Source organism: Amblyomma americanum, chromosome 3, assembly GCF_052857255.1.
Source record: "Amblyomma americanum isolate KBUSLIRL-KWMA chromosome 3, ASM5285725v1, whole genome shotgun sequence".
NCBI lineage: Eukaryota > Metazoa > Arthropoda > Arachnida > Ixodida > Ixodidae > Amblyomma > Amblyomma americanum.
The window spans coordinates 121,103,297-121,247,475 of record NC_135499.1 but is presented as its reverse complement, the minus strand read 5'-3'; the positions used below and the strand labels follow the sequence as shown (position 1 = coordinate 121,247,475).

The window sequence follows — 144,179 nt, the reverse complement described above, 5'->3', positions numbered from 1 at the left end:
TTCGCACGCACAGAGCAGTTAAATGTTTTGGTTGCAGAATGGAAGGTTGGACGAGTTGGGTGACTTAATTTTTTAAGAAAGAAAATAAAGCGCGAACAGGGCCGTAGTATGAAGAAACATACACGTACGCGTACACTGAAACTTTATTCAGAAGGAATCAACATATATCGCGTCAGATTACGGCGCATGTCCAGCAACCGTAAGGCAGTCAACTAAGGAATCACCCATGGCGCTCTTTGAAACGACCTGTGACACATCAGGGGCTATACAGGAAACATGCTTCTGTATCATACACTGTGAAAAGTGGCGTGCTGATACACGTGCGTGTTTTCTTTCTGATGAAGAAGGCTTCCACAGTCTCTCTAGTGCGTTGGTCACGGTGCCGGTATAGCGAAATGGTTTCGTCATGATGCCGGAATAGCAGGGGGCTGAGACCCCGTCAGGCTACACTGAGCTTTTAACCTCAGTGCCCTCTTCCGCAAATGTCTAAGCAACAGATAAAGTAAAGACAGAAAGAAGAGAAAATGGTAGCACTAGGCCAGATTTATGTAGGTTAATTAATCATTCTGTAAAAGTTGGCACACCCGCCGCTGTGGCTCAGTGGTTAGGGCACTCGGCTACTGATCCGGAGTTCCCGGATTTGAACCCGACCGCGGCGGCTCCGTTTTTATGGAGGCAAAATGCTAAGGCGCCCGTGTGCTGTGCGATGTCAGTGCACGTTAAAGATCCCCAGGTGGTCGAAATTATTCCGGATCCCTCCACTACGGCACCTCTCTCTTACTTTCTTCTTTCACTTTCTCCTTTATCCCTTCTCTTATGGCGCGGTACAGGTGTTCAACGATATATGAGACAGATACTGCACCATTTCCTTTCCCCAAAAAACCATTTAATATTATTATTACAAGTTGCAACTACCCTTCCCTTCTTAAAGTAGTTGAATTAGTTCCATTACAGAAGTATGGTGACCATTGTGGTCCATCGAGTTATTGTGTCATCTCTCTTCTCAGCAATATTATTACAATCTTCGATAAAGTTCTGGCGAGTCATGTTTTTAAGTTTCTCAGCAAGTTCAGTTTACTATGCCTGCCGCAGCATGAATTTTGGCCGAATTACTCAGCATCTTACGCAATTCTCTCCTTGACTCAAGTAATCAACAAATCATTAAACGATGAAAAACATGCACCAATCATATTTTCTATGTAAGAAAAGCTTTTGACACCGTAGACCACTATCCTTTTTGAGAAACTAAAACATTACGCTTTTCATTTGAAAGTCTGTTCTATTTTCAACCAATATCAACAACCGTCAACAGGCGGTTTTCATAAAAAACAACACATCATCCCTACACCATATTCGTACAGGCGTACCTCAGGTATTCGTGCTGGGAAGCGGAGAAGTTTAAATACGGCTTATTTCCCATTCCATGGCAAGCCACACTTTCCTGTGCTGTTTCTTGTGTTGCTGCTTTTTTGCACCTTCGAAGTTGTTTGTAATGGTACTGTTGCAAATATAGAAAAGCTGGCCTGAAGGAGGTGCATTCACGAAAAAAAAAACATTGCGAGTTTAGATTTGCAGCAAAAATTGATATCTGCGTTGCCTCACAACTTGGTCAACTGGTATTCTTCCACAGAATGGAGCACAAATGCCCCCTTGTTCTTCTTTTCTTTTCATTGCGCTCCTTTGCGGGACGACGCAGAAACAAGTCTTAGGTGATTCTAAGTGGATTCTTTTATTGCTTTAGCAGCGAAATCTTTGTCATGTCCGGGGTTGGCACATTAAATTCGTTATATCTAAGGTAAACCCACAAAATTCGTCACATCCGGGCGCAGACACAGAAGTTCGTCATATCCGCGGGGGCATACATAGGTTCGTTATATCGGAGGTAACATACGAAAGTTCGTTATATCAAAGCTTACCACACGACAGTTTGGTTTATTCGTGGTAACATACTTAGGTTCGGTATATACGAGCTTAGCGTACTAAATTTTGTTATATTCACGGTGGTACGTTAAGGTTTCCTATATCCGAGTTTAACTCAACAATGGTAGTTAAGGTGGCAAACTAAGGTTCGTTATATAAGAGGTAGTACACTAAGCTCGTATAGGTAGTATACAAAGTTCGTTCGCAGCCCGGTGGGTGGGTTGCTGCTTGCCGCTATCTACTGCCAAAGGGCTGTCACCAATTATGCTTGCACTCAACCCTCACACGCTAACGCATTAATAAATATTTACTGCATCAGCAATATTGCGGTTCTCTATCAAGATCAGATGACCTCTTCGTGCCTGAGCTGTGCGTCTATGCGATCAGCGCGCCAGGAGGAGGGGAGACCAGACAGTGTCCTTGGCGCCATTGAGATGTTACGGCGGAGTAGCTACGCATTCTTGTTCTCCGATCTACACGCCTGTTTTAGGCACGCCGAGAGGCCGAGAACAGCTCTCCTCTCCTGAAGGCACCACTGCCTCCTCATCGCATTCTCCCGCACAGTGGAATTTCATGGCCAGCTAAGGAGAAGTGCGCCGAAGGGAGAGGCGGAGTGGGAAAATAGCTCCTGCAGACATTAGCTTCTCCAAGAATTTTATTGTGTAGCAAACAGCGGTGCCGAGAACAAAGCCAATGCTTAAGCTAAAGCGATCAGGCAGCGTAAGAATGTGACACGCCGTCTGTTTTAGCAACTGCGGAGGACGTTGTTCTCTCTGTCACTTGCGCCGAGGATGCTTTTCTTCGCTCAAAGAATGCGCAACGCTGCCGCTACATTTTTCACATTCCCCCAGGCCGGAGGAGCAGATAAGCCCGCGAGTTTAAAACGCAGGAGGAAAACTGAGCGAATACGCGGCGCCGGAACCTTAAGCGTGAACCCATCGGCGGGAGTGGGTCTGCCCTATGTATAGGCGAACTGTATACGTCTGTACTTCTGACGCAGACTGTGCGTGTCACATTGCGTGATTACTTTAGCCGAAGAATTTGCGTTAAAACATTCACATTATATAACATCTGTACTATTTAAACATGTTATATTTATAAATATAAAACAACTTTCGCAGAAAAAATTGCTGACAGCCTAGCTCTGTTACGCCAGGATATACGTTTGAAACGGAGGCGACATCTGGATCTTGGAAGAATGAATATATGAAACCCGTGCATTCACTAGATGAGCCTCTATTCAGGATTAAATGTTGAGCCGTCGTGCCGGAGTGGTAGCATGTCAGCCTCAAACGCTAAAGGCCCTGCTTCAATTGCCATCTTCGACACACGCTATTTTTATTCAGTGAGTGTGCGGCCTTTCAGTGGCGCCCAGAGATGTCGCCACCGAATACGTTGCTTAGCGGTTAAGCGCGTAAGGGCAGGTAAGAGTAAGGGCCATGGAAGAAGGAAAAACTCAGGAGAGGCCCTTCCCATACAACAAAATTGGAGAAAAATGTGGAGGAAGTCACACGGTTTTTCTCGATCGGGAGGCCATCTTGTACCCGCCGTGGTGGCTCAGTGGTTAGGGCGCTCGACTACTGATCCAGAGTTCCGGGTTCGAACCCGACCGCGGCGGCTGCGTTTCGATGGAGGCAAAACGCTAAGGCGCCCGTGTGCTGTGCGATGTCAGTGCACGTTAAAGATCCCTAGGTGGTCGAAATTATTCCGGAGCCATCCACTACGGCACCTCTTTATTCCTTTCTTCTTTCACTTCCTCCTTTATCCCTTTCCTTACGGCGCGGTTCAGGTGTCCAACGATATATGAGACAGATACTGCGCCATTTCCTTTCCCTAAAATCAATTTAATTTAATTAGGCCATCTTGTCCAGGCAGCGTGTTTACAAACCGGGCGGCAGCAGCGGGCCGCGGCGTACCATTTGAGGTGCGGCGTAGGTGTAACTGCTCGAGTTTCTGCTTTTCGTGGGGCTCACAGGCTGACGTTGACGGCGTTGACCCATATCTCAAGGTGAAATTCAGCGCAAAAATCTTTTTGCGTGCCCGGATTTGAACGCGCTCGGTGACAACGATAGCACGGGCATTTCGTCTATGCGACACTGCTCAGAGCCGTCGGGAGACCGCCGCTGTTCACCGAGGAGCATTCGCGCTGTTCTTTCACCATTGGTTCAATACAGCGTGTGCTACACTGCGTTCGTCGGCGTGTAGTGCGAATGTTTCGTGTCTTGTGCGTGTAATGTGCGTGTGCCATTTGCGTTCCCGTTTCCATCGGCAGTGAAACCTCGTTCCTGCTTATACGTGTTCTTGCAACGCTCCAGCGTCTGCAAGTGGCGTTGATTTTTTTGGTTCTCAGAAATTGTGCTTGTGTTAGCTGCGGGGGCCATAACATGGGCGGAGAGCGCTATCGTAAAGGAAGCAGCTGCGCTCGCTTTGTTCTTAGTATACAGAAACTTCGTTGCATGCCGTTTGAAGCGTATAAGGTCTCAAGCGTCTATAAAGCTATTTTCCTCTGTGGCGTGCCGGGCTCAAGTGTATTTGTTCATGTCGAGGTCAAGTCTGTATTTTTGATCGCGTGCTATTTTGAGACCAGTTTCCTGTAGCAGGCATTGCAGTGCAGGTATCGGTAGTATTGCAAAAAGTGCGAAAACGGCGAAGCTCTAACTGAATTTGGCTACCTTTTCTCACACGTGTTTATTGTGCACACGTTCTGTGATAGTGTTATTTGTGGTAAAAAGCACACAGCGAAATGAGGATCCACGTGTGCACTGAATTTCAATGATGACTGTGGTTATATTGAATAAAAATATTTCCATGAGATTATTACGTACAATAAATTCACTTTCATTGCCTGTATTGTTGATCACAAGTGAAGTGTGCTACTATGCAATAACATTAGAAGCTAGTATTTCATCAAGGAGCGAAAATTTGTGCATACAGCTGCAGCTCTGCACGTGAAACATGAAATACAGCATTGAATGCACAGCACTGTGAAACATACAGCAGCCATTGGATAGTTCAAGTAGCAGTCTGAAAAGCTGTGGTCATATATATTATGCACCAAACTAGATCTGTGGATGTGAAACACGCTATGTTGCAGTACTACAAAGGGTGGATTTATGGATCATTTTTAAAGAGGGTCAGTCCTATTTTAAACATGTATCTCTTGGAGTGTTTTTGCTGAGAAGAAGGGGTTTCCTAAGTAAAATTTGTGGCTGTGGGAGGAGGCGGTACCGCCACCGCATATATCCTCCCCTGCCGTGCTACTATAGGCACTTCGGCCCTCTCTCTGTCACCTCTATGAGTGGCTCTTGGAGTTGTGAATCAAAAGTCATTGTTGGCACGGCCACGTTTATGAACTTGTTTTGATACTACATTTTGCATTCAGGGTCAAGAACTCAAACTTTTTAGTATATTTGCCCATCCTCATTGCTGTGTGAGAAAGAATTCCTGGCATGGGCAGCCACAGGAAAACATGTTGTGAAGATAAATACAGCATTCAAGATCAAAAACAAAATACTGCAGAATTTTTCTTGTCCTAACTGTTGTAGCAGAAGGCCCTGTTGACACAGCTGCTCAAATATACGCAATAGAGACAGGTTGCAACATCCAACAACAAGAACAGCATTAAAAGGCAGACTGAACAGTAAGCTGGGGTGTGACCATGCACGGCAGCATTGTTCACGACTCACTCAGAAGCAAACAGGTGCACACTCATTCAGCATAAACCTGAGAGGGTTGGTATCAACCACAGAGCGTGATTAAAGTGTGGCCAGTATGCGAGCTGCGAGAGAACATCAGGACCGCCCTGCCATGGGTGGTACCATCAGTGCCATCGTGTGATTGGACATCATTCTTCGAACTATATTCCCCAACTAGGGATCTGGGGAATACGAAGAGTATTTAAGGAGCTGCTGGTTTTGTACCAGAAGAGAGCCCCCCTCTTGAGAGATACCCTTTGCTGGGAGAGTCTCCCGACTGCTAAGAAGCTCTCTTTACTGAGAAACACTCTCAGTTGCCCTTACTTGTACATTATGTAAATAGTCTTTGTATAAAGTTTTCCAAGTTTTTTTCCTCCAATCGTCCTCGTCTCTTCTCCGGCCCAGTCACGCTACCTGAATCCCAACAACTGGTGGCAGCGGTGGGATGTTGCTACCTGAATCCCAACAACGTTGACCTCGAAGACCTGTCTCCGCTTCACCGTGCATTGTGATCGCGGCAGCTGGTGTTCACCCTTGTCATTTCCCTGGCCGACCATGACAATTTGAACTCGAGTTGCGTCGTTGACTCAGCGGGTTCAGCGTTTTCATGTGACGTGGGCGGTGGTAGATCTTCGTCGTTCCTCTGGTGAGCAACCTCACCTGGAAAGGTTGCTGTCTTGTTGCCCTACAGGACCTGGGGGACTCTCCTCGCATAGCTCCTACATTGTTCTGTTTCGGGGACGAAAATCGTGTTGTGAACAGTGATGGAGAGCTGAAGAATACGTTCGATGACAGGTAGTCGTCTCTGCGATGACAGGTAGTCCTGAATCTCCGAGAGGTTGTTGTACGGGATATCGTAGCGGTACCTTGGAGTAGATCCACGTAGCCCTATCCGCCAATATGCACAGTGCAGAAGGATGTGGCCAGCCTCAATGCTCTGAAAGCAGAGTGGACGGTTGTCGGAGAACCTCTAATCAGTCATGGAATTTCTTGTTTATGGTGCTGTACTGGCGGTACATAAGTCTCCGGAACAGAGCTCGCGGTTGGTCTGGTGCTCCGAATCGCTGCGACGTATGTCATGGCTTGAGGATCATGTTCGTAGCCTTAGAAACGGCCAGTGCTTGTTGACCTTCATCGGGGATGATGACATTGACGCCGCTACCTGAGGCTGCTGCGGTGACAGCAACAGTCGGCCTGGTTCTTCGCGACCAACATCTTGCATAATCTCCTGCTAATTGTTGCTCTCAGCAGGTGTCTGTGTCCGAACGGGCCATGAAGATTTGTGCCGGATGGTTGTATTAGTGGGTTAGGGAGTTCAGGGTTCTTTGATGGACGCCTTTCAATGAGCATTGTAACTTCCCTTCGTATTATCAGGGTCGGCGCTCCAGGAGAGGCGTTACAATTCTTCAGTATAAATTTTGACGACTGTCATACTGGTGAATATGCAAATTTAACGTCACTTACCTACCTCCGCGAAGTCAGTGCTCACAAAGTTTTTCATGCCATTTTTAAGATAGCTCCTACCTCCCGCCAAACCTTCACCAAAACTATCCACGTAAACGACAAAGGAAGCTACGATGCTTTTAATTATGAACTACATGCTTTTCTGCTGTCTTTCCAATCTACTTTTCATCCCCAAGCTATTGCCGACAGTTCGTCAACTTTCAAAAACAAGAAAACCGAAATAACATGCAACTTCTTTCCTTCTACAAGTTTTCGTGCCAATCGCCAGAAGCCTTGCTTCACGAAGACTCGAAAGATTGGAAAGAATGAAAAAACGTTTTATAGGCCAGCAGAAATGCAGTCAACTACAGAAGCATGGCAACGATATTATGCAGCCGAGGACGATACCACACACCACTCCGAAGCGCCAAACAAACTTTCTTTAAAACTGACCTCCCAAATCTTAAGACACAACCCTAGAAAGTTTTGGGAAATACTAACCCCACAAGCGACAAGTGTCATTATCTTTACTAATCCCGTGGATGAAGAGATCAGTGAAGCTGACTGTGCCGACAATTTCAATTGCGTTTTTGCTACAGTGTTCATGACAGAAACTCACTAATAAATGCCCAGCTTTTCTCCGACAACGTTTCCAGAAATATCCCCTGTTAACATCGATGCGCATGACATCTCAATCTTCATTGAGAAAATTAAGCTTTCATCGTCTGCTAGGGTTGATGACATAAATTCGAAAATCTTAATAAATGCTACGGACATATGCTCCATATATCTGTTCCTATTCTTCTCACAGTCTCTTTCAACAGGAACTCTACCGGACGACTGGAAGACGGCGAAAGTTATTCCGGTACACAGATCAGGTACCAAAGAATCCCCATTAAAATACCACCCCATCCTCCTAACCAGCGTACCATGCAAAGTCATGAAACATGTCACCTGCACCCATATCATAAACTTCATTGATTCAAACGACTTCTTTCGTCCTGCGCAACATGGCTTCTGAAAGGGCCTCTCGTGTGCGACACAATTAGCAATCTTTACCTTCGATCTGCACACTAGTCTTGATCTCAACCTGCAAACTGATTCAATATTCTTAGAATTTGGAAAGGCTTTCGACAAGGTACCTCACCAACGCTTGAAACTGAAACTCGCCGCTCTAAATTTGCATCTTAATATTCTGAACTGGATTAGGGAATTCCTTACTAAGCGCTCACCATTCGTTTATGTCAATAACAAAAGCTCAAACACAATTCTTGTTACATCTGGTGTCCCGCAGGGATCTGTACTCGCCCTTCTCCTGTTTCTATAATACATAAATGACCTACCCCTTCATGTACACTGTCAGATAAGAACTTTTTCCGACGACTGCATAATCTATCGAAAAATAACTAATATCTCTGATCAAATAGCTCTACAGCATGATCTCAACCAAGTCCAAGATTGGTGTGATCGTTGGCTTATGAGTTCAAACGCCAAAAAAATGTAAACACGTTTCTTTTACTGGGCAGCGTAACCCCCATGGTTTTTCATATCAAATTGATAACTCTTCCATAGAACGCGTCCAGTCAAATAAGTATCTTGGAATCACCCTCTGCAGCGATCTTTCTTGGCGCACACACGTAACTAACATCTTATCATCTGCCAACAGGTCTTTAGCTTTCATGAAGCGTCACCTACATCATGCACCACAACACGTGAAACTTCTGGCATACAATACACTTATCAGATCCAAACTCGAGCCCGCCAGTTCCATTTGGAACCCACCTCAGATATACTTAACAAATGCGATTGAATCAATTCAAAGACATGCCATCCGTTTCGTGCATCATGCCATACTCGTATTTCATCAGCATTTCATCTCTGAAGGAAAATTCCAGCCTTGAAAGCCTCTCACTTCGTCGCCGCATTGCCAGCCTTTGTTTGCTGCACAAAATTCTTCACACTTGACTCAATAAAGAACCTTACATTGTGCATCGCACCCACAGATCTCACCGCGCTACGTATCCGTTTCAGATGACCCGGCCTGTTGCTCGCGGAACAATGTTTTCAGCATCTTTTTTTCCACGAGCAGTTGTGGACTGGAATGCCCTTCCCCACGAAGTCGTCGCCATCACATGCCCACCTACATTTCTTGTAGCCGTGTCAACCCATTGCCAAAGCCAATGACCTGTACTTCTTTGTTTCTTTTCCAAATATCTGTAACCCCACCCCTTAGGTAATACCTCCAGAAGGAGGTCTTCAAGGAAAATAATATGAAGTGAAGAGCAGTAGCTCAGTTCTCTCCCTGTTTAAGACACTCGCCAATGTGTCCCGCTTGAATGGATCTAGGCGGGGCTCGTTGTTTTTATGCCAGACTTACTCAAGTCGACCCAGCGCAAAGAAGACGCATTGAATCTTTATAGTGTCCTCCTATTTGATGAAGGTGGCCGCACGGTCGAAACAGTCGAGCCATTCTTCTGTATTAGAGCGAGCGGGACCTTCGGAAGATACAATTACTTGGCTGCCCGGTGGTTATATGTGAAAGTTGGCTCATAGTCCAGCTCTTCATTGCAGTCAAGTGCAGTCCACTAGAAGTTAGTGCTTAGGGGACAGTTCCAAGAGGCGACTGCTGCTTCTAGTATGGCGTTTAATCTGGTCGGCTTCACTGGCCTTTCCACCACTTGTCCTAAACGTAACCACCACGGCCACGTGTCACGTCAGATGCCAAGTGGTGATGATGCAGTTTGCTCGGTAGGAAGGCAGGGGAAGTGTTTCGAGAGAAACAGTCGTTTACTCATGGCCCCCACAAAGAACTGAACAACGCGGCGGTGGCGATAGCAACAAAACTGTTCGGCGGTCGTCGCGAATCAGAATCACCACTGCTGCCAGCCGCGCCCCAATCAAAGGCAAAAAATAACCACCGATACAAGGTACCAAAAACAACTACTGAAACCTGGAGTAATGTAGAAGCACTTGTGGGCTGCTGACATCATTAGAGATAAACCTAATCCCATCTTTCGCTACAAAGTGCTAAAGCCTTGTGCCGGCGCAATTGAGCATGAACAAATAAACATTACTAAGCTTTGCGGAAATGTACTTAACTTAAAAGCTTCAAAATCATACAGTTGTCTAAAAACATAACCCAGTTGTCATTTATGCATTGATTTAGTGGTGAGGGTGTGCGAATTAAAAGCGAACACCTCGGTATATAGCAAGGTATCCCATCGAAGGATACTGGCATCTTAGTAAGGGTGGTTTAACATCCCGAAACGGCATTTGTGGCAAGAGCGACGTCGAAGTGGAAGGCTCGGGTTAATTAAAGAAGCCTGTGGTTCTTTAAAATATACTGACATCGCTCAAGACATGGACGTTTCTTACTTCGCCTTCAGGGAATTTGGGCTGCCGACGTCGGAAGGCAAAGATTAATGGTCTGGCACATGATTTGGTTCTAAACGCAAGAGCACCGCGCCGCCATATTCTTCCCGCGTTCATTGGGGTACGTACATCTTGCATGGTATGTTGTCTACGCGCGAAAAACAAGGTTAGATACATTGGGCTGTGCGCATGCGAATTCGTTACACTTGTCTCCCTGTGTTCACACTATAGAAGTGTGAATTTAGAAAGCATTGCTTACCCCGAAGCTCCGAGGCGTCCTACATACTTTATGCCTTATTCATTACTTAAAAAAAAACAACAACAGACTGTGTTGCTGACGCGGCAGGATGTTCGCAAAGTGCAACCGTGCTATGACGGATTACACGCATTCCTAGAAATATACGTACGAAGCTTAGAACATCGACACTTAGGCGTTTGAAAGCAGGAGGAAAAGCTGAGAGGGAATGCGTCAAAGTAACAGCAGGGTCACGATGCGAAGATCGCTTAATCATGCTCCTCACACGTGCACTTTTGATAAGACATGAAAGCAAACATCATCGAAGCTTGCTGCTCATATTTTTAGGATCAGTGTAAGAGAACCTGCCCATGACGAAGGTTGTTTATGCGTTCTGTTTGATGACTGACCATTTTCCTGGGACAAATGCGCCGCCCAGAATGACTATTGTTGCTGTCATTGTTGCTGTTGTCATTGTTAGTTACGTAGTCATGTGGTTAGTACTCGTCTGTGCGTATTTCTCTCCCGGTTTGCAGGGAATAAAAGAGAAAAAAAAATGAAATACCGCGCATCGTGACCTTGCTCCCGCAGTTTCAACTCTTGAACAAGATGGAGAAAGTCAGGTCCAGATGTTTCGCATGTTTATTTGTTTTTTTATTAACCTTAATCGGAACAGCACTTCGCAGGAAGAGATGTAGGTTGAAATTACACACGTAGAAAGGAAACTAAATACAAAAACACGTAGTGCAGACATAATGGCCAGCAAAAGACTTCATTGTCCGCGGATAATGTAATGTCAAACACAGTGTGTACTCCCACTGAAGCGATGGGTTCAAGATGAAAAGAAAAAAGTCAAAATAAAACACGGTACGAGTCTGTCTTCACTTATGTTGTAAAAAATTGGCGTTGGTTTACCTCTGGTTAAACCTGGAGTGACGCGATCGCTAGAGCTGGCTGAGTGAAACTTGGTCACGTGACGAACCACGTCATCAGTCACGGCGCCGCACCGCCGGCAGCGGCTCCGCATCAGCGTGAACAACCACGGGACAGCGTGGTGGCGCAGCCACAGGGTGGCAGCGCAGCCACAGGGCGGCGGTGAAGGCTCGAAATGCTACCGTTATGTAGCTATCGCTACAAAAACCTGTTCTATTGAAGGATGGAGTCCGTGCAACACATAATTTTTATATCGTAAAGAGCAGCATAAAAATATCTTTTAGGAGCAGGCACCACCCAGTAGGACACAAATCACTGCATTTGAAAGAATGGGCCGAATAGTGCAGCGAATAATACGTTTCTAGGCTTCGTCTTGCACTTTTCATGCATGCCGACTGGCTTTCTCGGGAACACCTTCGTGAGCAGGTCCGTTAAAGTTCACAGCATTGACGTTCGTTTCGAACAAGAAACGGTCACATAACGGCACCCCACTCAAAATGCATCGCTTAGGAAATAAGTTTTTCATGCATTTGTTGCCCAAACAACCGTAACGAAGCCCTTAGGCATTGCATCATTTTAGCTTTAGTTATTAAAGGACTCGTGGTTGAGTTCCTGACTATAAACTTTAAGCCTTAATCTTGCGCTCTCTCTCTCCTTGTCATAGTGGTCGATGGACACGTGAGAAACTCGTTTCGTTGCCGCTCTTTCTTTCCTTTTTTCTCTCTTTGTTCCCCTCCTCACGTGTAAGGTAGCCTACTGGACATCACCTGGATAACCTCCCTGCCTTTCCGTCCTTCTGTTTATTTCTGTGTCTAGCTCCCATCTTCGCAATTTTACTCGAATATCGCTCTGAAACCGCGGGAAAATCGACGTCGAGTCTGAAGATAAATCTAACGCAAATTTATCTTCGTATAGCCTTCATATACGAGAAAAGTTCTTCCGAACTGGATACGAAACTCCGCCAGCACGAATCTATTACCGTGCATGGCTGGTGGATTATATCGCTGGGCCACCTCTTCTTATGTAGTACTCTCAACTGCGAAATTAACCTCCCTTTCCTGCTCTGCCTGAGTTGATTTCTTGTAAACTTCTTTGGTTTCTTATAAGTTCCAGCTATATAGTCTCTCTGGAACGGTGCTCGTATGGAGATGGGAGCGAAGAGTGCTTTTCTATTTCAGTGGAACTTGAACTGATACCAGTGAGAGTTGAGTGGACCCACGGTCATTCCGATTTTTCTTTGAACGGTAGTTTATTTGGTACGAGGTTCAACTTATGATACTGATGATTCAGAGAAATATGGTCCGCTGCTGCCGACAGGTATAGAAGACACATGTACAAGGCGGCATTTTTTTTTCATGGGCCGTCGGTATGACTGCTTGGAGTCAATACTTCGAAGTTCCGGTAAATCTTAATGATATCCTCAGGGGGACCAGTACTGCAAGGTGCAGTTCCGCCAGATGCTTACAAAGAGCGGTGTAACAAGAAGGCAATGACTGCTATCGATAAAAGCGTGCCCAATGCGCATTTAGAAATGATCTGGTACTTCTGGTACTTGTTTTTCACTACTTATTTCTCTTAGAGCACAAGTTTCACGCCGGGGATTTGCAGTAAAATTCATGGCGAGTCGAATAGAAGGGCGACCAGGTAGAATGGCGTTCATTGGGGATCCCAATATGTGCTGAGTGTAACTTCACTGTACGACCATTTAGTTTTCGTGTAGTCTTTCCTATGCGGTTGGAGAACTGTGCAGGTGGTATTGAGTATTGAGTGATAAAAAGGTGGATATGCTGTGTCACTGCGTGGTTGTGATTGATTGTGGGCATTGTTCACGGGTCTAAAATTGTGTTTCCAGTGAACCTTCACCTTTCTACAACGAACGGATGGCTGAGATGAAAATGCATCATGTGCAGCACTTCGAAAGGCGACATTATCATCTTCTTTTTGTGCTCAAGCCTGCTGATAACTGCTGGAAAAACCGAGGAGGCTGCTAGTCTCCAGCGCTGCAAGGGAGCCCCTTACGGGCTGTTGGAGTGTGCTTCGCCCTAAAAAACATTGGTACTCCCTTGCAATTGACGCTTTTGCAAAGGAAATTTTTTCTTACTTTGATTTCGAGAACGCTCAGTTAATTCTTCACGATTTGTTGAGTTACGCTGTAAAGTGAATTAATTCAATCTGGGTCTGTCAATGGGCTTTTAAAACGAGAGGCATACTTTTCGTATTACGATATGCTTGTAGGTGCGGTTTCGATAGATATGTTGCCCGGCCACAGGCAACGCTCACAGGCACACAGAAATGGTCCAGAACTGCCATTATCAGAATTCAAGCTGCTATCAAAAGCTTTAATAAAAGAAAATTGGACCACCGCTATAATCCAAAGTTATTGAATTGCGTGGAATAAAACAACTGAAAGGGCTTTGCTTTTTGTACAAGTTAAGTTTTCAGACTTTCATTGTGAAGTATCTGTAGCATATATATTCCAAATATATTAGTAGCATCTTCAGAACGGTAGTGACTCGTGTGATTAGCAAGTCATTTTTACTGCCGTAGCTTTGAACCATTTTCCAGCAGACCTAGAGGATAATGAGCAGATCGCAACTGATGTTTTGGGTGAGGAATTCGACATATACAGACCTGACCAAAAATTTGTCAGCTCAGTGTATTCAAACGAGGAATGTGGCCCTAAATGGATGAGCTTTTCGCCCGGGATCTTCTCTCGCACTTAGCACATAAGTGTTTCCGTAAACCGCCGCTCAGAACTGGCCCTCCAGTATCGGTAATACCTGACGAGGCACCACGGTTTGTCCACTGGCTATATCGGTCAACAATGTACGATTGCGCACAACGACAACTAAGTTTCGTTAAAGTGGGCTGCGACAAATTTAGAAAAAAGAAAAAAATTGCTAAAATCGGTGCATGAAGTGAGCGGAAAGTATATTGCTGTTATCCTGTAAATTATTGTGCTTTCTTTTTTTCAGGTGAAACATTCAGAAAAAATAAAAGCGGGCTTGTCAATTTCCAGTGCACACAATTTTTGAGTGTGTAAAACTGCAACACGATCGTGATGGTAAGGTATTTATTTGATCAGAAGACTACTGAGATGACTTTATTCTTTCTTTGCAGCCGAATGCGTTTGCTTGCATTTTTTAAAAGCGGGGGCTGGTTTGGCGATGGCTTCTGCAAGGGGTGCACTCGTGGCTCCTAACGCATTCGGGGCGCTTCCGGAGGGTGCGCCTCACGCAATACGAATGCGAGGCGCACCCAAGAGATAGCATTGGTTGTGCTCGCTGCAACCTCTGAAGAATGAGTGGTGGAGTCGGCGCACCTTTTCTACTGCTCTACACAATGCTTCACGTAGGAAGTGTCGACGAAAGTCTGGGTTTCGATCAGCGGCCTCTTCTCCTTTATTCTTCACGCTGCCAGGGTTAGTAAACTTTCATATATTCAATTGTTGAAGCAATCGAAACAATCCAGACGTCATAGCCAACTGCTAACGTAGTATCGTTGTCATGGCAGCTCTATCCAAATGAAAAAGCCGCCGTGAAAAAACCTCCGGTTTTTCTTTTTTTTAAACATTAGGTATCGTTCAGTCACCAGCTGTGCTGAACCATTTGAAATCGAAACTATGCAGAGTTTTCTACCCCTAAAGCTGCCGCCGTTATCTCCTTCTCTGTTTTCTTCCTCGCGTTCTCTTCGCTATCGCAGTAGCGGTAGAGCGCTGGTGGCACTGATAGTGGCGTCATCTCTGGCCAGCGATGCATACTATATGTCACTTCAAGGCAAGCAGACGACCGCGCGCGCTACTGCTTTCTACTCTTCTAGCCGCCGCCGTTTCCTCCTCGCGCTCTCTTTGCTATCGCCATCTTTCGTCCCCCGGCGACGCCAAGGCCGGCAGCTGTACGCAGGGACGGGCGCTTAAGAGCTGTGCTCTAAAAATGTTACGGCTAGAGTGAGATGATCTCGAGTGCGACGTAGCCAATTGGAAAGGGAAACTGTGTTGTTATTAGCTACGTTGTCATGGTGAAGCTGTGCAATGCACAAACCGCATTACACTTTTCCAGGTGACGAAATACAGAACGGCGGCAGCAACGACGCAGAGGTCAGTTACTTGCTGGAGAAAATGCAGCTTGCCGAGAGTACTCCACCGGTCTGGTGCATTCAGCTCGTACTAAACGTTGCAAAGTAAACATTGCAATAACGTTTCAAAGTGCGCTCTGATTTGCGGCAGAACGAAATCAAAACGGCCAGGGTTTTGCCAATTTGTATTCGGGGGGAACAAGAATCAGCAAACAAGGACCCTGCTCCGTTATGCTGAGTTTCCCTAGCCTAGTACGGTAAACTATATCGACCCTCTTGAATTACGGCTGAAATGGCAGGGAAGATAGGGTCTTAGTAGGAATTTGCACAGCTTTCCGTGTAAAGGAGTCACCGGAAAAAAAGGGAATAGCCGTTTTTCAATGGTTTAGCCTGTTTAGCATCGGCAAAACACTTCTACAAAGCCAGTTTATGTAGTGAAGACGCAAATTAAATTGCACAGAAATATATCACTAGTATGTTAAAACTCTACGTTTGCCATGGTTAAAATTTCTTGTAATTTTATTAGAGCCGGAATGGCACAGTATCTTTAGAACGCCGGCCCAAAAGGTTCAGCCTTGTAAAACAAATACTTTAAAAATGCAGCGTGTTTTTTTCAGCCCTGATTAAAAACCAATCGAATGTAAGGCTCTTCACATATTTAGCGGGATTAGTATCAATGGCAGATGTGCATTATTGTGTTATTGCTGCTATGTTCCTGCCTCTCAAACGACTTTGGTACTCGATACGACTATTTATTTTGAGGTATTCTTAAGAAGTGCCACAATAACCGGACATGGACACCAAACATAAAGTCGTATGTTTTTTCCCCGGAAGTGCAGCATTGCGAGCTATGAGTTTTCACGAAAAAACAGTATTTTTGTGCGTAGATATTACCTGCGACTTACAAGAGTAAGAAACAAGCTTGCCGCCTGTTGTTGCTGGCTTTACAACGTCTAATTGTGTCCTTCTGATGCATTACACAACATCACGCAGACATGGTGCAGGAGCAAAGAATCACCAATAAAATAATCAGACATGCTCCGTGAGGATTTTAACTGGAGCGAGGCGGTAAGAAGCGGACGGAAACAATTTCAGCAGTACATGTGTTCACAAAAACCCCTGACGGCACCATTATTGCCACTGTTCTGGTCGAAAACATCAAACGTAAATGAAATATATTCCGCGTGCAATTCCAGCTATTCGCCTAAAATGTCCCTTGTAGCAAAACTACTGTGGCCCTTGGCCAGTTCATCTGGAGCGGAAGTGGAGCCACGTTTAGCATTCACATATAACCGCACCATTAATAGAATGGAAAACTGAATAAATGGCAGCCGACTATGCTTTAAACGGACACTGGGGACTACTTCATTTATTGTTTGTTATCGGCGAAAATTGTTCCCTTCTGAGAGAGCCTGCTGCTTGTACTCTTCTCCGCGAAATGGTTCACCTGATAAGAAACACAATTCCTGATTATACACGCAAATTTCATTCTTCCCTCTCATTTCTCTTTCACAAGCTCTGCACAGAGGAGGGCTCCATGCTCCTTTGTTGGGCATGGGTGCCTTTCGTCGTGGCCTGCATGCTGTGATTTGACTGTGTAACTTTGACCTTGACAGTGTTGTGACTTCCGTTATGTCTTGTTTTGTTTTCATTACGTTTTTACTTCCCTGGTTTTCGCCATGGACTCCACTCTTTGGTTTGACTGTCTGTGATTGTTTCTGAGACCTCGACTAGACTGCGACTTTGGTTTTCTGATGTATTTTTTTCGTCGTGGCCTGCACTCGTGGTCTGTCTGCCCGTGACTGTGACTTTGCCCATGATGTGCCTTTTGTTTGTTCTTTCTTTAGTTATATTTTTGTTTTTCACTGCGCTGCTTTCTCTTTTAAATTGTTTATTTTTCGTTTGAGCATTGAGGTCGTTTTCATTTATCTTGAATTGGCGTTATGCCTGGCAAAGCGTTGCTGGTCCAGGCGCCATGTCTCCTTTGATGCTGTTTTTACATTTACTAAGAGCAGCAATAAAAGGCCAAAAGGGCTATATCCGCCTGTGTTGATACTTTTCACGGCAGCGAAAGACTCATTGATTTATGAGCAATTTTGATGTACAAATTTGTCTGCCATGGGAACAAAATTTGTGATGTGAGCAAAGAAAGAACTGACGCTGTTTTGAAGTCAATGTAGCCCAGGCTCTGCGATCCGCGGAGAAAAACACTGGTAAGCTCGTAGCTTATAGAATAGACGTTTTCAGTGAATTTGACATCTTTGTCTTTATAAGTCTATATTCTTTGGATACATTGTAATTCAAATTTTTCTAAATGTTCCTTTAACCTCGCCGCTAGTGTAATTGCGTAAAAAAATGAATAGCGGCCCCTACCGCACTGACACAAGCGGAATTGAATAAGCCATTATGGTCGTCATGGGCTGCCATTAACCTTGTCCTACATATTGCATGACCCTTCTGTGCCTCCATATGTTCTGTACCAATAATTCTACAGGCAGTTTATGCAGCTGCATTATTCGACAGCCAGCAAGCGTTTCTTGCCACTTCGTGTTGACTCCATCTTAAAATTAATTTGTCTGCAAAAAGAACGTTTTTTTCGACTTTTATGTCAACCTAGCTAGATTGCTTGACCTTCTGGCTGCATATGTAATACAAAACCCCTATTCACGCATGGTGTTTCTGGCCCTTGGTGTGGCCTTCAATAAAAAAAAACACCACCTTCGTAAAAAGAAACTCGTGTGTTGTGAAGTATGAGCAAATTCTGAATGGCTTCCACTGTTATATATCTGGTGCTATAGAAGTTTTGACATAGGCCTATTGCTTGTATTTTCCCGCCTCGAATTATGTTTCGGAGACAAAAAGAGAGAGAGGGTTTAATTAGGAAGAAATAAAACATGGAAGTGTTTTGTTCGGAATATTCGAAAAACACAAAGGTGCACGTTGACTGAATCTTTGACTTTCAAAATGGAAATTGAGTTTTTCTTCTCCCTCAACGGTCGCCACGAAACGGCGCTGTCGGTGTAGCACTGGTTGCCAAGCAACGCTGTATTTCAACACATGGCAGCCACAATTATTGTGAGCTGCTGCAGGCGCTAAGAGAAAAGATAATTTTTTTCATGATTGCAGGATTATTTTTGCCAGGCTCCGCACATCGAGATGAAGAAACCGCCGTTTGCACATCCTACTTAGTCGGTTTACGATTTTATTGCAGACGGGTGCAGGGTAGGAGAAGAGACTAAGAAAAGCCTATAGCTGACTCCACTTCGAGGATATTTGCGGCTTTGTCAGAGAACACTTTCGGGCTCAGCTTCAGACGGCAGTGTTGTTAGTGCGTCGAAGAACAAGCTTAGCGGGATTTCTAGTTGAGCCAGTGTGCCGCATTTTCCTGCATTTACCAACGTCCGGTGAAGTACGTGGACTCGTCCTTTGTGAGCATCATGGCCACAGCAAAGCCATCTCCCACTAGGCCTGTGCTTGTTTATTTCCCCCTCAGACATGGAGCGCCTGAGCCCATTAGCCGAAGAAATGCCTCTTGCAGTCCAGTTAGTGAGCGCTCTGACACAACAGTCAGCGCCTTGAAAAAAAACTGTCTTTGTACCATTTTTATCAAATAGAAATGATATATATATATATATATATATATATATATATATATATAATATATATATATATATATATATATATATATATATATATATATATATATATATATATATATATATATACACAATCACCAAAAATTGAAGAAACACAACAGGATTTAATTCACGACGTTTCGGCTGGAGCAGCAGCCTTTTCGAGTGTCAATATATATATATATATATATATATATATATATATATATATATATATATATATATATATATATATATATATATATATGCGCCTTTTTGGTCCTCATGTATATGCAGGCGCACATCCGCTGGGTTACTTGGAGCGAATTGCACGAAGAACTTTTGGAAGAATTCTACAGCGGGCTCTGTCAGCTCGTCAGCGTCAACACTCTGACTATTAATATCCCGGCTGACCCACTTCCGTCGATGTCAGACCCGCAAGGTTGTTACGCTATCTGCACTATTCCTTCAGGAGGAAAATTCGTTGGCCCAGCTTCTTAAACAGAACAGCTTGTCCGCCGCTTGGGCCTTTTACGGCGGTTTCGGCGCAGGTGTGAGAGCACACTCCGAAGAAATGGCACTGGTTGATGGTTACAAGAGCCTCAACACCACCTTAGAATTTAAGGCTGTCAGTTCGTGGAAGGAGGTGAGATATAAAGACGTAGATATGGTCCTATCGCCCTCTGGAGGAAGCCTGCTTGCCATGGGATACGTGTTTGTATACGCCTATCACTCTCCCGCGCCTCCTTGTTACTTCAACTGTTCAAGAGTATCCTCCGAAATTTAGTGGATTGATTCCTCGTGCCCGTTCTTTTACCTGGTGTTGACAATCAGTGCTAGTGTGAGCTGGGTACTTGGATTCTCACTTATTAGGTATCATCTGTTGTTTGGCAAGCGGGATTCTTTTTCCGTAACAGCCCTTTTGTTGCTGCTCGCGTGTGCACTGTCTGCTGCAAGCTGCCTCGCTTACCGCAGTCTCGCAACAGCATTATGGGCTGTAGGCATGATGATTCTCGGAAATTACATCCAGAGCAGCATCACAGCCATTCGCAGCACCCAGAATCTGGCGGCGTGCATTAACGCATTGAGTGAACTCCAATGGCGTTTGGAGAGAGGCCAACTGTGTCCGTGCTTGAGCACAGATTGGATGCAATACGTGACGACCGCACGCTCTGCCGAACCCATACCTCCTGCGCGCCTTGTTATCGGTAAGGCTATGGATCATTGCCCTTACAATTTAGGCGACAACGGTGATATGTCTGTGTGCTACAGAAAAACCCGTGAGAGGACCCACGTTGCTTCCTCAACCTGCACAGATGAAGAGATTACCACCGCCTCTCGTTGGAATCTGGTGCTAGGCGAGCAATTCTGCAGCATGTCAAGTACCCGCAATGCATATTTCAAATCAAGTGACGTTGGTGCTTAGTTTCGTCTACAATTTGAGCACTTGGTGGCTCAAGCCGGTCCTCCACACATAAAAATATTCAGCCGCATACAGGAATGGTGCGGTGATTAATGGGCGCTTACTGTGGGCGCAGTGATTAACGAAATGATGCAGCCATGCATGCGTTTGCAATGATTGTGTGTGTTTTTAGCCTGTTACAGTGAGTGCTTTATATTGCAGAAAAATCTGGGCACAGAACGGTGCATCTGTTCGAGCAAGTCTGTCGTATCAGCGTCCGGATAGTATTCGCCCTCTCTTCGTCCTTCCGCACGTTTCAGGCTTTGGCTTCGCGCATACTTGCAGTTTTCCCAGCAGTGCGCTCTCGCTTGGTCTCTATCCTGGCGCTCCCGCAATGGGACGGTTGGCCACGTCACCAGTTGCGGCTTTTAAACGCGACAGCGTTAGAGCGGACGTAAGGAGGAAAAGCCGCGCGCGTTCTCACACTAATTCTGGGTTGGCCGAGAGGGTTGTGACGTGACACGTTGCGTCGTAGAATGACAGCGAATAAAACTCGATTTAAATTGTGACTATGAGGTTGTACTGCGTCTGCCAAGTCAACGTGTCATATAATAATTTCAAGTACATTGTTATGACCTAGAAAAAAAAGAGTAATCTGTTAGGAATCCAGTCCATAACCCTTGGGTTGCGAGTCACACACCTTACCTCTAGGCCATTCATTCACGTTCGTTTGACTTGGCAAAAAGGAGACTTTTGTGTCTAGTGGCGTATCACGGGGTATAGATATGCCTATTACTCTATGCTAATGAGCGCGCGTAATTACAAGGACATCCAAATTAAGCCAAAATGTGGAAAATGGCTAATAATGGTGTCCCGTCATAGCCTCAAGGCGTTGATTTTTGTCCCCTTACTTTTTTTTATTACCGTGCTTGCCGAGATTGCCCTACAGCAATTTCAGGATGATTTGCATTTGCTTAATTAAGGGCGTTTCAAGGTCTTTCTTGCTGTTCTGTTCGTATCGCGCTTCACAGCTTTGGACGACGATATTTTGCTCGCGGCTCTGTGCAAAATGGCATCACATGTTCGAGAGCGAGCGCGCTGCGCGCGACGAAGCTACATTACCGCGATCCATAAAATTGATGCTTGAACATTGAGAGGGAAGACTACGCGAAAACAGTAGGACAACGCTCAGACAGTGGGCGCACCAACAGCATGCTTCAAGCAACCTTAGATACCATATTGCCAGCAGCGTTTAGAAATCCATCTGACGAACCCCCATCACATGTTTACGCGAAGGTCAGTCCCCGTCTCCCACGCAGTATGTGCGCTTACAGGTCGCATGTAGCGCATGTAGCTATTACCATAGTTAATGATTCTTAGATCACTACAGACTAGATAAGCGTGATATATCCGAATCTATTGCAAATGTTGAACCAGATTGCAACGAAAATGTTTCGCACTAATTGCCGCTAAGTGTTCTTCAGTGAGCACTTTAGCGCATGAGTGAATAGATGTGTGGTCTGTATGTGCTGAAACGGCAAGTTGGCTTTTACGGATGTGGCTCAGTGGCTAGGGCGCTCGGCCACTGCTCGGCCACTGCTAAGAACCTAAGGCGCCCGTGTGCTGTACGATAACAGTGCACGTTAAAGATCCCCAGGTGGTCGAAATTATTCCGGAGCCCTCCACTACGGCACCTCTTTCTTCCTTTCTTCTATCACTCCCTCCTTTATCCCTTCCCTCACGGCGCAGTTCAGGTGTCCAACGATATATGACATACTGCGCCATTTTCTTTCACTCAAAACCAATTATTATTATTATTATTATTACGGATGTCAATGGCACGTAAAGCTCGATATCTAGCCGAAAGTTGCCATCTTATAAACGTGCATTAAAAAAGTACGGCGTCGTTATCTTCAACATGAGAATCCAGGCTGTATTCCCGAGGAGAATTGGCGATGTTATATCGATGAATATTGCCGTTTTTTTTCTAATACCTAAATATCGCACTGGTCATTTCGAGCTATACAACCTCACAAAGATGCCGTTTTTGCTTGAAAGAAATAATTCAAGCAATGGAACAGGCACAAAAGGCCCTCATAGGAAAGAAACCAAATAGGCCGTCACTTGTCTGCCAACCAGTCGGCAGGTAATCTTTTTTTTTATTAAGGCGAAAGCCTTTCTTGGCTCATGAGTGGCGTGGACGGAAGTTGCAGACAGAAGTTGTGGGCGGAAGCTGTGGCGCGAAGTTGTAGCCGGAAGTTGCAGACACAAGTAGCAGACGGATGCTGTAGACGGAAGTTGTCCGCACTAACTGCAAATAAAACAAAAAATGTAAATGTTGATTAAGCAACGTATGCGTACTGAAAAAAGAAACAAATAAAACAAACTGTAAGAATGAATAAAAATAAAAAAGAAAAACAAACCGAAAACAAGAAAAATTGAGAAATTAACAGAAAATGAAAAATGAAGGGAGAATGAGGACAGGGAGAGGGTTTCGAATTTGCGCTCTTTAGCAGAGAAGCTCAATCCTGTAATTTTGAGCTCACAGCCAACAATGACGTGAAACCAATGTGGGTAAATATGGTTCCTTCGAATCTGAAAAGACGTTTTCCATAGTTTAAATAATGAATACACGTTTTTTTTTAAATTAACGCCATTGTTCGAAAAACATTTTCAACGGCCTGTGAGGTGAAGATGAAACTATTCAGGCGATTCCAAATAGCGCATTTTTCTAGAGATATTTGAGGTATCACTACCGTTTAACAGCTACAACGGACTAATTAGAATGTGCCCATCAGTTAATAGTGGGTTGACGCCACCATATGAACTGTCGCAATTTACATGAAATGCATAGCTTGGTGATGGCTCTTCCTTGCGACGGAATAACAACCATCTTTCAGCTATGCTTTTTTGAATATGACTGTCACATATAATAAGGAGTTCAAAATAAAATTACGAAGGAAAGAGGTGTGAAGAGGACGACATGGATTAACCGAAGAATAAAGATGAAGAAGAAGCATTCGGTGAGGTGGAGAGAGATGGTTGGTGGAGAAGAGAAGACGACGATAAGACTTACGTGGATTAACACCGAGGGTATAAAAGGGCGAGGGAAAGCGAGGCACGGGGGGGGGGGGGGGGGAGAACAGAGAAGCGGAGGCTCCGGCGGGTCAGGGACGCTTCGGCTGGACGAGAGCGACGCCGGCTACTGATTCGGTGAGCTCGCGTTCTACGGCTTCGCATCGTGGACTTCTTGCCGTTCCTGAACCCGTTCCGGGGAGTTAACTAAGGACGCTACCATCTGCTACGGCCAGGGGTGCCTCCAGCGCTGTTGCCACCCATCCGGGTCGTACCCCCAATGCCAACAACACCGGCATCATCTCCACGGGCGCTTGGACCGGGAGCTTGTACGACGCATCCAGCGACGCCGCCAGTGAAGCCAGCCCAAGCACGTCGAACGCCGCCTCGACGCCGCCTACTGGACCCATACAACGCCGCAGCCGCACCGAACCAACCTTGAGCACGAACGCCGACCACTAATAGTTGAACGCTAGTAGTAGACGCTGGTAGCAGTGTTCCCGGGTCGTGCGTATTTATAGTCTTTGTGTTTTGTGTTTTGTTAGTTTTGTGTGCTAGTCTGTGTGTCACGTAGGGTGTATTAAATGTGCGTCTGTGTGGTTACACCTGTCGCCTAGTCCATTATTTCGGTCCGAGTGTTCGCCGGGGAGATCCGGGAGAATGACATTCCGCGCGAACAGGAAAAACCGTCTTTAACTGCTGACAAATATCCTGGCCTTTTTAATGTTGCCTTTAAAAATTGTGACAATTCCTGAACAATATATTCGTTACACAGCGTCCTTGTTTGCGTGGCGGCACGCTTTTAAATTAGCGAAAGCTATATGCCTACGTTGTAGATGTGTGCATAGGGGCCGCTGGTTCATGGGGGAATGCGAGATATGAAAGTGATGGTAAGAAAGCAAAAGAATTGGTTAAACGGGGATTTGCTATAATATTGGCCTTTGCAGTGGCTCACTTGCAACAGTAGCCAAGTGTTCATGCTCTGCAAATTTAGGCATTCACTAATAGAATGCTTCGTCATGCTGCCAGTTTCATGCTATTGCTCAATGACTGCAGTGGTGCCAAGGACCAATAGACACTGCAGTCACCAGGGCGATCACAGCGATTGATACGGGCGCACCGTTTTGTGTCTCTTTGCGGTCGGGTGATGACAAGTGTCCGGATGTTTACGTTCGCACGGCCGTATGTTCACGGTCTACGCTGGGAACCGTAAACCCGCCGGGGATCCTTTCGACATAACACCTTTCAATGTGGAAGTTGCAGATCTGTTTCGTAATTCTTATTAGACACCGTGATGTGTTAGTGAGAGAGCTAATGGAAATAGATAATATCCGCGTGAGCACGAAGCATTTTATCAGCGGACTGACAATAGCCTTAGTAGATATATAATTTGATTTTCTAGTTTCTCCGTTCCATAATGAAATATTAAGGTGCTTTTTTTTTCGTGCGGAATCGCATTCACTCAGGAGTGGTACGCCCTGCAGATATTATCAATGTGAGAACATTAGGAAGGCCATGACGGCGAGAACTGTCCCGCGTCAGCGTCTATGTAAAGCCTTCACCTGCCAGCCGTGTCAGGGGGTGGGTTGCGTTTAAGTGGAGTGGCCGCTTTTCACCTGCCAGCGCTACACCTGCCAGCTGCTATAGCACTAGCTAGTAGAAAACGTCGACTCTAATATAGCAACGGTGATAGCAACTTGTTAAGGACACTCGAGTGAGAGGTGATATTGATTTTGTTCTAGTGAAGAAAGGTGCTTACTGAAGCTGCAGGTAGTGGTAGGGGTCGTAGTGGTACAGTTTCTGTTGCAGGCGTCACAGAGAACTATTGCACGAAGGAGGAGAAAGTATAGAAGCATGCTCTCGCATTTCTTCCATATGAATTCAGTTGATTACCCCTCAATTTTTTTCTTTGCATGGAAGTGTTTGTTTTTCAACAACTGTGTAATATATTACATTTTTTGGAGTCATCTTCAGTTTTGGTCTACTGCCCGTCCTTGTTGTTGTGATCATTTGTCGTCTGCTGTGGGACCTATTTTTCACTACGCACAATTGCGACTATCAGCCTTGTGCGCTGACGCGGAATGCATGCCAAGCAAGGAGGCAGCTAAGGAAAAACGATATGAAAAGGAAAGCTTGAATTCAAGAAATTTTTTATCAGGACGTATTTATTTCAACCATAGGTTCTTTTTTATTCGCTGACATGTTTTCCAGTGCAGAGAGGAGAGAGAAAAAGAAGAAATTTAAGTAGATACACAGAAAAAAACCCTTGTGTAAGCGTCGCTTTTGTTCTGCAAGAAAGCATGCATCGCTTGAGTGAAGTGTCACCCATGAGACTCTCTTCATTTTCGTATGTTCACTGCCTTTTGCTTTAAGCTTACTGGATTGTGTGCTTTTTATCACTTCGTTCTCCACCCGCAGGTACCAGCACCGTCGCCTGCTCCTGGCCATTGCAGAAGGCCGTTCCTCATCGCAGGCGGCTCGCACATGTGGAACCAGGAGGCACCGGTGCAACCGATCCATTCCAGCTTTACTTCACTATCTATGCACTAGGCTGTGTGACATCGGTGGTTGCACTAGCGGGAGAGATCGCTTTTCGCTTCCGCCTCGTAGGGCAGGCTTGGCCACTTAATTGCATTAGTCGGCATGCATTTCACTAGCACCTTATGAATTGCGAACCTGCATCGATAACACCGGTAGGATCATAATAAACGAGCAGCTTTAGCAAACACGTCTTCTGTTTGTTTGTTCAGTGCACTAATGTATTACAAAAATGTTGAAAAATGTAGCGATTAGAAGAGGTGATGTGTTAGAATCTAGGTACTCCATGCCTCCCAGCATCGCTGGGCGTATTTAAAAGTTTATATTAAGACAGCGGGACTTCTTCAGAAGACACGAAAATAGCGCCATATGATAAAATACGCGCATGTCGCACATTGTTTGTAGCTATCCTGCCTCAATCGCCATTCTCACACATACCTCCTGTGGGATGGATGCAACAGAACAGTCACGCCAACGTCGTGTTCGCCTCTTAATCGAAAGGTTTGGCTCCCATATTCATCGGCTTGATCACATTTCTCGAAACAAAGAACGCTCAAGTCGTCGAACTGCAGGGCACAATTCTAGGATTTTACAAGATGCCCGTGAGTTCTACAGTTTTTGACAAAAAACTGCAGTGTTGCGGGTAGAAAGGGATGAGCAAGTTCCAGGCGGAAAACGAGTAGGCGGCTTAACCTCTCGCTTTCTTGAGTGCAACAGCTTTTGTCCCTCCCGCTTTTTTTCCTGTCTTTTTCGCTGTTACCCTCAAGACTATAACCAACTAGCCCGTATAGTAATCGTATTTATCTCTCAGTCTTGAGAAGTTCAGATACCTACGGGGTTGAGAGATATAATATGAAAATAACATGGGGTCTCAGCCTCATTTTCATGAATAGCACTAGTTCACAGCGTCCGCTACAGAGCGTCTACCAAAGACAGAACTGAAAAACGGGGAAAAATTAAGTATAATAATAAATAAAAAAGGTAGAAATTTCGGTTCTTGCTAATACTTCTCAGTGCATCTTATGGTAAGCTTAAGCTCAAGATCCAAAGCTTATAGGTATCGATTGAGTAGTGTGTTCGCACTCTTATACGGGGGAAGACAGAAACTGCCGTGAGCTTGAAGGTCCAGAAAACTTATTGATATATAGAAAACTGAAACTTAAGCTCTTTGCAAAAATTATTTCAATATAGTGCAAAGGCGTGCTCGTATCAGTAAAAGGTGGAAAAAGTTTCAGCTCAAGTTGTCGGTGAGCAGATTCTTGAGATCAGGCCGAAAGGCATCCCGGCATTAAAGCGGTGCTAAAAGCAGCATACTGTTGAGCTTAAACAAATCAGTCTTTATTTAAGTTACATACAAACTAGTAGTGGCGAGAACGCAGCGAATTACTCGGTGCTTGACAAGCCTCGCCAACCATACACGTGTGCGCCAGGCAAAACACACAAAAAAAGAATTGGCGGTGGTTTAGCTCTGGTTAATCCTGGAGTGACGCGATAGCTACAGCTGGCCGAGTGGAACTTGCTGAGGGGAAGTCTTTCGCCGCTCCGTATCGCTGGACGTTCCTTCTTCATCTTAGTCCCACTTGACACGGCGCATGCGCACAGCTGGGGCAGCTCGGTTTCGCCGACGCGCCGCGACGCTGGCAGCAGCAGCTACTCCGCACCACGTGACTTCTCACGTGACCAACCACGTGACCAGCCACGGCGCCGCGCCGTCGGCAACTGCTCCAACAAGAAGTTAATTATAATTTATAAAACAACAAGAAGTTAATTATAATTTATAAGAAACGAAAAATGAACGCAAAATTCAAAAACAAAACGAAGGAAAACAGCGACGCTCTCGACCACTTCTGGCGGAAGAAGAGGGTATTATAGCATCTTAATATACTGAAAAAAGGCAAATTGAGTGTATATATATATATATAGCAAAGAAGAAGAAAAAGAACGTGGTGGGGCTTAACAAAAGAAGGGATGTGTCCGCCAATTGTGGGTGTCGGTATGCCTCTGGCCGCGTATGTGTGGCCCCGTGCGACTTCACACATACGCGGCCAGAGAGATGCAGACACCCACAATTGGCGGACACATCCCTTCTTTTGTTAAGCCCCACCCAGTTTTTTTTCTTCTTCTTTGCTTTTCCCTTTTTCTCTGCTTTTGTTTCTCTCTTTTTCTTTTTTTCTTGTCGTAGTAGCCGCGAGCGCACACAGCCCGGCACCCCTCTTTCGCCTCGTGTGTGCGTGTGTGTGCAGTGAGTTCACGGGTACGCGACGGGCCACCTTTGCTTCCCTAATATGCCATCGGTGTCAGCTGTGTTCCGTTCTCCCGGCCACCCCCTCCCCCTTTTTCTTTTCTTTACTTTTTTTCATTTCTTTTCTTTTTAAGCCTTCTGTGTGTCAAGTCCCATGCTATGAGAACACGCGCCCATGCACTGTATGGTCACTCTTGAAAAAGATCGGTCCGCCGATCGAAACGTCGTGTCAAATAAAAATGTTTCTTTAAATGAAGCGTATACTTCGATGTATATTATTATTATTTTAAGCAGTCAAGTACCTCACGGTTCCGCAACTATATATATATATGGAAAAGAGTCGAAGTACACTTGAAGAAACTTTTATTCACCAACGGTTTCGAACGGTGGACCGTTCTTCATCACGGTAAGATAATTATCTTGTCAGTTATCTTACCCTGATGAAAAACGGTCCACCGTTCGAAACCGTTGGTGGATAAAAGTTTCTTCAAGTGTACTTCAACTCTGTTCTTATGATACCAGCAGTCGAGGAAGTTTTCATCGTAGTATATATATATATATATATATATATATATATATATATATATATATATATATATATATATATATATATATATATATATATATATATATATATATATATATATATATATATATATATATATATATATATATGATGTTCTATTATATATATGATGTTCTAATTTTTGCAAAACAATTTTCAATATGATATCTTCTTGTTCTCTACTGTAGGTGCAAATATGGCGGTCACCACCGGATTCGCACCCGCTGAGTCGAACATGCAGCCAAGTGCCGAAACCAGTGTTCAGCAGAGAGGAAACCTGAACTCGTGATTGTGCCTGAGGGAGTATTTCTTTGCGTGCGCTATTTGAATCAACTAGAGTGTGTCTTATTGATAGCGATTGTTTAAATCCCGCAGTCACTCTTTTTTACGGTCCCTAACTTCAAGAGTTCTGAGTCGAAGTGAGCCGGATACAGTCCGAACCGTTCTCAAGAAAAGGCGCATAAGCATTGCTGGACAAGCGTTTATTCGTTTTACGGGATTACGCGTACCTCGATGAAGCAAGCAAGACTGATCGCCTTGTCGAGGCTCCGGCACTGGGTTTCGTGCAAGCACGTCATCACGGGTTCTGCAGATACGCTATTGCATCAGTTCGTGAAAATGCCGCGGATAGACAGAGAATGCGCAATAAAAAGAGAAAAGCGCGCAGCGCATAAATAGTGAAAAGGAGCGAAAAACAAACGTAAAATAGTTTTTACCGCCCTCATTGCCGCCCTCATAAATAATGCATCTTTGGTTTCATATCTTGCGTTCAAAATTTTTTATAAATTGATAGCTTCTAAGAATGCCGGGGTCAGGGCAGGCCACGAATTCAAAATCCCTGAAGAGAGCAGCTGCAGTGATGCTCTTGTCAGCCGTGCAGTCAACCTCACTCCATGGCCGGCCGTTGTCATATCTTTCGCAGTACGGGCATCTGAATTCTCCTTTAAATGTCAGACAGCTACACTGCGGTGTAGCTAGAGGACAGCAATAATAACAGTAGGGGCTGCTGTCGACATTCTTCAACTCCCCGGGGAGTGTACCACTTAAGCAAACGTGTACGCGTACGCACGAAAAATATAGTTGCTCATGGCCGCTCTTTTTTTCAGCTAATTATTATTTTTTATGCTAGCCCCTAGCCGAAGGAATAAAAAGTCGAATGTGGAATCACGTTTGCAATGCTTTACCTTTGTTTGCAGGGCCTTAATCCTCACCACGTATTGTTTTCAAGTATAAAATAGACAACTTAAACCGTGAGCACAGAATCTCGCCGTTTGCAGGAATTTCACGTTAATCGCATAATGTGCAGGCTAACGTCAGCCGCCTGCTTCGGGCATCGTCGCATCATTAACTCTGTACGGCCGAATCATTGAAAAAGCTTCATAAAAAACATGAACAACTATAGTTTTATCTGAAATTTTCCCCATCTTTGCAGAAACGTGAAAAAATCATAGAGGTATATTAATTTAACTTCCGTTACACCATTTTTAAACTTAGCCAATTTTGGTGATTTCTGAATATCGAAGGGCAACTAAAGTGGATGCAAATACGCCGAAGCGTACCGTATAGCAAGAGCGAAATTGAAGCCGGTTCCATCATCTGGCAGAGCACGTTCACTCAAAATTTTTTTAGGGTTTTCTGCCATTACGTTCACCTTTCAGAAGAATTTATCTCCCAGCAGGCGCCTTGCCTTGCTGGCAGGTGTTACCTTGAACTTGCGCTGGTAGATATTGGCCCAACATTGGAACCGTATTGGAAAAGGCCGGCCCTAGAAAGGACCAGTATGGAGCAATCCTGTTGCAATACTTGGCCGATTACCTGTGCTGCTTGGGGCCCTTCCTACGTTTTAGTTTGCAACTGATGCATTTTTTAACGATAGCTACACTACGCAAGCCACTTCTCGAGGTTAGCGTGACTGAGCGCTGAGCCATGGCGCCACCGTTCCGCCAGCTGTGCGCATGCGCGGAGTGACGTCATAGCCCGCCGCTGGTATGCACGCCGCGCGCCTCGCCACTGCGCCGACGGCGGAGCAGACGCCGCTCGCCTCGTCAGTTGTGCGCATGCGCGGAGTAACGTCAGAGCACGCAGCTGGTGTGCGCGCCGGGCGCCTACATTACGCTAGCATTTCGAGCCTTCAGTGTGCCGGCGCCGTGGCGACCGCGGCAGCGGCCGGCGGAGCGGCGCGCCGGCGAAACCGAGTGAGGATGAGGATGAGTGGAGAGGGGGAGAGAGTGAATCCACGTCCAGGGCTGAAGATGAAGAAGGAACGCCCAGCGAAACGGAGCAGCTAAAAACTGACTTTGCAACTCGAATGAGCGAGTTCCACTCGGCCAGCTGTAGCTATCGCGTCACCCCAGGTTTAACCAGAACTATACCACAGCCATTTTTTTTAAAGAAGTTACACTTATTCACAGTTCCTTACTACTTATCACATGTGACACGTTATTAATTACAGGGTTAAAGCGCCATCTCAATCTTAATCCTGTCCCGGCTTCTCTTGTCGATTCGAAAGCTTTATAGTATATTCAGCTGTCTACGAATTCATGTCAGGTTACGTATGCAATCTCACACAGCACGGCTGCATTCATAAGCAAAGAAAATGCGCGTCGTGGCAGATTCAAGGTTAGGCTGTGATGTACTGAAAATCGGCTGCTTTCTCCATGGCAACTCTAAATGGAGGGAATCGTTGTTGATTTAAATGCCGCAAAAAAGCATTAACGGAGATTAACGGAGCGGCAGCGGCAGGCGCCAGACACAGCCAGCTTACGCTCTGTTTAATTCCCAGGATTCATCTACTATCAAGAAGCGACAACGCGACGTCATCCATGTGACCAGCCCCGTTTTAACGCACCCCTTGAGCGCAGCGGTTTGGCAGCGGCAGCTGCAAACTGCAGACGCAGCCAGCTTACGGTCCGTATCATTTCCAAGTTTGTGTAATACTTTAGCCTCAAACTACCATAATTTACAACTTCGTTGTATTGCTGCTGCTGTTGCTGCCAAAATTTCCTTGAAAGTGCACATGAGTGCTTAGAATGCCTAACATCGACTCCGAAATCTGCACTGTCTGTAACGAAACATAAAGGGTCCTGATAAGCTAGTAAAATGCGTAGAATGCAACCATTCTTATCTAAAAGAATGTTCGGGAGTCAACGAATCTGTGGGAAAGACGGCAAGAGCAAGCGCTCGTAAAGCGTTCAGCTGATCCGCATGCAAGACACGGGCATCCACCGTGCAGAGGCTCACGAAACACCGCTTCTGAGCAAGGAAATTTTTATTTGGCTGCTACCTACGCTGATGTTCAGTCGGAAAATAGATATACTATTGCCGTTGAAAGATAAGGTATATACACTATTGAGCGCTCAGTACGAACCATGTCAGACCATTTTGACGAAGTATTGAGCCGCCTTGACAGTCAAGCGATAGCTCAACGAAGGAAGCGGCTGGAAAAACTTGAAAATGCGCGACCAACAGAATAAATACGGCAGTTGAATGCAGACCTAAGCAAACTGGAAATGAGAAACAAAAAAAAAATTGAGATTCACGGTGTTTCTTTCACTCATGATGAGAGCATTATAGCAAAGGTGAATGAGGTCGTGAGGCTAACTAAGCAAGTAGAAATCAAAAGCAAAAATATTGAGGCATGCCATCGACTTCCAGCAAAGCCGGGTCACATTCCTTGGATCATTATCAGCTTTTAAAAAAATGTTTTTCGCTGCCAATGGGTAGAGAAAAAGCAAGAACTCAGAAAGAATGGCAAAAGGGTGTATTTTTATGAAAACATGAATCGCAGAAGCCGAGCCCTGATTAAGATTGTAAAGACTAGGCAAAACGAAACGACTATCGCTGTGTATGAGACGCTAATGGAAAAACCCTCATTCGCAAATGAGATGATGACTCTGAAAAGAAAACATTTGACACAAGTCTGTCTGGTTGGGAAAATTAGTAGAAATATAACTGACGCCAACCAGGTTAATTTTGAAAAACCCGACGTTTCGGGACCGGCTCGGTCCCTGCTGCACGGTTGGACTATGGGCGAGGCGCAGTTCGGCTTTTTAAGCCCTCGTGTTGAATACCTCCAGGTCAATGGCCGCAAACAATGGATATAAGACGAAGAAAGTGTCCCGCAGCGCGCAGAGCGGTGGCCGAACACTGCGAGGAATGTGACCACCGAATTGACTTTGACGACACTATTGTACTGGAAACTGAAGCTAACCAGTGCAGGAGGCTTCTGCTGGAGTCGTGGCATATACAACAGACACGAAGGAATGTTAATCGCTCCCTGGGGACACTTCCTTCGTCTTACATCCATGGTTTGCGGCCATTTACCCGGAGGTATTCAACACGAGGGCTTAAAAAGCCAAGCTGCGCCTCGCCCGCAGTCACTCCGTGAAGGGACCGAGCCGGTCCCGAAACGTCGTGTTTTTCAAAATTAACCTGGTTGACGTCCGTCATCTTTCTACTAAAGATAATGACTCTGCTTATGTCATATGGAATTAGGAGGACCTCGACGGCTTTGTGGGGTAGGTTTCGACATAGCCCACTGTATCATAGTGACTTATCTGCTACGCAATCGCTCCAAACAGATATGTACTACCAAATGCAATTCTTCACACTCTATTGAGAGAATGGTTGAACCAATCAACACTTAAATGTTTTCGTGTGTATGCCCGTTGACTGAACTACAAAAAAGATGAATTTCAAATTTTTGTAAATAGTTTTGGCGTTTCTTTTGATGTCCAAATGAAGTCAGGAACCTGGCTACGTAATAATTGCTTCCAGATTCCATTTTTATCTTCATTTTTTGTTAATTGCGTTGCATGTCGTGGGGGAGGAGCAAGCATTTTCTCAAGCAAGCGACCGAACTGCCAGGTAGTTGAAGAGTTGTGTTATATTTCTTCACATGTCGACGTTATCTATGTAATATGCAATAACGTTATGTTCGCGTTCGGCAGACCATCAAGAGGTAATCTCTCATCATTCTTTTGTGGAATCTTACCTCTTTGTTACCTCCCAGCATAAACACAGTGTCATAATTAGCGTTGATTTCAATATTGACATGTTATGTTCTTCATCAAACATAGTGAATTTTGATGTATGGCTAAGGACAATAGGAGCTAGCATTGTCACTAGCTCACCAACCTGTATCACTGCAGCAACTGAAACATAATTGGATCTTTTCATAACGAATATCAATTTTTCTGTATATTCAAAAGTTGTATATTGCCATCATACTGATCAGATGGTTATCTATCTGTTTTGTCGAAAGTTTTCTCACAACTTTAAAGACCGAGATACAACCCCTACTCGCTGGATGACACAAACCACTCTAGACAGTTTCCACTCTGATATATCACGTGAAATATGCAGCGATATATACACACAAACCGATGCAAACAAAGCCTACAAGTTATTTTTGGAGAAAATGGGCTGTATGCACCATAAACACTTTTAATCAAGACTAAGATGTAATTCTAACAAGGTTATAAAACCATGAATAACAAAAGAGATGCATGACCGTATGAAGGCTAAAAATTAAGAGTACAAATCCTTCACTGACACAAGAAATCCAGCTATTTTCAAACAGTTTAACAATTACAGAACCAAATAAATAGTGACTTAAGGTATGCAAAAAAACGACTGTTATTAAAACTGCTTCTAATCGATAGCCTTTGGCGAAAATTTCTGTCATGAGAAAATAATTGTAATAAAAAACGTACTGTAGACAAGGTTATTTTTAACGACTGTAAGTATAACGGCGCAAGTGTTTCCGAGCTGTTTGAAGAACGTTTTACTTTTCAATCACGCCCGCAGGTGGACCCCACTAGCGCTACTATTTTTCGGTGTCCGTCAATTTTGTTTCTTTGGCCCAATATACGCACACAAAAAAATCTCCGAGTTTTTCGAATTAGCATTATTTCTCTTTGGGATTTCGAAAACATGCAGATCCGCCCAATTAAACATGTTGCCGAGAAAATCTCTGTTCCACTCGAATAGATGTATAACCTTTGCATTCAGCACTCCGTTTTTCCTGCAGACATGCAAGTGGCAAGGGCCACTGTCTTTCACTAAAAAGGCACAAAGAACGACCTAAATATCAATAGGCCAATCAGTATTTTGCCGTTATTCACAAAAGGGTTTAAAACAATTTTAAAACGTGCTGGAGCATTCCTGAATAACTTCAATATAATTGCCAACTGCTAGTGCGGGTTTGGACGCGGTCGGTCTAAAGAGTTTGCCTTTCTACATAAGAAAGGGTGTATACTAGAACATTTTGAAAAGAAAATTATCGTCTTAGGTTTGGTGATAGAGTTGCTGAAAGCTTCGAGAAAATAAATAACGCTGTACTATTTAAAAAGCTGAAAATATGCGGTGTCTGTGGCGAGGCTCTGGACCTAATCAAGCCATATTATCATATCGTCAACAATATGTTGAAGTAGGAAATGAAAAATCTACTGCACAGCCCTTGTCCAGCGGAGTACCACAAGGCAGCATCCCAGGTCCACTGCTGTTTAATACATATATAATGATATATTCAGAATAGATCCCCATGCAAGTTCTGTTATTTATGCAGATGACAGAAGTATATTTCTTTCCGGAGAAACAGGCAACGAAGTTGCACACAGAGCAAGTAATGTTATGACAACTTGAGCAATATATTGTATGATGCAAACATTCTTCCGGTTAACGCAAGTAAATCAAAAGCAGTGATCGTTCATCCTAAGAACAAAGAATGCAGCCTATATTTAAATATCATATATAAATCGCAAATCATTGAAATATTAAAGTCGTTTAACTCATTCGGGGTCATATTTTCAGAACGCCTGCAGTGAGGCGAAAAAAATGAATATTATTGATCTAAAATATCCAGCGTAATTTGCTTGGTGTCCCGCCATAGAGCTGTTCTACCTCGGAAGGTTAAACAAATCTTATACGACATTTTTTCGTTCTCACATTAACTACTGCACTTTAATATGGGCCACAACCACACACTCAAACGTACAAAACTTGCTATCTTAGAAAAGGAAACAGTTCGACCGGTATGCAACCTCCCGCACCGGCGCACAACAAAACATTTGTTTCCACAGTTCGAAATCATCAGTGTGTAGAAACTACACCCCTACTGGTTACTATATTGCTGCAAACTTGAAAACAAAAGGCGTCTTCCATTTGTAAACAAGCTTGCCTTTCCGCGAAAATGCATATCGCCTTATCTTCATCGCTACAGATAATACTGGACTATTCTTATCGCAGGAGCGTACTACGGTCACGAAACGCTATATTATCAGCTATCAGCCATTGTCACGGATGTCTCCGGAGAACACTCGGACTGAAAGAATGGACTAGGCGACAGGTGTACCCACACAAACGCACATTTAATACACCCTACGTGACACACACACTAGAACACAAAACTAACACAAAACACAGACTATAAATACACACGAACCGGGGACACTGCTACTAGTGTCTACTACTATCGTTCTACTGGTAGCGGACGGCGTTCGTGCTCCTTTTGGTTCGGTGTGGCTGCGGCGTTGTATGGATCCAGTAGGCGGCGTCGCTGGCTGCGTTCGACGTGCTTGGGCTGGCGTTGCTGGCGGCGTTCGATGCGCTTGGGCTGGCGTCGCTGGCTGCGTCGTACAAGTTCCAGGTCCAAGCACCCGTGGAGGTGATGCCGGTGTTGTTGGCGTTGGGGGCACCACCCGGATGGGTGGCAACAGCGCTGGAGATACCCCTGGCCGTAGCAGGTGGTAGCGTCCTCTGTTGACTCCCCGGAATGGGCTCAGGCACGGCAGGAAGTCCACGATGCGGAGTCGTAGAACGCGAGCTCACCGGTGCAGTAGCCGGCCGCTCTCTTCCAGCCAAAATGTCCCTGACCCGCCGGCGCCTCCACTTCTCTGCTGCTCCCCCCTGTGCCTCGCTCTCACACGCCCTTTTATAGCCTCGGTGTTAGTCCACGTAAGCCTTGTCGTCGTCTTCTTCTCTTCTCCACCAATCATCTCTCTCCACCTCACCGAATGCTTCTCCACCAATCATCTCTCTCCACCTCAACGAATGCTTCTTCTTCCTCTTCTTTATTCTTAGGTTAATTCGCGTCGTCGTTTTCACACCTTTTTCCTTTAAAATTTAATTTAGGCTCCTTAATATATGTGACAGCCGTCCTAAATAAACTCGCGGACACAGGCAACATTGTTATCGATATGAACAATTCACTTATTAAGGCGATAGCCTTTAATGGTTCTTACTCGCGGTGGCCGTCCGTCCATTACATCGACACCTAGGTCACGGGACCTTGTGATTCCACGTGACCTTGTGATGTCAAGTTATCTGAAGGTCATCTATATTTATTGGTTTAGGGTATAAATTGCTCAAAAACGAGGAAACGTGTAGGATGACGTCACATCAGACGAAAGGACGTCGAAGCAGTGTGATTCGCCGCCAAGCAGCAACTGCCGACGCGCTGCGCATGCGCAGCGTGACGTCACCGCTTCCTCTGCCACGCTCGCGCCAGCTGCCCTTCTTCTCTGTCGTGAAATAAATTGAAACGCGGCAAATTCAAATCAGTGCAATGAGTCGCAAACGGCTTTCGCCTTCCCGCAGTTAAGAGATATATAAGTGCCTCTAACGAATTTTTCGACATTACCTCACTGCAGGCAACGATCTCTGACTACCACATGCTATCAGTAAACTTGAATAAACATTTGTTCTGTGGCACACCGTTAATGCTTCTGTCCATTACCATGTTATTCGCGTGTTTTGTATGTCATCGTACCCTTTGTTTACTTTTTAAAATTGTGTAATGCCTATAGTCACGAAGCCCACCGAACCCTGCCGCTACCCATTGTAAGGAGGGTTGAGAAGGGTGAGAACGTAGTCCAGTGACTGCCGCTTTTATTTCTCACCTCCTCCATCACCCTGTAAGACGAAAAATAAAGACTATTATTAATACAAATAGAACCGCATTAGCTTACGGGTTATGTGCAGGGCGCCTTACAATCAAAGGGGGAATTTTTTAGGGAGTTTCATAAGGCAATTTCTGGTACTTCAAGGGCCCTGATCTGACGGCTTCAAGTGAATGGGCTAGCAACAAGGTGTTGATAAAACAATTGTTCGATGATTTTATTTAAAAAATGGTTCCAGTTTAATTCAACTAAGCGTGGTTTATCGAAATCGTCCCGACGACGTAGACGGCCGGACTTGCTCCGTCCATCGAGAGAACTGCAAAGCGAAAGCCGCGAGAGCGGCGCCAACTTTTTCCAGAAAACGGCGTCTCACGGTTAGTCATGTGACCTCAGCTGCCAAGGCGGCGGCCGCCGCAGCGGTCAGCACGGCGGCGGCCTGCGGTTGCAGCTGCGGCGAGTGACCTGGTATGTCACGTGGCTGCCACTCCTCCACCGCTCCACCACTTGAAGGTTAAATTGCGGCGCCGGTGACCTCGGCTTGACTAGGCCAGTAAAGCTTTCACTTTAAAAAGATCCGGCCTTCTATGAAGGATCACACTTTTGGGAAGACTGTTCCAGTCCTGAGCTGTTCGGACAAATAAAGAGTGAAGGGGGGGTCGCGGTGCAAGTTGGAGGTGGGTAAACGGGCTTGTGGGAACTTGTGCGGTCTGAAAAACGATAAGTTGCTTGGATAGGAGAGTTATAAAAAAGTCTTATATATTTGATGATACAAAGATAGTCTTGCAATTTTTCGGCATTGCTGGAGGTTAGGTGGGCCTCCTTTATTTCTAAGGCACGTAACAAAATTACGACGCAGGTAGCCGGGAGCTCTGTTAGAGTTGGTAATTGTCCGAATTACGTGGGTAGGCCAATTAAGGGTGGGTGTGATCTAAACGCCAATATTGAGAGATGAGACACTGCAGCCGTTCAGAAGATAATTTGGGGTGGGGTAATTTCGTCATCTATGGAAGGAAACAATAGCAGTTTTGTAAGTTTTTAAGACCATCTGCCATTCGCGAGATCACTGGTGTAGCTTTACCAAATCAGACTGAAGAACATTATTATCAGCAGCGCTATTAATGTTCCCGTAAATTACACAATCGTTGGGGAATAAGCGAATGTTCGTCGGGATATTATCGGGTAAGTCCTTGACGTAAGAAGAGGACCGAGTACTGTGCCTTGCGGCACACCAGAGAATACGTTAGAGAGGGAAGAATTCTTGTTAGCTTCTACAAATTGCTGGCAGTTAGTGAGAACTTAATGTACCCAGTTGAAGACAAGCGGGTTAATGTTTATTTATGAAAGTTTTAACTAGGGGCATTTCGAGGGACTTTCTGAAAATAATTCTCGAAATAGATAAAGAGCGCGTTAAGACATACATTAAGGTCTACACTAGAGGTTCAGGTGCGAAGAAATAGTGCAAGTTGAGTACCAAACGAAAGTGTTTTTTTTAATCCGTACAATTAGGAAAAAACTTAACAGATGCAAGAAAAATTGCAATTTGTGAAAGAATAATTGTGCTCCTCAATTTTGAAACAGATGCTGGTTAATGACATGGGTCTGTGTTAGTAGAACCTGGTTTAGGCACTGTAACATTATTACCCGCTTTCCAATGTTGAGGGACGATGCCGGATGAAATTGACTGGTGGAAAATGTGAGACAAAATAACCCTGGTGATTTCCCTTGCGTTACTGCACACGTTAGTATCCATGCCTCGATTCTGCACTAGAAGTCAGTTTGAAAAATTCGATCACTTTCAAGCGTCTTTGGTAAGAAAGGATATCTTGCATATTGGGATGGTTATTGAGACGAACTCTCTAACAACGTTCTCAGCAGGAACACTACTCTGATATTTGAAGGTACTGGAACAGACACATCAATTTAGGATGTTGCCTGAAGAATGAAATTTCCAGCGTGGTTCCATTATGAAAAATCGATGACAAGCAGGCAGCAACCTTCGATGAACATCTTTAGTTTGTACATCTTGCAGATTCATAGAACACATCATTGCCTCTCACTTATCAAGTGTTATACTTTCCATGTGATGTTTCCTCCCATCTGATTATACTTTTTTGAATATTTGAATAAAGATTTCGAGTGAAACGCGGTCATCAGCGTTTGCAAATCAGACGGATTCTTTATTTGATGATGTAGCGAATGTGGTAGCATAGCCGGACCGGTGATGGGAAGAGGACGATCGGAGACTAGGTTACGAGGAAGGAAAGGAAATCTTTATACAACTATTTTCATTATGTATGCGTACAGCAACCGAGAGTGCTTCCCGGTAGAGGAGTATCGATGAGAGGAAGCTACTTGATGTGGGGGACCCCTTCGCCGTCCTCTGCGCCAAGTTTTATGGCGTTTCTCTTCCCTGAAATCATCAGATGGAGGCCGGGTTTGCCGAGGAAGGCGTGCACAAGTTCACTGTGGCAGATCATCACGCACTCTCTCCCCATGGAACACGCCCCCATCACGTGTTGGGCTTGAGAGGAGGGTGCCGTTTATGTCGCGCCGACTCAGGAATCACCACGAGTGACGTCCCCACGGTTTGCAGGTGGTCGCACGTGTTTCTCATTAGTGCAATGGCAAGACTACGCGGAAAAGCACGGGGTGTCAGCTTCCTCTTTGGAGACGAATGTCGATGTTAAAACATGATGACTAGAACTGCGGCTCGATCGAAACAGTGGAACACATGATGCTTGAGTGCCCTGTGTAATATGACGAGAGCATGTACTATGAATATTGCATCTAGAACGTCTCCCTAGTGAAGAGTGGACAATGTTTTAGGTTCCTTAACTTAGCCTGCCTTAGTCGACACAGACATTTAGTGAACATCTTGTTTGCATATTTAAATGACATTGGACATCTTGCCAAGCTCTAATTCCACCTTGCATGTAAGCCTCATGTATTCTTCACGCAGCGAACTTTTTAGCCCAATTTGCCGGACAGTGCACTTCATTATTTCATACGTAACATCATTACTGGCCGATGCACCTTATTACGCTTTTAATGGCTGCATTTTATCCTCTCTTTTTTTCTTTCCTTTACTTTTCCTGGTTGGTGACTGATGATGAGCCGCTGACCCTTCGATTTTCTCGAGACGGTCAATTACGCTGGCAGAGTTGCGCCGTTGGCTTCCAGGGAAGGCCAACTGGCGCCATTGTCGAGGATAAGTCGGGTATTGACCCAACAGCGCTTCCTGGTATTCATTGGTACCGCGTGGGAGAGTCCGCTGCAGTCGCGCAGGGCTCAATCTTCCAGCGCCCTATGGCAGTGGCCAGCATGTGCGATAGGGAGAACCTTTTTTTTTTTCTGAGACAAATGGCATCCGTTATGCAGCCGTCGCGAGGTTGTCGGCTTTGCTGACAGTTCTCGGTTGTCGGTTGCTCCGGCCCGCACAGCTGGAAGTATGATCATAAGAATTATGGGTTCGAATTTTATGGGCAATATTTAGATTTTTGACCTAGGTTTTAATAAACAGCGAGATATTTTTGTATAAACTGAGTAAACTAAATATTGTCCAGAATGCGATAACCTCGACTGAAAACTTTATCCCTAACCGTGCACAGTTGTTGAGCGCTAATGGTTACCTGCCCTCATCAGTTCCCGTAGCTTCAGGTATTGCACAGGGTGCGTACTGGGCCCCCTGCTATTTCTCATCTACATTAACGACCTGCCTAACGACCTGACATCCTCATCAACTTCTTGCCGTTAATTTGTGCTGTCTACTATAGGCAGTAAGAGCTACTAACGCTGTCACTGTAATTCAAGATCAGATTTTTGTTATTTCCGATTGGTGCTTGGTACGAAAGATGACAACCTCGAGAAAGAACCCATTCATTGGAAAAACTGAGTATTTAGCAGGCGTTTAAAAATCGCTGGCAGGCTAATCAGCGTGGGAGATCAAGGATGAAGGAGAGCGGTGCGTCAAAGGTAAAATAAAGGGAAGAAAAAGAGCAGAAAAAATGCGGTTATTAAAAGCGTAATGAGGTGCATCGGCGAGTAATGATGTTACGTATGAAATGATGAAGTGCGCTTGCCGGCAAATAGGCTATAAAAGTTCAGTGCGTGAAGAATGCATGACGCTAACATGCAAGGTGGAATTAGAGCTTGGCAAGATGTCTAATGTCATTTAAATATGCAAACAAGATATTCACTACATGTCTGTGTCGACTTAGGCAGGCTAAGTTAAGGAACCTAAAACACGGTCCACACTTCAGTGGTGAGAAGTTCTACATGCAGTATTCATAGTACATGCTCTTGTCAGCTTACGCAGGGTACCCAAGCATCGTATGTTCCACTGTTTCGATCGAGCCGCAGTTGTCATACACCAGAGTGTTAATTCATTCGACCGGAACGGTATCGGAAGCCGTGTGCAAATGCAGCGTTCAGGCAAAGCCGGTGATGAAGTGTTTCCAGATGGCGAGGGATTCTATGTAGGAGTCTTGACCTGAAATGTAGGACGTCTGATTAAAGAAATTGATAGTGATGTGCCGGCAAGCTCCAGGGCCGATATGTTTCTTCAGAAGCAAACCTTTTAGCTACTTCGGACGCATCAGACTTCATGAATGAAGTTTCCTGGTTTTTCGTTGACCAGAATTCCACAGTGTGGTGGTGTCCGCTGAAATGCTATGCAGTGGCCTACGACAATGGCCAAATGTCGTAGATGCACGGTGTCAAGAGAAATAGACTGATGACTGGTTTTCTGCCGCAGGTTGGACAGGATGTGCAGAAATGCTTTAGAGTCGGTAAAGGTAACCAATCGGCCGGGTTTCAGCGCAGGATATAGGAAACAGCTTTTTAAATGCTTTGAAGGTCAGCTGTCGTAGACAATGTCTTCCTCTGCAGTCGGCAAGAAAGGACATGGCTTGTACACAGGAAGAAGTTTCTTGAGAAGTTGAACCATCGGTGAAGATGTGGGTATGGTGCGTATATTCTTGGTTAAGTAGCCGAGCAGTTGCAAAAGCGCTGCCTGTGGAACGCATCTCAGAACACTCACACCTGGAACAAACTTCTTCACCTTTAGAGGCGAGAGCGTCCAGGGAGGAAAGGACAGAAGTTGTAGTTTCTGTGGCTGATAATAGTAGGGAGGGGAAGCAGCTGCACACCTTGGCCACAGCCAGAGTTTCAGTGAATTAGGTGGTCACGGTGTAGGAAGTGCTTCTTTCTTTGGAGGACATGGCGGAGATGGGTAAGGATAGTTTCCTGGGCGGCAATCACATCTAGCTGGAGACAGCCTGCTTTTGCTACTGTTCATGATGCAGAGGAACCCTTTGGGAGGCCAAGCATTATCCGAAGGCAGTTGTTCCGGCTGCCTCGGGATTCTTCTTGCTTGATGGAGATAATCTTTGAAACAACTGTATACACAAGTGCAAGGTTCCTTCAAGGTAGGCATTTTCAAGCAGAACCATTCAACGGCAGTTGCTGCTCTACCGTATTCCCACCACGAACCTAAAAACTTACGATGCTGCAGTTATCCTCTCGCGATGTTTTTGAATCTGAGACGACCAAGAGGGAGTACTGTCTATCACAACAGCTTGGAATCGCTGAGATCGTATGTAACGTAGTGACCGTTCACCTAGGAGTAGCGGATATCGAGTCATCGGTTTTCTTGCAAAAGCTATGGCCTTGTTTTTTTTCTGGCGAGAGACGAAGACCTGGGGGGGGGGGAAGGAGGGCAGACACATATAGATGTGCAGTAACACTCTCCGAAGACGTTGCTAGGTAATAAGCACGAAAGTGACGCGTTCCAGATGCAGATATCATCTGCATAAATCATCATGCGCACTCCTCGTGCAAGAGAGAGAGAGAGAAAGACGGAAAGGCAGCGAGGCGAACTAGGCAGCGCCCAGTATGCTACCTTACACGTGGGAAGGGGAACGGAGGGAGAGATAGAAAGGGAAGAGAACAAAGAGAGATGATCACGTTCGCACATGTCCGTTGGCCGTTGCTTGCAGGGTACACAGGGCACACACGGATAGTTCACAATCGTGCACTCAGTCCTGAGTCCTTCAAGAACTTGAAAAGTGCCTCCAAAGCTGAAGGTTTCTTGTTATGTGTATAAGGGTAAGATTGAACAGGAGAGGCCTGAGCACTGCTCTCTGAGGTATTCCCCTCTCTACTGCTTGAAAGAGCGTTGGATTATTTGGAGTGCTCACAAATTATGTCGTTCTTTTAAATAGTGCCTAATCTATTTGTACAGCCTTCCTCCGAGGCCAAGACCGCCCAAGGCTGCGAGAATTCCATGATGAAATGCAGAGTCAAAAGCGGCCGTTCTGTCAAAGAAAACGTCTATCGGGATGAAACCATCGTGCAGGTGCTCCTCAGGTATTGAGACGAGAGCGATGACACTATCCGTCGTAGGACTATTTTGATGGAACCCGTGCACTTCTTGGGGACACTCATTTGGGCTTTCAATAAATCAAGCGATGCGTTTGCAGATCATTTTCTCCATAGAGTTCAGTAATGCGATGGGCCGGAAGGGTTGGCTGCTTACAAGGTTTCAAAACAAGTGCATTTTTTGGCAGCTTCCAATCCGATGGGACCTCATCAGTCATCGAGGAAGAATTGTAATATTTCAGGAGGCGAAGGAGGGAGTTGTGGGGTAGCTTTGCGATTGCGTCATAGGTCACCTCATCGTGACCAGGAGACGTGCGTCTGATTCCGCGATAGGAGTGGATAGCTCTTCAATTGTCAAAGGCAGGTCCAACGCTGGCACTGCCACCTGTGAGGTGCCGCTTTGACTATATGCGGAGAAGTGTAAAAGGCCCTGACCACGCTAACAGCAGTCTCCAGTTTCCCTGAGACTTTTTAGAGATTTGCGTTCATGCAGAGAGAATGCAGCCAAGGGGTGAAGCTGTTGGATTGATGTACGCACACCTCTAACAATCCGATAAATTTTCGTTACTTGTTGGTGCACATACAGCGTAGAACAAAACTCGCACCATATTTGCCGACTGAGTTCTTCCAGATAGCTCCGAAGGAGACATTGTACCCGTCGGCAGGCACGAAGGTCTTCCAGGTTTTTTAGTGCAAAGCTTTCCTTACAGCTCTCCAGCGATTAGCGCTCAGCCCTTCAAATGCTTCATCATCTGAAGGTTCTCTATCATTTTTAGCTGTAATTCATGTACTTTCTTTCAGGCAATGAGCCATTGTCGGTACTAATTCGTCATTCCTGGTGGCAGCAGTAATTACTCTGCTTGCAGTGTCCCTGTATGCATCCCAGTCTGCAAGTTTTACAAGAACTTTCTTTAATATGAGGACTGGGTAATGGTCACTTCTAGGTGTTTCCAAATCGGTGCACCAGCCAAAGTTTTGGGCAAGTAAAATTGTTACAAAGGACACGTCGATGCTGCTAGCACTCGTCAGACCTCGAAGGCAGGTTATGCTGCCATCATTTAGCGGCTCAACTGAATGTGCTGAGAGAAGTTCTGCAAGCTTGGCACCTCATACACATGTATGTGAGCGCCCCAAATTTCATTGTGAGCACGTAAGCATCTACAAATGATATGCGGAGGGGGCATTCTCCTTGCTGTCAAGTTTTCGAGCCTCCAAACGTCGAATTGCCTACCTGGCTGAATATATACTACATTGAGAGTGTACCCTTGTCTGCCAGTTACTGTTACGTCACACAGGTATTCGTAGTCACTGTGAGGCGGGACATCAACAAAGGAGGCCAGGATATCCTTGCGAAATCCTATTAGCACTCTGCTGGCGTAATCTGGTCGTTGTGGGTGGGGAAAATAGTATCCGTGCAGTCTAAAATTTTCCTCGACGCGCGATTCAGAGTTGACTATGAAAGAGAAGTGGTACGCTCGCACGAGCTGCTGGAAATCGGAGAGTTTCGAGCGTAAAACGTGAGCGTTCTACTGGAAAATAGTGCATGTGCGAAAGACGCTGCGGACCGTCAGCTGTGTTGAAGCCATAATTACTGATGTCTGGTGCTACGTTCCGGTGGAGAGTTGGAGGACGACACCAATGGCTTCATTGCAAGGACAGCTTTAATTCTCGGAGACCTCGTGACGAAACATTGGCGTGGAGAAGAGCCTTAATGGCTGAAAGCAGCGTCGGAATCAGTAGGCATGTGATGTATTGTTCAGTGGTTCAGTTTTGCCGGCTCTCGCTGATCATCCTGTCGCATTGTGGCGCCTTGGCTGTCGCATTGGGGAGCCATTTCTCAGGGCTTGTGTCGAATGCTCCAACTGCATTGTAATATGTGGTGTCACTACAGCGTTGCCGCGTTTATTTTTTGGTGCTGTTGCATATGTGTTTCTAGCTTTCTTGTATGGTCGCGCTGATGCACTTTGGATAAGGTCTTGTCGTAATCGTGAAAACCATCTCAGGGTTAGGCGGTAGTTCTTATGGCTTGGGCGGGTTCCCTTGAACTTGCTCCGTAGTGCGATTAAGTGTAGCAGCTTGCTTTTTAATACATCCTCCGTATGAAGCAGGGTGTGGCCCATTGCAGTTCGTCCACTTAGGTGGCGATCTGGTGTGCATTTCTTGGCGAATGGGAGCCAGCGCAGACTTTGCAGCGAACAGAGCCTGTGCAATGTCTCGAGCTGTGGCCATGGCCCTGAAATTTGTAGCAGTGTGTTTGTGCTCTAACATATTGTTACGGGAGAACTCCAGAATGCAATTCTTACCCTTTTAGGCAGCGGTAAATCTTTGGTGAATTCCAAGATTACTAATCTGCGACATACCTCGCTAGCCTTGCCACCATCTTCAGGAACGTGAGCGGTGAGCCTCCTTGCTGAGATGACTCCTTAGTCGCGAAGGTACTCTTGAAGGTTTGCGCTTGAGTACGTGACTGGGATATCTTGAAATTTTTCATAATTAGGCTTGCTTAAGTAAAGAACGCGAGCCTCCACACCTACTGCATCCAGTTCAGTCATGGCGAGCGGGTGGTTCGCGGCGTCTTTCTGATTCACTTAAATTGTTTTCTGAAATATGTTTCTAATTGACATGTTATTATTATCCTGCGCATATTGCGAAACCAAAACTAAAAAGTAGTGCAGTCAAATAAAAACCTAAAATGTGCTTTACTAGTTTTTTGTTGATAATTTTTATGCAAAACCTGGGCGAGTTGCAGAAGGTTTAGCATAATGAACAGTGCGGAAGGACCAATTTGAGGAAAGCACATCGTTGTGTCTCTCCATTTCCTCGTTTGGTCCGTGTGCGCTGTACTTTATGCTAAGTTGATAAAAATCATGATTTTTATTGAAAATTACAATTTATGTGTTTTTAGTACTTGGTATATTGCTGAATACGTGATTGACAAATACCTATTACCTTTCTGCCTCCTTATACGCAACTGAAAAATGTTCGCTGTTTTGTCGTACTGCTTTACCTGTTGCTGGACTGCGGGAATAGAGCGTTCATTTTTTTTACTAGTGTTTCCGTTTTCATTTTCTTTGTTGCTTCCCGATGAAGTTTTACTTGTGCCTCCAGGTAGAGTTACTGGCGATTTTTCCCTAGCATGTATATTTACGAAATTCGTTGCGACGTAACATATATATGCTTATAATGGTCACCCTAATTATGTAGGCTAAATATTTTCATTACGTTCATCTGCCCATTCGAGCACGCAAGTCGCTACAAATAATCCAATTGGCGTTTCTATTCGTTTCCACCATTGCATATTGATTTAAACTATTCCTAGCTCTTTTAGAGAATGAAGTAGTTGGCAGATAGGATTTTTATTTAAGTTCGTACGGGCGCGTGGTCTTAAAGGCTAAAAACTCACAGGACGGTTACGTCTGTGAAGAGTGAGATTAAGCGAAAGCTGGTGCAGTGGTCAAGTGATGCACCCCTGCACTGGCAGGTGGCTGTTCCAAACAATACCTCCCGTAGGCTTATGTGACCCAGGTCGACCATGAGATAAGGTGAGAGTGGTTATGACCGGTGGCTACGTTAATGACATCCATGCGGTAGGTGGATGTCATGCACTGCTTGTGATTCACCCACCGGTTACGCGGACGGCGACGACGACGACGCACAAGCCAGGGACGGGCGCCTAACAGCTATCGCTGTAAAACTGGACTAGACTTCAAACCTACAAGTATGCATTACTGAAGCATTGTACTGGACTACAGAACAGTTACCACGTAATCCGCAAGGATACTGCGAGTTTTGCGACAGCTGGTTGCTAAGCAGGTCTAACATTGTTCTCGCATACGTCAGTGCAAATTTCGTACTTTCAGTTGATATTACTAGAGAAATTTGCACTCGAAAATCATGTTAATTTAAAACATATAATTTAAAACGAGTTGCATGAGTGGTAAACCAGTACAGAATAATGAGGCCGTTAAGCAGCAGCGCCCGAACAACCATGGCAATGCTCGGCATAACAGGGAGTAATAGAGTGCAGGCCCTCTTAGCGCCGGAACTTGTCTTAGCAGCGCCGAGAAAGACACGAGAAAAACGGCCAGCAAACAAAATTCGAGATGCTTGCGGTGCCACAGCGCTTTATGAATCGACGTCAGATAACGCACGATGCAATTAAAAAAGGTAAACTTTCTAAATGTACCGTTTCTGGGACGACTAAATACTTTAATGCTGTCGTACCAAAGTAACCACGTATGACTAACAGAATTTAGCAGACTTTTCTTTTTAATAATAATAATAACTGGTGTTGGGGGAAATGAAATGGCGCAGTATCTGTCTCATATATTGTTGGACGCCTGAACCCGAACTGATTCTAGGTATATCATAGTGGGGATAATGTCCTGTACACGAATGCCGTGAACGTTGGAACTGTCACAGGCGTAAAAAGCACTGCGTGCCGTCTGACGCTCTAAGAGCAACAAAATGGCGTGGAGCGCAAACTACGCCTAAAGATAAAGCTGTGTTTACTTGCGCCTTTTTTCAAGACACCATCCTGGTGTAGTGGTGAGTGAACACAACAGCTTCAACTCACTGTAACCACAGTGGCTGGAATAGCGTTTTACACCTCTTGTCCGGGCGATGGCATATTGGGCATGTGAGTATCACTCCAAAATCACGGCAAAACAACTGTTTCATTTCTAACATTGAGGCGCACTATAGAAACGAAATAGACGGCGCTCGTCATATACTGTTCATCGTTAACTGCGCTTCCTGGTTCACGAAATCATGGGAATGACTGGCATGTAAACAATGAACTGCCTAGAGGAGAACACTGGCATGTATTTGGCGTTATAGGAGGCCTACCACATAGTGAGTCCAGATGGTGCGGGCGCAGACGGAAGCACTGCATGGTGGTTAGAAGGCTGCACTACGGGCACAAAGTATTTTGTGGAACAATGATCCACAAACAAGAACATCATCCATGAAACCTGGAGAGCACTGTGGCTCCACAGCAGGTCTAACATTGTTCTCGCATACGTAAGTGCCAATTTCGTAATTTCGTAATTTCGTATTACTGGAGCAATTTGCACTCCAAAAGTATGTTCCACCGAATGCAAGTGCTTATATAGTTTAAAACGAGTTGCATGAGTGGTAAAGCAGTAAAGAATACCTTTTTCCTAAAAAATACAGAACATGTTTTGTATTTTTTAGTATGGTGAGACTTCTAAAAGAGAATAAAAATAAAGCGTTCCGACCCGTGCCATTTAACCTTAGCGGGCTTAGTACAGGATATGTGTGATAAATAGTGGGGGGTTCGGGTAACGCTGTTTAGCCATGCGCTAAAAGCACGTAATAGAACATGTGGTAATACGTCCGGTGTTCTCTCAGCTAAATGTACTATATCGAAGAATAAGAAATCTATCATCGTTCGATCTTTGCATACTGCACGTGTTAACAGCCGTCTCGTTTAAGCCTTATAACTTCAGAAAAACTTTGGTGGTTGGAAGTGGCTATATATCAAAAGTACATAGGTACAACCACAACAACACGGCGGCGTAATGCCAGCAGCATATCTGCTCGTGAAGCAGGAGAAGGATATGACTACAGCAGACGGTTTACGAGAACTTTATTGGACAGTATCGTCAGTCTAGTCCTTAAGGCTAAATTGAGTTCGTAAAAGCTGGGCAAATTCCTTCGCTCCAGAAAGTATATTTGCAGAAATGTTTTTGCTGCTACTTGTTCTTCGCAAACAAGGTCGCAAAAACGAGATAGTTCTTTAGTCTTTAGTTCCAAGAAAAAACTGTGGAGTGGTGGTGGCATTGAAGACATAAACGAGAATAAACCTGAAATTCGGTGGAGGTGTTAACCATTCATTGTACGCCAACATCGAAAACGAAAACGAGACGTAGGAAGAAACAGACAAGTGGGGACAAACATCGTCTTAGCGTTGTTGATGCACATAAGCAAAAAAACTTGCGTAGGCACGAGGGATATTAGTGGACGAGCGATGCTGTGGTCTCGGCAGCAGCCCTTTCTTAAGCCTCGGGTGCTTGACCTCGGAGACGTCGGCTGCCTTTCCGTGCGATATGTTAATCCAGGCCACACAGTTATACCGCCACAACAAGCATAGCACCCGGTTTTATCTGAGAGCAGCGAGTTACAGGCATCAGGTTCATCCCTGATAAAGCAGCAGCGACACCCCAGATACGCGACCCTCCAGACACGCCTATTGCGAGAAGCAGTCTCAAGCGGAAGGACCCGGCAGAAGCCAAATGGAGTATGCCTGAGTCCACAGTTGTTCGAGCAGAAAGAGCCGTGCTGACATCAGTGGCCCGACTCAGGTTCGTTTAGGATAGGCAGGGAGACATGACGAAAATGATGTGCCGCACGTGTCTGGCGTTTACATTCCTGTTGGCGAGTGCAGCCGGTAAGAGAATCTTTGCTTTGATTTGCTAGGTTTCACGGTGCTGACATGACTCTAGGGTGCGCTTGCGCCGCGGCTTCTCTGAAAGAAAAAAAAACTGCTACGACTTTGGTACCACTTATGCAGACAGGAAAGATATCGCAGTCATTTTCGCATGGATGGCGGAACTGTTTAGAACATTGCAATCACATCAAAAGAAAGAACGAAAACTAATGCGATAAGTAGATTGCTTACATTATATATTAGACAACTCCCGATGCTTCCATGGTATGGAGCTTTGTAGGGTCACTTTCAATGCCTTCAGTGCACCATGTTGTGATCATTGAAGGAAAACTTCTGCTCAATGCGCGGACCTTGCTCGAGCGGCTGCCTTCGGTGCGAGTTTTTTTTTAGCATGCCTGTACTATCCCTACGTTGTGTAACGCCACTTAAGATATAGCGCTTGCCACAGCCCAAATTTAATCTGTGGATCGAGGAATGCGACTGTTCATAGAGGAAACAAACTTCTCTCTTGTTTCATCAGAAAACAATGTTTTCGGTGCTGAATGCTAAGCATATGTTTTTATATCAATAAAAATTGATTATCAATAAAGCAACCATAGCAGTGCCGCTGTTTATTTCGGTCTTTTTGCTGATTAATCAAGTTGTTCATTTGCCATAGGCAGCAGGCAATATAATAACAAAATGGACGTGCGGAATTCCCCCCAGGTGTAAGCGGATGGGTTTACGGAAGCAGCTAGGAAATATGAAACAATAAAGGAACATCTAGAAAGTAAATTGTCGAAAAACTGCTCTCCGTACTTGCTGCATCATACATCGAGAAGACCTATAATAAACTGCACGTCTTCAACCAAAATTCGTTTTGGTTGGAGATGTGCAGTTTATTATAAGTCTTCAAACCCAACCAGACAGGCAAATCTGTCAAAATGTTTAGTTTTCAATCGAGAAGACTGTAAATCGTAGCTCATGACAAGTCTTTCTCAGGGCACGTAGCTTAATGAAGCAAAGATATGCCACCGCGAAGTGCCACCTCTTCTTCATCAGATTGCATCGAAGCAATACCCTTCAACGACATTTTATACTTCTTGGCATCGAATTTTGATCAAAAAACCGGATGATATAATTATTAACCCTAACACCTAAATGCTTAAACAACATACTTGTTGCTTAAAAAAGGACCTCAAAATATTGTGCGCCGGCAATTGCTGCATTGTGACGCGTCCTTCCGAACAAAATTTCCAATCCGTTAATGAAGGAGATATATATTCACAGGTTCGCATTTCATTTCGTGCAGTTACCAGCTTCGCGCAGGTTTCGCTCCATGAGACTGACACCGCAGGAAACTCAGAAACACCGGAATTTGTGGGCGTAAGTAATATAACCGTCCCTGTAGGACGGAGCGCTACCTTGAAATGCACCGTCCGGAACTTGGGTTCACATAGGGTAAGTCCTCTCTTTACCTTTTACTTGTTCCTTGTACGTACCGCGATATGGTGAGATATTGTGTATCCCTGCTGTGATTTTATTCACGCAGAAAGAAATTTATCAGTTTAAATATTTTCGAAACTAATAATAATGAAATACACTGTTCCTATATAAAATACCTAAACCGCAGTGGACTTCACCCTCTTGGAAGCGATCAGTGATGCGGCGCGTTCGCAGGAGGGTTGTTGAAAAAGAACAACTGCATGCTTGTATCGCATGATGACAGTCACTTATACTATTGACGTGTGTCTGTTAATGGTATCCGCAGGAAACGGAAGTTCCCAAAACCCTTAGTACCAAATCAAAACGCCAGCCAGGACATCTTCAGGTTGACCCTGATTCAGATTAGACGGCGAAAGAAATCCATGGCTCGCTTGGATTCAAAGTTGCAATCTGAAGGCTTTTTTGTATACTATCATTTTATATGTTTACGCTTTTTATACGTTTTCGAAAAGTTTTTCGTTCATTAGTTATGAGTCAACAATGAACCGTTTTTTTCAATTCTCTAAAATGTACTTCGCAAGTGTGGATAATATAAATATGGGTTTTTTAATTGTTCTCGATTTTTTCCTCTCCAGATAGGATGGCTTGAGGCCGACAAATCAGTTATTCTTGCCATAGATTCAACCCTCATCACAAGAAACCGGAGAGTGTTTCTAATGAGAAAAAACGACTCTTCTAACCTTCTCATCCATGATGTCAAGTACAGCGATGCTGGGCGCTACGTCTGTCAGATAAATACCAGCCCCATGAAAATTCAAGAAATGTTCTTGCATGTGGTCGGTATGTAATTTCCGGATCTGCTTCCAAGATTCCCGTTTAAAGACGCGTATCGTTGGCAGCAAGCATTTACAGTACGCACGTGCTCGGGTAACTTCCCCGCGGTAATTTAAGTTTGCCGTGAGGGCACCACCACTGTTTGCTGATGACGATGATGATGATGAAGTTGAATTTTTATGGCGCAAGGACAGCTTTGGCCAAAGAGCGCCATGGCAAAAGGTAGTTTTTCATTTCACAAGATGTGGTCAAAGACCCATTTCACAAATGTTTCACCCTAAAGAAGCCGAGCTCCAGGCAGGGGAAAGCTTGTACCCATTGTATCACCGGTGGGTACCCGGCGGCACTGAGGATCGACATCAGTGCTTGCGTTCATACTGACCTCGAATGTTGTTAATGATAAACATGTCCAAAATCAAAGAATCCGGGGACTTGTTCATAAATTAAAGTGCCTCTTGGATGACTACAAGATACATGAAATACACCAGCTGTACAGTCAAATGTCCAGTTGAATCTCCAGTTATGAACCGATTTAAGTGGAGGGCATAATTACTAATTCGCATCCGCCCTACCGTAAGCTCGGAGCAAAGAACTGTGGGGCTAGCAGCCATCTAAGGCGACAAGTCTGCGACAGCAGTTGGATTTACCCTAGATGGATACTTTTGTTGCGAAAGCAACGCTACTCCAGCCAGCGAGCCATTTCGGCTCGTCGCGCACTTCAGCCGTATGCCGTATGCCGTGGCCGACGAACGACCTTGAGCCGCCGTTTCTTAGCAACACCGAAGCTGCGATCCAACAGGTGGCGCCGCTGTCGCCGCTCGCTTTACCAGATGTTCTCCGCTGGATTAGAGGGAGAGGAGGTGTCGCCTCGCGGGGTATATATATATATATATACCCCGCGAGGCGACACCTCCTCTCACTGCCGTGTATATATATATATATATATATATATATATATATATATATATATATATATATATATATATATATATATATATATATATATATATATTAGCAGACAAGGTAAAGGAAATGAGGGGCTCGTTTGACAAACATATTAAGCAAGCCAACAGTCACCGAAACCAAGGTGCTTAGAAGAATGTAATTTTTTTTGTTAATTTGTAGTGCCAATCAATCGGTTTTAAAGAAAATTACTTATAAAGCAGCAGAAAAAACAACCATGCCGCCGGTGGGAACCGAACCTACGACCTCCGAATATCGCATCCGGTGCTTTTACCAACTGAGCTACGGCGACGGCTGTCCAATCTGCTGCTTTCGTGGGTATTTATGTTTACTGGGTGTAAGCGAACCTTGAGAGTGTTCACCAGCGCGAGTTCTTTAAAACCGATTTATTGGCACTACAAATTAAAAAAAATTACAAACATTCCCCTATGCACCTATGCACCTTGGTTTCGGTGACTGTTGGCTTCCTTTATATATATATATATATATATACGAATCACCTCAGTGGATTCTAATCGTTATGGAGATCGCGAAAGAGACGCTACAACGAAAGAACGAAGCGAGGAAGAGACAAGGCGCTCAAGAGACGGCAGAAGAACGCGCCGCACGACTCGAGAAGCGTCGTAACGAAGATACGGCTAGAAAAAGGCATGTCACGTCCCGGAGTGACCCTTCAACTGTGGAAGAGACCGGTTTGAGTTCTCGAGAGCGTCGGAATTGTGTTCTGATGACAAAAAGTGCAACAAAATATTTCCAAACTTACCGACGTCTATATAAGTAGCAGTTTCTTTGCTGTCTTCCTTACGCCATTTACGCTTCGTTTCCTTACGGCGAGGAAACGAAGCTTTCGCAATTCAACTAGGGTTAACCAGAGCTAAACCACAGCCAATTTTTAAGCTGTTACTGTTACGAACGATGATACATCACAAAAACAAATTTTGTGGATGGTGCGGTTGATGGACTTGGGTCGAGAGTGGCGACGAGTGGACAGGAAGGTCTGGCTTCACTTCAAGAGACCTCAGATTGGTGGTAGAGTGGGGAAGGGGCGATGCAAACGCACTCCTTTCGCAGGAAATATAAAGCCACTTCTGAGTAGCTGTGTAGCTGTGGAAGCTGAAGCAGTAATAGTACAATCAGATGGATGCCAATGATTGATTACTGCTTTGATTTAATTCTCTTTCAGCTTACAGCATCCTCTGAGCACAATGGTGCAGCCTCTTCGCCCCTTCGAGTTATTGATCAGTTGAACATTACGCTAACAATGGTTACCTGTACTGGACAGCTTAGTTCGTTGGGCGACTGCTCTAGAAAGGCTGTGATTCCGACTTGGAACCGTGCTACAATGCTAACGTTTCTTATTGAGACGAATCTGTTACAACTGTTTCCTTTCCTTCATTCCTGTTCGGTTGCGGAAAACTGAATGATTGTGATTCGTTCCTTCATTTGCGATAAACAAGAGGGGCAAAGTGCCGAAATGTGAGATGAGCTTTTTGTTAGAAGTTCCTGCAAAACAATTTTGCAAAAATCATATTTCAGAGGAAGGAAGCTGCGGAAGCATGTGCGCAGAGCATGCAGACGTTCATGAAATGTATCTCAGGCTTATTTTATTCCGATTCACGTCGAGTGAAAAACATGCACGGCACATAGGATACATGCAATACTTGAGAGATTTCATGAAAACATCAGAGTACACACTAAAATTTAATATCTGTTTAATAACGCCATGATCTTGTAGTCGAAGTTGTGTTCTGCACATTTTCTCCTCATGATTTGATTGGTGATGGCTTAATTCTCAGTTCCTTTTTTCGGTGTTAGTGAAACCGCGTATTGTGGCTTATGTTACTTTTTATTTGATTTCTCGATATGTTAAGATCCCAAAACCATCTTATACATTATTTAGTTATATGACATCGGGTTCTAGCTCCGTATATTCGGACCATTCGCTATTCGCCATTTATTCTTTTTTTTTTTGCGCCAAATCACAGGAGAACAATAAAGAAAGCAATACGACAGAACATGGTCACAACGCGTCTATACATGCAAGTGATTAATTCGTTCATTTTACTTCTATAATTACGGGCATCCATACTGAGTTTTCGCATTGAATGTTACGTAGCTTGCTGTTAATTATCTCCTCTACAATCAGAGCCCACATTCTAACATTGATCACCCGGCATTCTGGTCTCCAAAATGCCATCAAAATGTTGTGGTTAAAATAATATATATCAATAATCACTGTGTTTTACTCTGCATATATTTACCTTGCCTTTTGCAGGTCCTCCAGAAATTGACCAAACGCTCACTAGTTCTGACACTAGAACTGATTATGGGACAAGTGTCGCATTGAGATGCGTAGCACGCGCAATTCCTGAGCCGACAATTACTTGGCGTCGAGAAGATGGCGAAGATATCTTGATTAAGAGCAACAATCGTAAGTTTGAGGGCCATTTTCTTACGTTTCACGCAATGCTTTTGTCGGTTAATGCAGAATGTAAAGAGCGAAATGGTCGGTTAACTGCTCTAACGTCGAGGTGTCGCTGTCATCGGTATGCTATAAGACTGGGGCTCATTAACCAGCGTTTAATTATCTTTCAGTTAACTTACAATATTTGTTTTGAAGAGAAAAGAGTGACCGAGTAGGGAATATACTTTTAGAAGTGTCGTCTCTCACTTTATTTTCGTATTACCTAAGCTAAAAACTATCCGAAAATCGGACGATGACAACGGGCTAGAAGGCTTTGAATAAAGTGTGATTGGCTTCTTTCCTATACATCCTGCAGATCCTTTTTGTCTGCTGTATTTTTGTCTACTCGAGAAACAGTGTCAGAACCGTTTTCAAAGCTTTCACAAGTAACGGGTACTTTTAAAATTTGCGACTAACGGCACCCTCATTACCTGAAGCCCTTGAAGGTGGCTTTGTGGTTGTGGCACTCGGCTGCTGAGCCCACGGTGGCTTGACAGTCCTGGCACCGGTGGCCGCATTTAGACTGAAGCGAAATGCAAAGATAGTGTACCTGCTTCGAAGCACGTTCTGCATTGAAAAATTTACGTCAAAATTTTCCTAGGACGAGTTTCTGGGTAGGAGCCGCAACTTGGCGTTAAAACTGCTTATAATCCATTTTCTTGGGGGAAAAAAAGGTCGGCAAAGTTTCCTTCGTGTTTTTGATTTGGCGCTCGTAGAGCGGAAACAAGCGCTTCTTTTTGCACCTTGACTATTTTGTATAAATTATTTGCGTATTTTGCGGGTCATCACGCGCAGAAAGGCGGAACAGTAGTAAGGAACCGGATGAACCGCACACTTAGTGAGCTCTTCCTTTATTAATGTTACATCTTTTTGTGCGCGGCGTTTCACACTGCATTACACAAATGTCAACGTTTTACGTTACTCAGCTGGCGGGGCTTTTATCTTGTGCCTGATGGTAAACGCAAAGTTCTTCGATTGCGGCGCACCACATCTTAACTGTTTTGACAAATGTCTTTGCCGCACCAACTAATAACATACATTTATGATATTGAAGCTCTGTTCACTTTATTTAACAACAAAGAAAAGTTAAATATTATTACCGTCAGCTTACTTGACAGCTGTTTAAGTGTGACTTTCGACTGCGAGGTATCGGCCTCTTTCGACATTCGACATTATTCTTTTTATGCCATGTCATTTACACGACACACTAACTACTCCTCTCGCTGTCGTAACAGTGGCTACGCCTGCGACACTTCACGGGTTGAATTTGATAGCAGAGTCAAGTTGAGACAAAGCTATAGCTGCCTTCACCATTCATTTAACAGGAAGGTTATGCACGGTGCGGTGACGACGAGAAATTGTTGGCAAAGAAAGGAGGTCCAGCTTCTAAGGAAGCCGTCAATTTCCAGTTAGGTGTAGCAGCTCAAAGGGCACAGCGCAAACAATATTTGGTACGTCACAGCCACTCATGCCCAACGTTTTGGGACAGAAACTTTGACAATTGGATAATTGTGACATACTGTTACGAAAATATTGAATGTAATGGTTTGTTCTTCTTATATGCAGGGAAGACTTTCTTTTCAAGTGTTTCCATCGATCACATCGAACAGTTAAGAGTGGCATAGAAAACGAATCGGGAACGTTTTTGATGACAGAAGGAACGTTAAGAAAAAAACGCAATACTACCGTAGGTGATCTGCGGATATATTTATTGTTATAGCAAAATCTTCCATTATATGAAAAAACTGCTAGCATGAATTCCCGCTGAAAAATGCTGTTTCCAAAAATGCTGGGTATGATAGCTTGAAGCAGTTATTGATTTTTTTCGTTAGTGGGGTTTCGCAAGGAGGCTATAATGAGATGTGATTGTCCTTTTTTCCTTTTTCTAACCTCTATCAAGGTTCCAAGCAAGTACAAGGAGAGTGGCTTAACATCACAAGTCTCCACGAAGGCCATGCTGGTGCTTATCTTTGCATTGCCAGCAATGGAGTGCCTCCTTCGGTGTCCAAGCGAATAATATTGCGCGTAAATTGTAAGTAGTGAAATTTTGAAACAGTAGCTATTTTTCTTCTCGAAGCCTATGCTGGGGTCTGCGTTCTACAGCCTTATCTAGGGGGCTGCATGAGCATGTTATATAAGCTCGAAGTAACCTAGAACTCTGGTGCTGAATATGATTCTGGATGTTGCATGGAAGGGCACTCTTTGTACTGCCATCATGGTTATAGGAAATGATGCACCGATCCCTTCTCTTGCTGCGATGCAATGAACCAGCGCTGTATGACGTGGGTCTAACTTGTCCACTATCATGCTAGCAAGCGCAAGCGATCCACGAATAGAGGGCCGGGGTTTGTAGGAAATTAATGGTTATTTTTGAAAGAGCATTGTTTACTATAACATCAATGCATGTCTCACGAGCAAACTAGAATATTTTCCTGTGTCTTACTTAATCGGCGGCATGGCGACCTAAGCGCTGCTATCCACGTCATTGCTGAAGAAGACGTTACCTCTTGAAGCTAAAATAAAGTAAGCCGTATTCGGTAAACCTAGATGTTGTTAATATTGATGAGACACGGTGAAGAATGGCGAAGTTTTCAGGGTTTCTCTCGTCGTTGTGTGATACGGCAGGAAGCAATGCTCAAAGAGCGTTCTTTGCCCACCGTTTGATCCAAAAGAACTGCAGCAAAGGAACGAACCACAAAGATCTGACAAACAATCGATGTGCCACTGCTTGAAGAAAAAAAAAAGAATAGAGTTCCTGCTTTTCACTATAGTTAATTAAAGCCGCGATTTGGGAAGTTTCTAATTATTCATGGTGAAACAGCGCGCGAAAACAGAGCACACAAAGAAAAGGCACACCACTCAAGGGCTGACTCGCAACTAATTGTTTATTCTGAGAACCAGTCCTCATCAGTTCTGTTTTTCCTTATTTTTTACCTTTGGTGTTTATTGTGTTTTTTTCCTGGAAAGAAAAAGTGATGAGGACTGTTTCTTTGAATAAACAATGAGTTGCGAGTAAGCGGCTGTGTTTTGTGTCTTTCCTTCGTGTGTTACACATTCCCGAGCTGTTTCACCATGAATCTCACTACAGTTGACGCGTTCATTTCCCTTCCCAATATTAATTTCAATTTGCACCAACGAGTCCTGATGCTGGTCATTCAGTAAGTACTTCGCGTATTTACATTTACAAGGTGTCAGGCTCAAGGTGAATTACGTCAGTGCATTTTAATATGACCGGTTATGAATTTTAACAAACTATTATGCAGGAACAAAGCTTGCGTGTCGCAATTTAACAAGGAAGCGAGTTCCCTGAGGTGTCTCGGCACCTAAACAAAAGCGCTCCCTTGCTGTAGCGATAGTAGCGTTTACGAAGGTTCCTGCCTTGTTTGCTGCTTGTTCATTTCTCGATCCTTATCACTAATTGGTATACATTTTTCCAAATCTGACCACGTTATTTAGGAAATGCTTGCGTTGTCAGCGCAGAAATTCCTTCGCTTGTCATTTCATGAGCGTGTTTTGTCTCCCTTTTAGCGTCGTGTTTTTAGAGTCATTTTTTTGTTTTTTAAACCGTGTAATAAGGAGTCAAAATTACTTCTTACAGTTTCGTTTTCTACCTTAAAGCACCTTCTTCTTGCTACCCAGTCACCTACAGTACCCATCGCAGCAATAAGACAGGTTCGTTTGGTGCTCGTTACCCTGGGACTGTACAGGCGATGCCTGAGATCGCTTTATTATAATCGGGTTGCCATACACCTAAACACACAACGCAAGAAACGTGCGATTACCTTTGATTTACACTGCGCACATTTTTTTCGCTGAAAAAAGGAAAAGTTATTTCTCTGTTTGGTTTATTATGCTCTGTACGTGTGCTTTCCTTTTTCCCATTCATAGCGAACGTCCGGTTGCTAAATGTAGTTTTTGTCAGTTATTTTCGATTTCTAAGTCTTCCTTTCTCTTTTCTTGTGCTGAGAGTTAAATCAAGGCATGCACTTCAGTGTTTATTCTTTACTGCACCCAGTCGGGTACGAATATGTGCTACAAAATTGTTTTCTTGTGCAAATAGAACATCTAGCAAGGACTTGTCCAGGCTAAACGCAGTAACATAGCGGCACTGGGGGACGGGCTTCATGCTCAGTGTCTTTTCCGACGTTTAGACGACACCGTGATAAGGAAGGTATTTTCTAGGCCATGTGTCATCTGACTACGCTGCGTCTGCGAATCGTTGCTTCCACTTGTCGAGGCTGAGATTGCGGAGCTGCAGACATGCTCAACACTCGAGGTCGTTCTCCCCGAGGTCATGCCGCGCTGATTGTGAAGGCTGCAAAAAAAGATATACTTTCGACCAACTTTATCTTGAGGAAAACGAGATCATGGAGTACTTTGGTGGAATCACATCAGTCATGTGTTATGTGTTTTCTAAGCTGACGAAACTGCATAATTCCCTGTTGTTACTGTCTAAACAAAAAACAGAAATTAGGTTGAGAAGGATGGCATAGAAAAATATAATGGAGCATCAACGTGCCCAATTTTTCAGATGATTACCCCCCGTCTGGCCCAGTCAGCACCAATATTCGTGAGCGGGTGTGTACGTATGCGACTTGATATAGGCATCAGGCCAGTCACAATGGGTGCATTTGGCGCTGCTATATTATTGCAAGGTTGAGCTGAAATGAATGCCTGAGAAAGAACGCAGGTGAGAGGTCGTTGGACACAAGTAAAGCACCACACATGAAATTCGTAGGTAGAAGACTCCGTACCCGCTTTTCCTTGCTATCCATACTGAAAGCTGCCCTTGGTTTGAGAATACAGCCTTTATTCTTAGTTGCATATACTCTCATCATTTGCTCATTTCCCGTGCTGCTGACAGCTTGTGTGTGTATGTGTATGCACGCACAGAATGTGATTGGCGTTTTGTGCATTAAGCTTTGAAGATCTAGAATGGTTTGAAAATAGGTTTAATTCTTAAACGAAGACAGGACCGAATGACCATTATTGACGATCGCGCGTGCACGCTGGTGTATTTATTTATTCACCGTGTTCTGAGTGAATTAGCTTTTAATCGTCACAAGACCCTATTTGCGCACTCTTTCTAAGTTAATATGCTCCGGAGTGTGAGAAGGGTCCACAGAGGGCTTCCTGTCACGAGAGACTTGGGGCGTTATCTTTGACGTAGTCAGTGAACGTTTCGAAAAACGCAAGTAGATACGATTCTGACCCGGCTGCTGATAACAACAGCGGATGCGCCAGCTCGGGTCCGCCATGTCAACGCCCTCTCGGGAAGGGCTGCCAAAAGCGACCTTTTTAAAACGCGCACTCGTTGCGCCACCATTGCGGATGGCGTATTGCTTTAGGTGAGCGGTGTTTGCCTGCACAATTAACCTACTATTCGAAAGCTTGTTCCTTTTCACGCTGTGCTACTTGCTCCTGAATTCTTTTACTTATTTCCAGGCTTTTAGAAGAAAGAGAACAATACTCTTGCTACATTGACAGTTTGAATCCTTCAGCTGCCATTCAGTTGAACGGCCGCTTTCAAATGACGTCCAACTGAATGACAGTCCGGTACAATTGCACAGAACGTTTCGAGAAATTTCTGTCACCATCTGGTTCACGGGATCCCGCCAGGTGCTGGAAATTCATGAATTAAGAAATGCTGTTTTGCGAAATTTTTAGCTAAATATTATTTGCATACTTATTCCATTAAACAATAAATTTCTCTCAAGATTTGTGCTTTGAGCGCATCGCAGCGAAACACCATACTGAGCCAAAAATAAAAAATCGAGAACAGGCAGATCTGACCGCGCCTCTTAGCCATTGTTTTACTGAAGCCGCCTGATCTGGGAACATATGGCAGTTGAAAATGCCACCGACGCGACCAATGGGGCGGGTCCGCGGAACATCACCTTGTCACTTGTCGGAGCCCCCGACCTCAGCCAAAGTGACCTGCCATTGAGACCTCAAGAGCAGTTAGCGCTTCTTAGTGGCACGCTAACTGTACAGTGCAACTGAAGGTCAAGAGACCAGCCGTTGAAAAACCACCGTGTAACATGAGCGTGATTTTAAACAAAAATATGGAACATGTGAACATCAGAAAATTTCAATGCCATACCAAAAATTTTATTTCCATAGTGTTCCATTCGAAAGCTCGCTCTTATGCATAACGCTTGCACGAAATGATATGGACATTAGGTACATGGCGATTGGAATGGAAATTCGTACGCATGGGATCTGGTAATCTTGTTAGTTGCCAACGCTTGAAGGAATTCAGCTACAGCAACGCAGCAGCGTGTGCATTCAGTTTGTTTTTCGCCAGCTTAGGCTACTGCTGGGATGTAATGTGCAATCAATGCCTAGAGCTTATATTTTCAACTTTTTGTGATAAGCTACACAGAATTATTCCAAGCCAGGCTCGCGGAATGGACGCAGAAAATTGTTTCTAAGATCGGCGTTAAAATGTGAGGTCTTTTTACGCTTTTTCTGCACTAAGCAACGTAGCGGCACCATGAAGGTGTATGAGCTGTGCGCAGGCTGTTAATAACGCTTATTTCCTCGCGAATTTTCACTGGAATAGCAATTCGGTTTTGTGGCAGTATGACCCACGTCTCATATGGACAGAAAAAGTTGTGATGAGACTTCTGTGGCGCAGGTAAAGAGGAGACCACAACGCTTGTAAATTATTAGGAGTGGACGCTGGAATCGATAGCGTAGTGGATCGATTGCAGTGCAGCATAAACTAATGTGCACTGCTCCTGCATAAAGTGTAATTCTAGAGCTAAGTAACAGAATGGCCACTATGATCACACTTTTTCTGCAGCCTTGCAGTTTGCAGAAACCATAGATTTTGTTAACCCATTGCAGACGTTTTTGCCAACACATGCCGTTAAACTCTCCATTCGCCCACACAATCGTGTCGGGTAAAACAGGCAACAGAAATTGGCGGTGGTTTAGCTCTGTTTAAACCTGGAGTGATGCGATAGCAACACCTGGCCGAGTGGAGCTTGCTCAGTTGAATTGCAAAGTCAGTCTTTCGCCGCTCCGTTTCGCTGGGCGTTCCTTCTTCTTCGTCCCTCTTAACACGGCGCATGCGCACAGCTGTGGCAGCTCGGTTTCGCTGCCGCGCCGCGCCGCCTGCAGCAGCAGCTGCTCCGCACCACGTGGCTGGTTCCGTGACCAACCACGTGACGAACCACGTGATCAGCCATGGCGCCGGCAGCTGGTCCGCACCACATGACCAACCACGTGACAGCGTGAGGGTGCAGCCACAGGTGGTGGCGCAGCCACATGGTGGCGGCGCCGCCACAAGGTGGCAGCGCCGTCACCGCCACAGCGCCGCCACGCCGAAGGCTCGAAATGCTACTGTAATGTACCTATCGCTACAATAAGTGATTTTGAGAAAAAAGTAACACGGAATTCGCCATTGCTGTAGAAATTGCGCACGAGTTAGATTTTTTTCGCCACTGCGGTGACTCAGTGGTTATGGCGCTCGGCTGCTGACCCATAGACGCGGGTTGCATCCCGGCCAGGGCGGTCGAATTTGGTGGAGGCGAAATTCTAGAAGCCCGTGTACTGTGCGATGCCAGTGCACGTTAAATAACCCCAGGCGGTCGAAATTTCAGGAGCCGTTTACTACGCCATCCCTCATAGCCTGAACCGCTTTAGGACGTTAAACCCCCGTAAACAAAATATAAACATAAAACTGTAGCATTCAAACATGTTTAGTAGGTGCAGTGTATTCTGGATAATACAGGACTTTCTCTGAAGGCAGCGATGAGACGGCGTTGCTGCCAGGTTGTAAATCATCAGTTTACTTTTGTACTGCAGCCTTGAATTACATTGATGAGGAATTTGTCAGACAAGAATTTTGCTTGCAAATTAGCGATTTTCTGAACAATTCTATAATTAGGAAAATGCAGCAATAAGGCTTGCCATATTTAAAATTTTGACCCCAGTAAGTGAAATTTACTATCGCATCCACCTTTTTTAGCACTTCATAGGAAAGAAAGGTGACAAATCACAGGTAGGCTTGCACTCAAGTCACTGACGACGGAATTCTATAAGTAAGATTTCTGTCCATTGCGCAGTTAACGTAATTTTTTTTCCTAAATGCGCACCACGGAAGGGCCATTCACGAAGCACTCACACGCGGGGGCGTCGGTTTCACTTTTTACGGCGGAGTAAACGTGGCCATAGCTTGCAAAAAATAACAAAATTATGAATTCATTTAATCATGGAGGCTTCGGGAAGTTTTGTGCCCCAAAGTATTCAACCCCGATCTTTGTTATAAGGTCACATCCGCTGCCTTCAAGCTTCGCGAAAAGCCTAATTCCCAACATTGTTGCGGTTCCGCATGGCATCAACTTCGGAGAATACTTAAACATCCACAGCGTTGCAGACGTAGGCCACGAACAGGATTTCGACGATTCGAACATTCTGAAGGTCTTTACCAAGCAGCTGTCCGGCTTCTTCAGGAACATGTGTAAGAAGATCATGTTATCGAAACTGCCGATTGATTTTGCGCCGTCTCCTAACAGAGATGTTGATGCTGTGGACATCTGTTGAGTATTCGGATTTTTAGCATAGGTTAAAACATTGCCCCATCGCTTTATAACCTACGAGTAGGGCGCCGGGCTATTGCTTGCAAACCGGCACATGACGAAATTACCCACTAGTTCACTCAGAATTTGGTCGCTTGTTGAAGAGGCTCTTATGTTTCCTTGTGTTTCCATACTGTAGGAAATATTAATGGTCAACAAGCATTGCCGCTCACCTTAGCTACATTAAAATTGTATTCCACTTTTTTAAATTGTTCACTCTGCAGCTAAACAGTCAGTACTTAATTTTACCTTGCTTTTTGTTTGCAGCGCCTAGCCCGACCACTCTTGCACCGACCACGAGAAGAGAGCTCGAGTATCCGGAACCATCATTCGTTGATCCCCCTGGAAATGTAACAGTCCCACTTGGGCAGACAGCCTCTATCAAATGCACCGTTCGCAACTTGGGCGTACACAGGGTTGGTGATATTTTAAGCCTGACCTTTGCTTTTTTTATCCTTCTTTATTCCTCTCAAAAACGCTCCACATTTCCGCATTTTATAAGTTTGTTGAAATTGTGCAACGCAGGCATGGCACTTTTTTTTTGCCCACTGGATAATCTTTAAAGTCCTATATGCGTTGCTAAACGTTCGGCACAACTATTAAGCACAATTTTGCATGAAATGGAGTTATTACTCTGGGAAAATGCATCAATCTGTTTTTCCGCTTTCACGAGACAAATTCAATAAGCGCTCATTTTGGAGAGTGTTTGCTCAATACTGCGTTGTTTGCGCATGATTTCCATGAACTCTCGCCATTTGGTTTTAGTTTTTTTTTCAGAAAATAATGCAGCTGTTCCTTATGCTGGGTACCCATAGAGCCAGCAATCTAGCTGGTGCACAGAAGGGATTACAGAACTACATTCATATAGTTATTGTACGTGTGGGTGGTGGCTTTTCCACCTTGCTTAATTTAGCCACCTTAGAAGTTAACATCTCAAGTAAACAAGTTGGGGAGTAACATCGTTCCTCCTTTTAGAGTAAGAGAAAAAGGTTAACATGGCTGTATTTGTGCCATGTGAGGCGGTTAGAATTTTTTTGTGTCTTAAAGTTTTCAAAGCAACAGTAATTTATTTATGTAATTAGGCAGATCCTAAGAGGGTGGAGGATAACAGACGTCGATTACAAGATTAATCGGGACCCCAGGTACATTAGCCATGACTGTTCAAGCTTAGACAGGAAGATAATTACCTCGGCTAGGAGAAGTGTGAACACTTTCTTAGCGAGAATAATCTTTCATCGGTGTCAAAGGGTTCTTTATTAGGCAAATCAAAGAACCCTCAGCTTTAGAAATTCTCTCTGTCTGCCATGTTTCAGTGGTTATGAGCGCGATGAATCGAGCCACAAGAACTCTGGTTGGAATCGGCTTTATTGCCCATATAAAAGTATTCATGAGTCATCAATTTATAGAATTTTCAAATACCTTCCATTAGATTATTTTATGGAATTATATAATTCTGAGCTGGCAATCACCCTTATTCCACCCAATAATCCATCTTTATTTATTTTGTGGTGTGTGCTTACTTTCAATATTTTGGGGCCATTTGGAGTTTCTGGAAGTCCCAGTTGTCATGAACATCAGCCCAGTCGATCTGAAAATAAGAGAGGTCGCGTATTGCCCCCTGCCCCCATTACAACCCTATTACAACCCCGCAAAACACCCTGACCTGTTACAACATTCTATGTCGTCTCTCTCTCCGGGGATTCTGCAAAAACCGGTTAAGCACTACAAACCTACAAAAGCAGATTTTCTTGATGATCGCACAGTTATTTGTTGCAGTATCGATGAACAGAAGACGCCAACAAAGTGACTATCATGAAGCGCAGTGTGTCACCCTGGGTGCTAAAAGCGACGCCACCCTTCGAAAGAGCGCAGAAGACATTAAATCTTGCTCACGGCTGGTGAATGTGAAGCCGCTCACGACGGCTTAACACACGTTGGTTGAGTGGTACTCGAAGCTAGCGACCCTTCTCATACTTGTATCTCTACAGCACTCGTTTCATCGGTGACAGGCGTAGGAACTCAGCCTATATTGAGTTAACAAAATGTTGCTGTCCTATAACATTGAGCTGCTGGTAAGGAGGAGACAAAAAATAAAAAATCGAAATTAATATAGGAAGTTGTGCATGGGGAACTAACGATAAATAGGAACACGTACTTGTATCCTCCGGCTAAACATAGCGCCCGACTGGACAGTGATGTAACAAATACTACTAATACAGATGTGGAATGAACTGCTTTCGCATGTTGCACTTAATACCAGTGTGACAGTCTTTCAAGCAAGCCTTGATCAATATTTTATTCAGAGCTAAGCAGCATTTTTGGTAGTGCCTTATTTCATTATCTGAGCATTTTTATGCTGTCGGTGTGATTACCTCCAACCTCACAATATAATATTTTGTGCTTGCGATATTTATACTCTAAATGTTCGTTGTATTAATGCTTCATATTTGAGATTTTCGTATTCCTCAGTGTTATGATGGAACTGTGTGCATTCCCTCCCTGTCACGACCCTCAAATGAGGGTTAACAGAATTGACTTAACCAGGTTTGATGTCAATGAAATGAGTCTAATATTGTCCAGAGAATAGCCACCACCTTTGTTTTTAGGTAAAGGGATCACTTTGCGATTTTCCACTCAGGAGGAATCCATGCATGTTTGATTGAAAAATTAATCAGTTGCAATAAGGATGTAGGGGACTCCTCAAAGAGGATCCTTAAGATTTTTATATTACCCTATCAGGGCCAGGAGCAGCATTTGGTAACCTAAGAACTATTGGGGGAAGCTCGGAAAGCATAAATAGGGGGGACATGCTTAATCTGCTCCACTGACGCCGCATACGCAGAGCGCAAAGGATGTACAGAAGAGAAACGCTGCTCTAATCCTTTGGCAATTGTCTCAACTTTTCTATTGCTTCTTGCGGAGTCAAAACAAATGAGGGTGAATTTTCTGAAACTGGAATCTTTTTCCGCGGTCTTAAGAATTCGAAAAGTGTGCGACGCTTTCCTGATTTTGTTAGGAAATGAAAATTCTCGGATTCATAATTTTCTTTGGCTTGTGAGCTTGTGTGTTAAAAACAACCTCAATGAACTTATAATCGTACCAGTTTATGGGGCACTGATTGTGTAGGAGCTTCTTCCATGCAGCCTTTCTAAGTGTCATCCCGCGAGCAATCTGCATTCCACCATCTCGCTGAAGAGTTCCCTCTTGATGTACGTACCAAATATTCGGACTTCTGTCGGCATTCCTCAAAGCCAAGCATATGTCTTTTGCTGTATGCTCTTCAGCATAATTAACCTCTGAAGCAAGAGTGAAGCGCTAAGCGGACTGAAACTGGTCATAATATATATATGACCTCAACTGAGAGCACGCCGGAGTTAAGCGGCAATTAACATAAAAAACGATAGGTATGTGATCGCTAGATGTTCCACAATCCACAGGTGACAAATTGAGTACAGGAACACAAGGGCTGGTGAAAGTTAAATCTAACCCAGATCTAATTTGTGCGCAGAGAAATGTGGCCGAGCCCGAATTCATACACGAAAGGTTGTTATCAGTAACCCAATCTCAAAGGCGCTTACCGTAGAATTCTGTCTTAAAGCCCCACGACACATGATGATAATTAAAGTCGCCGGCCAAGAGAACTGACTTCTGACAATTAAGGAGCTGTAGATCTAGCAGCCTGGTATTCTACACACCACAAGGAAAATAAACATTTACGAATGAAAAGGGATAGCACCCTGGAATATCAAAGTGTAAAGCCAATAACTCACAATCTATAGTACAGGACTGAAAAGTAATCTTAGCCCTGTGAAAAAATTTAGAAGAAACTAGTAGGAGTCAGCCTCCTCCTCTTGACTGTCGATCTTTTCGAAATGAAAAATAATTTTGCAAATAAAAATGTTTTTCAGATGTCAGCCAAGTTTCTTGTAAAATAATTATGTCTGGATTGTGTTGAGATATAAGGTACAGTAAGTATGTTGAAGCTGAAACAAGTAACCGACTGTTCCACTGGAGAACTCTTAATACCCCTATGGTTGAAAAATCCGGGCCGCAGCAACTGCCTGACCTAAAATAGCTTCTTTTATATTAGAGCCAATCTGTTGCTTCTTTGATTTCGGCTGAGGATGTGGAGAAGAAGGGTTAGACACGGGGGATCCACTGCGTTTGAGGGTTCGTGTATCCGAATCCGCCATCTTTGCATCATGAATAAGTTGAGCATTATCGGAATTAGTGGATCGAGGAAGTGGAGAAACAGCAGTAACTTGTTCCTGTGGCTGGGACTGCTCAGGCAAGGAATGTTCGGTCATTACCGAAGGCATGTCTGACATCGCAGAAGTCATTCCAGTTTTGCATGGCCTGGGTAATCTGCGTTGCCAGAGCATTAGATATGCACTCTGTGACAGTGGACGCTATCCTGTCAACCTTCTTAGCCATAGAGGCTTCCACAGAAGTCACTATTGCTTGAGAGACAGACGAATCTAGTGTCACTCCCGAACGGGCTGACACATTTGCATAGCCGTGAGCTCTCTTTAATTTATGATATTGCCTCGCGCCACGAACAGCGTTTGCGGTCGGTTATATCTAGAATTTGCAATTTATGATCCCGAGAAGGACAATCCATGGAATTTGCAGAGTGAGATCCACCACAAAGGCAATACTTCTTCTTTTGATCAGAGCATAAATTTGATGGATGGTCATTGACGCATTTGCAACAGCGCAAGGTGGACTTGCAGCCATGAGCACTATGGCCATATCGCCAGCAATTGCTGCACTGCAGTGACTTAGCTGGAAAGGGATCTACACGGAAGATTAGGGGCCATGCTTTTTTTTTTCTGAGGGGCAGGCAATACCCGCAAAAGTGGCAATAACAGTGCCCATTGGCACCCGCTCATTGTTCACCTCTCGGCTACAGCGATACACCGCAACAACACCCGCTGCAGAGAGATGGTCGAGGGTCTCAACTGGAGACAAGCAAGAGTTCACACCGCGAACCACACCTTTTGTGCAGTCCAGATGAGACGGAATGAAGCTGTTTACTAAAAGAGAACCAAAAGAAGAGCAGTTTAGAAGATCCTTTACGCACGACAGGTCTGGCGAACGGCACATAATCCCGCCAAGTCCAAACTGCCTTACCTCAGTGATTGCCTCATAGAATGAAATGGCCGCCTGGAGAGCAGCTCGAACAGGCCCTGGATTGTTAATTTTGATAGCACCACCATCCTTTGGCACTAGCGCCACAGGAATGCTGCGGAAACCGGAGCGTTGAAAGCTTCCAGAGGCATCTCAGGAGGCGGTAGGGAAGTCGATCAGGGAGAGCTGCCCTGGCCGGGAGACTGCGTAGACATTACCTGAGATTTAGAAACTCACCACGTGCGTTATCCACACAAAGAAAAGGGTGTAAAGGCACAGGGGGAAAAGGAAAACCGGACCAACCGCCGATTACTTAGCCAATCCCTCGTCTTCCGGCTCCGGCGCTCCAATGGGAACGTGCGTTGGTTCTCAGTGCTTGTGCTGTTTGGCTGCTGACTCGGAAGATGCGGGTTCGGGCGGAGCCGCGACGGTCGCATATCGATCGAGACGAAATGCTAGAAGCCCACTTAATTTGCGATGTCAGAGCAATTTAAAGAACCCCAGGTAGTCGAAGTTATGTGGAACCCTCCACTACGGCGTCCCCCGAGCTTGAGCCGATTTGGGGCTTTAAACCTCGTAATCGTACACTGTTTGCGACCGATGGGTATTTTATTGACATCTCGACTGTGGGCGCGGTCAAGTCGGGATCGAGTAATGGCACTGCATAATCCCGTTTGGTTCATTCCGCTCGAAGACAGTCGGCTGAAATAGCTCAAACAGGCTATAGAATAATAAACTGTGGCGCCTTGAGCAGTTTTCACTTTGTAAATATTTGAACCATTGGAGAGCAGAGCGATTGATCCATGTGAGAAATACGTGTTATAGAATATGAAGCCTGGAATGAAAACCAGGAAATTGTTGCTATTGCCACTAAGGTCATGGCACAGGCCGCGTTCTTCCCTCTATAGGAAGATGGGCCCGAAGTAACGTCTTGGCCGCAGCGCGGACAAAACTGAATAGAGCAGTATGAATGCACGGCGTAAACAAACTTCTGCACCCATCGCTCATTGCTCAGTATCTCTCTCTGGCGGGAATCGCTTGGCCAGACATAACCGCACGAAATGTAGGCTGCAGTGAATCCGCTGTGCAATAGGTTTTTGCTGCAACTCCGTTTGGTGGAACTCTAACAATTTGGGCCAGAAGTCACGCTGAAATCACTGCAAGGGCACAACAAGCCTTTGTAGTGGGCGTTCATGGTAGTTTCACGGAGTACAGTTCTTTGTGAAGGTCGCATTCACTTCTTTACTCTGGTGAAATGTTTAATGCTTGGCTCCTTTGTTCACGCGTTTTTTCTTTTGCGCGCTGTTCCAAGCTGCTTCCTCGCGGTGCGTTACATAAACGTCTCTCAACAATGTGGCAGAGCTTCGGACTTGCGTCAGCTAGTTTTATCTGCGAGAATCCTGATGCTGAGTCTAGAGTTGTAAATAACTTGGCTCCGGGAATCCTAGGCACAACATCTTCAAGGGTCTGCATGGGGTAGTTCTCTCATAGCAAAGCTTTCTTTACTGCTGTTGTGCGTAGGTAGACGCGTACTTTTTCTTTCCTAACTACCATGACCGTTCTGTTCTTAACTACCATGAACATAATGTTGGCTCATTTACCTTGGATATGACGCCTTGTTCTTCCATGCGCTGGAGCTCCTACTTGACTTTTTCTCGAAGGGCCACTGGAACTCTCCTCAACGGCACGACCACTCCCACGCCTTTTATCTGCCCCAGTTCAATAAAACATCTTCAAACGATTGCGCTGGTGGGTGCAGCGGGTCTGCGTGCACATTTTGCACGTGACAAATAAAACCCAGGCGTTCAGCTATATACTGATCTACTGAGAGCCACGGGCACGTTTTCGTCGACCACGAAAAAGTCTCTTCGTGCACTATATTGTTAGCGCGCAAATGCAGCCTAACTTTTGTTTTGGCCAGAGCGCCGTTAACGTTACACGATATTCTTGATGAGGTTTGCTCGGCAGCTTGCCGACATCCTTGCACGAAATTACTCAGCAGTTAGCTCCTGTGTTCAGCATGAATGTGGGTGGGCATCCTTCAATGTAAATGTCGCGCTCCAATGGTCTGAGGCTAGACTACCGACGGTCAATGTTTCCAAAATGACATCGCCGTCATCCTCGCCTTGCAGTTCGCGCAGTTCCTTTTCCGAACCTCTGTTCTGAAGGTGCGCCGATGCTTTGCGTGCTTGGGCAAAGTGATTACGCCCACCGCACTTCGTGCATGCCTTTCCTTGAGACGGGCATACTACGCCACGGTAAGTAAAATAACCACAAGGAGTACGAGGCCCCTTACGCGGGCCGACTGCATGGACTGCTGCGTCGCCTGCTTTTTCGGTTGCTTCTCTGATTTCCTTAAATTGCTCCCCTCCTTGTTCGTGGGCTCGGCATATTGTGGCTGCCTTCTCATACGACCGGTTTTCGGCAATAAGCTTTTGCTGTAAACCTTCGTCTTGCGGTCTTCAAAGTCTCCGAACTCGAAGTTTTTTGCTAGGAGCTTTAGGTCTGTCAGACAGTCGTTAAAAGGTTCCCCTTGTGTTTGATCCCTTGATCCGAAGTGTAACGCATGAAACGTCAGATTCGTCAATGGTTTGTAGAATTCCTCAGACTTTTTAAGCAAAATGCCGACGTTGTTCTTGTCCTCTTCTTTGGCGAATTTGAAACTGCTCCAAGCTTTCCTGCTGTCTTCTCCAATCGTTACAAGTAACGTCGCTGCTTGCACTTCTTTAGGCTGCTTACTTAACTGAGTGGCTCCGGAAAATAGCGTGAACTCACTTTTCCACGTTTTCCAAGCAGTTCATGCGTCGCCCGATGTATCCAAAGGTTTCTGGGCCAGGAGCAGCGTCGCTGGGGCGGAGATAGTCAATGGGCACCGCTGCCACCATGTGCACAGCCGGCCACGGATCCGATGATGAACAACGTTTATTCCCGACGAAGAGGCATGTATATGCAGTGTCGTGGCGTATTGGGTCATGCACAGATTATGCTGGAGAGAATGACGTCAGACTTGCTCTTGCTCAGCTCTGCTACACCCACTTCAGCTCTGGAAGGCTGTTCGACTTGAAACTGTCATATTTCATTCTTTAAGCGTCGCTGCAGTTGCCGTTGAGTGGGTATTGAAATATTCACATCCTCCTTGCAGGTAGCCTGGCTCAGGAGTGACCCATCGATCGTTCTCACTGTTGATTCATACGTGATAACGAGAGATCCCAGGGTCTTTGTGATGAACATCAATGACTCTTACACTCTCGAAATTATGTACGCCAGATTCGAGGACGCTGGGCTGTACAGGTGCAAGATAAACATGAAAAGTCAAGACGTATACCTGGACGTGGTCGGTACGTATTACTTCTATACTGGCTCAGGATTAAACGGCGCTCTGTTGATGATAGTTGAATACTGTTAATAATAATGTCAATAGCAAAGGTTTCTCAGTGGTATAATAGGCGAGAGTGCGAGTTCAAGTTGCGAAATTTTAAAGGCCACCGTGCCGTACATCCTAGCGGCGCAATGCAGTGTTAAAGTTTTGCAGCAAAGTGTGCGTTCTGCTTCTTTCCAGGCGGAAGCAGAAATGTAGCTTCCAGAGCACTCGCTTTCCCAAATTGTTTTTTCATGTTTTGTTGCTTGGAGAGCAGTACTGTCCTTTTTAACCAAAATCCAATTAAGAAAACAACACTATCACTTTGCAAAACGGTCCACGTTCCGGTCTCATGCTAAGCTCGCCACTCTCTCTTGCTTTCATAAAAAAGTGGGCTTGAACAAAAAGCTTAATTTTTGAAGTTAGCACAATTATTGTTTTTTGACATCTTCATTTACGCGGTGTACTTGCACGATGCCCTTAAAAATTTATACGCTATTTGAAGTTATGCTAGCGATGTAAGCAGTTACCAAACACTAAGTAAGTGACGTCGCCGCCATCAATATAATGCATGTGTTAGTATGAAACTAATGAGCTCAAGTAGAAGGCAATAACTGCACGCGTATCACTTTTTATATATTTACAACTAATATTTTCTTTTCGTCTCATCAGCTGTGATTCCGCGAAATTTGAATAATTTGTTTTTAAATGTATCCTACATTGACTTATTTTTATGGCGCTGACGCCCGCACTCATGCACTGAACCCATGACATCAAAAAACCCATCTCATGGTTTATTTAGTATTTGCTGTCTGTTGCACTGATAGTCATCATGAATATTCGAGATAGCAAGGATGACGGTGAACACTATCGGGGCATCAATTTCCAATTCAAGCGAATGTGACGGTGAAAGAAAGGGACTGTTCACAGAGCAAAAATTTCTGTACTTTTGTCTCATATCGAGTCGGCAAATTTTTGGTTTTCTCCTCCCACGTGCAGGCCCTCCAATATTTGATGAAACGCTCACGAGCCCAAATGTCATAACTGCCGATTCAGGCAAAAATGTCTCTCTGAGGTGTGTGGCAAGCGGGACACCCAAGCCAACGATTACATGGCGTAAGGAAGACAGCAGAGAAACTGAAACCTCTATAGACGCCGGTAAGTTTGGAAATATTCAGCGGCACTTTGTGGCATCAGAACTCAATTCTCCGCTCAGGAGAAGACGCTACAAAAAATGGGGGGGGGGGGGGGAACCCTTAACTTCGCCTTATGGATATGGCACTATAGCGTTAATAAGTTAATGCCCATATATGTGGAATTGGTCATTCCCAACATTCCATTCATAGATCCCTGGAAGTCCTTATGCCACTCGCTGCGCAATACTGCAGCGGTTAAGGGATGCTCCACTGCCCTTTTATGGCAGGTGCTGCCATCGGTGGTCTTGTGCGAACTAGGTTGCTCTTCCCGAGCAACCTCTCGCGATCAACCATTAATTTAACTGCCATCTGACGGGGTTGTTAGCTTGCTCACAATCCGGTGGGCAGGTTGTGATGACTCCATAAGGTCACGATACCTAGGTTGCTCACCTAGGCTGATACTCCGATGGTGGCCGCCTGAGACACCCTACACCACCCTATTTATCGCTCACTACGTACACAAAGCCGGTGCTGACGCCGCCGGCGCCGGAGTTTCTACATAGTAGGGCCTTTAACGCTATCGCGTTAGAACTAATACGGCAGCGTCTGGAGTGCCAGCCGATGGCAGCATTTGTTATTAGGGGGCCTCTATATTTAGCTTCGACGGATCCTTTCGCGTGTAAGCACAGTACGTAGTTTTATCCGACCTACTCCAATTTTCAGAACCAACCTGAGGCAACACAGAACCGAAAAAGGAGCAATTTTATGTCATTTATTTTTACGATAAGCGTGATCATGTTTTCACAAGCATATAGCACCAGGCCTTGATCTCCGAGGCTTACAAATCTCCCTGGCAGTTTGAGAAGCGATGTGGACGTTCATGTTAACTTGGGAACTATGAGCAATAATCACATCATGCGTACACTGGAGTCGCCCTGCCTTGAACGCGGAAGGTGGTCGCAGAAATAAGAAACCGAGCTCAACACGAAAGGGAAAACCAACGATAAAAGGCCTAGCAAAGATGCCAGCAAAAGAAACAAGCATAGAGAACTGCGATAGTTTTCCGGAGGCGGTAATTCAATTTTGAATATGTATTCTTTCCCCTCAAATTTAGAATAGAAGTCCCTACTGTAAAAACTCTTTAATTTGAACTTCAAGAGCGTGGAAAAAATGTCAGAGCAATGCGAAAATCAGGATTATCGAATAGCCCTTATAAGCTGTCAAAAACTGTTCGCGTGAAAATTAACATTATTTGGTGAGGGCCTGGGCATTTGATCACCTTCATTTAAGACAAAAGCTACGCGACAACGGTGATTTTTCGTACTTCTGTCAAATGCTCCACTTCGTCCATGATAATGAGTGTGTCGAAAGCATAGCATCTCTTGAATGGTAAGGGTCTCCACAGCTTCTGTCAGTGTGCGACGTGGTAACGCTGGACCTTGTTTGTATGTGGCGTCGCAAAGAAGGCGACCTCAGAGCACAAACGAAGCAGAGCAGGTTTCGAGGACGGGGTGTGGGCGCGATGGAAAAACGGAAATACCATGCAAATGGAATCGGCGGAAGCGCGCGTAGACGCCGGAGTGGAAAAACGCCGTGAACAAACAAACAGATTGTAAGGCTAAAGAAGAAGATGCGTCGGATGATTTGAAAAGACGAAGACGAGGTGACAGTGTTCTCGAGAGTTTTTGCCAGCGCTACGCTTGAATGTCTTTTGCCGATCTGATCCCAGACTGCTGCCGTTGCCGTTCCCGTCGCCCCAGTACCTCGTAACAAACCCCCCGTTACATTTGGTGGAGGTGCTGGGTAAAAACATCGGCCCTGGAGCTCCGTAGTCGTGCTCTCCCGGCGCGCACGATGCCTGAGGACGTCCAACACCAGGCCGTACAAGTGGGCCAGGCTGTCATCTGTGCCGGCTCTCTTCGTCAACGGGACCCGACCATTTTCGGCTGGACTGACGAGAACGATGTGGAAGATTGGCTCACATCGTACGAGCGGGTGAGCGTATACAACAAATGGGACGATGTGACGAAGCTAAACAACGTCATCTTTTATCTCGCCGGTGTGGCTAACCTCTGGTATCGCAACCATGAGGCAGATATTCAAACCTGGTCCATTTTTAAGACTAAATTTGCAGACGTATTTGGTCGACCGGCTGTCAGGCAACTCCGAGCCGAACAGCGATTGCGTGAACGATCTCAGCAGGCTAGTGAAAGCTTCACTAGCTACATTGAAGATGTCGTCGACTTGTGCAAGCGGGTCAACGCTCGTATGTCGGAAGCCGACAAGATCCAACACATCTTGAAAGGCATCGATGACGACGCTTTTCAGATGCTTCTAGCGCGCGACTTGCGTACCGTTGCTGAAGTCGTCACGCTGTGTCAAAGCTTTGAGCAGTTGCGCAAGCAGCGGATTCTGACACGCCAGCGGCCACAGCAGGTTGAGTCGCTCGCTGGGCTCACGCCTGCTCCTGACCCCTCGCTGCTACAGCAGATTAAAGACTTCGTGCGGGAAGAAGTGGCACGAAAGACCGCCTCGCTAGGTGGGCCCTTCGCTTGCAAGAATATGATATCCGCGTCGTGTATCGCACCGGCCGCAAGCATCAAGACGCCGATGCACTGTCACGCTGCCCCCTTCCAGCCGAGATCGCCAGCCTTTCCACCTCCGACGCTTCTCTGCCCTTGCTTCGCCTCGGCGACATGCCTTCAGCGCAACGCATGGATCCCTGGATCGCTTCCCTTCTCGACTTTCTCGCCAACCCGACGGCTGCTTCACCGTCACGTGCGCTCCGCCGCCAAGCTGCCCATTTTGCGATCCGTGACACCCTACTTTATCGCCGTGACTACAACTCCGAAGGTCGCAAGTGGCTGCTCGTTATTCCACGTCACTTACGCTCGGAGATATGCGCATACTTCCATGCTGCCCCCCACAGCGGTCACGCGGGCGTTTTCAAGACCTACACCCGCATACGGCTGCGCTACTACTGGCGCGGAATGTACACCTTTATCATGAAGTACGTGCGCGCATGCATTCCCTGCCAACGTCGCAAGACACCTCCCCATCGTTCTGCTGCTGAGCTGCAGCCGTTACCATGCCCTCCACGCCCGTTCGACCGCGTTGGCATTGATTTATACGGTCCGCTTCCATACACTGCAGACGGCAACCGTTGGGCTATAGTAGCGGTGGATCACCTTACACGATATGCCGAAACTGCTGCCCTTCCGGCTGCCGCAGCGACGGACGTCGCCTCCTTCATTTTGCACCGATTCATCCTTCGCCACGGTGCACCTCGTGAACTGCTCAGTGCCCGAGGCCGCGTGTTCTTATCTGAGGTGGTGAAGGCGCTTCTCAAAGAGTGCAACACAATTCACCGAACTACCACCGCCTATCATCCGCAGACCAATGGCCTCACTGAGCGATTTAACCGCACACTCGGAGACATGCTCTCCAAGTACGTCGCTTCTGACCACACGAATTGGGATCTCGTCCTTCCGTCCGTTACTTATGCGTACAATACCGCTACGCAGTCTACCACCGGATTCTCTCCTTTCTTTCTACTTTACGGCCGCCAACCCTCTGCTACTATCGACACTATCCTCCCTTACCGCCCTGATGAATCCGAATATCGGCCTGTTTCCGACGCCGCGCAACACGCCGAAGCCTGCCGCCAAATTGCCCGGTCACTCACCACTGACACCCAGCATCGCCAGCGCTCCCGCCTCGACAAAGACCAAACCCCACCGAACTACACTTCTGGTGCACTTGTGTGGCTCTGGATCCCTTCAGGAACTCCCGGTCTCTCCTCAAAATTTCTTGCGAAGTACCATGGTCCCTACCGTGTGCTGGAGCGCACCTCTCCGGTTAATTATATCGTGGAACCCCTCACGCCGTCTCCTGATCTCCGCCGCCGAGGTCGGGAGACCGTTCATGTCCAGCGCCTCAAGCCCTACTACGACCCCGCCGTCTTGCCATCATCCTAAGTCGCCAGGATGGCTCCTCTTGTCCCCGGGGTGATTGTAAGGCTAAAGAAGAAGATGCGTCGGATGATTTGAAAAGACGAAGACGAGGTGACAGTGTTCTCGAGAGTTTTTGCCAGCGCTACGCTTGTGTGTCTTTTGCCGATCTGATCCCAGACTGCTGCCGTTGCCGTTCCCGTCGCCCCAGTACCTCGTAACAAACCCCCCGTTACAAAACAAACAAACAAACAAGCAAGCAAACAAACAAAAAGGACACCGACGAGGCTACCCTCGTTCTAAACGGCTTGCGGTTTAGCTTGTAAACTTATATGCGCAGTCGACAGCTGTCATCGCAGCGGGAACGCGGCGAAGCTAGGAACACGAACACTGTCCGTGAACAAAACAAAATATTTTACGTGTTTACTGTCCTATCTAGTGTACAATTAGCCCGATTCATGTTTCTGAGTAGAGGGTCCACCGAAACACATATGCATAAACCGATTGCAGGAGAATACCTTCCTGCAAAGCAGATAAGTATGACATATGCGTGTTCGCGTTTCATTCCAGTCGGAGTGTACATATTGCCCTCTCGTAGGCGGCACGAAGTACCACTAGCAAGGGTGTAGTTTTAATATAATTTTAAAAAATTGATCTCAAATTTTCGTAAAATTCGTCAGATCGTAAGATTCGTCAGATCAGAAGACGCTTCCAAATTCCGACATATTGAGGAACATTCGAAAGAGTTCGCTGGTGTGAAAGGCGCAGTGAACTATATCGCGGACCTAAACAGAGAAAGATTGAAAAGCTTCCGCTGTGTTGACATTATTACCCCTTTTAGGGGCGACTGCTTCAGATTGTTCATTTGAATAAAAGGAGATTCTATGGTTGTCTCTTTCTGTGTTGGTGTTTTTTTCGGCATTAAAATACGCGCATTAATTAGCGAGAAAACTGGATTAGAAAACTTTACCGCCTCTAGATTCACACTTGTGTCATGTACACATAAACTATCACTGTGGTAACCTTTTTGAAGTAAATTGCAGTATAAATTAGCCTCTGGGATCCTCGAGCACATCAAGCTGACTCATTCACTTCAGCTGCGCAATATTCCGCTGGTGGCAACATTTGTAGCTCATTTATCAGCCTGTTGTAGCTTATAAAAGCTCAGTTTTCAGTGAAAGTCGCCTTACTTTTAGAATGCAGTAAGCAACTGGTACACACCAACTTTAATTTTCTAATATTTTATTTGTCTGGGCTAGTCGGTACACGGTTCAAACTGAAGGCACAGCGCACGAAGGACGGGATTAAGAAAGAGACAAACATAGCGCTCGGATCCGCTCTGTCTGTCTCTTTCTTAGACCCGTCCTTCGGGCGCTGTGCCTCCAGTTTAATTATCTCTTCGTTTCCCTTTAAAAACTGTTTCCGCTGATATTTTATTGCTTGAGAACATTGGAATGTTCGCACTATACACTGTACGGGCAACATTGCAGCAATTACCTGCGCAATTACGGCCAGCAATTACTGACAGAACGTTGATATAAGCAGTCGCCAACAGGAACAAGGGCATATACGGGAGCCGGTAGTTCCATTGCAAAGAACGTGGTTCAACGAGTGCACTCTAACAAAGTGCATGCCCCGACGATTCCCATGCCACGTTTTTCCCACTTTGTAAAGCTTACCAGATAACTTGGTATTACGTCACAGATACCGAGGCGAAAGAACACAGGAGCAACAACAGGTGTTGTCTTCTTCTATCCTGTCGTACCTGTTTCTTAGCGCGACTACTTTGTCTTCTCAATCTAAACGCCAACAAGCCCAGCTTTCTGCCTTAAATGCCTTGTTTTCGGGCAATAAAGTTTTCTCACTCACCAAATAACGAAACCCTTTTGATGCATACTGATTTCTACCGCTTGGCAAAAAGGCGTAAGGTGAGTCTTTCCTTCCAACTTCTGACATTAAGCCGGTGTATTGGGGCACATTTACTCAAACCTTATTTTTTTATATGCATATGAATTACGTCACGCTACATGCGTCGACACGTGTTACGAGCAATGTGCCTTTTTTCTCCACACAAGGCAGACAACCGTCCAAATTGCCTTACGACACAATGAATTTGCTTAAAACGAACGTATTTTTTTCATTTCTCCTACCGCTTACCTGTTCTACAGGACAAAAATGGGTGGAAGGAGAATGGCTCAATCTAACAGGACTGCATCACGACGACGCCGGAACGTACGTGTGCACCGCCAGCAATGGCGCGTTACCTGCACCAGTCAAGCGGATCTTCCTGCGGGTGAATTGTACGTTGACTTTTTTTTAAAATTTAGGACAACAAAAGTTCTAAGATGAAAATAATAGCGGTAGCCTTAAAACCGCATAACCTTGTTTACAAAACAGAGTGCACTTGACTTTGAAGTAGCCGTGCTCCGCGCATGTATCATAAGTGGCTTGGAATTTCTCACCTTATAGTGTTGCCCCATACTGCATTTGAAAGTCTGGCAGTATATCATACTGCGAGGAAAACAGATGTTTAAATCACCGTTAGACAGATATTTGGCATTGTGGCAATGCTTCTCCACATGCACATCAAGGGCCTGCTATTTTTACTATGATATAATGGTTATGAACATTGAGGGAGCGGGCTACCCCAAAAAGTAATGATGCGTCCGCTTCTTTATAGCCCATGTTTATAGTACAACCTTTGTACGTAAGGATTCGAGACTGATTTATTTTCTTCTCTAGAAATGACTCCCCAAAACAAATGTTGGGGCGTATGTGTAGCGCCATCTTTTCCGGTTAACCATAGCTATTTATGTTAATTGCTGTGGCGGCCGCTAGATTGGACTGCGTGTAGAAAAATACGTTGTCACTAGTCTGCGCATTCTACAGTGAATGAATGTGGAGAGATGAACGTCCACCTCGAACAACGTGTAAAGATAAAAATCTGTGTGAAGCTTGGCAAGAGAGCCACACAGACGTATGAGCTCTTTTGTGACGATTACGGCAACGAGACATTATCGCGGGCGCGATTTCTCGAGTGGCACAAGAGGAGCGTTTCGGGGAAGACGACACAAGGAGCGTTGGTGGAAGACGACACAAAGCAGGGGCGACCCTCAACCTCACGCATTGAAGACAACGTGGCTCGGATCATGGAAATTGTACAGCAAGACCGCACCATTAGAGTCCGCATGCATATAGATGCTCTCGACATTAGTAAGACAACGTGCCACCAAATTTTACGTGAGAACGTGGGGAAACGAAAGCTGAATGCCAGGCTTGGGCCGAACTCCCTCACACAGGGCCAGACGGACACGCGGGCATCAGTGAGCGCTGATTTGCACGCCGAGGCGGAGAAGGATGCTGCATTTGTTGACAGCATCATTGCTGAAGGCGAAACATGGTGTTTTCAATACGATCCTCAAACAAAGAGGCAGAGAGCCGAACGGCGGTCCATAAGCTCTCCGGCATCGAGAAAGGTGTGGCGACAGAACACCAAAACAATGGAAATGCTGATATTTTTTTTTTCGATGTAAGAGTGCATGAGTTCGTCCCACAAGGGCAGGCGGTAAATAATGAGCTTTATATCCGCGTGCTCCAACACATGCGTGATGCACTGCGACGCCATCGCCCTGGCTTATGGGCATCTGTACAATTGAGCCTTCTCCACGATAACGCAAGGCCGCACACTGCTCTCAGCGTGACAGAAGTTCTTGCAAAGCACACCATTAGTGTACCTGCCCATCTGCCATACTCGCCTGACCTCTCCCGATGCGATATTTTCCGGTTTCCTCGTGTGAAGAGAACCCTCAAAGGTCGCTGGATGGGGAGCGTGGAGGCCATTCAAAACGCCATGACAAAGGAGTTGACAGCCCTGCCAAAACATTGTTTTCAAACTGCCTCCAAGACCACAAGAAGCGTTGGAAGCATTGTATAGACTGCAAAAGAGGGTATTTCGAAGGGGTGCTCTACAAATGATTTCAATGTTAAACGCATTTTTTTAAGAAACTCAGGCTCGAAACTTCACGCACAAAGGTTGCATGACAGAATCTCTGAAGTTCGCGATCAGCGAATTCTCTGCTGGCCCTTGGTGAAGTGGTTTGATATCAGATTTGATTTCAGCTGACGTCGAGCTTTACGAAGCGAAATCTCAAAAATGTTCTGTTAGTGGAAGCACATTTTCGTGCTCCTGAGCGTAAGATTTCGGTCGGCATTTCACAAATTAAAGTCATCGCAAAATACGAATTTTCCGCACCTTTCCTCATTAAGTAGGCCAGCTCGACACAAAGAGGCTTGTGCTGACGTCAACGTCGAGAGAAAACCAACGCGATCAGCTGGTAGCTACCGCACCCTGTTAAGCATTAATAATTACCAACGAAATGCCGGCCGCGTTTGGAAACTGACGTACCTTGCACGCTTGCACACCTCGGTTACACTGAGTCATTACGGCTTCAGAAGCAAGAAGAAGAAAACGATAGTCGTTTTTTAAAGGCCCGGAAGTCTGAGCCTTCCAAGACTGTCGTCTTGATAAGCGAGACTGGGGCAGTGGTAAACGAATCCTCTTTTAGGCGTCTGAAGCCGCATAATTAACTTGACGTATCTCTATCACGCGCGCCTATGTGCGACTGCAGAAGTGTCGGCGCTGTCGTAGACGCGGACAAATCCAAGAATTCTCGCGACAAAAAGTTCCTGAAGCTAATTGCATTGATCGCTAAACTTGCTGACATGTGTGAGGAGATGAAGGAGTGAATCTCTGGGATCAATAGCGAGCACACATCTAGAATGAAGTCGGCTTCTGTTGGCCTTTTGTCCAAGGGGTGTGAGGATACCTCAGGACGGAAGGAAATAGACTTCATTGCAAGAGTATCACAGAGCATGGGAATCCAGGATAGACTGCTAGCCACAGAGAAAGTTCGTTGCGAGCACGACGTGGAAATATACCGGGAAGCTAGATGGGTACACGGAGGTAATGTCCGTATTTCACAACAATGGTGTCTAGCATTTTTGCGCCAGAAGCTTGCGCCAAATTCCGAAGATGCCGAGAGTATAGAGTGTACATACGGTTACCGGGACGTGTGTTTTTTTATTTGTTCATTTGGGTCTTTTTTTGGTATCATATATTTCGTGTTACTCAATTTTACAAAGCTTAGCACGCTGCGAAAGCTTTCGCAGACTTTTATTAACTAAGAAAAATCGAGTTCAATCTCGGCAGTCTTCAACTTTGATCAAAAGGGCCGCCCTTAACACTTCTTTTTGCTTCCTTTGCAGCACCCAGCTCCACTTTCATTGAACCGAACAACGGCCCTGTTGGAACGGCTGAAAGCTATACCTTTGTGCCGCCGGACAACGGCGCTGTAGTCTCTGTGGAACCAGAATTTGTGGACACCACGACTAATATCACAGTTTCCGTGGGGCAGAAAGCCGCATTTACGTGCACGGTTCGAAACTTGGGGGCGAAAAGAGTTCGTATTATTTCATGTTTCACCTGATCTCTGTACACGTTGTTCTCAGTGACACACAGGCAATGTTTTAGAACCATCTCATCCTCGTGCATGAAGTATGTATCATGAATGTGCTGCTTCATTTTGCTCTCAGCTGATTCGGGGACAGCGCGTGCACACATAGATAGTTTGCGCAATTTTCCTCGTCTCGTAAAGAGTGCTAAGCTCCCGAACCGCAGGAATTCAAGACTGGCATGTGGCTACTCTGCTGCTTACGAACGACAAATGAAGTAATTGCCTTAATATTTTTCGAGACAGAGCACATAGTCTTTACCCTCACGCTGTATTTCATGTTTAGTGACGGTGATATTGCTCGAGATTAGGCACCAAGATGGAATTGTTTTGTGCTGGGTATATGAGAACTGCCAGTCTCTAGGATCAGTTTGGACGTCGTTGCTCACCTGAGGGGCAGTGGAAGTGTTGCCCTCTCAGTTCTGCTCAGACGTTCCTTTTCAGCTGCATGCGAGTTGTGGGAACTCGAAATCCGTTTGATACGCGTGACATAAGAGTTTAGATCAGAAATGAGAAATATAGGTTATCTGATATATGTTTCCACAGGCTTTCCGTGTGGATACGGCACGAATTCCGTTTATAGCTCATCACGATATAGAGAGCACGTTTGTATTTCTGCTTTGCAGCACATATTGCCCTAATAATCTGTGCGATTGCACGGGGAACATAACTTCTATATGAACATTTTTTCTTGCTCAAAACACCACGCCATACCAAAACGAAAAATTTGCGGCCTCAAATATGATAATAGGGCAACTTCACTGCGATGCCAGAGAAGCGGTATTCAATAGAATATAATCTAATTCGTCTTTGAAGTTATTTAAAAAAAAACGCGCATGAGAAAATTATGCAGGTGGGGCTAGCTCGTGTGGGTGCTGGATGAACGAGCCGGAGCGGACGTTTAGCGTCGATGAATTTGTTGGAGTAGTGCGTTTCAGAGATATCGTTCTGTGTTGTTTGTCCCAGACGTGGGCTAAAATTCTGGGAGATTCCTTTTCTGTCGCCTTCCTAATTTGTGTTACTGCTTGACGAAGCCTGAATTACCACATGTTAGGTCTAGATCTTTACTAAGAGCATCAACAAGACCACACATCTTCTTCTGTGGGTTGCTTTTAAAACAGTTTCCATACATACTTTTTTATTGCAGTCATAGCAGCGCCCTGAAAATATTTACGATTTTCCCCTTGCAGGTAGCTTGGCTAAGTGCTGACCGGTTTGCTCTGCTTTCTGTTGATTCATATGTGATCACGAGGAACAACAGAATCTCTGTGACGAAGGTCAACGACTCTTATACTCTCAAAATTGACGACGTCCGATACGAAGACGCTGGCCACTACCAGTGCCAAATAAACACGGTTCCCATCAAAAGCAAAGAATTCTTCATGGAAGTTGTCGGTACGTAAATCATCTATACTTTTAATGCGAACGTAGCAGTCGATAGGAAAGACAGATTTCAAATATGACGGTCCCAATAATTTAATTTGCGCTTAATAAGGGCAATCCAACGATGCAAGAAATCTAAAGCCCCGGTTTGCCTAATATGAAGCGCTGCTCGGACAACAAATTCGATTAAGGCACTCCAAAAGAAGATGAACGAGAAAAAAAAACATTTTTAAATTCCAGAAAAAAGAAAGCATCCTATTTCATGTATTGTATCTCTGTTGATTTATATTTTAGAGGTAAACTTTTTACAGGTATGCACAAGTCATAGGAGCAACCTTTAAAACGAAAACACTGAGGACACCTTCGATGAAAATTTGTTCCTGCAGCCGTGCTTGCAGATCAGTGTGTACGCGATTTGAAAGGAGGCGTGCTCCGCGCTTGTTTAATAACAGGGTGTGGGCTTTTCTCTCAATCTTTTCTTATAGCACGTTGTAAGTTTGGGCGCTATGTCACTCTGTGAAGGGAAACGTTACTTGTGTGAGCTGGAGACGTATTTTTGGCGCCGTGGCAATGCTTTTCTATATGAATGTCAAATGCCTGTTGCTTTTCTGATTGGTATAATAAGCGTGATGGTTAAGGTAGTAGGTTAGCCAAAAGGGCATGAAGCGTCTGCTTCTTTTGTATGAGAAAACATCGCGGGTTCAAAGCGTTGCCTACAATGGGCATAAAAGAATGATATGCTCTGTGGAAAAAATTTCTAGGTTGTTTAGGTGAATATTAACAGTTTAAAAGAGGCCGCTCTCAGCTTAAGTCCACTTACTAAGTGTGAAGGGATCAGTTTGAAGTTTGTAACGACGCAATAGTGCAATGCCTATCGGAGTGGTTCCGCCGTGGTATTCGATTACAGATTTTAGTTCACTAGACGCCCAGCTTTACGACAGCTACTCTTAAGAATATTCCAGTTCTGCAAAAAATATTTCAAGCGCCTCGAAGATACACTCGGGACTTAGTGTATTAACAGGCTCACTTTCATGAACAAAAATTCTTCGTCAAGTGTGATTTAACCTTACCTTTCAAAAAAAAAAACAGGGAAGCAGGCGACAGAGAGACCTGCGCTCATGTCACCGACGACAGAAGCCTAACAAAACGGGATGATAGTATAAGCAGTTTGTTAAGCCGTTAAATTTGAAAAAGTGCAGAAAAAATGCAGAAGGGGAAAACTAAAGCTCCTGCAGACGGTTTAACATAGTTATTACGGCCTATTAATAGACGATAGGGGCTTAAAAGAATGAACACATCCGTCATTATCATCAAGGCGCTGGATTCAGAAAATTCCAAAAATATGATCCTTATAAGCCAGACTAAGGCAGCACCTCAAAGATGTAACTTTGAAGCCTCGGGAACCGCGTCATTCACTTCACGTGTTTTCGGAACACACGAGCATATTCATCTGCATTAGAAGTGCTACCATTAAAGACGCGGATAAATCCAGATACACGAATCCACCGAGTCTAGTCGTATTGCTGTCTAAAACAAAAGGAATATCTGAAGGGATGAAGGTGTGCAGGCATGTGACCGATTGCGAGCACAGATCTTGCAAGAAGTACGTAGCTGACGGCGTCTTTGGAACGTGTGTGGAGATACATCAGGATGAAGCGAATTAGAGATTCATCGCTTAATTGAGTCTCACAAAACCGCAGAGTCCAGCATGCACTGCTAGCGGTAGAGAAAAATTTATTGACGGCGTGATATCAAGATATATCGTCATCCAAGACGGTAATTGCCAAAGTCAACCACAGCGGCATCTAGAATTTTTACGACAAAAATCTTACGCAACATTCCTGCGACGAAGAGAGTTGTCGTACGTAGCCGACACGGGCGCGACACTGTCCATCGCGTTGTCGATAAAGAATTTATTTCTTTAGAGGTCTGAATATAGTTATGGTTACCGTGGAGTGTGGATGTTTTTTGTTCCTTCTTATGATATATTTATGTAAAATCTTTAGTTTCCCCGCGTTTCTGGATACCATGGCACAAAAGCCATGCCAGGCACTACTGACTGCGTAAAATTGGGTTTCAGCTGAACAATCTTAAACTTCGGTTCAAAACGGCCACCCTAACGCTTCCTACTGCTTCTTTTGCAGCACACAGCCCCACCTTTACTGCACCGAACAACGGCCCCGCTGAAACGTCTAAAAACTACATTTCTCACCCACCGGAAAGCAGCGCTGTAGTGAAGCATGAGGAACCGGAGTTTATGGAGGCCACGACTAATATAACAGTCGCGGTTGGGCGGACAGCCTTAATGACCTGCACCGTTCGAAACTTGGGCGCGCAAAGAGTTCGTATTATTTCAAGTTTCACCACTACATCTCTGCACTACTTGTTTGCTGTCACCCACGACCAGCGTTTTGGAACCTTGTAATCGAGATTAATGTATGCGAGAATAAGGTATCATGAATGTGTCTCTTTACTTTGTTCTCAGGTGAATCGAGGAAAGTGCATGTACGCCCAAGTAGTGTGTGCGCCAAGTTCTCATGGGCTGTATCCGAAAAGCAAGAATTTAAGACAAGCAGGCGGTTACTGGGTTCGCTGTGTGCGAAAGCAGAATTAAAACGAATTAAAGGCCTTCATGTATTTTTCTGTGATATCGCGTGTTTACTTGTTCACGTTGTGCTTCATAGTTAACTGATGGTGTACTGCTGGAGATAAGGGACCATATGGACTTGGCTTACTTATGCTGGGCGCGTAAGGATTACCGTCTACGGGATCACTCAGGGTACCAAGAATTAGCGATAATTAACCGTGTCGTGTTTCATTGCATTTTATTTCATGGTTAGTACAAACTGTTGTTGGGGAATTTTGAAATTTTATACGACGCCGCGCCTATATCTCGGAAGAAGTCAAAACTTCTTTCGTGAGCTGACCAGAATGGAAACATTACCCTCTTGGTCCTACTGCAACATTCCGCTTGATACACATGCGGGGCTGTGGGAGCACGAAGACCATGTGATATATGGGTAATGTGAGAATTCACGTCAGAAATGAGAGCAATGAGAATTATGGGCTATACGACATACGTTTCTCGGTACTTTCGGCATGATTCAGGCGTGACTGCTGTTTAAAGCTTAGGACGTTAGAATGAGCGCGTATATATGTATGTCCGCCTTGCCGTACATTTCGTCTGTATAATCTGTGCAAATTGAGTTCATTACTTGTAATCGTGCGGGATCACATGGTTTCTACATGAACTTGACTTTCTGCTCAGAATACACAAAAATATACAAGCAAAAAATTGCGGCATCTGAAAGGAGTAGCGATACGCGATACCCTTCACTATGAGGCCGGGAAATACGTAGTTTATAGATTGCCATGTACATGGGCTTTTGACTGATTTCTGGTAAAAAAAAACTGCGCATGAAAATGTTAAGCTGGTGGGTGGTTCTCGTGTGGATCTTGTAATACGCGAGTTGGAGCGGAAAGTTGAAGTGGGCGAGCTTGGGGGAGTAGGACGTTCTAAATGAATTTTTTTTCGTTGTTTTGTTTGCCTCTTTTTTCTGCGTTTCTATTTTATGAAGTCCTCATAAATAGTTGCTAGGCCTTGAGCTCTAACACTTCTTTATTTTAGTATTGCAGGACCCTAAAAATCTTTGAAATTTTCACGTTGCAGGTGGCTTGGCTCTACGCTGACATACATGCTCTGCTTTCTATTGGTTCATATGTGATCACGAGGAACAGCAGGATCTCTGTGACGAATATCAATGACTCTTATACCCTCAAAATTGACGACGTGCAATACGAAGATGCTGGCCACTACCAATGTCAAATAAACACTGTTCCCACTAAAAGCCAAAAATTCTTCTTGCAAGTGGTCGGTACGTGAGTCCTTTACACTTTTTCGAGGCAAAAAGTGGCAGGCATTAAGAAAGCTTTAAACTGATTAGAAAAGGAACGGTCTCAATACTTTTATCTGGACGTAAGAAGGACAGTTCGACTGCGCAAAAAATCTAAAGACTCGGTTTCCTTGATACGCAACGCCGTTCGGACAATCATATCGATTAAATAGTTTTAAACAGAAGAAAAACGAAAAAAAATCGACGGTTTTATTTCAAGAAAGAAGCTTTTTTTTAAACTAATATATCCGTGTGGGCTCATAATTTAGAGGTACACTTGTTACAGGCATGCGCTTACAAAAAATTAAAGAGAAGAGATGCATCACCAAGCCGATGTCCAAAGTCACGAAATTAGGCTGAAATATTCGGCACAGATTTATTGCTACTCTCTTTAATATGTGTTATCTATTAAAATGTTGAGACACTGTGACATTGAGGTCGCATGGATGTCGGCTACTGCTTTAGGGATGTAGAGCTCAAATTTAGACGAGCATTACTTTAAAGGAGGGACGCTTTCAAAGAAATGGCATGCCCAGCGTCAAAAATACCTACTCCATAAATTTGTTATCGTCTTTGACGCACAGGCCCTCCCATTTTTCTGGATACGCCAACAAGTTCAAGAAACACAACGGTTGACGCTGGGGAGGATGTTTTCTTGAGGTGCGTTGCAAGAGGTACACCTCAGCCAAAGATTAAATGGCACAGAGAAGACGGCAAAGAAATCGTGCTACTGAGTGATGTTCGTAAGTTTTCTTAGTGTTTTTTACTGTTTATGTCTACGTGGCTGAGTCTGGCAATTTTGAGAGATCGGGCGTTCATATTTTCACGGTGATTAACTCTGCGGTGCACTCAATAATCTAGAATAAGGGTAGCAGCTAACCTGAATTATGGTAGTTCGAATCGCACTCCGGGACGAAAGCTCTCGAAATTACCTCAAATTAGCTTTAACCTGCACCAGCCGCGGCGAACTTGTCCCCAAAAACTTCTTAATTGCGGCCATTCAGACTACTTTCTGGCGTCCTCTGCTACACCTGCCTTCTCTTGGAATTAATGCCGTTACCTTAAAAAAAGAGGAGTTTATAACTGTAGCACGCAGTATAAAAAATAAGAATGAAATTATCTCTGTGTTGTACTATTACGTGGCCAAAATGTTCCCGATCAAGGGACTCTCGAAAATGAATGAGCCGTGCTGTTTTTTTCATGAAGTAAAGACGCGAAACACCATATTCTTTTCCAATCAAAATTAAATATTGGGTGTGTGGTTCTATGTCAGTAGTGCAAGCTGCCACCTTTCTGTCTATTGAATAGCATAAGTGGCACATCTAAAAGGCAACTTTCTAGATCCATGTTGATGCCAACCTACTTTGTTGGGGAGTATTGTTCTTCATTATAATAAATGAAAACAAAATAGCGGCATATGTGTGGGGCGTAACACATGCCTTTCGGCTTTACTCAGGTTTCTAACGTATCGGAGTGTTGTCTGAGGGGAAACGACATATTCGCAGAATCAGAGCAGTAGTGTAACAGTGCCAACAACTTGAACATGAACACTGGAGTGTGCATACTTTATAGTGGTGCAGCTATGATTATGCATAATCGCGATATCAGTGCCTCTCCGGAATTGTCTTAAGAATATCAAGTCAAGTCAACTTTATTCCAGACATGTAAAGAAAATCACTCGCCTGAGGCGTAGGGAAAAAAAAGCCGCAATATTGCGGCTTGACAACGTTCCCTTCCCCTAAACTACATCGGCGGCAGGGATAATGAAAGCATATAAAGCATACATACAAACATACAAAGCACTCAGTTCACAATTTGAACATAACAAAAAAGAAATCGAAAAAAAATAAGAACGTACGGTTTATCCGCAACCGGAAAAGCAATCAACATAATATATCTTGCATCACATACAAAAAGAAAAGGCATTTCAAAGCAAACACATTCCAACACAAAGAGCAATCAAGGCATCGCAAAGGCGAGGCTAGCAAAAATTATAAAAATAAAGTTTTCATCTGTTGGTTCGAAGGTAAACTAACAGAAGAGCTGAGTAGGCGAAATTGATTAAGCAAAGTAGGTAAGGCGTAATTTAGTGTCTGAAATCCGTAATTAGTGCGAGGACGTGGAACATACCAAACTTCATGATGGCGAGTTAGATGGGAGTGCGTATTTTCGCGTAAATTGATAGTTTCTTCTAAGAACGGCATTCGACGTTCGGACAAGGATTTGTACAGTTGGAGGAGCCGAAAATCATAAAACGAGGAAACGTTAATTATATTTTATTTTGAGTATAAAGGCTAAAGGCCCAGAAGACGAATAAGAAGGCACATTTGCTATTGCTTTCAGCGCGGTTTTTAGTACCGTTAACAGCTTGTTTTTATTGGTGGCAGTAGTGCTGCCCCAGATTAAGTTACAATATCTTATATTGGATTCGAACAGTGCGATATACAGAAGAAGCTTGGTTCTCTCAGGTAGCATATATTGCATTTTTCTAAGAATTCCGACTGTACGAGACAACTTGGTCTGTAGATGCTCAACATGAGCATCCCACAGCATGTATTCATTAAAGTAAACACCCAGGGATTTGACTACCTTAGCTATTTCTATGTCAATCACCCCCAATATTAGAGGATTTTCTATGTTATAATTCATGTTTTTGGCTCTGAAAAATGCAGCTTTTGTTTTACTTGAGTTCACTAAGAGAGAATTTTTGATAGACCACAGATGCAGTTTATCCAAGACTTAATTTCCTTTTGCCACTAAGCCATTTACGTCTGAGCCAGTTAAAAAGAAAGTGGTGTCGTCTGCATACAATACATATTCAACTTTTTTATCTATATTTATTAGATCGTTAATATATATATTGAATAGGAGCGGACCCAGTAAGCTTCCCTGGGGAACTCCATGTTTAAGAGGCCTGTAAGCAGAGTGAAAATTATCGACAGTGACAAACTGTTCGCGGTTCCTGAGGTAATTGGAAATTAAATTAAGCATGTTATCCCTAATACCGTATGCAGAAAGTTTTAAGAGAAGGGTAGTACGATTTATTCTTTCAAAGGCTTTTGAGAAGTCTACAAATATTCCTAAAGTGATCATTTTGTTCTCGATGTTCGTGAGAATGAATTCTTTTTGTCGGAGCAGTGCCAGTTCTGTAGATGAGTGCTGCCTAAATCCGAACTGTTGCATTGTAATGACATTATATTTTTGAAGGAAATCAGACAAGCGTACAAAAATTATTCGCTCTAAGACCTTGGAAAATATTGGCAAAATAGATATAGGCCTGTAATTATTGAGAACACCTTTAGAACCGCCTTTGTGTAAGACAATCACTTTTGCCTTTTCCATTTCAAAAGGAAATACACCTGTACCTAGAGCTAAGTTATAAATGTGAGCTAAAATTGGACAAATAATATCTATAACATGCATAACTGGTTGCATTTTAATTCCAAATGGGTCTTCACATTTACTAACCTTCATACGCCTGAAGGCTGACAGTACCTCCGTGTCGTCACACGAAGTAAGGAAGAGAGTATTGGACTTATAATTGTCTATGTACTCAATAGCACTAGGATCATGTCCAGAATCTACAAGCGAAACGAAGTAGTCATTGAATTTGTTAGCTAGGTCTTTAGCGGTAAATGTTTCGTTATCAATAATTAAACTGCTAGGCACATTAGATTGCTCCTTACACAACAGTGTGTTTAGTCTTTTCCAAACGATCTTTTTATCTTTGATGCCATAAAATAGGTTGATGTGATAGTCATTTTTCGCTTTTTTTTTTAGGACAGCATTTAGTTTATTCCGATGTCGTTTGAAGACTAAGAAGTCTTCTGAGTCGCAACTTTTAAGGAATTTCTGATACAGTTTGTTTTTCTTTGAAATCATTTTAAGAATATGGGCCGTGACCCAGGGCTTGCGAGCCTTTTTAGTTGCTTTAACCGTCTTGTATGGAAAACATTCTTTATAAATTAAAACGAACTGTTATAAGAAAAAATAGAATGCTTCATCAGCATTTTTATATTTCAATACAGGCCCCCAGTCAAACTTGATAACAGCACTTCTGAAAGTATCTAACGTGTCACAATTATTATGCTGCATTTTCTTTTGTATTTTCATGCTAGGGTTAGTATGTGTGACATCATAAGTACAAATTGCGTAAACTGGAAGATGGTCACTGAGGGAACTGTCAATGACTCCTGCCGATATAAGTAAAGTCGACTTGCTCACAATTAACAGGTCAAGAATTGTTGTTTATATAGTATAAAGACCTCTAGAGCGCGCGTACCGATGCGGTGTCTCAGTGACAATAAAGAAAAAAAAAGCCGCGGTGGCTCAGTGGTTATGGCGCTCGGCGGCTGACGCGAAAGACGCGGGTTCGATGCAGGCGAAATGCTAGAGACTCGTGTACTGTGCAATTTCAGCGCACGTTAAAGAACCTCAGGTGGTCGAAATTTCCGGAGTCCTCCATTACAACGTCCTTCAGAGCCTGAATTGATTTGGGAAGCTAAACTCCCGTAAACCAAAACAAACCTCTAGAGCGCGCAGTATAGCAAAACGACAGGCTATAACTGTAGTGGACTATGCCAGTTAAAAGCACGAATTCGTAAACGAGCCTTTTTTTTTAAATGATGGGCAGCTACAGGGGTATATATAGCAATTCTTTTGTCGTCTAGTTCTGAGTTTGAGTTTCTTTATTCTACTACAGTCACAAAATTTTAGATGCTAGAAACATCTGGCATGCTAGATAAATATGACCAAAAGCATGTCATCACCAAACAAAATACCCCCAGAATATTATGTAGCAGAAGAAAATAAAAATAAAATTAGAAGAATCTATAAACTGGTAATGATTCGAAAAATGATACAATCAAAAAACATAATCACAGTTGCCTGAAGCGATCATACTGACCAACTCTTTTTATTTTTTAACGCCCAAAGATTTTCTGCAGTGAGCTGTAGTTGAGTTAGTGCTTGTGGGAGGCTGAAACAAATATTCTTCATGCCGTACTCTTCCCCAGGTCTCCGTGCGAACCAAATTTCTGGCTATCAAGTAGGGCGACACAAACTCTTTTCTCTTAATTTTGGTATTTTGTTTTAGTGTTGTTCGCCTTTTATTCATTTCTGATTTGTTAGTTAGCAGACGCTTGAACACACTGAGCATTTTCACTTGAATTACTTGATATTTTAAAATATTTCGCGAAATTATGCGCAATACATTTGAAAACAAGAATCACCGCCTGAAATTCGCCTACACTGGGTAGCTAACTTGCAAATGAACTTATTCTCCAGTGCGATTTTGGCTACAGCAGGCGACAGTAATTTAGTACAGGATTACGTGAGGCATACAAAAAAGTTAATAGAATAGACCTCTATTCACCTCTGCCACTCGGGTTTCTGCAGCAGTTTAGCGCAAGAATTTTAATGAGTTAAACGACAATGAAGCGGTTATGTTGCAGTTTTTGTATGCCTCACGCGACCTCATACTCACCTGAGACGACGACGCTATCGTCTGGCAACTCAAGTCTAAACAACGTGCAACGAAAAATATATTCAATAACAGATTGTTTATTGAACGTTGAAGAATTTTACATGGTGATCCATGTCTACTAATGTAGTACTTATCATTCCAGAGCAAAAGCACACCCCGCTAAATTTCGTGTCTCCACTTCCTTAACAAACTGCTGTACGTGAATAGCCGGTAGCATCTTGAGCTTTTGAACGCAAGCGCAGAGAACGGTCTACATGGCGCCAACAGTTCCGCTGATGATGGCTTAAACAATGACCACGAAATATCGCCAAGGATGCCATTCTGCTGCATTAAACGTTTCAAATGAGATATAGAGGAAGAGTTTTAGAATCACTATGGCACGCTTTGTCACGCGTGCTGCTGCAAAGCGTGGAAGACGTGTAAACAACCTCCTCACCCCCACAGTTCCGGAAGCGCCCCCCCCCCCCCCCGCCCTTCCCAACCCACTCAATCCCCTCCGCCCACTTTCACCCTACAGAAAAATTGTGCCGCGTGTGCGAAGCATCGGCTTGGAGTGAAAGCATTCATTAGTGCAAAAGCACCGCACCAATTAGCGAGGGTCAATTGAGCTGCTCGTACAGCTTTCTCGCAACAGGACTCATGATCGTCCTATCAGTTGTTTTCACACTATCACGCGAGCAATAAATAAGCATACGTACAGCCCTATGTGGCATCGATAAGCCATTGCACAGAGCATGCACTTCCTCGACATTCTTGTTTTGAAGTCAATGCGCCGCTTCACTTGGTCTTAGGTTGTTGTACAAGCCTTTGTTCGGCGCTCGCGTATAGACGTTTAACAAGTGGCCGGTTGTACGTACCTGCTTGTGGAGTTGTACCAGAAAGTATATTATTTTGAAAGTGCACACCGGAAAAGAGCTTGCGATTACAACCTTTATGCGGCAGTATTCTTTCAAGCAAGCACCACGCATCTATTACGCGAAGCACGTTTTATTTTTCTTTACTTCGGCGTAAATGGTTTTGGTTTTATAGGGGTTTAACGTCCCAAAGCAACTGAGACTATGAGAGACGCTGTAGTGAAGGGCTCTGGAAATTTCGACCACCTGGGGTTCTTTAACGTGCACTGACATCACGCAGTACACGGGCCTCTAGAATTTCGCCTCCATCGAAATTCGACCGCCGCGGCCGGGATCGAACCCGCGTCTTTCGGGCCGGCAGCCGAGCGCCATAACCACTCAGCCACCACGGTGGCTGGTGTAAATGGCTTTTCCAGCCTTGTCTGCTCGGCTATGTTGCAACGCTGGTGAAGCGACTCACATTTTTCAGCTCCCAGTTGTTCACATCGCTATGCCGGCAATATTTAGCGGGCGTTTCATGCCAACCTTTAATTTTTAAACTGAAACAAAAGGCCCAGAATCTCCATTTGAATTCCAAAAGTTCTTGCAAGCTCACATCGTGCAACCTAACTTTTGTCACTTTTCTCTTCTACAGCTCGAAAGCAGGTAGAAGGAGAATGGCTGAATTTAACAAGAATAAATCGCAATGATGCCGGGACATATGTATGCACCGCCAGCAATGATGTGCCACCAGCTGCAACAAAGCGGTTCGGTTTGGAGGTCAATTGTAAGCATATTTGTTTTATTTTTATTTCAGTTTTTATGACAGTAAACATTCTTTGATAACAAACGTGAAATGAATATACAGCTATTAGCTTTGATGAAAGTGTATTAATGGTGTTCAGAAGTTAAGCATATCGCAATCATTGGTAGGTAAATCAAGTGAGTTCAAAGCAAGTGGCGTGTTTACCCCGTAAATCAAGTTATACATTATCCAGACGAATGTGAACGAAATATTCTATTAGAAATATGTGCACAATGTAACCATCAGGCTGCTGTAAGTATTCCCACGAAGCTGTAATGTTTTTTTTTTGTTATTGTCACCAGCAGGTGGCCTGATCACTTTTTTTGCTACGTTAGACGCTACCTCATTCCTCTGGAATGTTTACAGTTCTGTGGGTGGCTTCTGCGATATGCACGATAATTCTCGGAGCTGTATGCGCCTTATTTCGAGTGTTTAAGTCATTTGCAATATCTTGCTGCTTTTGCCACCGTCAACTAGTTGTCTGTTTGTGGGCAGAAATTCTCATAATATACAGTTCCAGCTCAGCTACAGCCTATTTGTCGGTAGTCTGCCTCTCTGCTGTCATGACGGCAAGGGGCTAAAAAGAATATCTTATCAGGGCACGTTTTATGTGCGTCTTAGTCTAATTATTCAGGAAATTGTGCCAATTTGTCACCTTGAGGTTTGAAATAAGGACCTACATTCAACTGTGAAATGGTTTCGAGTACTTTCGATGCCGCACCAGCTCTAAGGCCAGACCAATTTTTCATCTTTATTTTACCATATTAGGATAGTCGAGACGGTTGCAATTAGTTTGCAGCTGCTATAGGCAGACAGCCTGGTTTTTAGCAGGAAAACACGAAGAAAAATAAGTTCGTATTTCGGTATGGCGTGACCGTTTTTATCGCGTGCTTAAAAAAAAAAACGACCTGGCGATTAAGAAATTCCTCAAAGCATGCTTCTGTTGCGCAGTGTTGCGAACGGGTAACTACGGAACTGGCGCTGCAACATTATAGTAGCATTTTCATTCTTTACGATCAAATGAAATCAAGTTTATTGTATAATGTTTGTGTTTGTATTTTTCAGGGGTTTAACGTCCCAAAGCGACTCAGGCTATGAGGGACGCCGTAGTGAAAGGCTCTGAAAAGCCACCAGCTTTCTGTTTTATTTGAAGTGAATAAGTGTAATCGCTCTTTGCCATAGAGCGATTTGTGGCCCCTTTAGCATTAATAAATGTTCTAGAAATAATAATTGGGTGTTAAAACTATCTAAAGGGCTTTAATTCGAAACCGAGGGCTACCGGAGCACCGATTACCACGGCATTACTGTCGAAGAAAACAGATATGGCAGGCACAAAACAAATAAATGAACTAAGTGCAGTTGCTTTTCGAATCGCGAGAAGAGTTCAGTTATATGGTCAATGTCGTGTTTGCTTAGATGTAAGCCAATCATTTCTTGTGGATACATATTGCGACCTTAAGAATTCTGCGGTTTCTTTATGGATAATCATGGATAACTTCCAAGCTGAGTACCTCCAGCGACCTGAATAGACGCGAAATTCGGTAATTGCTTGTCAAGCCTGATATTTGAGACAACCACCGAAAGCTTTCACTCTTCAGTTACTCATCAGGGACTAAAGTCCAGGAAAACTGCCTTAGTCAGGAAGATATATGGCAAAAGTTCGCGAATATTTTTTATTCTACCTTCGTAGTTAACCCTTATTTTTGGCATGAACGAAGGCCACCAAGTGATCCAAGGAGGACTGCTATCTCATTTTGGATTGACTCACCTGTTGCGAACAAAGAAGGGAAATAAGGTGCATAGAGTTGAACCTCCAAGGAACGATCCTAGGACATTTTCGCGCAGTTGTGATAGACCACCGCTTACAGACAGAAAAAATAAGCAAAATGCTGGAACTGAGCTGGCTGTGGCAGATTGCCTCTCATAACGTGCCAAATTTTGGCTAGAAGCTCAAGTACATCGGGAATTGGATGGTTTTGTTGCCACCGCTGTTAAAACAGCTTCCATACGCATCACTAGATTTGTCGTTGCGCCAGCCGAATAGCTCCGATGCTTTTCGTGAGTAGCGCTGATGCCAAAGACCGCGCTTTCAAATCTCACACACCATTTGAAGCTCTTCGTAATTGGAACAGCATCGAGACTGCGGGATATTGTGTTTGCAGAGAATAGCTGTTAATGGCCTGTTTGTCGGTTGAGCACTATTGGTAGCTAGGCCGCTTCCGATGAGCGTGCCCCGTTCTCCTTTTGTCGTCTACGGCTACGGCATGTGGTAACCCCTGATGACTAAGCACGCGAAGCTCTCACCGCGATCAGGTAACCAGCCAGTGTAAGCAAGCCGTCTCTCGTGCATTGTGCCACGGTTGTTATCATCGGGAGGAAGATGCGGTCATAATACGCCGCCAAACGCTTCCAAAAGCCTCTCGGACGCTCTGCTGATGTGAACGTTACTGCTCTAGTAATAATAAATTCCAAGTAAAGGTTCCCCAGCAACCATGGAGTGGACACCTAAACAGTACGGAGAACGAATGGATTAGCGACATGTTTAAACAGTCAAGAATATGATGCACAGTAATGCACATTTACAGCGCAGCTGTACTACGGAACGATTACAATAGTTGTTTAGCGTAAAATTAAATGAGTCGCCAAGATTTACCTGTGCAAGCTGCCGAGCCAGAAATCCTGCGCTGATTTCGACAATGTGCAGCTGTGATAGCCGCTTTAGTACTTCAATTTGCATAAAAGAAGAAACAACACAACTTTATCGTTAAAATGCAACAACCACCCGTAACAGCTGCGATAAAGTAACGTTTTGCCGAGTACCGTGTTCGTGCTGTGAAATATTTGCAGCGAAACCTGCTACACGAAGCCCAAACCGGCAGAGCTTCGTAGCTCAACAACGCGACGAGTCCAACACGAGCAAGAGCTCTCGCTGATCGCGTGACTACTCGATGTTTCGCACTGGCTGAACAAGACCGGGTTAGCGGATGGTTGCCGCGCTACAGAAGGGATGGCGCTACTTGGATAGCGGAACAGTATGAACGTTGGTGGAAAGGATGTGCCGCAAGCAGTAGCCGTCACTTTCGCAAGGAAAGAATCAGCGTCGGCGCAAGAAAGTTCCCACCTGCGCACCGCACAATGTGCCGCCCAGACTGAGCGCCACCGGCGATGGTTGCAGGCGAGAGAGCTACGCTACGCGTGAACGTTGCAAGCGGCAGCAGGAGCCCTTTTAAAGAAGCATTGCCGGTTCCCGGATCATTAGAGAGTTGTAGCATATCGCGATATATGGTACGCTACCGTGATACGCTTCCGCAGAGCACCACTACGCACGCGCTGATTGGTCCCGATGCAGCAGGCGTGCACGCAGCGACGGGCACGTAGCGCCATCTGGCGCCCTCCGGGCATTCTGCGCGCGCACTGTGCCACCCCGCGGAAGCAACTGAAGGTAATTGATCGCGGGCCACGCTATGCTTAACTCTGTATACGGTCTGTGATCACTGTCTGCAGCTCCCGACCCCTGGCAGGAGCACCAAATTTTTGGATGTGGAGGCGCATTAACACGTAAGGCGGCAGAGAGTTAATACTTTAAGTCTTTTTCTCTTTGCTGTGTCAATACTATCTCAGGAGCAGCAGACCGCTTAAATGTTTTATGCGGGAGGTGCCATAAAAGTAGTGAGGGCATCTTCTACATGTTCTCGATCATTGTTACGCTCTTTCCGCAGATATTCCTGAAATTTCTTCCCCCGTCAAGCAAGTGCAGAAGGTAATGGAACGCTCAAGAGGCATCAAGCTTGTCTGTATCGCGCGTGGTCACCCAGCACCTCATGTTTACTGGGTTGAAGATGACGGCGACTTGATTACAATGAGCAGCGATGATCGAAGTATCAGCGAAGAGTACAGAAAAGGAGATGAAGTTCGAACGATTCTGACGTTTCCAGTTATCAGGAGAGAACATTTCGGTGATTACAGGTGCATTGCTAAAAACTCCCGTGGTGAAGCCGTCCATGTCTTCAGAATCGAAGAATTCGCGACTAAGACAGGTAAGCACAAACGCAACAATCAGTTTCGCAGTATGTGTATTACACGGAAATTTCTTTTTGTTTTGTTTTCTGTAGCTTTTTTCTTTTTTACGAGGTTTATACAAGCAGGCAAACTTACTTACGGGCTGTGCAATGCTCAGTAACTGAGATAGGTATTTAAAATGTGCGAAGAAACATTTAGAGAAAGATGTGCTCTCATTTGTAAATTATAGACACACATAAAAGGAATCAGTTACGAAGTTTATCTCCTGGGACAAGAATATTTATTGGCTTTATTGAAGAAATTTCTTTATACATGGCTTCATTAAGTATGAAATGGAGGTAAAGAATTACATAGCTTATTCACCTGTATATTAAATTGAAAGGAAAGTAGAATATCGTTCGTAACACCAAACAAACCGTACTGCCGCCTTTTCTACAGAGTCTGCATGTCTTTATATCGTGCTTCACGTGTGAGAGAGACATCGAGGGTGTAAGGCTCACGTGCATTAACCCTTTCACCTTGCTGTTCTTTTGGAATGAACCAAGCCAGTTTACTGCGTAGATGTACAGTGGTGCATAAGAACAAGCTAAGTTTAGAATGCAGACACGCAAGAGGAGCAGTGGAAGTCTGCCACCTAGTTATGGTGCATGGGCGACCCGTATCAAGGGATTCTGGGCCACAGCAGCCATTGCTAAAGTGACAGCGCAATGCTATCGCTACTCTGCCCTTGATACAATGCTTAAAACCATAAGTGATCAGATGAATGCCCTCCTTGAGTTTGGCTAATGAGGGCAGTTGCTGATGGCGCGTGTGATAATACCCTGAAGCCTGCTCACTCGCCTTAGCACTGGCCGGTGAAAACACTGCATGCAGAGGAATGCGCCAAATAAAAAAAAATATCACACAGTAGAATAGCGCTCGGCAAATACTTCTGGGCGTACATACATTGAAAACGTGTGGCCGTTGCGTAGAATGTTTTTCGCCCTCCGTAACACTAAACATGCATATTCAGTAATCAGTTACAGTCTAGGAAATCGCACATATATATATACGTGGCTTCACCCGACGCTGTTAGCGCAACAGTGAGCATTCTGCTCGTTCTCTGTACGGTTGGCACCGGTGAATGCAGGCGGCTGTCTATAAAGCAAGCGCTATAGTAGCAGAACGCAGCCTCTTAGTAGGCTCTCAGCGAGGCTGGGATGTTTTTACCGACCGAAACTGCAGATTATCTCCTTTCCCGAACAATTTAATGCCTACCGCACATGAAACCACTCTACTGAGCACGCAACTGATCCTCGAATACTCAGGCTCTTGTAAATAGGGAGAAGACCCTTCCATTTGCTACTTGTTGTGTAAGGTTTTTAACAAACGGCAACGATGGAAGTAGAAGGCGAATAAATCAGGATGGAAAACTGATGGCGTCAGGTGAAAGAGCCCGTCCTTCTCTATTGTTTGCAGCCACATCAACCTCGACAGTTCCCCCTAATGTCGACGATATTGTTCCGGCAAACGAGATCCACCCCAATGGAGTTGCGCAAAATGTTACAGCGACAGTAGGGGGTAAAGTGCATTTAAAATGTCGACTGAACGACTTGGGTCGATACAAGGTGAGTCGAGGTTTCTTGCATTACCTAACAATTTCTATCGAGGAAGTCGTTTGGCGTTATAGGCCCCGCATTGACGCTAAGAAAGGGGGAACACTGCAAACACCACTTCTGCGAACTTCAGACGAGCTTAAGAAAATGCTTTTATTTTCCAGTGGCGAAAACACCACACGTGCAGTCTGCACTTAGTGGTATTTATGAAGTGGAATAATTTTCTGCCAGCATCGTAAACAGCGTGATGTCATCAATGCTTTTATGGGCGTAACGTTTTTCGATGCGTGTAACTGCTGGGAAGCTAGTGCTTTAGACTCCTTTCGACACTTTTGTGCAGCTAAATCTCAAATTCTCGTGGCAATTTCTTCCTATAGACATCCGCCTGAAGCTGAAGGCGAGGCTAATGTGACAGCGAATACGGTCAGATACCAGTCAAGCCATAAGCGAGCGGCGCATCTGTACCAAAGTAAAGCACATCTGGAATCCCGAAGTTACGCTAGTGAAAACGGCAATATGGTATTTCGCAATCTAAGGGCCTTCAGAATTTCATCAGTGCAATGTTTGTCAGATACATATTGATGCATGTCTGTAAAAATGTTTAATTCTGCCCGAATGTAGTACACTTTATATATTCCAAAACAGCTTTTTCAGTTTAAATTTCACTGTATTGCAAGCAGCTTAAATAAAACAGATCTGTCCAGCATGCAAAGCGATTTCGGCGAGGCATTTCGTAGAGGTTTTGGAGCTGCGGAGATCGTTCAGGTGACATTCGTTCATACGACATTTCACTGTGCTATGTTAGGACGAGCCATCTGCGCACTGATGGTTTAATCGAAGGCCACCAGTAATTTTTTTTAATGATCTAGGAGGTATAAAGGTAGCATCACCAGCACAGTGATATCATTGGTGGCGGCCGTCCGAGAAGTGGAGAATCCCGTAAAGTTTTTAGCTGGACAGCTAAATTTTTATGCTTATTTTAATACCAGAAGCACTACCTCACAAAGGCTAACCGGCTTACCGAGTTCGCGTGAAGATTTACATTGAAGTTGACCTTAGTAGAATCTAGCATAGCAACAGCCCACGCAGAAATAAAATAATGCCACGGCTTGGTTTCGAAACCGCGCCAGCGCCACAGATTGGCTTCGCTGGCCACTGCACCAGGCCACTGCTTTCACCGCAGCAGATCACGCCTCGGGCACACTGTCTCAGCACACTCTCGCTCTGTGCATTGCACATCGTCGTGTTCATCAACGTTCCATCTGCGGCGCGAACAAATCAGATCAGATCACCTTAACCTCGATCAGAGCTCACTATACTTAGTCTAATATCGTCGCCAGACGCGCTAACTACTCAGCAAAATAAAACCATGTGCCAACCAGGCTAAACACATGATTTCGCACGTCAGCGCGGTCTAGCTACAATAAAACCCTACCAATTTTTTTAATGAATACGGTGAGGCGCCTGGCTTCAACTTCAGTTTGGTAGCTGGGCGTGGTAGCCTTTGAAGTGAAAAAATTCTGTCCATTACTCGTGGCATTCCAAAATAGCGCGGTTGTTTATTGGGCTTAGGAAGCCCACCAGTTGACGTCACTCAGCGACGCACATGACACATGACCATCTATGCCGCACCCCAGAGCAGCTAGTAACAGTGAGCAGCGACCACGGCAACACACGGCAGGAGACGTGACGCTTGTACCGCCGATCGAAGTAAACAGGCAGGCGTTCAAGTGCGTGTTCCTCTGCTGCGTGCTTCTAGATCTAGAGGTGACCATTAGTAATAGTCCTATCAGTTTAAGAACTTCGAAAATCGAAATAAGATTGGCGCTTTGGAACAGCGAATTTGGGCCACTTATTGTGTCGTCTTTGTGTGCGCAAAAAAGAATTCCAAAGTTTACACTCCCTATCCTAAAACCCTTCGGACATCACACTCTGCTCTCTCACACAGAAATTTTTCCTCATAGCGCGGAGGTCCTTTTTAAACTTCGCCAGTGATGAACACTTTGCCCAGGCGAAGACAAGTCCCCTTGTCGAAACGTTGGAAAGCATACTGAGGCTGCTCCCTGCCTTGTTCACTTTGTGGTGCATGCCTGTTGAAGCCTTCTGCAAGAAGTTTCTTTTAATCCAACTTATCGTTGTCAATAGAACAAACTTCATGGGACCTTATGTTCTTTCCTATTGTACGTGGACGTAATTTTCGTTTTTAATTTCGTTTTATATTTTTAGGTTGCTTGGATTCGCATTGATGACTCAACAGTGGTTTCACTGGGATCATCTGTGATATTAAACGACAGCCGCTTCTCTGTAAAAAGTGAAGGGGGTGGCTATTACGCTCTCCATATTGAAAGAACAGGATACGAAGACAGCGGCCTTTACGCGTGCCAAATCAACACAAACCCCGTGAAAACAGAATACACCTCCCTTGAAGTGACTGGTATGTACGACGTACTCAAGCGAAGAGCGCAAATGCTGCTTTGAGCTTACGCCTTCTTTCGCCAACATTACGTTTTCAAAACAGATCAGTTATAAGCAAAGTGTAAATACGTTTGCTCTTTCGCATTCTGAGAAAAAAAAAGCAATTTTGTTAGTAAGACTAGACTTACACCACTTGTCAGAGTCATGGTCAAAGTGCTATAATATACAGTGGTACTCTATGATATATCAGGTACCCAAAAGATATCAGTGATCAGTAGCGCTACGAAGGAATCGGCCAGGATGTGCTCTTACCAGGCGCAGTCTTGATAACTACATGTTTTAGGAACCTATAATGTGGATGCAATGAGAGAAAACAAAATGTTTAACGGCACTGTCCTCAGTTCACGCTAGAGATTTTTATTTGTGAGGCTCAGTTCGGATAGATTTACAAACAAGGTGACTATGCGAGAAAAAAGCGACCTATATTCTGTTATACTACGCATTTAGTACCTTTCTGTTGCTAAAAAGAGCGTGAATATTGCTCTTCCACCTGTGTACGTTTCATAAACAAATAATCGCGCACATTTCATGTTCTTTGGGAGTAACTTGATAAGGAACTTCAGAAGAAGTATCTAAGCATAAATAGATAATTCCTAAAACATCTCTCAAAGATAGTTACTACTTTGTAATTCCTAAAACATTTCCCAACAAAAGAAACTCTTAACTCTGCAGTTGCCGTCGCACCCTTGAACTGGTCGGCGTATATATGTAACATATGTTGTTTTAAGAGAGATTAACTGAATAACAATACAAGGAATATATGCTAAACTGGCAAATGATTTTTTTGAATTGGACGCCACATATATAGGTTAACCAAGCAACATGAATTGAAATGCACGCTCTAAAATGAAAACACGGTTAAGCACCTCTTGTTAAACATACGGACCAAAGCTCTTGATCAGTATAACCAACCTCGTTGTAAAGTAAAAGAACTTATTGCTGTATGAGTTATAGTATACGTTTTTGTACACTGTTTTGAATTTTTATTATGTTAGTAAAAATGGCGCGTAAAAAGGAGAGTACCAGAACAGGTCAGATATATACTGCATGTTCTGCGAAGAATTATCACAAGGAATTCAATATTGACGTCAAAAAAGTGCTTGTGCTCCTGAGGAGGAAAATTTGTGCACACGATCAGTGGGGTGCACGCAAATTTCTTCGAATAACAGAGCGAGATTGATGTATTGTTTTAATCAAATGATTTTGCTCGAATTCAACTCTGCGTGCATACTTTTATTTCCTTTCTTCCCCAAAGGGCCTTCGTTATTTGACGAGCTCCTCTCTAGCCCTTCAACTGTGGTAGCCTACCTTGGGGAAAGTGCTTCTTTGAGGTGTGTTGCCAGGAGCACTTCCAGGCAGCCGATCACTTGGCGCCGCGAGCTCCTGAAGGAAGATGCACAGAACACCAAATCTCGTGAGAAAAAATTTCCAAAGCCCACTCTTTGTCTCGGAATGTTTGTTGCTTATGCACATTGACCCGATGACTCAAAATGGTTTAACACAGGTGTCCGAAGAGAGATTTTTCGAAACTGAAATGGACACAAATAGGCTAAATTTTCTACCGAATCGAAAACGAATGAAATAGTGAAAGAAGCTAAGTGACTACGAACGGAAAATTTTTGTGATTATTCGGTACCTGTGTGAATTACACGTGAAACAGCGAAGCGCTAGCAGCGGCGCTATAAGTAGCGGCAAAGCTGCAGCCATCATACGTTGCAACATGATCTTGACTAGGGGACGCTTAAGATGAAGTCAGTATGTGAACTCTGACCGGGTTTGCATGTGCATGGGAAAATTACCTTTTTCTAGCGATAACGGCAGAGAACGAACAGGGCGCCAAATTCAGTACAGATGATAGAGGCGATAATAAGTTTTGTATTCCAATATCGGGCTCGTAGACAGGGTTTCCTACTCCTTGAGGAACACTATCGGGTCGCAAAATTCGTAAGGCCATGTTTACGGGCATTCTGAACGCCGCAAAAATGCACTTCGCATGGGGTGCTGAACCGTTCTTCCCGCACAGGCTGATTGCTGCGACTTTTTTTGTGGCATCGGGTTGAATCTTCGTTTTGAAATAGCCGTTGGAGGAACGTATGGCATGCCCTATTGAAACTTCTGGCCACTTTTTCGAGAATTATTCGAAAACTTGGGAACGGATTCGATTCATTTGGAGTAATTTTGAACATGCAGTATCTGATTCTGTCAGCGAATAGAGGACTAAAATATTCTGTTTGCTATTCATAAATCTTGAGTATTCGCATATTTCTATTTTTATAATAATTGGCGGCATCGTAAAGTCAAATGAATACCACTTTCCAGCTGCCAGTACATGCTGGGCTCACTTAGCTGGTATCCTGTTATTGTTTAATGTTTCGAAGCCCTGTTTTGGTTTAGAGTTTGATTTTAAGTTGTTCTTCAAAGTGATCGATACCGTACGGCTAGATAGTTGGCAAGTGGATAATGTATTAGAAGGCTTGAAGTAGCTAAGACCTGCGCACCTTTTAACTATAATTTCTTATAACTTATAACTATAATTTCTTAATTTCAGCTGCTCACCTTGCGAAAGGCGAATGGCTAAATATGACCACCTTAAGCAGACGAGATGCTGGCGTATACGTATGCACCGTGGGGAGCGGCGCCTCTGCAACCGCATATCGGCGAATTTCTCTGGAAATTTTCTGTAAGTACCTATAGAAGGGAAAGCAGTGGGCAAAATAATAAGCTTTACATAGAGAGAGAGAGAAGTTACAAAAGTCAAAATATTGTCACGTAGGAAGACAGGAAGGCAGCAGGAAGACAGAGAAAATGGCCTCTAAACACTAACAGTAAACAGTAGCAGGTAATGTACTGTAAGCGTGACTTTCGCATGACTAAATTAAAAAGTAAAAAAAAATATTAAATTTGTTACACAGCTCAAAGTAATCAGTTGTTTGAATAAACGGTGAATTTAGTTCTGCACGTAATGTTAGCCCTCTTATATATCTTCACTAACCGCAGCGGTGGCCAAGTGGTTGAGCATCCGCCTCGCATGGGGGAAGTGCGGGGTTTGATCCTCAGTGCCGCCGAGTACCCCCCATTTTACAATGGGTAGAAGCTTTTCCCTTCCTGGTGCTCGGCTTATCAGGGTCGAAATGTTTGGAAAACGGGTCTTTGACCCTATCTTGAGTAACCGAAAATACTTTGTGTCATGGCACTCTTTGGCCATAGATGCCCTTGCGAGATAAAAATTCATATTGATCATTCATCATATATCTTCACTAATTACACTTTCCAATGATTACCTCAAACGCCCTGTGGACCCAATACTCTAGAAAATATATTCATTCCTGGGGTAAATGTTCATTATTCACAGCTAAATGTCTCCATAAGTTTGATTGTGACAACTGTTGCAACTAAGCGCACTGGCATAATGGTATAGATCGCAAAGGCTAAATGTTCAGGAATAGTACAGTCGAAACACGAAGTTACGATAAAATATGGAAGTATATACATATAGACAAATAATTTATGCACCACCAGCTGACATAGTTACAGTGCATTAAAATGTACGATACAAAGCCTTGAGGAACAGAATATTCGACACCAATGAGGAAATATGTCAGTTGCTGCATGACACGAATGAAATTGTTTGTACTGTTTATGTGCAGCAAACGACTTTTTATGTACGATTAATGCTAAAATTTTCGCTTGCTGCACGAAATGAACAATAGTTCACACCGCTTATAAGCAGCAAACTACAATTTATGTCCGGTTAATGCGAAATATCAACTTAACTATACGATATGAATAATAGTTTTTGAAGGTTATATGGAGCAAAAGACTGTTTATACCCAACTAATGCGGAAATATCTCATTTGCTGCAAGATCTGAGTGCAATAGTTCGTATAACTTATAGGCAGCGAACGACTATTTGCAGCTGACTAAAAAAATCAGTGCTCGTTTCATCAATCTGTAAACTTCAGCCTCTGTATGCAAAAGTGCTCGCATCAGTGGATGCGAGAGACTCTTCCAAGCGGGACCTGAGGTGGAATGAATGTAGTCAGCGTACTGTCAGTAGAGGATGAACGAAGAATAAAAGTCGTCGAGCAAAAGAAAGATGAAACGACGTTTCGGCTCTCAGGCGGGAGCCTTATTTGTACGGGATCCTTGTTCACATCCCGACCAGACGGGCTTCCATCTAACTCTTGACTTCGAGGCAAGATGAGACGAGGGCATCTGTATTTTCCTAATTAAAGGATCCTGCACATAACTACCAAAAAAGAACCACAGACTTTGGTTATATCTCTAGGGCTATAATATTATTTCATAAAAGTCATCCAGCAAAAGAAAGATGAAACGACGTTTCGGCTCCCAGGCGGGAGCCTTATTAGTACGGGATCCTTGTTCACATCCCGACCAGACGGGCTTCCGTTAAACTCTTGACTTCGCGCTCATAGAGATGACGGCATCTGTGTTTTCTTAATTAAAAGACCCTGCACATACCTACAAAAAATAACCACTGACTTTGTTTATATCTCTAGGGCTGTAACATCACGTAGGAAATGCAATATGGGCTCACTTAGCTTTATTCACTTTTTCCCATCTAGACCCACCCGAGATTGTGGCAATCAACTTTGAAGGAACAGAAGCAGAAGGTCCGGACACTGCAACGCTCTCCTGCGGTGCTCGAGGCCATCCTGCGCCCGTGGTTTACTGGACCAAACGCGGGCACGGCGGTTCATTGCGAGCAGACGTCGGCAGTGCCGAAGTAGAAAGACACGAGAACGACGAAGCACGGCGTACCTCCTACTTGCGCCGAGTGCAACACAAGGACATCGACCTTTACAGCTGCGTCGCAAAGAATGCCCTCGGTGACACTAGTGCAGAGCTGCGGCTCATAAATGCCAACAACGGCGCTCGAAAGGCATGACGAGAACGCCGCTAGTTATGCCGTACGAAGGAAAAAATATGCAGCTGATCTTTCGTTCCTAGCCATATATTCAAATCATGTAACGTTTGTGGTGAATTAAAGTCAGAATGGTACTTTCTTGACAAACTCGAAGATTTTAAAAAGTAACGATAACTGCGAAGTTTTCCGGCGACTACAGCAGAAAAGAAGTACCGTCTCCAGAGCTGTCGGTCCAGAGAGCCTTGCTGGAGAATAAAAGAACAATAATATCACGCCACGTCTGAGCGTTTGGATGCATTTTTGGAAGGAATTCGAAAGTAAACTGCTCTAAGAAAGATGTGCACGAACGAGAGGAAAACCAGTTGCAGCCACTCGATGCTTTTATTCAGAATCACACTGTGAATACATATTTATATTACCTAAAAAGTAACATGAATGTACTGCCCGGAAAAGGTCGCGCATTCCAAGGCTGTACTAGAGTCTTCTGTATTAAGAAAGCAAGTAACACCCATAGGGGATAGTAACACCCATATCATAAAACATGATAACCATATATCTTTGTGTACCTACCTCGCAATTCTTAAACAAGAGTGTATTTATACATACTTAACCCGGCCCTAAATTGGTCACAGGCAGTAAAATGAAATTATGTTCGAAAACAAAGTTTCTGGTACTTAGGTTTAACAGAATTCGAGATATATACTCAACAAAAACGTATGTCGCGCAACGTTCAAGATCAAGTTGGAAAGTTCTACGCGCAACAGCCTTTTTCGTATATCAAATTTTAGAAAGTTGTACGCGCAGCAGCCTTTTGCCTACATCAAAATCTGACAACTTTACGTCCATATACGTAAAATTTCCTTCTTATGTTTTAAATTGCTTGCTCAGAAATCATTTGGCATGCCTGGGCAGGCTACATAGTTCATTAAGCCGTGACCTAACAGAAGGTTTTATTGCCTCGCTCTGCAACTCTCGTGCCTAACCCAAATAGTACTAGTAGTGTTTATTCAAAAATAAAAAAACAGACAATAAAATCAAAAGCAAGGAAACATTTTTGCTAGCAGCCCCGGCATCTGCCATCACTACGGAGGCACCTGAGCGGAGGCAGAGGGAATGAAAGATAGTAGGCAGAATGGAGAAATGAAATAAAACCGCTGCTTCGTAAAATCGGACATTCGCAGTGTTTTGAACACTGATGCTAAGGCATTTTTGGCAAGATATACCTTATTCCGAAGTGGCCTTTTTCTATCGTTCATAACAACAAAGAACAATGACGAGAAACTAACGCTTCATGACACAATTTTTTTTTATCTTTGATGTGTGTTACGCTTCCAGGACCCCTCCTTCATCCAGGGTGCTCCAGTCTCCAGGACGCGTCATCAGGATCCAGGGCGCTGCATTTATATGGTATCGCTACACTTCACAGCCAACGGAGTTCCGCATGTGCGCAAAGCACCGAACTTGGGCAGTGTACACTCCGTTTTACTCAAGGAACAATCTGCCGGTAAAGCCTGCTCACGCATAGCTTTAGAGTAAAATAAGCTTAATTTCATCGATGTATTTGCACAACGCCTAGAAAAAACATACGCACTATGATTTTGACTCTCGGATCTGCCCATAATACCTTCATTTTCAAGCAATGCGCATTGAAGGCAGAACAATTTTAATTTTGCACCTATGTCGAGCATAGCATACTTTGGCCGCTGGTGTTTTTATGCGAGGTTTAACGCCACACAGTGACACGCGGGCTACAAGGGACGCTGAGCTTAAAGACACTGTTTTAATAAAACCAAGTGTGGTTCCTTAACGCGTCCTGAAATAGCACAGTATAAGTGAGCTCTTACATCTCGCCTGCATTGAAAGTTCAGTATACTTTTGGCGACCGGTGTACATGCAACGCGCCTCAACGCAAGACCTAGGATTGAACATTACTTTTGCGAGATAAACGCAGCTCGAAGAACAAAGGCGCATGCTTAGGAGACAGCGACGTACTGTAAAGCATTTAGCACGCGTCGCTGCGTCGAATGCCACGTGTTACGAGCTGTTAAGTTCATGTCATAATACGGGCAGAAGTAAAATGCCCTTTTCATAACGCGAAAAATGTAAAAACAAGCACCTTAACAGTTCTGAGCATGTCTTCATCACCCGCAAAAGGGTAACGATTAAAGGAATATTTCGGCTCCGCGAGAAAAGCAGAAAGTTTTCAAATTGAATGAGGGCAGCGATCACAGACTATTGTTTCCCGATTTAGCTTTAGGTCTGTTTTTCATTGGCTCGCAGCAGTCACCCACGTATCGTCGTCCACAACGCGCCTCAACGTGAGCAGATGCCACTGCGTATTTGAAAGCCAGCAAGGCCAAGCATTTTAATTTGGCAAACGTTATTTATTTTCGTCTGAGATGAGCTCAGTCTTTGAACTCTATGGAATTCAACTTCTATTATTTCGCCATAGTTTTATCAGTCGTTTGCGAAAAACTCACACTAACGCTACTCTAAACTCAAGTCGGCAAAGGACCTCACCATAACACCTCCCCGTAGTTTTGAATTAGCCAAACTACTGTTGGCGTTACGCTTTTCTTTGCTAATGTCAAATTGAAAAAAAGCTATTACCCGGAATAAAGCAACGTGCTTTCGAGCAGTTATATTGAAGGTTTCTTTCATTACTTTTTAATCGTGGTCAGCGCCTCAGAAAGCGGAGCCGAAAGTGCGCAAATCTGGCTAGAAGTTAGCAGTCAACCTTTGCCATCAGTAGCCGAGGAGGAAAGGTATGAAGCAAAGAAGGAGTCCTTCCTAGATAAGGCCTCAGATTTTGTAGAAATGTGATCGTCATCAAAACTAAAGTGATCGTTTTGAGCGCCACCTGAGCATGGCAAAACACCTTTTTGGGTGCATCGATTGCTTACTTCACGAAAGGGTGGAGGTGAAGGAAAGCAATGAATACGTCAGCCATGGGTTGGCCTGTTGCTCTGTGGTTGAGACTGTAATTGCCTCTCTTTCGCGGCCCCAGGCTTCTGAAAACTTTATAGCTCAGCTCTAATTGACTTGTTTTCGAGGTTCCCTGGTGTGAAAAGAACGCGGCTTGAAATCAGAAGTCCTCTATTTAAAGATGCGTAAAATGGTACTGCGACACACTGTAGAGATACGAGTGTTTGATTGAGTAAATTGTGCAGTCTTTAAGGAGTGGATGCAGCTGTTTAGGAACTGTAAAGTTAAATTAGAAAAAAAAACGTCAATACTTTTTTCATGTTCTTTCTCACTTCCCTCATCCAATGTAAACCTTTATTGGGGCCTTTGAGGTTGCAATAAATAAATAAAAAGGAGTACCCAGTCAGAGGCTACCTCACAAGTTCGTAATTGGCGTGTTCTTGTTAATCAACAGGCAAATGTTTCTCTGCTACGAAATAGATCCCGATGAGTAGGGAGAAGACGTAATCAGGCATTCTGGGCATAGTTAATGCCACTTTTTTTTTTGTAGCCGAACTTAATTTGCGGTGGACAAAATAGGATTTTAATTAAACAATGGGCTTTTTATAGTTAAAATTTTGCATAATTGGCAATCTAGAATAAGTGTTCGTCGAGATATTGCGGGAGCGCCGGCTTTTGCATGGGTATTGAGTGCCTGGAAAACATATCTCGACGTTCACAGGATAGTTACTGTAACTCTCTGTTCAGTGCAGATTAAACGGATTTTCAGTGGCGCTGTCCAGTCGAGGTTGAGCAAAGCAAGAAAAGAATAGGTCAATTTATAATGTTTAGGCACAGCTCGAGCAACAAGCGGAATGGCCTTCGCCATTTGTGGATCGAGAGCAAACGATGAAATGGGAACAAGTGCCGTGTCCACACGACATACAGATAAAATGCAGTTCCCGCGCTGCGGATCCGCTGCGTGTCCGGATATTCGTGCATTACTCCCGCACAAGACGAAGGCAATAAATCATCTTTGTATAGCCCGTGCCGTATGGTCAGCTACGACTTTTTGCTGAAGAGCCTTCAGAGACGAAATAGCCTCACAGCAGTTGCCCGTTATGTTCGTCGATAAGACAGCTCACCAGTCGCTCGTTGGTTTTAATTAATTGCATTCAGAATACAATGTCCACGCCCAATAAATTTATCAGTGGATTAGCTCGGCTATACCAGGATATACGTAGCGTGAGCAGCAATTTCGCTCTCCTTCTCCATGGCAATACCACTCTGGCAAACGCCCCGCTATATGTATGCCCCCAATGATACCTCTACACTTGTGCACAAAATTAGAGGCGCTATCAAGCGGCTCCTGAGCAGGACATAGCTTCCGCGCAACGGAGGCGCACAGCTGGGCACGCGCTGGCGCCATTGCGTCTTCCGCTGCCATGGCACACTCTTTGATGACCGGCGAGGCGAGTACGCTCGGCGGCGGCGGCTCCGGCGCGCCAGCTGTGCGCCGTGTGAAGTCACTGCTGGTCGCGCATGCGCAGCACGGCTCGCCAGGAGCCACGCGAAGCTGCTCACCTCGGCTAGTGTAGCTCACGCTACAAAATAATTGTTGTGTCTCGTTTGTAATGTTGACATCTCTACCACGGCTCTGCAGTATGCCGGGAATCCATATTTTTTTTTTTACCGGTTGGCCCGCACACGCCAGAGAACATATTGCCGCGAATCTTTGCAGTGTTTGTTCATTCTTAAAACCTGTCGGCACGCCGCTTTATCGCTTTGTTTGCGATGAAAGACGCGACCATATTTATTTCGATTGATCGTATCCAGGAAAAGCTGATTCTACGTTGTTCCAGAATGTTCCAGTAACTTTGCACGCTTTATCTCCAAAGTTCGCTATCACCTTTAAACTAACCACAGCCGATAGCGACGTGCATTCTGTTCGACGGCCGCAGAGTATGCTTGTTTCTGCGCTGGCGCCGAGTGATTCAGTCCATTGTGGGCGAAAGTCAGCCCAAATAAATAGTTTTGTTTAGATGCCATTTTCCCTATCGTTCCACTCCCCGGTTTGCAGTTACCACTTCGTGACAATATTCTTCCTGGGACGGCGAGAAACCGACGCGGGAAAAAGTGTGGAAGAGAATAGTGAAAATCACATTCGTAATAATGCGTTATATCAGCACTAACTGGTCCGCACTGTTTTTGAAATCGTGTCTATTGGTTTGAAGGATGTTACCATGCATCAGTGCGTGCCAAATGTTTTTCAGTTTTCAGAGATTTATAATGACTACTTTATACTATGAGAAACGTTTTGGCTAGGAATTGTGCATCGTGTCGTAGAGCGCGCTTACAGGCTGCGTCCCGAGAGCGCTCATCCTCCTGTCGCCGGCCTTACGTTTGTGGCCGTATTCTTTCGCATAGGTGTAGCGTTCTTAAAGCAGGACTCCGCCTCAGCTGTATTCATAGCCTTCCTGCCACACCAGTGATAAATGCGGCTGCTGCTGTCACAAGATGTCGCTGTATAGATTCATTGCAGGCTTTCTTCGTGAGAGGCCTTTCAAAGCGTCTGGAGCATCTTTTTTCGACCTCGTGCCCCGCCAGATGACGACAACGCCCAAGGTGCGAGGCACGAGGTACAGGCGTACAGGCTGCGTACACGGGTGAGCACGGGATCGCGGGAGCTCTGAAAGTACTTCATGTCACCGAAGGGTATCGCTTTGGGCATCCACTTCACCCTTCTTCAATGGATGCCCAAGTCATTTAAATATAGTGAAGAACTGGCCTAGACACCTTATTTCCGCTGTGAACACTCGCATAATGCATAATGCATAAGGAGAAGGATATTTCTCCGTCACTTAAACACCGACAGCAACCCGCAGGGGTCGACGATTTCACGTTATCCTACGATCAACTGGCGACGTTAGAATTCAATTTTGCAGTTTTGTCTGGCGGAGATTGTGTGATGATCATGCAGCGCTCTTTATTCCCCTTCGCTCTACGGAGATACCTCCTTCGCGACTGCAGCCAGCAATTAAGGTGTCTCTGTGCACAAAAGGTATAAAAAAAATTCCAAAAGCGATTACGACAATCCCTAATGCGAAATTTTAGCGCAACTCTGAAGGTGATGTGATTTAGCGGTACAATGAAGTATAGAATTTCAATGTATGTAAAGTTACCAAGCACTCTTTAGTTTCCACACACTCTTTCGTCAAGTAACACTCCATTCCCAATCTTTGATAGTCATGAAGGTGGCTATGTGGTCGGAGAAGTGGATTGAGATACGTTCAATCTGTTGCACCAATGCCTTGTTTTCGGAGACGAGGTCGATGTTTCGCGAGGTCGTCACAATAGTAGGGGAGGAGTTATGAAGGAGAGGAACAGGATATACTGGCGCATGTAAGCAGACATTATGTAATAGTAAGAAAACGATCTGAATAGCGCAGCCGACGCGGGCAATCTATAGACAACCTGCAATGGTCAGGCGGTGGCACTGGAGGGCAGCGTTAAGCGCCTCCAGCGCCGGCATTGGTAAGCTTGGCTCGGCAGGCGAGGTCTGGTTGCTTTCAAAGTAGTCGTCGACCATTTGAGCAAGGCGTTTCTTAAGGCTGCTTTGATAGTTTTTTTGCGGCTTCAAGGCCACTCAATTTCCTTTTCGACTGTTGTCTACCACGTATATTGTATCATGGACATCACCGGGTAAAATACGACCACGTATACGGCGTTCAAGAACTGAATTTGGCAAGGGCCGCGCGACGAAGCGCTTTTCGCAACGAGATACGCATGCTTGAGACGCTGAACTTAACAAAGTATTGTGACGACGAAGACGAAGCTGGAAGTGGCGCGGGATCGAGAGCTCGCACTAGGCCAGCGGCCATTAAAGCACCTCTCCGCCATCATTCGTGCCTGATTCTTTCCACGTAACATTTGATGGAACTTGCGGGGTCTCTTCGACATCCTGGTCCGGCAGCTTCGGTGTCATACGCCAGCCTGGTCGTCGGCTGTGAGTTCTTGGTCCACCCCTCCCGGCTGTGCCCCAATCTGCCAGACCCTAATCGACCTCGCTTTGCCCCCTCCCCCCCCCCCCCCCCCCTCGTGCCGCGCCCCGAACGCCCGACATGACGAACAGGAACCGACGCAATAATCCGATCTGATCTACCGACCCCACTGACCCGAGACGCCGCTCACATGTGTAGACACCGTACCCCTCCCTGCCCATGACGGTCTTCCATGACGGCCCGTGACTGGCGCTTAAGAGCTGCGCGCTATAATTGTAAAAGCCACATTACCTTGCTTTGGAAGGGGCTAGTGACGCTCGCTTCACTTTTCCCGTTATTCTCGAAAAAAGCAGTGTAGTATCGCTGCAACTCCTTTGTTCGCGAGGAAAGCAAAAAAGGCTGCCACCGCCCGGAAGACATTGAAGTAACGAACGTTAGATGTTTGGTTTACTAGAATTCATATGAATGAGATTAAAGGGAAGTGCACCAATGGAAATACGAATTTAGCCGCCCGGCGTTCTCGCAAGTATCCGAGTATGTCTGATCTCTTGAACTTTTTTCCCAGACCTTCTACGGCTACGGCGTAAGGTGTCGATGGTTTGGGATGATCCATGTTCTTTTTCAAACACACTGCAGTAGCGAACGTATCGGCGAAACGAGCGCCCATGAGAGGAGCTCCCGAGGGAGACGGCTCATTACGGAAGAACGGATGCAACATAAGAGCGTCCTCTTTGAAACGGGGTGGGTTGCCAACATGCTTGGCTACGCGTGCACGCACGCCGCCTAGTGGAGCGATCGACGCCTAGCGGCATCTGTCAGATAAATTAAAATGCACGTCTACACGTTGTCGAGTTACATCCCCTCAAGATACGTCCCAAACGAAATTTGCTTCGTTTGGGGGGGGGGGGTCAAGGTGAGCCTAGAATTCGGCTCGCGGTGCGATATGTTAATGCTTTAATTATTAATTGCATGTGTACAATGTTTACCTATTATTTAATTGTGGTTTTATTTCTATACCACAACCCATAAAGCTTTATTTACCTACCGAATTCGGTACACAACTCTCCCCGGATGGGTGCCCCTTGTTCTTGGGGTATATATAGCGGAACGAATGCATGCATATAGAGCGGTTCTGTAACGGGACAGCTTTCGGAACTATGCCACCATTTCGGCCTCTGACGTCATACTCACATAGTTCCACCTCTATCTACCACGGTCCAATCACGGTCATATTGGACCGTGAAGGCATCATTGGCACACAGCAAATGGTTGTTTCTGCAATGCTATTCTAGATGGCGCTAGAAGTCTTAGTGCGAGATGTGCTGTTTTCTAATTGCTACCACAGATGGCGCTGAGATCTCAGGGTGGTAGCAGAGCCCACAAAATCTCGAAACTTGATGAGTAAGAGTTAACGCTCTTAAAAGCACATGATGCTGAATGCAGAAATCCATTCGTGTATACCGAAGCTTGTTGTTCCCGCGTCGGTGTCCGGATTCTATGCAGCGCCCATTGGCTCCTGCCTACTAAGATGCCTCGCTGCGACCCTCGCTTTTCAGTTTCGACCTAAAATGAAACTTCAATGCCTGACGGCAGTATGGAACGGTTTCATGCCTCAACGATCAGAAAAGGCTTATATCCGCAAGCATGTTTTGTGGATGGATTCCCTGCCCCGGAATGGCGTACTCACGGCGGTGGCTTAGAAGTTAGAGCGCATGGCTGCTGGATCAAAGGACGCGGAGTCAATCCCGACCGCGGCGGCCAGGAAACTTAAATGTTCGTCTACAGTGCACGATGTGAGTACGAGCGCCAGGTGGAAGAAATTGATCTGTAGCCCTCCACTTGTTTCTTTATTTTTCTCTTTCTCTCCTTCCTTCCCTCTCTCTTTCCCTTTGTCTTTCTTTCTACCTTTCTTCTTTTCGCCCTTTCTTTCATTCTTCATTTTTGTCTCTTTCTTTCATTCTTATTTCTTTCTTCATTTCTGTGTCTTTCCCTCTTTCGTTTTTCCTTTCGTTCTGCCTCCTTTCTCTCGTTCTTTTTCATTCTCTTTCCCTAATTCTTCCTTCCTTCTTCCATCCTTCATTCCCTTCCTTTCTTCCTTTCTTCCTTTCTTTTTTCCTTCCTTCCTTTCTTCCTTTCTTTCTTTCTTTCTTTCTTTCTTTCTTTCTTTCTTCCTTCCTTGCTTCCTTCCTTCGTTCCTTCTGCAGATAACCCATCCGTGGCCATGTGCGCCTCTCGGCGCATGCGTCGATTGTCCGTCTTTCCTTCTTTCTCGCTTTTCTCTCCTATATATATATATATATATATATATATATATAGGTACGCCTGCCACTTACCTTTTAATTCTCCAAGTTCCGGTAGCATATATATATATATATATATATATATATATATATATATATATATATATATATATATATATATATATATATATATATATATATATATATATATATATATATATAGATAGAAAGGACAGGCTCTGTCCGAAACGTCGACTCAAAATAAATCTATGGCTAAATGAAGCGTTTATATATATATATATATATATATATATATATATATGCTACCGGAACTTGGAGAATTAAAAGGTAAGTGGCAGGCGTACCTAGTCAAGGTTGAAGCCTATTTCGAAGCGAATGATGTGAAGGACGATGCTAAGAAAAGAGCCCTGCTGGGAGCTGCGCTTGGAACAAGGACAATAGAAATTTTGAACGGAAAGGTAGCACCGCGGAAGCCTAACGCCCTGAACTACAACGAAGTTGTGTAGACGTTAAACAGCTACTACTACCCGGTACCGAATGAAATTTCTGAGAGTTTCAAGTTCTTCCATCACTGCCAGCAAGAAAGGGAATCTGTACGTGCATTCATAGTGGCAATACGTTAATGGCACACAATTGCAATTTTGAAACTATGCTGGACAGAATCTTGGATCTGTGTGCGGCGTCAGATCCAAGAATGTGCAGAAGCAGCTGCTAACGAAGAAAGATCTGAGTCTTGAAGAAGCCGACGCACTTGCCCTTGCCGAAGAGAGCGCTGAACGCGATTCGCAACGTATTGTTACGGACCAAGAACAAGCAAGATTGCTAAAGCTCTCTGGTCAATACGAATCGCGAGCGAAGTCTCAGGGCGTGCAAATGTTGCGGTAAGCTTGGACATAAGGCCAAGGCTCGTTGACTAATAAAGCGCAAATCTTACAAGTGTGCACGGCAAATGCATTTAGCGAGAATGTGTGTGTCAAATGAAACAAGCAGAATGCTAGCAGTAATGGCTCAGGCGACGGAGTGCGTCACAAATTTGGTCCTTGACCACCACGCGCTCTCTCCTACCGCCCATCAAAAAATCGTTTGCGTGGAATGAAATCGAAATAAGGATGTACATCGATACCGGCTTACCCATTTGTGTCATTCCCAAGAGAATTTACAAATTGCACTCTCATCGATGGCGGCAGCTACAAAAGGCGGAAGTACATCTTTCGTGGTATCTCGGAACGTTGCCCCTTCTCGGCGCACTGACAATGGCAGTTTCTTATGAAGGCACAACAGTGCAGTGCAGTCTGACAGTTTTAGACTGCAATGACCCCACTCTTTGCGGTCGGGATCTGCTGAAAAAGTTAAGACGAACGCATTCAGGTGCTGAGCATCTAATCGATGGCTCCTGTTTCAAAACAAGCCTTGGAGTACGTGCCGACGCTGCTCTAGCAACACTCCGACCTTTTCACTGAGGGCTCTGGTCTCATGAAAGACCCGCCAGCCCGACTGCACATCAAGGCCGGAGCAAACCCCAAGTTCTTAAAGGCAAGGACAATTCCTTTTGCACTTCGTGATAAAGTGTCTACGGAGCTTGACAGATTAGTCTCAGCTTGCATAATATCTCCAGTCCCTCATTCCGAACGGGCAACGCCCATAGTGCCAGTTTTGAAGAAGGACGGAACGGTGTGCATTTGCGGGGACTTCAAGGTTACACTCAACCTTGTGCGTGATGTTGAGCAGTACCCCTTGCCTGTCATAGACGACATTTTTGCAAACCTGTGTGGAGGAAAAAAAAATCAGTATTTTAGACCTTCGCGATGTTTACAATCAGGTCGAGCTAGATGAAGGCTCGCGGAAATTAGCGGTGATAAACACACAGAAGGGGCTCCTTTGCTACAACAGGTTACCGTTTGGCATCACATCAGCTCCAGCGATATTCCAACGGAAAATTGAATGTTTGCTGCAAGGACTAAAAGGGACCCAGGCTTATCTAGACGACGTCCTGATAGCCAAGAGCAGCGATGCTGAAATATAAACCTGCAAGCTGTGCCACAGCGTTTCCGCAAGTTTGGTGAAAAATTAGTGACATATCTGTCATCGTATCGATGCTGAAGGACCACACCCGCTCGAGAAGCACGTGGATGCAATCAGGCTAGCACCTTTACCGCGAAATGTTGCCGAGTTGCGATCCTTTGTGGGAATGGTTACATTTTGCAATAAGTTTTTGCCAAATCTTTTCACTATGCTTGAACCCTTGTACAGCCTTCCGGGAAAAGATGCAAAGTTGGTTTGGCACGAAAAAGAAGACGCGGCATTTCAGAAGGCCAAGGATGCTTTGTGTTCAACCCCAGTGCTAAGGTACTTTAATCCGTAGCTGGAGTTGATGTTGGAATGCGACACTTTGCCTCACGGTGTCGGTGCTGCCCTTTTCCACCAAATAAATGATGAAGACAGGTCAATTGGTTTCTGATCACGAACGCTCACCTCAGTAGAGAGAAAATACTCCCAAATTGAGTGCGAAGCTTTAGCCCTGGTATTTGGCGTTTGCCTCAAACGCTGCAGGAGCCGCAAGCGGAAACCGAAGATTTGTCGGAAATGGTGCTTATCATGGACGAATGGGACGAGCCAGCGGTTTCCCTCAGAGATGCAAACACTCGCAGCAGCGGACGGTTTTTTGCAAACGATATGCAGGTATGTGACTGACGGATGGCCCTCGGTCGTGGAAGGTGACAGCAAGGAAATGGCGGAATTCCGGAAAAGGCGACACGAGTTGTCTGTGGAGAAGAGGCTGTTGTACTGGGGCCATCGTGTGGTGATACCAAGTGAGGCGCGTGACAAACTGTTGAAGATGCTGCACTAGTCTCATCAGGGTACGTCTACCATGAAGACAAGGGCGGGAGCAATATTTTGGTGGCCAGGTCAAGATCAAGACATTTCTAGAATGGTCTCAGATTGTCGAAGCTGTGTACAGGCTCTGCCCATGCCACCTCCACGGAACCCCGTCAGCTGGCCGATTTCGCGAGAGAGGGGTCACGGCTGCATGCCGACTACGCAGGGCCTATTGCAAACAAGTTGCTGTTGGTAATCGTCGACGCACACAGCTATTGGATAGAAGCCATTCCAGTATCTGGAGCAACCGCTAATGCAACTGCCGATTGCATGCGAATCTTGTTTAGCAGGTTTGGATTGCCCCGCACCGTAGTTACGGATAACGGTACACCCATTACCGGTTCAGAGTTTGCTTTATTTGTGCAGAAAAATGGAATCGAGCATATTCGCATCCCGCCTTATCACCCTCAAAGCAATGGTCTCGCCGAACGGGCCGCGAGAACTATCAAGGAGGGCTTGAAGAGAATGCCTGGTGTGGAGTTGTAAACTGCTTTGGCGAGAATTCTTTAACTACAGAAATTCGCAACAGGCTTCAGGGTGTTCTCTATTGTAAAACAGCGCGGAAAAACACGAGGACAGAACAAACACGAGCGCTGACTTTCAACTGGTGGCTTCAGGGTTTTCATCATCTGAACTTTTTCTTGGGTACCATTTGCGTACAAGACTGGATATGTGTTTTCCTCCCAGGAGCCGCGAAAGGCCCAAGAATCCAGCGGCTGATTTCGCCAGTTGGTACTTCGCCCCTGGAGAGGCCGTCTATGTGCGCAACTGCGGCGTAGGAGAAAAGTGGACACCAGGTAAAGTGAAATCGACGAGTGGTGCCCGTTTAGTCACTGTGGCTACTGAGGACGGTGTCGTTCGACGCCATGTCGACCAAATCCGGAAACGTTCATCAGACACAGACGGAAGCATAGAAATATCAAGTCCTGGGGAATCGCCTCCTACGACCTTTGGGGCACCGAAATACGAGGCTCACGACCTCCCCGCAGGGCCCGCTCCTGACCTACGTCAGTCCACAAGAACCAGAAAGCCAGTGGAGCGCTACGGTTACTAGAGGACAGGATTGCTGCAGATAACCTAATCGGGGTCATGTGCGCCTCTCCGCGCATGCGTCGATGGTCCCTCTTTCCTTCTTTCTCTATTTCCTCCTCTATACATATTTTGGGGCTGGAAATAAAGCGTCGTGTGTTTGCTATGCGAATAGGCCTGGTTTTCATGGCGTAGCTGCCGGCCTGTGGCCGGTAGAGCGTCATACTTCCTTTCTTTTCCTCATTTCTTTCTTTCTCTCTCTCTTTCTTTTGTTTTCCCATCTTTTCCTCCTTCCTTTCTTTTATTCTTTCTGTCTTTCTTTCCTTCTTCCTTTATTTTTCTCTCTTTCCTTAGTTTTTCCTTTCTTTCGCGCTTCCTTGCTTTCTTTCGCGCTTATTGCCTCGGGGCATTAAAGAAGTTGGGAAGGTAGGAAAAAAATATTCAGGGGGCATTTTGTTGGCCTAAAGTGCGGTGAGGCGAAAGCGTTTATCGCGGTTTTCTTATTTGTGTCACTGATGTGCGGTTAAGTTTATTAAGTACACAATTGTTTATGGATCTTAAATGCTGGAGACACTGGAGGGATTTTGGGAGGCATCTGTCTGGTTCGACGCCTTTCCGCAAATACTCTCCAGCCTCCTTACACTAGACAGAAATTATTTTTGGTCTGTAAAAAGAATGAAAAATAAGGTGTCCCTGCCCGCGTCCTTACGCTAGATGAATATTATTGTGGGACTATAAAAAGAACGAGAAATAAAGTGTCCCTCCCCGTGCCACTATGTATCTATATATGCGTTCGCAGAAAGTAGCGTAGTCATCAGAGCGCTAGGCTGCGGAACGGAAGGATGGTCGTTCGAATCCTGCCGTGCACACGGGTTTTTTTCTTATGGAGTTAATTGAGTCATCGTTGTGATATGACCTGAGACCGCACTATGTCATGGCCGCAAGTATGAGCTATTAAATGTTTTCGCCTTAATATATGATATTAAATGTATGAGAAGAGGTGGGCCATCTGATGAAGGCGACAAGGTAGCGGTGATGCGGCCCCTGCGTCCAAGCAATATATTAGGACTGGTTGTTCAGCGCAAGGTGTACAGAAATTCCTAGCCTTACACTGTCCAAATTTAAAGCACTGATTTACAATCACAGCTTGGACGACATATGCAAAACTCAGAATGTAATTAAGGCTGATACTGCATTTATCGAGAGCTTTCTAAAATACTATACTGACGCCTTTCCTTTACTGAAAATAAAAATAACCGAAGTAATCTAGGAAACCCTGGATGACCAAATCCCTATGTGAGCGTATCCGCAAGAAAACATGTACCATGAATCTGTCCACACCCGTAATATAACACTGTTTATTAAATTCAAAATTTTCAAAAACAAACTAAACAGCGACCTTATATACACCAAAACCAACTACTATGTCCAGCGTTTCTCCAAAATACGTGATAATTCAAGAAAAGTCAGGAAAGAAATTCGCAACTTACTTGACAGCAACGTGCTTTGTAATAGGGATGAAAAAACTACGCTCAATAGAAAACTTACTGCTGTTGACTTAGCAACAACTATGAATGAGTTTTTTGTGTGTGTAGCCGATTCTATTGCCAGTGACCGTGACCGTTGTACCACATATCAAATCACACTGATACCGATCTCATTAACGCTTAGCCCAATGACGCCTAATGAGGGACCATGCTAATATATAACATCAAAAACTATATCAACTGGATACGACTAGAGAAAACTTATATAAAATATATTTCCGCATCCGCGTCGGAAGTTCCAGCTCGCATCATAAACCTCATGATCACAGCCAATGTATTTCTGGACGACCTAAAGGTTTCTAGAATTTGTCCGATTTACAAAGGCGGCGACAGAAATGAAATTACTAACTACAGACTCATCTGTGCTCTATTTTATCTGAAATATTCGAAGGTGCCATCAACCATACGTTATAAAATTTCTGCGCCAAATATAACGTTATAAATGATTCGCAGTGCGGGTTTTTGAAGAATACATCTTCAGAAAATGCACTGCTAACTATTAAATACAGAACTATTCATAACAATGAAGCGAGAAAATACACGCTTGGTTCGTTTTTAGAGTTAATAAAACCTTTTGACTGCGTTCACCCTACTTTTCTTCTCCATAAGCGAAATTGTTATGGTGTGCTTGGAACTTCCTCGGCCCTATTTTCTAGTTATTTAGCTAACTGTTTTCCGTATGTCCGCATTAATTCTAATAATTTGAAGAGCTACCCATCACACAAGGTGTGCCACCGGGATCAATTCTAGAGCCCTCCTTTTTATCATTTAAATTAATTAGATGTCTAATATAACAGATTCAACAGACATGGTAATGCACTCTGATGACACAAACATTTTTTTTCAGTGATTGAGCTCTGTGCACACTTGAAGGTAAGGCAAATGCGTACCCAATTAACCTTCACTCCTGATTGCAAGGAAAAAGACTGCGATTAAATCTTTCAAAGACGCACTACATAATTAATGCCTTCTTTACTAAAAGTTCATAAGGATATAAGGAGCATCTCTGTGCAATAGTTTAAGAAAGAAAACCTTGAAAATACGGGGGGACGTATATAAGCAGCATATTCTCTCTATTGTTAAATTGTTCCCTCATGTTGCCAATTCGAATCTGAGATTTTTAGAATCGTGAGAAAAATTAAAGAAATTTTCTTTTTTGCGATATTCGTAGAAGAGTGGTTTTTTGTATATCGCGCTATAGACATCACTTGGGCTCAAAGAGAAGAAAACCTTGAAAGATGCGATCAATTTCAACGTTTATGCTCATTAAAAGAAAGCAATCTGCGAAGAGTGACACATGATCAAAGAGAGCATTCAGCAAATATTTAACATCACTGAAAAAAGTCAGCTTTCCTAGGACGCTTAACCGGGGTAGAAGTAGTAGTAGTAGAAAACATTTATTCCAAAAAGGTAGGATAGAGAGACGAAAATACAGATTTTGGGTGGTGTCCTTATTTCAGGACCCCAATGTCCACCGCAGTTGCTCTTGCTTGGGATATCAGCTTTCGCTGCGTCGCCAAGTCAGAGCTGAGCAGGGCAGACTCCCACTGTTCCTCGGAGTGATGTTTGTCTAGTTCGGGGGGCTTGGGACCGGAGCAGCCCCATGTTACATGATGTGTTGTTGGAGTTCCGCCACACCATGGGCAGATGCTGTCATATTTGTCGGGGAAGATGAAGTGGTACTTGTGTACGTTAGACAAGGTGTTCGTCTGTAGTTGTCGCCATTCCCTCGCCTCTGCCGCCGTTAGCTTACGGTGCGGTGGGGGATAGACTTGTCTTTGTGTTCGGAGAAGAAGGAGGCGCTCGCCGTACGTAGAGAGGAGAGCGGTGAGATCGGGAAGGTTAGTCGCTCGGTTAGTATATCCTCGAGCTAGACTGTCCGAGGCCTCGTTTCCCTCGAGCCCCTCGTGCCCAGGAGTCCAAGTGATTTGGTGCTTGCATGTGGAATTTTGAACTTGTGGGGTAGTCAGAATGGGAGCGACGGAGTGTGGAAGTCTGCCAGAGAGGAAGAGGCGACACGCGGACTGGGAGTCGGTAAAATTTTTTAACTCATTTCCCGTAGCATCGCCGTGCTGGATTGCGAGGGCAATTGCAGCAGTTTCTGCTACTGTGGGAGAGCAGTTTCGTAGGGAGGCGCTGGCGATTTCCTTGAAATTGGTGTCCAAGACGACCGCCACCGCGTTTGTTGAATCGGGGTACATGGCTGCGTCGACGTATACAGCATTTTGTGCCTGTCGATGTGTACGGCGCAGATAGTCCACTCGCGCCTTTTGTCGTCCCTTTTGTGAGTCCGAGTGCATGTTCTTCGGGAGTGGAGCTACATACACGCGAGTTCGCAGAGTTGAGGGTAGGTCTCGGTTGTCCTGGACGGCGCGTATGTCAGCCGGGGAACCCACTCTTTCCAAGATTGCGCGTCCAGCTTTGGTGGTGAGGAGGCGTTCCTTTTGCGATGCTAGGACGGCTTCTCGAATTTCTTCTATTGTGTTGGTCAGTCCCAGGCCCTCGAGGTGGCAGTTGGCCGTGTACATCGGGAGGCCTAACGCATGTTTGTAGGCGGTACGGATGGTGGCATCTGCTTTGTCTCGCTCATTCCCCAGAAGTGGTAGGAATGGGAGACCGTATGACAGGCGGCTCATAACTAGAGCCTGTATCAGTCGAATTGTATCCTCCTCTCTCATGCCTTTTCGGTTGCGGGTGATGCGCCGAATCATGCGGGAGATCTGGAGGGCAGTTGTCCGGAGACGCTGTAACGTGTGGTTGGCTTTCCTGTCGCTCTGAAGCCAAAGGCCCAGGATGGGGATAAGAGGGACTTCCTTTATTCTCGTGCCTTCGAGGTAAACCTCGATGTCGCCGGGAGATTTGTAGGCATAGCCCTGAATGCGGATAATTTCGGATTTGTCGGGTGCGCAGCGGAGGCCGCAATTTGCTGCTTGTCTTTCTACGCAATTGACTGCCTCTTGTAGGGTGCTTTCTTTGTCGGCAAGGGAACCCCAGGTGAACGAGATGGTAATATCATCAGCGTAGATAGTATAGCAAATGCCTTCAATAGCCTCGAGTGCTTTTGCCATGCCGATCATAGCTATATTGAAGAGGAGAGGAGAGATGATAGAGCCTTGGGGAGTGCCTTTGTTGGGTGTCTGCTCTGTGCCGGAGCGGACATCTCCCATGCCAATCGTGGCCGTGCGGTTGCTGAGAAAGTGTTTGATGTAGTTGAAGGTCTTGGGTCCGCAATCGAGGGCGTTGAGCTTTTTCAAGATGGCGTCGTGAGAAACGTTGTCAAAAGCGCCTTTTAGATCAAGTGCCATAATTAGGTGCTCGCTGCCTCTCGGGATGTTACTGAGTACTTCTTCCTTGAGAAGGAGGAAAGTGTCTTGCGTAGAAAGACCTTTCCTGAAGCCGATCATAGTGGGTGTAAAGAGGTTGCGGTCCTCTATGTAGTTTTGGAGGCGGGTCTGAATAACGCGCTCGTATAGTTTGCCCAGGCAAGAGGTGAGGGAGATGGGTCGTAATGCTTCCAGGCTTGGTGGTTTGCCTGGTTTTGGGATAGACACGATTTCGGAGTGCTTCCACTCTGTAGGGAGTTCTCCCGCCTCCCATAGGGTGTCATTTATGTAGGTAGTTAGGACTTCGATCTGCGACTTGCCCATGTTTCGAATCATTCAATTTGTGATCTTGTACGCGCCAGCTGCCGTGTTGCGCGTGGCAGATCGAGCCGCGGCGCAAACCTCGGCAGTGGTGATGGGGGCGTCCAGCCTCTCATTTGGGCCTCCCGTGTACGAGATTGTGCTGGGAGGATGGGGGGCGCCGATGTATTTGATTTTGAGGGCGGTGAAAAGGGCCGCGTCGTCTCCGGGGTACAGATGGGCAATTTTCTTGAGTGTACGGTTAGTGGCAGACCGCGATGTTTGCGGATCGACGAGGCTGCGGAGGATCGCCCAGGTGCGGGAGCTTCCCAGCGTGCCGCTAGTGACTCGCAAAATTCCTGCCAATTCTGTTGAGAGAGGTGTAAGCGGGGTAAATATGGCATAGAGCAAGCCTCTTGAAACTGCAGTCATTAGGGTCTCCGCATCCTCATATATTACCAACGTAGGCTATAATCTAATTAGCAGGATATGCATTGAAGTTTATAGAGCATACTTATGGGCACTCTATGAAAAGCTTTACTAAAGTGAGGGGCGTATTCTATAAGCTGTCCGTTTTCAATCGTTTATTTCGCGTCCATTCCGTCCTGTGTCAGTGGTCACTCAGATATACCTGTGGCTTTCAAGCGTCTGTTGCAAGCGACCCGGACACTCGATTGTTGATGACTGGACCTCACCATTTCCTGCATAATGTCACCAAGTGCTTACTGAAGTCTGGGCAGTGAGAGAGACAGCGAAAAGTTCTACAAAGACAACGGCTTATTTGATCGACCTGTGCCCACAGCGAACTGAATGAGTAGGCAGTGGCGAAAGCATCACGCGTGCCCAGCGGTCTTCGAACAAATGCCTGCAGTTCTTGTCAGCGCTCAATTTGAAGCTGGCAAAGAACCTTCGAAATAAGGAACTAAAAGTAATTACAACAATTTAGAAAAATGTGGAAGTAGTTGTTCGTGGACACGATCATTCAAGATAAGTGTGGTCGCATCTCGTGTCACAAACGAAATGACGAAGTTGCCTACTGACGGCTTTGAGCGTGAGCGAATGAACTACGAAGATGCGTGGCATTACTCTCCCTGTATAAGAATAATCTCAATGCTTTACAATGAAAATAAAGGAAAGCAAAACAGGGATTAAAGAGAGAAAAAAAACACTAGTCCTGAAAATATAGGCCGTACGTTAGCGTCCATAATCAGACTTGAGGCGCACGACATGACTCGCCGCTGTGGCTCCGAGGTTAGGGCGCCCGGCTACTCATCTGTTGTACAGGGGTACGAACCCGGCCGCGGCAGCCGCGTTTCGATTGCGGCGAAACGCAAAGGCACTCGTGTGCTGTGTGATGTGAGTGCACGTTAAAGAACCCCTGGTGGTCGAAATTATTCCGGAGCCTTCCACTACGGCACCTCTTTCTTTATTTTCTCAGTCCCTCCTTAATCCCTTCCCTTACGGCGCGGTTCGGGTGTCACCAAGATGGGAGACAGATACTGCGCCATTTCCTTTCCTCAAAAACCAATTTTTAATGTTCTTCACAAACATGCACAACTTATGAGCAGGAACGGCGCCGCTGTGCCGCTGTCGCTCCTTATGGAAAGATCCGTGGGTCACGCTTTTCCAGTCGATAAATGATCTTGTAAGGGCCGAAGTAGCGGCGCAGAAGCTTTTCTCAAAGTCCACGGCGGTGAACGGGCGTCCACAGCCATACTCGGTCACCCGGCTTGTATTCCGTGTGACTTCGGCATAGGTTGTACCGCCGGACGTCGATGAGCTGTTGATCTTTGATCCGCAATCGGGCAAGTTGTCGGGCTTCTTTTGCGAGCTCAAGGTAGGCAGCGAAGTCGATGCGGTCTTGGTCTGTGACATTCCGGAGCATGGCGTCGAGCATGGTGGTTACCTCCCGGCCATGGACGAGCCTAAACGGCACTGTGGTATTGTAAGCAAAGACGGCGTAAGGAAGGATGGCATCCCAGGTCTTGTGTACGGCGCCCACATAAATATCGTGTATGTCAGGAATAGTTTTGTTCAAATGCTCCGTAATAGCATTGGCCAGCAGATTGCGCGCAGCAATCCACCGGTGGCTATGTGAGCTCGGCTGTAACCACGTTCCGTGATGAGAGAGAAGCACAACGACATACATGCACACATGGTACCTTTGTTGCTGTTATTTCCTACTCGCGGAACCTCGAAACAAATATCCTTGGGTAGAAAACGCCAATTATTTGTCGAAATGTTTAGTGCTTCGACCAACGTATTTTTTCTTTTATTTAGTGCCATGTACCTTATACCAAGAACGCAGTGATGATGATGATGTTGATGAAGTATTCAGGCTTAATGGTCCATACCCACGTTGTGAGCTGGCAAGTGTGCATTGCGGGTACAAACGAATGGGGAATGTGGTTGTCTTTCTTGTGCTTTTATTTATCGCCCATTGAGGAAAAACCCCAAAGTAAAGAAAAGATACGCCCTATGCTCTTTATTTTTTCGGTGACTGCTGAGTTCTGCCATATTCGTAACGAATAGGCAAGTAGTGTTCGCCTGCTTCTCTTGAATACATCAGAGCATGGCATACCAGATTACACAACACTCCCGTACACTTTGCATGCTATGTAGCCAAATCTCAGCTTGATCAGGCATCAGTTAAAACACTAATCCTTTATTAATCTTTCCCGCTCGTCATAACTGTATGGCTTGTGGCAAAGTAAGAACAGAGCACAGAAAAAAATTACTCACCGCTACATACGTCCCATTACTCGCATAATCTCTGCCTAAGCTATTCTTGCCGAAGGTTACTGTCATTTTGCCAATGTTAGAAAACGAAGGCGAAAATTGGGTGCCGTTTCTTAGCTAACCTCTCCTTGCTCTTGGACAGATAACTATAGGTAGGTTCATACACCCCCTATGTCCATTTATTGAGGTTATCGTGAATAAATAACAGATGTACTGAGGACGAGTTTTCACAGGCCTTCCTCCTTGGTACCCAATCCAGCGCTATGGTGGAAGCTCAGCGGAAAACTCTTAATGGATTCGTGAAAAAACGCCATACTGCTCGTCGCCCTCAGCTTGAAGCCACCCTTGTAGTAGGTACACTGACAACAAACTTTAGGACTGCATATCTGGTACTTCCTTCGCCTCCTGCGGACTCCTTCATTCTCAGCGACTTTTGGTGACAAACGAGTAGTCAATCACACGATTGTGCTATGCTCACTGTTAAATCTCAGACCCCGTTCTCCTGGAAGGCTGGGTGGTCGGATTTCAAGGGGTTGGAATAGGAAAGGCAGGGAGGTTAACCGGAAGAATAACCGGCTTGCTACTCTGCACAGGAGGAAAAGGGTGAGGGGATAAAAAGATGAAGGCGAAAAGAGAGCAGCAGAAAAATAAAGTCACTATGCAAAGTCAGCAAGCGTTCGGTAAAGTCGCAGCCTATCGTGCAGGCCAGAAGTTCTCAAGAAGTGGAGGAGTGCCTTGGGCGCATTAACCGCCGACGATCGCCGCGGCCAGTGCCCGAGAATGTTCATTTCCGTCAGTGGGCGTGGTCTATATGCTCCAGCGCACGACAGAGAGACTGCTTTGCAGCACTGCAGGCAGAGCATTCACAAAGAATGTGGGTGTGTCATACCCGCAGATGGCACATGCACGGTTATTAGCCATACCGATTAAGAAGGAGTAATGGTGTTGAAAGATACACTAATCCAAAGGTGACACAGCAAAGTTGCTTCACGTCGTGGTAGGCCGGGTACAGGGATTGAGATCGAAGTACAGCGATTTTAAACGCGAAGTGAAAAATTGGCCTGAATTCCACGCTGCAAGTGTGATCTCCCGCGCAAGTGCGCGAAACCGTGCCCTTTGCGTCTGATCTCGAAATGGGGATCGACACAAAATCGCCGCCGTGGTGAGCAGTTCGCGCGACCTCGTCCGTGCGGTGATTGCCTGCTATTCAGTTTTGTTTTGGTAGCCATTGGTAGATAATGTCGTGCATTTTATTGATGGTAGTGTGATTTAGTTTCGGGTTTCCCCTACCAGTTGTTCATGGGCTCCACGGCGAAGAGCAGCTTGTAAGTCTTGGAGGGCTGCTTTGAAATCGGTGAAAATAGACCACTGCCGAGAGCGCTGCTGATTGATGTGTTCAACGGCGACACGAAGAGCGGTAAGTTCTGCACCCGTCGAAGAAGTCTGGTGAGCTATCCTAACTTTTATCTCTGTAGTCCTTGCGGGGATGAGCGCGGAGCCCGAAGAACTGACGGGGTTCACTGAGCAGTCGGTGTAGACGTGCACCCGGTTTGCATGGGGTTCATGGAAGTATTAAATACTTACTTGTTTAGTTATATCGCCGATAAATCTATCTTCCTCCTTATGCCAGGTATGGAAAGAAGCACACAGGGATTGTGCAGGCTCCAAAGTGGCGATGACGATCTAGATGCGGGTGTAAAATGCGACGGCAGAATGACATGATGTGCCTTAATGGTGTTTGCAAAAAATGTGCGAGGCCTGGCAATAAAAAATCTGGCAAGATGGTAAGAAGAAACCCGGGCAATGGGTCGGAAATGTGCCCTTAGTGCATAAGCTGTTAGGTAGGTAGTAACTGGATGCTCCTGGGCAATGAGTGCAGTTGCGGCCGTAGAGGCACATTTCGGCAATCTTAGGCAAGTCCGGAGAGCTTAAGCTTGAACGCTTTGTAGACTTCGTATGTGGGCTTTTCGATTGTTTCCAAGTGCAGGCGGGCTGTACCGAAGGAATCCCATGAATAAGGCGTTATGCAGCTGCATCATCGACCGCACTGACGCTCCCCACGGCTTTCCCCCAAGAAAGGCGGAAACGTGAGCAATCGCTATCAGTCTTTCTTATGTAGGTAATATGGGGTCCATAATAGATTTATGTCGATTATTACTCCCAGAATCCGATGGCTGTTTTCGTAGGGTATTGCTCTGCTGCTTATACATACGGTATAATGAGACATGTTCTTGCATATAAACGCAACAAGCGATGACTTTTCGGTTGAAGTCTGGAGGCCTTGCATGTGGAAGCAGACCGCAAGAATACTTGACGCCTTTTGAAATCTTGCTCGAACTTGCGGGCTCGGAACTCCGGATACCCAGGTACACATGTCAGCAAACAGGCAGTTGCGTAGACTCTGGGAGTAAGTCGACAAGCCCGACAATAACCTAGAGATAAAAGGCCTGCCTTCGACACAAGGTGAGGACCGCATGCAGATAATGTAGAGTGTGGGCGGCAAAATCAGCTGTGCTGTAGGCCTGAGGATTGTTAAGTTGTGCATCAGGTTCCTACACGTTCTGACGAGAAAATTCTGATAGCAAGTTTTCGTTCCCGGGAAAAGGGAAATTAGTTTTTGGCAGACTCGTAAGACACGCTTGACAACGAAAAGTCTGAACTGCCTGATGACGCTGCGTTTGTAAATGAACACCTCACACCATCGAACAAAAGGCTGCTTGGAGCGGCGCTGAAAATAAAAGAAGAAAATAAATGGATGTTCCTTTCGACGAACGATTGGGTCATCAAAGCACTCCATTGAACAAATAGCGCTGTGTTCAGATAAACAGCTGAGAAGGATTTGGAGGTATTTTCTTAAGCTTTAATCAGAGCCGACGCCAAGTAAATAGATTATTTTTCGACTTCAGTTCTGGCAGACAATGCCTCACTTCTGCTGTATATTTCAATGTTTGAAGCCTAAAGAAACATTTCGATGACATTGTTGCCTTCCTAGAGATAAGAAACCATCGATTTTCACTTATCTGTTTTTCGGAAACTTGGCTTTACCCCGTAGGTGAAAAACTCTTCTGTTTTCAAGATTAGTAAGCTGAATTTGTCCATCGCAATCAGCGTCCTCACTGAGGCGTTGCCATCTTCGTTTCATTCTCTATCAAACAACAGGCGAGATGATTTAAGCATTAACGTGAATACGTGTGAGTCGTACGTTGTGGCTGAAAACTGAAGATTTCTTGCCTGAATAGATCAAAAATAATCGTGGTCACTGTTTATCGCCCTCCTTCGTGTTCATCTGGTGTTCAACTGCTGACTTCTGAAACTCTTGCTCCGCTGCACTGGAAAAAAAAAAATTCTCTAGAAAACAAGAACGCGCTAATATTGGGTGACTTCAACATTAGTTTAATTGTTGATACATGACCTGGCCAGTAAGAGTTTATTAGTTGGTTTAGTGGATTTGGCTTTGAGTCGGTCGTAAATGTACCGACTCGATGCCTGTCGCATAATACATATTGTTTGCTATACACTATTTTACCTAATGCTGAGTTTTATCTAATGTCGAGGTCAACATTACTGGTCAATATACAGTGTCTTTTTTACTTTGACCTGCATCATAACTGAAACATAACGGATTATGTTAAGCCTAAAGAAGATATTCAGGCTTACAGTGAGGAAACAGCACGGGAGATTTCTCACCAATTATTTCATGTTCAGACGCTGAACAGGACTTTTATACCTTCTCATGTATTAGAACAAGCGCAGTTACATCCTGCACAAAATATATAACGACCAAAAAGTATTAAGTACCACGCTGTCCTTGGGTTTCTCTAGGTCTTCTAGAATCCCTGAGGAAACAAAAGAATTTGTATAAAAAATACACGTTTTTCGCGTATTTTGCACCGGTGCAAGCTTCTATATAAACAATTAAACCAGGCTCTTAAAAATGAAAAAAAAAGTTTTTGAGACCAAGCTTATCGAATGCAGTAACGAGGCAAAAAGAAAATGGGAACTGATGAATCAATTCTTCAGGGCGAAAGCTAGTCAACAATGTCTTAAAACTATCCTGAAAGATAATATAGCTCTTCAACACCCCTTACCTATATCCAATGTGTTTTGTGAATTTTTTGGCTCTCCTGAACCACTTGAAACCTTTGAAGTTCCAGTTCTACAACGTCAGCCACAGTCCTTTTTAAGAGCATGTGTGCCCCAGGAAGTCGAAGATGTAATAAGCAACCTAAATATCGCTGAAGCTGGATTAGACAATATATATTCCACCCACATTAAATGCGTTCACTACATTATTTCAGAACCTCTCGGTCACGTTATTAACCTCCTTTTTGAGACAAGATTTTCTCTGGACAACATAAAACGCGGTAAGGTGATTCCGATATTTAAGAAAGGCGACAGATTACAAATGCAGAATTACCGCCCGTCCTCTATACTGTCCTTCATATGGTTTATGGCTTATGGGGGTTTAACGTCCCAAAACAACTCAGGCTATGAGAGACGCTGTAGTGAAAGGCCCCGGAAATTTCGACCACCTGGAGTTTTTTAACGTGCACTGACATCGCACAGCACACGGGCCTCTAGAATTTCACCTCCATCAAAATTTGACCACCGCGGCCGGGATCGGACCCGTATCTTTCGGTCCAGCAGCCGAGCGCCATAACCACTCAGCCACCGCCGCGGCTTTACTGCCCTTCTTAAGCAAGGCTGTAGAAAAATTACTATACATACAAATACATGCCTATTATGTAAGCTTAATATATTATCGCCTTTTATGTTCGGTTTTAGACCTGGGCATTCAAAGAAAAGTGCTCTTTATTATTTTTCCGACCGGATAAGGGCGCAACTTGATAGCGGTAGCTTAACCGGAGCTGTCTGAATTCATTGGCTACACCATAGCCTTCGATAATGTTAATAATTGTATTCTTGTTTCTATACTTGAAAGCCATGCCATTACAGTTCTGCCGTTAACTCTGATCAAAAGTTATTTATCTTATAGGTAGCAGAGCGTGTGTATAGAAGGTATGTGGTCATTTAACAGACTAATTAATAAAAGAGTGCCCCAAGGTTCAATTCTTGGGCCCCTCTTCTTTCTCAAATATATTGATGATCTTTCATCCTATTAAAATACCACCTCATGTCTATTGCACGCCGACGATACAACCATCATAGCTTATGGTAACACGTCTTCTCAATCGATTACAAATCTTATTCTCATTGTTGCGATCCTTAAAGAGAACTGGAGTCAATTTAACTAGACATATTTAGTAAATCTAGGGCGGCTTTAGACGGATTAAACCAGTTTTCGGCTATTCCACGCCCCTCAAAGAAAAAATTACTTCAAACCAATCAACACATATCAATAATGTTGCTGTATCACAAACACATTGTGTTATATTTTTAGGCGTGATTGTTGACTCAGATTTAAAGTTTAATGATCATGTTGCCTGTGTTATTAAAATTGCATTTGGAATCACGGCTGCTACAAGAACACGACAACTTGTCAGTTTATATACATTGCTCTCTGTTTATTGCGCATTTATATACTCCAATATTAATTACTATATTGCTTCAGGGGGTAGCACATAGAGAACCCATCTATCTAGACTTCTTTCTATGCAATAACAAGCAAAGCCGCCGCGGTGGCTGAGTGGTTGTGGCGCTCGGCTACTGGCTCGAAAGACGCGGGTTCGATCCCGGCCGCGGCGGTCGAATTTCGACAAAGGCGAAATTCTAGATGCCTGTGTACTGTGCGATGTCATTGCACGTTAAAGAACCCCAGGTGGTCGAACTTTCCGGAGCACTTCACTACAGCGTCTCTCATAGCCTGAGTCGCTTTGGGACGTTAAACCCCTTTAAACCAAACCAAACCGACCAAGCAAGAACAAGCGCTCAGAGTCATCATTTTCTCTTCCTTTCCCCAACCTTTCATACCTTTGTTTCAGTCACTGCATATCCTGCCGCTTGAGGAGCTACACAAAATTGAGGTCCTGGTTTTCCATTTTAAAGTCATCAATATATGTTCTTGTGTGACTTTCCTCTCTGAAAATATATTTACTAACAATAATATGGCACATTTTGCATTGTCGAACAATTTCTTACTGCTAAAAACAAGGAGTAATTGTGGCAAGCAAACCACAACTCTCTTTGCCATCTCCACTTCGAACAACTTGCACCTTACACTTCAATTGCCAATGTCATTGTACAAGTTCAAAAAAAATATTAAAACACCTATGTTTGATTTAGATATTTAATACATTTTTGTCTTAAGAAATTCTGTATCACATACATCTGCTATGCATTTCTTTGTCTTCTGTTGTTTGTTTTCATTTTTTTGCCACATCAGATTGCTGTGCATGAGCTGGTATATTTAGTCGGTTCATATAGCCTTAGGAGGCCCTATTTGGAGTTTCGACGTTTGGTACCAATGCTGTATATATACACTATACCACAAATCTGAACTAAAAATGTTCAAATGTCCGAAAGTGTAAGGTTCAACAGCATTGAGCTTAGTACTCCAACCTGTGGGAGTCCACGGGAAGTGAAATGAGAAGATGCTGTGCCATCGTCAGCTTGCACTAAGACATCTATTGGATAAATAACTGGATATCCAGCGGAATACGCGGCCATCAAATTCAGCAACTTTCAGAGTGTCGAAATTAGCCTGGCGAGATATTGTCATACGCACCCTTTATATCCAGGAACAATGCCGCGGTTAAGCGCTTCGAATTTTTTGACGCTGCACGGATGACATCAGGTCTGCCACGTTGTCAACTGAAGAGCGTCCTCGTTGAAATCCGGGCATTATAGCCGGATAAATACGGTAGCTCTCCAGGTACCACACAATACGTGGAAGCACCATACTTTCCAGCACTTTGCTGACGCAGCTAGCCTGTGAAAGGGTGATTTCTCTGGTTTAAGGAGTGGAACTAGACTATTCGACTTGCACTCCTCTGGAACTGTTCCCTGATTTCCTGATTTGTTATAATACTCCAAAAGGACAAGACTAGCTTTATGCTCAAGGTTTGCAAGTGCAGAGTATGGCAGACTCTCGGGTCACGGTGATGACGACCGTCTGCAACAAGCCAGCGCAGCGTCAAGTTCCTCAACAGAGAAGGGAAGGTCCATCCGAGAATCCCGGGAATCGGGAAGATTGCTGCAATGCAGCGCTGCGGATGGGGTCGATGGTCTTGCTACCCTAGCGCAGAAATCATCAGCTACCTCGACCTCGCCACGTCGCTGGTAGAGTGCGAGACACTTGAATAGGTGCAGCTGGTATGGGGATGTTCGAAGGCCACGAACCACATTTCAGATGCGTGACAAAGGTTCGCGTAGGTCAAGCGTTTAACAGAATGACCGCCAGCGTTCTGCTTGGAGAGCTTGAATTCTGTACTGAATTTTCTTTTGCATGTGCCTCGCATCTTTGAGGTCGAGGCTCGACGTTGCGCTTCAGTATCCACGCTCTGCCCTTCGTCGCTGTGGTCGCAGTAGCTGCAGTTATATATCAAATTTGTGTACTTTGCAATTGCGGTGAAGCACCATGGCATGTCGTCCATGGCCTCCTTAATGTTCTTTTACAAAACCTGCGAAGAAGCCTGCTCTGCAAGCATCTTCCTTAAGTGCTTGAAACGCTGACCAATCGATGCGCCGCATGCGTGTGGCAGAGCGGCATGTGGAAAGGCCAGTAATGATCAGATATGTAGGGATATGGTCGCTGACGTGGATTTCTTTGTCCGAAAATCACCGAACGGTGCTTTCACGGCATCGAGAATCGAAAGTTAAGTCAAATCAGCTTCTTTAGGTTTGCCCTCGAATATAGATCGAGGAGCCGTCATTTAGACACTGAAGGTCATGGTCAGAGGCGAAAGACACAAGCTTTCGTCCCCTAATTTTAATTCTAACACCTCCCTATATAGATTGGTGAGCTTTGAAGTCACCCATGACGATCCAAGTGCAAGGTGTAACCGTCAACAAATCAATCAAGCGTCAAATCGACTTCATGGCGATATATACGTACCAACTAGCGTAAACGTGAGATTACACCTCTTCACTGTTAGGGAAATGTACTGTTTGTCGTTATTTGGGGCAACCGGGTGGAGCACATACTTAGGGTCACGCCGAATGTAGACGATGACTTTACTGTTTCCTCGGTGCGTGGGAGAGGCAAACGCCTCGCAGCCTGACAGTCGCAATATCTTTGGTACATTCGGCTCACAAATCACACGAAGGGCTAAATTATTTGCGTAAACGTATTGCCGAATTTCTAAAATTAGGGTCATGGGTCTGTGGGCATTCCATTGAAAAATAGAGGCTTCCTTCAGTTTTGTTTCAAATGTTAATGCTGGGGAGCCATTGTTCCTGCTACTGCAGAGCGGCGAGAACTGGAGTTAGTGCGTCGAGAACTTGTAGCGAATTCTGTGCTGCTGGCGTGCTCAGGCTTGAACAGCGCGTATGGCACTCAGTACGGACTTGAGGATTGCTATCACCTGCAGTTCTTGGCCATGGTCTAGATCTTGGCCATGGTCCAGATCTTGGCCTTTCTCAGGATCGGCAGTAGGTGGAGAACTTAGGGACCGCAATAACTTTCCTGGCTCAGTGGACGTGCAAGGTTACGGTAGAGATGGCCAGGTAACGTCTGAAGCAGCATGTCCGGCTTCACCATCCGTCGGGCTCCCCTGATTTACTACGACTGGTGGAGGAGGAGGAGGACAAGAGCAGTAGTGCTAGAGGCCTCCCTACCAAAAGTAACGGCTTTTTTAGAAAACCTTCGGTGACGCGAACGACGTTGGCGCAACTTAGCGCGGCCTCTCTTTGCTTAAAATGATCTCGCATCACTTGCTTTTGTATACTGCCCGTTGGTTCTTTAGGTGGGGGCACTTTTTCGAGAAGGAATCGTGAGGGCCATGCCAGTAGGCGCACTTCAAGGCAGTCACGCAGCAAACGTCGCCGCTATGTGACTCGGAGCATCTAGGCCAATCGATGGTGTTCTTGCAGGCGCCACTCACCTGCTCGATGTCGAAAGTGTGAAAAAACGTGCTTTCCGCATTGGCTTCTCTCTGGTGGGCAGAGAGAAGTGATAGACACAGAGGCGTCCCATTCCTTTTTGCAGGCATAGCGTAAATCCATTCTAAGAGCTTTTATCCACATTCGCGAAATTCTTTTAGTAGCGCCGCCCCTGTTTTCCTTGTATACACACTCCTCCCCAAAAGCTGTGGCGCTGTGGCACATAGCCACTTAATTGGACATAGTTTGAAATGTGTTCTACATAGTGGAATCATTTCCGTGTCTTGTCCACGTTGTGCCGCATGGAGGCATTACGACTAACCTCACTAGAGCTGATAAGAGACCTCATCCACTGGATGTGACACATTCGTTACCTGTGTGGAAGCTTATTGCACTAGACGCAGTGGTTCTTGAAGTGAAAACACTTTTCCGATGCTCCAAGCACTTATATATTTCTTCGTGGGGATCTCAGCTTCTCGGTGGCCTAACTCTCCACGAGGATCAGGCGCAGCGGAGAGCCCGAATGGGTACAGTGCTGAACGCTGAACTAAGGGTGACATCCTGATCCCCGGCCCCTCCGTTCAGATGTCCCATCTGGCCACAGCGGCAACGCTAAAAAGCCTTTTGAAAACTTGCCCCGATCTTCTGGCGGTGCAAAACCAACATCTACCCAGACCCCGCTACCGACCAAGCAACCTGACATAAACAACACACGCGGACGCAGAGGCTTCAGTGCAGAGTCCTCGCAGCATTTACTGACAAAATGAAGCTGTACCTTTGTTCATAATTTATTTCGAAGGACGAATTTGAGCAGGAAAAGAATAGTTAAATCAGTTACTTTGATCTCCCAGTAACACGAAATTGCAGAGAGACAAGACACGGACGGCAAATGTTGCTCAAGTGCTGCTTCAAAGGGACGCTTCGCCCACAAGCTGAGCCAAGAAATTATTCAGCTGGTCACAAAACAGCAGAAGAAAACTAGTAGTTTAAGCCAAATACAGTATCGCCCGGAGTAGCAGAAACGGCGAAAACCTCCCGTTTAGTTTATAGAAATACTGTGGGCTGGCGCCTGGTCTAGCCTTCAGCTAGAGAAGCAGTCGAAGTGCCTTTTAACTGACGAATGCAGCTAGGTTTGTTCGGTCTCCATTTATTTCAGATATTTCCAGTTTACAAGCTTTACCCCGTGGCCACGCTGTTAGAGCAAGTGGAACATATTTGGCAAACAGCCAGTAGTGCGCATTGTGGAAATGGCGGCGTCGAAGGGATATGAGCTGCAAACCGAAGAGGAATAAGGGGTTAGACACCATCTTGCGTTTATTATTGAAGTCCCCTCCAGGCCACGCAAGGTCCTGTATCGCATATTTCTTAGCGCATACCGATCGTTTGTGCGTTAATTTCTCTTCACGCGAGAACTTTAGAACCCCATGCCGGAAAAAAAAAAAATTTACTGGCGTCGGTGACGGCGTGGACCGTTTGAAGCCACACGGCCGGAACTGCTGGACGAATCGGGCGCTTTGACAACCTAAGCGGGCAGCCTAAATCACGCGTCCTTGTGGCGTCATCACCACTTGCCCACCCGATTGTGAGCAAACTGACCACCGTGGCAGGTGGTACTTAAGTTAATGATTCTTCGCGACAGCTTTCTCGGGAAGGGTATCCAGGGTCTCAAATGCTCCGCCGATTGCAGCATCTGCCATCGCAGGGCAGCGACGCATCGCTTAATGGATGTGCCACTGTGCCAGGTGTGGTATGAGGACTCTCAGCAATCTGTGAATTTAAAGCCGAGAACGAGAAATCCCGCATACACCGGCATTAACCCATTAAAGCTATGGTTTCATACCCTTGAGACGCAGCTTAAGTTTATTCTCCTGTTTTTCTTTAGGCGTCCTCATCTTGGCAGGCATATGAAATACAAGAGAAAAAACCTGCACTTCTTTTCAATTCTCAATGCCCGAGTCTCCTGGGCTGGTTTAACCTGACACAAGGAGTAGGAGAGTGAGGTGACGTGCAAAAGATGAAGCCCAGAAAGAAACCGCAGTGTAGGCTAATAAATGTGTTGCATAGAAGGTCTCTTTCTACTCCTGTTTGTTTCTTATTTCGGTAGTTTTCATCGATACCAGAGAGTCATATTGATCCTACTTCTAGGTCCCGAAGATGTAAGGACATGGAAGATAGCCTCGTCATCGTCGTTCCAATATTGTAGCTGCGCCCAGAAATCCCTACGTTCAAACAACTTGCAGAAATGGCATGCACGTTACCGAAAAGTGGGGGAGGGGGAAGCAACAACCCTTGCGCAATAAAACTAACGATGGCTAATGTACTGCCAGCGGTGAATTCTAAGTCCCATTAAACAGCAGAAGCTGTCTTCACTCTGCTGCAAAGGTCAAGAAGCGTCAGACGCATTTTATCCTCGTAAAGGTCTCTTTGACATTTTGTGGTTAATAAAACGCAGGATTTTCTCGGATATATATTCAAACCACAGCAATGCATTAGTGTTAAACGAAGAAAAATGTTTCCCTTAATCTTGCTTTGTGCGTGGTTAGCTATCACTGATGTTACTGACGAGCTGCCTGTGGTGAGTAAAGAAGCCTGAACCCGAAAATTCGGTCGTGAAGCAGCAGGACCTTGGGTCCCTAGGGAAACACAAGGACATTGGCTTAAATTTGTATAGCCTTTGTGAAAGGAGGCTGTATTCTCTTTTGCGCCTCTCACATTATGCCTGTGTGGAGACAATAGCGGCCAGATAGCCTTCAAGGAAAACCTGTCTCCTTAATGATAGCGCAGTTTTTGTAAGTATATGCACTATTGTGATGAAATAGATATACAGCTTTCAGCTTGGAAGCTAAGCGTTCCAGCAGTTTACGCAGCTCATATCTAATATAGTCCCTACAGTACTTCTTCTAATATTTTAAGCTAAAAAAAAGTCACACTCAAGTTTTTTGCATAAAAACTGATCATCGTCATTAGCCTGACTACGCGGCAAATGCCTCTCCCCTGTCTCTCCACTTAACTCCGTCCTTTGCCAGCTGCGGCCACCGTATCTCCGCAAACTTCCCGCCCACCTGACTTTCTGCCGCCCCTTGCTATGCATGCCTTCTTTTGGAATCCACTACGTTCCCCTTAAGGACCAGCGGATATCTCGCCTACGCATAACATGCCCTGCCGAATCCCATTTCTTACTCCTAATTTCGACTAGGATGTCATTAACACGCCTTTGTTCCCTCACCGACTCCGTCCGCTACCGGTCTCTTAACGTCACACCTATCATTTTTTTCCACTGCTCGTTGCGTTGTACTTAACTTAAACTGAACCCTTTTCGTTAGCCTCCACGTTTCTGCCCCATAGGTGGTGATTACGTGTAAGATGCACCTGTGGTATACTTTCCTCTTAAGGTATATTGGTGAACTGCCATTCATGGTCTGAGAGAATCTCTCATATGCGTCCCAATACATGCTTATTCTTCTAGTTATTTCCCTCTAATTATTCGGAGCAGCGTTCACTACCTGCTCTATGTAGACTACTTACAGCACTACGCTACCAATCGTCAACAGCTGTACTCTTGCCAGGCAGTTGAACGTTACTTTGGTTTTCTGCATGAAAACTTTTAGACCCACCGCTAAGCTCTGCCTGCCCAACTCATTTATCATGCTGTGTAGTTCATCTCCTCAGTGACTTACCAAGGCAATGCCATCAGCGAATCGCAGATTACTTAGGTATTCTCCATTAACTCTTATCCCCCATTTGTTCCCAATTGAGGCCTCGGAGTACCTTTTGTAAACAGGCGATGAATAGCATTGGCGAGATCGTGTTTCCATGCCTGATACCCTTCATCGAGTACTTTGGTAGCTGTGCAGTCATTACAGATATATTCCAGTATTTTAACATAAGAATCTTCTGCACCCTCATTCTGCAATGCCTGCATGACTGCTGGGGTTTCCACTGAGTCAAATGTTTTCTTGTAGTCAGCGAAGGGTATATGCAGGGATTAGTTTTATTCTGCGCATTTCTCTATGCCCTGATTGATAGCGTGAATATGGTCGATTGGGGATTATCCTTTACGAATCATTTGGTTGATCGAAGTGTATGGCTGTCCTGACGCTGTTAGCGATTGCATTAGTAAATACCTTGTAGGCAACGGACCGTAACCTGGTCGCTCTGCAGTTTTTCAAGTACCTGACGTTTCCTTTCTTATTAATTGAGATAATGTTCAGTTTATATTTGCGTGTAAACAGTCGTCTTGGTTATATGGCAAATTATGTGCAAGAAATACTGTGACAGGATAATGACCTACTAATCACTGTTAATTGAATCTTTGTAGCATCCGCACTTTTAATTTAATTTTTTTCCTACTGGCCAGAACACCCTGCTTATAAATGTTATGCTAATAATCTGTGTTTCACTGTATTGAGGCATATTTGTTCTACTAGCTATACACTTCGGATTGCCATGAATACGGTACCTTGACATATCGCATGTGAAACGAGGTGGCACGTGTAGTCTGTTGTGTACTTGTATGGTACAAAGTGTGCATAAGGTTTTATTAAAACTTTCTTGAAGGCTGTTTGGTTCATTTAGAGAGAAGTTACACTGCGCCAGTAGGACGAGGACTCTAGACGAAGAAACGGCCATGATGCCGCAAATGTTTCTATGGTTCTTGCCTTCACC

General features: G+C 44.9%; 2 protein-coding genes across 4 annotated transcripts in view; both read left to right on the top strand.

Annotated features, from left to right (window-relative positions):
- Positions 1-50,589: 50,589 nt before the first annotated feature.
- Positions 50,590-109,806, top strand: LOC144124856 (hemicentin-2-like). Of its 2 annotated transcripts, none has more exons than XM_077657770.1 (21): positions 50,590-50,798; positions 52,090-52,238; positions 52,859-53,063; positions 56,296-56,451; positions 58,385-58,516; positions 65,340-65,492; positions 73,349-73,540; positions 74,560-74,718; positions 80,815-80,946; positions 83,912-84,105; positions 85,347-85,551; positions 87,684-87,880; positions 89,210-89,414; positions 90,017-90,175; positions 96,406-96,537; positions 100,275-100,592; positions 102,034-102,182; positions 104,397-104,604; positions 105,901-106,059; positions 107,194-107,325; positions 109,232-109,806. In XM_077657770.1, exons 1-21 carry the CDS (start codon positions 50,738-50,740, stop codon positions 109,552-109,554), a joined length of 3,720 nt encoding a protein of 1,239 aa, XP_077513896.1. In that variant the 5' UTR covers positions 50,590-50,737; the 3' UTR covers positions 109,555-109,806. The 2 variants fall into 2 exon arrangements, with proteins under 2 accessions (XP_077513896.1, XP_077513895.1); XM_077657769.1 differs by having other exon boundaries at positions 65,340-65,488; positions 73,345-73,540; positions 109,232-109,782.
- A 32,181-nt stretch (positions 109,807-141,987) lies between these two features.
- LOC144123272 (uncharacterized) overlaps positions 141,988-144,179 on the top strand; it is a 41,821-nt gene continuing 39,629 nt past the window's right edge. Inside the window, exon 1 of one of the 2 annotated variants that reach the window (XR_013313058.1) lies at positions 141,988-142,089. The gene's annotated coding sequence lies outside the window, so the exon portion shown is untranslated. The other variant, XM_077656127.1, reaches the window with a different exon arrangement.

What these genes read in the sequence shown, in the direction of transcription:
- LOC144124856 (XM_077657770.1), top strand. Translation starts at nt 50,738, where the DNA reads ATGACGAAAATGATGTGCCGCACGTGTCTGGCGTTTACATTCCTGTTG. An exon ending in AATGTTCTTGCATGTGGTCG is followed by an intron (nt 53,064 to 56,295) that starts GTATGTAATTTC and finishes TGCCTTTTGCAG; the next exon opens with GTCCTCCAGAAATTGACCAA. An exon ending in CACCTCCCTTGAAGTGACTG is followed by an intron (nt 104,605 to 105,900) that starts GTATGTACGACG and finishes TCTTCCCCAAAG; the next exon opens with GGCCTTCGTTATTTGACGAG.